Source organism: Lampetra planeri, chromosome 4 (genome assembly GCF_965212315.1).
Source record: "Lampetra planeri chromosome 4, kcLamPlan1.2.h2, whole genome shotgun sequence".
NCBI lineage: Eukaryota > Metazoa > Chordata > Hyperoartia > Petromyzontiformes > Petromyzontidae > Lampetra > Lampetra planeri.
In genome coordinates, this window is record NC_136110.1 from 31,173,631 (window position 1) to 31,290,897 (window position 117,267).

Below are 117,267 nucleotides of genomic sequence, written 5' to 3' on the forward strand. Positions count from 1 at the left end.
GGCGTGTTAAAAATAAATGGGTTAAAATGGATTCTAAGGCTGGCAATATATTCGTGAAATTGCGCCTGCAATATTCATTCACAATTTAACAAATAATATAGCAATTTTATCATAGGCCAGCCATGATCTATCCACCGCTGGATGAAGGCCTCCCCAAGCTGTTACCATCAATTAGTCATTCAATCCAACAATCTACCTTGCTTGTGCACACGAGTCGATCTCATCGCTCCATCTCCGTGGCGGGCCTTCACTTGACCAGATCAGATGCTGTTATAGTCTAGGGCTCAAGGCTAATGTTATATTCTAGGCGAACTGTGCAAAATTAACAGCAGAAGTAGAAACGATGCAAATGAAATTGTGTAGTTAAAGCTATCAGTATCTGGGTCTCTGAGTCTATGGGTATGTTCGCGTGAGTCCGTGGGTCTAATTCAGAATCAGAATCTTTATTTAGACTGGGTGAATCCGTTGAGCTGTGAAGATCTTGCTGAATGTATCACGAAAGGCAATGTGTGCTGGGCTGCCACCAGAAACTGCACGAGCTGCTGGAGCCCATCTGTTGAAGACTACCAGCACACTCCACCCTCTCAGCCATTCCACCTGCACTCGTTAACACATTCCTGCGGAGAGAGCTGGTAGGAACGTTGGGTTGCTCGGTCAATGGCCAGGGTCAACGGCGGCGTGAGTAGGTTAAACGTTGAGTTTTATAAGGGCACCACGGGTGACCAGCCCCTCCCCACCCAGCCTCACCCCTCCCACCCCCCACCCAGCCCCACCCTCCCCACCCAGCCCCTCCCCACCCTCCCCACCTAGCCCCTCCCCACCCTCCCCTCTCTACCCAGCCCCTCCCTCCCCACCCAGCCCCTCCCCACCCTTCCCTCTCCACCCAGCCCCACCCCTCCCATTTTTGGATGCACGACGGACGGACAGACACAATAATAATAATAGTTCAATTTGTAACGCGCGCAAATTTGCAGACGTAGTGGCCGCAACTCAGAGGCGCGGAGCTAAGCTCAGAATCCCCTGTGGGCTGGTGGAACCAGGAGGTTCCTACCAGTAGTATAACCCGAGGCTGTAAAACCAGAGGCAGACCCCGTTGCCTCCTCCACTCGGGGCCACGAATCGCAGCGAAGTCACTGTAAACCCACGTGGCTGCTCATGATGCATCAGTGTGAGTTGGTGCGGTTGAACACGGAATTGTAATTTTTCTTGTGTTTGAACATACACTGTTTCAAAATTGTGTTCATTGTGAAAAAAAAAATCACTTAAGGAACGAAAATGTTCGTATTTTTTGGTGCTATGGTCATCTAAAATAAGTAAAATCTCTTTCATTTAAATTAAAAAGAATGTATTTTTGTAAAAAAAAAAGCGCTACGTTTCAAGTAAACTGAATAAAAAATGTAACTTTGCATAATTAAGTTCCATTTTCCTTCAACAGCACTCAACCGTGCTCTCGACCACCTCTTTGTCTCATCAATTTGATTACGGATCCACTTTCAGCAGTTGTCACGGGTTCACACACACATTTTGACGTGTTTTCCAGTTGTTTCCCTCTGACAGTTATCTCCAATTGTTGACTGAAACTATGTTTCGCTAATTTATCCCGAGACAAACTTCGCAGCCATATTAATTAATTTCTTCTAACAAGTCATGCAGTTAATTTTACACTGGATGTTATAATAACTAACGGCCATGTCATCCGCAAAATCTGCGATAATTAAAATTGCTTTCTTCATTAATTGTTATTCCTTTGGTCCTCAAATTCCAATTTTCAGAAAATATTTTCCAATGTCGCTGTGAATAATTTTGGCGAACTTGTCTCATCTAGTACAAGGGGTCACCTTTAAAATGGGGTTTAAATATCGGTAACACAACCACTTAAATTGGTAGAGTTGGCAGAGTACCGTATGATACATGTGTACTGACGTGGAATGAGTCACTGTAGCGCGTGCCGCTGGGAGATTGGTAGACAATAGAATGAGGGGTAGCAGCCCGTTCTACCTGTTGCACCAGTGGGCAAGGCACGGAGCCTTCTGGGGGATCCAGAGGGGGCGGGGCCGAGGGCGGAGCCTGGCCACGCTGGGCAGGATAAAAGGCGAGCTCCGACTCACAGTCGGGGCTGTTGTGATCTGGAGTGGAACTCGTCTTCCGTCGTCGTTGTGATCTTCACCCGCTTCAAGCTGTGGGGCTGGCAGCATGTTGGCTGTCCCGACCTGGTGTGTGGTTATCCCCTCAGGCTGTGATGGGTGGAATAAAAGAGTACCTCCTACTAGTGCCTGTGAATTAGCACACTACACATGCACTATAGTCCGAGTGTAGATGGGACGATACATTGCTCATAGCCCATAAGCTCGGTCAGATAATTATTCACTTGTCTGTCGGTACCACCTGGTGTGGCATAACTTTTGCGGTTTACAAGTTCTTTATGTGGCCATTAATAAGTATTACAGCTTTTATTGCAGCACCGTTCACACAAACTCAAGGCGCTGTAACACCAATGACATACGAGGGGTGGGGTGGGTTTGGGTAAGAAGTGAAGTGTGAGATAACCATTTGAAATGAGTGGGTTCATCAAGTAATTCACTCATTAGCCGTGTAAATAAATCTAAACTACTATGGTTGAATTGCCACTTTGGGTGGTACAGTAACATTTTCTCTGGCCATGGACCATAACCTGAGTTCATGGAGGGGTGATTTAAACTCGACGCGTTTAACGTTGATGCCCTTTGCACTGAGAGCACACATGGGGAGACAGATCCGGTCGAGGTCGTGACAACAACGGGTCGTTACCTCATTTCTATTGTTTTGTGTGTGGGGGGGGAGTCTGGGATGTGACCGCGGAACCGGTGTGACAAAATAAAGTCGTCTACTTTAGGCTGACCGCGAGATACTGACGATGAGCGTGAGAAAATTTGCAATGCACAACACATTCCGTTAGGTGACCAAATACAAAGATGCATTCTAGATTTGAAGCTTTCGTGACTGCAACGATTCATGCTCTTAGGTTTTTTTCGGTAAAGTCACGTAGGTAAAAAAAAAAGAAATAATTTTTATTATTATTTTTTGTTTCTATTATTTTTATTACTTATTTTTACCTACGTGACTTTACCGAAAAAAACCTAAGAGTATAAATACAAAGATCCTCTATGTAGCCTTCACAGGCTTTTGGGGGCAAGTGCTGTTAGCGAGTAGAACCTATGAAGGCTCGCAAGGCACACGACGGCGTGGGTGGCCAGCACCACGCCCGGCCGCCTTTGTCTTCCCAGTTAGACATTGTACCAGGTACTTATTTGAGGATGATACCACCATCCATAACACAGGTAGGCTGTTGCCATAGGGTGCGGAGCAACGTGGGAGGGCAGCAGAGAACGGTGCAGCGAAATACATTGTTGTACAGTACTTTCTATGCTCCCCGCCGTCATCAACTCCGCCCTGACTTGCAAGGTGATTGCTGGTGAAGTATGGTTAACTCCTTCACGACCCGCATAGCATGGGAATCAAGACCCTCATCCAAATAGTTAAATAGTGCGTTGACAAAAGGTGATGTAAATATGTACGCATTGTACTGTATACATACAACTCAAAGAGTACAAAAGGTTTCTTATTTGGTGTTTGACCATGTGACACCCGTTTTATGGCCAGACAGGGTAAAACATTTTCTTATTTTTTCATACTTTGATACTGGCAAAAAGGTCCCATGTTCAAGAGTACAGTTAGTCCTATGCTCCTATTTCGATACCAATTCAATAATCAGCAACACAATCTGTGCAATATCCCTCTGCTCTGTGAGAGCAGTGTGCACAGAACAGGGCAATTCGGGATCAATCCATTGAAGCCCACTCATGTATTAGTCTAGACTCTAGACCGTAGATTTAAAAACCCACGCCAATGTAAACACAGAGTTGCAGGTACCACGTGCAAGCGCAGGAACAGGTGCAGCACGTGGCAGGGTAACCTCTACAAGCCGGATTCGATAAAGTTGGAATTCGGTGTAAGCCGGAAGGCTACCTAAAATAATTAAACAATTAAAAAATACATTCGAATACGGATATGTCCGGTACGATATGGTCACATGTAATCTACTTAGTGTAACATTACTAAGGTGTTAATTACCTTTAGATGCAATACGTATGAAATGTGCAATTGTTGTTTTATTTGCAGTATGCCAGACACCATCCCGCCCACACCCCAACTGCCAGCCTCAACACTGTGTACCTCTATCGTGTCAACGATTCAGTGACAGAGTTTCTAGGAGGCACCTTCTTTATTAAGCAACTTCCATGGTTTCGTCCACACACTCTCCACAGTTACTTCGCCGAGCCTGTACACAACCCTAACTGTCAAACACTCACGGCGCTGACTGACATAGCCAACAACTTCCAGCGGCGCAATATCTTAGTGAAGACGGCAGCGACGACGGCGACGAGACGACAGCGAGAACAAGACGAGTCCACTCCCAGAACCGGCAGCCTCGAGCCCCCCGATCTCGGCTCCTTTTATGCTCCCAGCGCGGCCTGGCCCCGCCCTGACCGCGCCTCCCTTCTCGAACCCGCTAGCGGGTTTCAAGGGCTTCCAGGCCTGCTGCACAAGACATCGTGTTACACCACCACCACCACCCTCAATGTCAACACTGCCCAGCAGGTGATGCCTGCTGCACAAGACCTCGTGTTACACCACCACCCTCCTCAATGTCAACACTGCCCAGCAGGTGGTGCAGCAGGTGCCCTGCCTGCTGCACAAGACCTCGTGTTACACCACCACCACCCTCAATGTCAACACTGCCCAGCAGGTGATGCCTGCTGCACAAGACCTCGTGTTACACCACCACCCTCCTCAATGTCAACACTGCCCAGCAGGTGGTGCAGCAGGTGCCCTGCCTGCTGCACAAGACCTCGTGTTACACCACCACCACCCTCAATGTCAACACTGCCCAGCAGGTGATGCCTGCTGCACCAGACCTCGTGTTACACCACCACCACCCTCAATGTCAACACTGCCCAGCAGGTGGTGCACCAGGCAAGACCCCTGCTGCACAAGAACCCCCCGGGGGTGGGGGGTGGCGCCGCGCGGTGCACGCCGGGACGCGCGGCCATGTTTCGCTGCTATGGCGCTGGGCCCGGGTTGAGCGGTCGCCCCTCTCGTGAGGGAACTTTTTCGCGGCGCTTTTTCGTCGTAAAACATTTAATTGCCGGGCACCCAGCTCGCCCCTCCAACTTATATTGTCACGGACGCAGGAAAGAGCAAAGTTCGCGGGAGATTGTATTCTTATAAAGCGACGAGAAAAGTTGCCGGCGTTGTTGCGCGTCCTCGGCGTCTGTTTGGTAAGTGCGTGAGGCCCCGCGATAACTTTAACAAACATGCGATTTGTTATTAATATTTGTTATTTGTTAAGGTTATTTAGGTTAGTGGTTAAGTGTGTTATAACGTACGTGTTGTGCGAGCACCGTGTCGATGTGTTATTGTTAAAATGAGCTGAGGGGAAAACGTTTCGTCAATACTTGTTACGGCAACATAATTGTTAATTGATAATAGTTATTAATACAAATGTAAACGTATGAGTTTTTAAATACGTGTTGAAAAGTATAAGGCGTTCAATAATCCAGTCGCGGTTAAATACAGCGGTACGTTTAATGAGATAACCACTGTACAGTGTTGCTGTCATGGGGCGTCAGCGTGCAAGGAACGAGTTAACCAACAATAAAAGATTGTTTATTATAATAGGAACATTATTTAACACTTGCTTAATTGTTTAATGCTTGTTGATTATATTTTCTAATTACGCTTCAGTAATCTAAAACGGTAATGCTCTGATGTGACGCGTAGTTAATTTGTTAACGAACACGCAACATTCTTGTCTCGTTATATATCAGTTATTTAATAATACAGTACAGAACTAGTTAATAAGAGTTTGCATTTGTTTTCATGTAAATTTTAAAGGGTTAAGTGCAGTTCGTTTTTAACGGAGAGGTTAATAACTTTAACTGTTCACGTGGAGTGAGAGCGTTCACTATAACCACAATTTTATACCACTAATATTGGTGGCATAACATTGTGTTTACCTACAATTATGGCTAAATTATACAGCACCAATGCTTATATATAACGGTCCTGTCAAACTTTTTTTGTCCATGGGTAGCACATGGGTTAACGACTATTAATAGCACACTATTTATAAAGTGGTACTTATAAATGCTCTATGTTATTACATAAGAATAACAGTATAGAATACTTGTATACAATATTCAAGGTACTTGTCAGTTAATATAACACTGGTTAAATATGTTGGATACCGTACTGTATAATAACTTTCATCTTAAGTCCGCTTAGAATGAAATTGCGTCATGTTCATACTTTTATATTTGTGCTATAACGCTGGCTTATATTTTACCCATTCATGATACTCATAGTAATAAATAAATCATGACAGTAATTCATTTGCAATAACTAATGAAGCGATAGTTCGTTCATTCTATTGCTCAGGGAGATCACTTTTTGTCATTCCACTGCGATTCTTCACCACGCTGGTCAATGCAGTTTGGTGAATACAGGAAGCATACAAGCTCAGCATAAACATGTATTTATCCACACTCCCCTCATCTGCCTACCACATGTATCCACACAGACCTATGACAGCTTGTCTGTGTACGGTGGTCACCCGTCCAAGCAATGACAAGGTCAGGGACATTCTGGGTGATTTGGTCAATGTATAGTATCTTGAAACTTTGAAAGCTGTGGTATTAGAAAAATTAGAATCCTAATGATTCACATGATCATTATCAGCTGTTCTCTGTTCACTTATAGATGAAGGCTTCACTGCACTGTTGCCACCCCTGGGGGTTATGCAATGCCACATTCCAGAATAATAATAATACATAATCTTTAATATTATGTATAATGATACCCTATATAATATATCCTACCCCTAATTTTACTACTGTGCCTTTAAGCTAGCACGTGTAATCATTACATTAAACAGACTCATACCAGCTTCCGCAAACGCACATTTTTGTTGTGCATGACTTGTTGTTGTGATATAACTGTATATCATTACCCCCACTTCAGCAATTGTTTCTTGCTGTGGTTGTCCCACCTGATGACGGACGATTGTGTTGCGCCCGAAACGTGATTTATTTTATTTTATACCTACATGACTTGACCGAAAGAACCAAAGAGTATGGATCCTTGCAGTCACGAAAACCTCAATTCTAGATTACCAAAGGACTTCCCTGAATTTCCTGTTCAATCAGACCGGCTCTTTTTTTACTTGAGCCACATAGTCCGTCTGATGATCTTACATCCATGTTCATACTCCGTGCCCTCAATGCATTCCTGGAACACACGGGAAAGAACTGGATGACACAGTCACTGTTATACAATTAATTCATTACGTCTGTTTTTAAAATAGTATGTTAGTAGGTGCAGTGGCAGAGTGTGTCCTGAACCCCTCTGGCTTCAGAGCAGTGGCTCACACAACCGTGTTTTCTGAGTCTCCTCTCTAAAAGATAATCCACGTTTACCTAAGTCCTAAGTCGCGGGAGTATTTGTATTCTATACTTTTAACATACATTCGTAAACTCTTCTTTGCCGTGCTTGCCTTTTCAGGTAATAACAGCAGGACTTGCTCTCTGAGTAAGTTGAGACATTGGCGGAGGTTTGATTTGACGGGCGTCTCCGCCATGTCGATAGAGAGGATGGAGGAGCGGTGCCGAGTGCTGCAGGGGCTGATCCTGAACCGACGTTCCGAGCTCCACGCGGAGTGCCTGCTGGTGAGAGAGGCTCACATACACACACGCCTGCAGCCCATGCCGCCTAATTATCTCTCTCCCTTGTGCACATTATTGGGTTACGTTTGCAATCCGGTGGCTGTGGCACAGTGCTGCTGGAAAAAAACTGTTATGGATTAAATGTACGTGTGGTGCGGGGAGGGGAAATTTTATTGCACCTTGTGGACTGATGAACAGTTTTGTTTATTAAGTAGGTAATGTGGCATACAGTTAGCGTATTCTGCTGTGTTTCATCTCGCATTATTACCTGGTGTGACTGTCAAGGCATGATCCAACTTGTAAATGTATTAATAAATTATGTACAGTATTCATATATTATGGATGCCTTTCAGTATGTTGGTAGGTACGTGTGTATTTAAAAAAAGCTTGTGGAAATGTTGATTTTGGTAGCTTTGTTTATTTTGTGCAGCTATGTAAGCTGGGCTTTTTGAGTGTACAGACGTGTGAAATGTGCAGCAGCCTGCGGTACAGTTGTTTTGTGGCAGTCGGGTGTCTCAGTTATTTGTGGCATGTCCCTGGTCCTTCGAGGGCACACTGACTCAACGTACCGTAGTCAACCGTACTTTACTGCACCTTAAGGAGCCCGGTATTAAAGCGGTGTAAAGATAAATGTATAAAATACGAATTTTAAACTGAAAGCGGTTTGAAAAGTTTTAAAATTCAAAATGATACGTAAAATTGCCTTACACAACCAATAAATTGTGCTTATTTTATTTCAAAAACAAATTGTAGAAAAAATAGTGTTTAGGCAATATGACAGATCAATGGCAAGGTGACCTAAACATTTCATCCACGCCTTGTCATTTGTGTGTTTGTGGAAACGTGTCCCAAATAAATTAATTTCTTTTACAGCATCAATCCAGTTTTTAAAAGCAACTTTTGGGTGGTAAAAATGTATTGTTAAAAACATATTTGTAATAAGCTTTTTTAAACAGCTGCGTTACTGTATTTCACAAGGTTTAATTATGCCATGGTGGCAGCCATCAAATGGCAGTAAACCGGTACACGGGGCAGCTAAAAATATGTTTTAAATAATCATGCGCATGTGATTGTTAGCCGGCTGCAACCGACGTACCTTCTGGTGGCACATCTGCTGTCTATTACACATATATGTACGTACACCTGGAAAAAATGGTAGCTAATCGTGTATCATTATTTTGGAATTTTTCTTTGTGGAGCCGTTCACAATCATGTCTGTGTATGGTGCGGTATTTTCAGGCCAACGCGCGGGACCCGACGTCATTAACAGGACATTGTTATAAATAGCAATGATGTCGAGTAGAGCAGCTCCCAAACCTCATCCATTGCTCCCTCAAATATAAGTTTTAGGCAGCAGCCTGTGCTGTCCTGTGATAGATGTCTCTTGGAATTTTATATATTTGACTTTTTATTGGATATGTTTACAACCCAGGTGTTTTGATGATTTTTTATTTCGTAATTTTTAAAAGGTGCTAAAGGCCAAGCAGTCTGGCATGAACATGTGCAGTACAAATTCTAGATAAAAATCACTTTTTAGTTGCACACAAGCTGATTTACAAAAATAAATTACTTTCATTTACGGTACACTTGTCAAATTCCTGCCTAATGGAAATTCAAAGCTACACTTGCTACTCACGTGCATTATCTTGGTGCCGTTTGTTAAGTAACTGAATGTAAAGGAAGACAATATTTACCTGTTGGGAATAAAAAGTTCCATTCTACTGGCAGTGATAAGAACAGTATAAAAGTATTTTTCATGGTACTTTAGTATTTGGAAATTGGATTATCAGATACAGGTGTAATGACTAAAACATATTTTTGCCAGTCTTCATCATTGAGTTTTTAGATTTGTATTTTTTTGCAGTGTACACTGTAGATACGTGTGCATGTTTTACTCTTTAGCACTGTGTCATAAATGCCACTGTATATAAACGTACATATACTTTTGCAGACCATGTTGTAGTGTGGTTTATGTACTCTTGTTGTGTTTGGCAGTATTGTCCCTCCACCAATAATTTTTTGTTTAGAACATTTCTTGTACATGTCATTCAATCGGAGCATAAACACTGTCAAAGAAAGTAGAGCAAAATATGAATATTAAGCAAAGAAGCATGAAGAGATGCATTTTGAGAATTAAAATCACGACCGATAGGAATACATTTTTCATAAAACAAAAGCAAATTAGATGCGTCATATTGACTCTTAAGGAAAGGAATTTGGCTTGTGAAGGACACATGGCTAGAAAGAACAATGGCCAATGGACTAATGTGGTGAAGGAATGGCAGCCAAAAGAGAGCACACTCCTAAGAGGGTGACCACAGCGGAGATGGAGTAATGGCCATTTCATGTGCAGGAACAAGGTGCATTACAACACCATGAAAGATGACATCGGTGTAGGCATGCCTTCATCTCGTAGTGGATAGGTCATGGGTGATGAAAGTTTGGTCATGTGTAATATATTTATGCTAAATTTGTGTACCACACACTTGGCATTGCAAAACCATTGTATTGCAAATTTGACATTTTGGTTTAATATATTGTACTTGAAACACTGTTTATTGGTCTAACTTTTAAGAATGACTAGACTACACCTTTTAAAAACAAAATGTTATGTTGGTGGAAAAAATGTCAAACAATGAAAGACTGCACGAATTTATCACACCAAGGCAATTTATCATAACTCTTAAACAGTCCAAACAGGAAATATTGATTCATGTTGAAGTGCATCCAGCGCTTCATTGCCTCTGTTTAAAGTGCATTCATGCAGGTGTTGCAAGCATTCCATTTAAACCTACCCACAATGAGTACCCTCTGTTAAACACAAACCAGCTACGATTCAGGTATTCCATCTCAGTTATTAATGTTACTTTCTGCTGTTGAAATTATTGATTTAAATGAAGTATATTTTGTCCATTGGTGGGTGGTGTCAGAGGATGCACTCCCTCGCTGAGGAGTCACTGTCCTGAAATGAATCGACATTCTAATCGGTCACTGTTCTAATTTAGTTGCATTTTTTTAATATATAATTGGACAGAACCCAAACAGCATGTCTGTTGAATGCAAGAAAACGGTGTCCATTTTTGGGAAAACATTGTAGCTCTGTTGTTCGATCGGAACGTTATTGTGACTAATTTAGCATGTTTAAAAGTTTTGGGCAAAAATCTGGTACATTGTGAAACTTGGGTTGTGTTACCTTGCTATTTTAAAAATGTTTGATATCTGTGCAATGTTTTAGCAGCAGCCCACATTCTCTTCATATTTGTTTACTAGCATCATCTTGCATGTTGACGTGCTGTCTTATCTCACCTAAACAGCAGGGGATTCAACTATGCGCTATATTGGAATGAGAGTTGAAATAATGAAAGAGCTCAGACCGAATCATGGCCAGTGCTTTAGAAGGCAGCTTTTGGGGTATTGTTTGTTTCCCCTGGGTCATGGCCTGTTTTGACTTCCTGGCTGGCTGAGGTCATTGTACAAACGGTGGCACGGTGATTGCTTGCTGAGGGATGGTTAGCAATGGGATTTATGTTTTTTATAATCACCTCATTGGGGATTCGGATGTAACTTTACCAGCCTAATAGTGCCCTGTGGGTGTCAGAAAACTTACATGTCGAATTTATGTTAATTTGACATTTTTTCCCATTTATTCTGCTTGGTGCCTTGGGAATTGGTTTATCCAAGTAAACATGTTATTTACTTTTTTTTTCTTCACATGGAATGTGTTTTTGAATTGAAAACCATGTTCTATCTGTTTTTAATTCAGAAATGTCTTACGGAATTGATAGTCTAGCAACCTTTATTGTGGATTGATTTAGCTTTTTTGTGATTAAATACACGCACATAAGGCACTAACCATTGCTACAGTCTACACTATATATTACCAATACGCTCACCAGCTTGAAAACCAGACTATAGTCTACATCAATGACTGCCAGTACACTCACCCAGCTTAATAACCATTGCTACAGTATACATTATAGACTGCCAGTACACTCAACAAACTTAATAACCAGGCCACAGTCCATATTAGAGATTGCCAGTACACTCACTCCGATTAAGAACCAGGCTACAGTCTACATCAGTGTTTTTGATTACCTTTATTTTTATTTTTCTATCTATGTGACTTTACCAAAGTACCAAAAAATAAGGCACTACTTTAACTGTGTTTTATAAATATAAATGGTTGTGATTGTGTGAATGATTTTTCTCATATTCAGAAGAGCTATATAGTTAACGTTTTGCATGATTACCTGACACAGCTGTGAACATATATTTTTTTAGCAGTAGTAATGTTATGTCATATTTGCCCATTCACTGCTGGATGTTTGATCATACTTGATAATGCTGCTTGTGCAGGTTAGTGGATTCTAGTTTTATTACACATCACTCACTAATGTTAGCTGTCATTCAGATAAAATTTGGGCTACTGGGTTTATAGCCTAGTGCACTAACCCCTGCTTCACCAGTTATCCACCCCATTTCATTTGGGCCCTCAAAGACTATGACGTGGAGATTGATTGATTTCACTCACATGGCAGCAGTCAACCTTGAGGTCTAATTTGCTTTTAAGTCTTGTGCTAAACACTTACAATGTATCATGTCCATAATCAGACAACCAAATAATTGACCTTTCATGGAATGTCACTATCGCTGATGTATGTTATGTTCGAAGTTGTTGAAATTATTTCGCACCGTAAGTAGCCAACAGTGTTAATCAGAGGTGCGGTGATTAAAACGCCCATGATTACCAGTAGAGTATATCCAGCAATGGTCCCTTTTCAGTGCCCAGCTGCCTTTCACTTTTCTAAATGATCATTTCGGTCATGGTTTTTTCTCTCTGTGTTTTGTTTTAGTGGCCACGTAACCAAGCACCCTGTGCTGCATGGCTGATATTTCTCTCAGCTGACCAACACGCGGTGTTTTTCACACAGGCTGGAAATGCCTCCTCACGAAGCCAGTTAATGAATGGATGACCCCCACCCAGAGGGATTTATGCGTGGTCACTCGTTCTTCCATTTTGCACCATCTCACGTGAAAAGGGCTTTTCACCATGCTGCCAGTATCAAACAAGGCAGAGTCCTGTTTACAGCACAACACTATGCGCTATATTCCAGGGTGTTGAAATCCAAAACCCAATTGGTGTATTCTCAATGAAGTTACCTGAATAATGGTCCGATTGTATTAGAAAGCTAGGTGTTGTGTAAATAGACAATATACACAAAAATAGACCATTTACACAAGTATGAACATATATATTGTAATATACTTGCTGAAAGATCTGTTCAGAAATTATGTTGGTGTCTTGTGTTTCTTGTTTTAAAGTATTTTTTGTATAAAAATATGGCGAAACAGTGGGTGTTTGCAGCACTTGTCTTGTTACTCGTGGTAAATACATAGGTGTCAACAGTTTTTCATTAAGAAATTCCTAGCTTAAATATCCACGTATTGGGTAACATTTGATGTTGTTGAAGTGCAAGTTTGTTCCTGACGCAGCTGGGCCTTCACTTTGCAGTGAGGGAGTGTGGTGGCAGGCGGTGATGATTCGATAGCTATAAATAAATACACCAGGCCCAGGCCACTGCAATAATGGTAGCAGGGAATGATGTCATGACAGGTTTATGTGGGGCTCTGTTTGTTGAAAACAAATGGCTTCAGTTGCCACATGGTATATGCCCAAAACAAAATTTCTGTCCCCGTTGTATGGTTAGTGGCACGTTTTCATATAATGCCAAAACTGGTCTGACCTCTTTTTTCTTTAACTGTACATTGCTGCCTGTTACATGAACCTTTTTGGGGTCACAATGCGTTAGTGTTTTTTTTACAACTTGTCATTTTGACATTTTCATTCAAGACACTTCATCAGTGCCATTCATATCTCTCATTTACACATGACTGGATTTTGTGCATGAGTTGAAATATTAGTATAATAGAAGAGAAATATCCATTTTTACCAATGGTATATCTTTTTAAATCTTAAAGCATGAAAGACAGCCATATTTTCCTCATTGTTATTGTACAAAGGATGAGGTGTATGGGCATTGGAAGACATAATTTGTACGAACATTGTAAGAGCAAGGTTCTATGTCATTGTGACCTTTAATCTCAATACATTGTGCATTTTGTATTGAATGATCGTCTGAAAAAAACTACTTAAAATGAAATTGGAAGACAAACATGCCTTTTTGCATGTGCAAACATTCTCAAGCATGTGACTTGTAGTTTAATTTCATATATAGGCCTTGATGTAGCCCGTAATAAGAATGACCTATCTGGGCTGTAAATTCATAATGCTGATTGATGTCTATATTCTCCAGGATGGACTCTATGCGCTCGTGCTTGATTTGGACTTTCCAGCACTCCGAAAGAATAAGAATGTGGAGAGTTTCTTGCAACGATGTAAGTGTCTCATGCATTTACCAGCAGCGTAATATTGCTATGACTGCACTTTTTATGTTATAAGTACATACATATTTATAGAATTAAGGGTTATGGTTTTTTGTATTTTATTGTATATTTTTTCAATGTTGTGCCATTTTTGTAATATCCTGGCAGCATCCACAGCGGCAACTTGTATCTTCCCTGGGTGACTCCCAGTTTCACAAAGTTGTGCTTTTACGGGCTAGCTGGATGCCCTTCAGTACCTGTAAAGGGGGGCAGAACTTGACCGTACACTGTTGTTTTTTTCTCTGTACTACCCACCTGCCTTCACCGATAATATTTACTTATAGATATTCTTTTTTTGGAATTCTGAAATAAGAACATGCCTCTTGTGGGACTGTCTTGAGTGATGTAGACATGTGTCCTTTGCCCGTTTGATGTTGCAACACAACATGTTGCCGTGCCACTTGCTGGATCCTCCCTTAAAGAGCAGAGGTGCACGGGCATCAATGGGCAGATGGGTGGCTTTCCTCTCAGGAAAAGGAAAAAGAGATCGGATGACCGTTCTTGGCATTCTTCCTTGGGAGTTGTGTACACTTTGGGTATGGAGAATGATTAAGCAGGGTCTGACTTACAAAACAGAAACGTATCTTGGATTTTTAGAAGAAGAATTTTCTGTGGAAGAACTTTGGTTAAATTGGGAGGTCCCTCGGGCAGAACTTTGGGACTTTCAAACGAGGGTGGTCAGGAGATTGGCCTTACTGTGAAAGAACAGGCCACCTTTGTAAATATTTACTCATGGAAGTTCACAAGTTCTGTTCATTTGTCTTTTTTCTAATGTTACAGAGATAGTTTTAGTGTTGTGCCATTCTGCTAGGGACCTTTAAATTGGGCTTTTGCAGGCCCCTTGGCACATATGCCATTGGTAGCATAGGTTTTGCTGGGGCACCCAGAGGTGCTAGAGGGGAACACCCAACCACTCTCAGATAAAGCTGATAGAGATTTGGGTGAATAATTCCATAGATACCATGAATTTGGGGTTATTCTGGTTTAGATGGAGACTTAGTTTAATAAAATGTATTTTATCGGAATCCCTGTCACCAGCTTAGAGGGTGCAGTGAGGATTTAGCCCAAGAGGCAAGCCTGGTTATGTCTTTGGTCTCAATGGTGGCACCATGAGATTTACCATTGTTGTTAAGGCACTGTTGCCAACTCCCTGTTTGAGCTGATGGAAACCTGTGATTTACAGAATTTATCAAATCAAGCACTGTTCTTAGTAAAATCATGTAAGACACAAGGGTGAGAAAGCTTAAAGCAATGATGGGCTCCACATGTTTTATAGAGTTTATTCAGGGTAAGTGATTTGGCTTCATCCTTGGGTTTGCCCAATATTCTTTCAGGTCCTAGAAAACTGAAGATTCAGCTCCCTTCACTACTATCCTTCGTTTTTCACTCGCATAGATAGAGAACAATACAAGGCTTCGATCCAAACCGAGTGCTCCACTTTTACTTGAGACATTAACCAGAATTCCACAAATTGGATCATTTTGTTCATTTTCTCACTAAATGTTAGGGTGATTGGCCTCCTGGTTACAGATATCTCTATAGTAATGTTACAGACAGGCAGGAGTGACCACTTTGCACAAGATTATGGAAATTCAACAATAACCTTGGTGACCTCTTATGTTGCTGCCCAATGTGCCTAGATGGAATCCAATTATAAGGCAGCATCTTGCAATACTGTATTCTGAATGCCTTTGAGACACCGAGACTAAACCTATTGGCGTTAATATACACAGCATCGGCAGGGCTGTGCTGTATGTCATTTAAAGAACAACTCCTGCTTTGTCTTCCCCTCTACTGGTTGGGCTTTGGCAGTAAATATCTCAGTTTATTGCTATGGGTGTTGCCAGGTCATGCAAAATGATTAGAAATTATGTAAAAATAGATGCTTATAGCCCTGGGTAGCACCCACAGAGTTCTCAACTTTCTCCCTGTTAAAGCAGCACTGTAAATAATCTGCACAGGTAGGTGACAGTATGGAGAACAATAAGCTCGCGTAGGATATAGGAAGAGGCATGAGGGAATAGGTTCTCGTAGGCAAATTAAAGAAGAGGAAAAAACATGTAATGCATTTGTATCAACAACTGCTTAAAAAGTACCTGTCCTTCAGTATCTTTAAACATCTTATGGATCTGGTGAAGGGTGCTTATGAACATTATCAGTGTACGGTTGATCCCCATGCCATTTATTATCTAGGTAGAGCCAACCATTCAAACACTTCTAGGCATGGCTGGGTTTCACCTGGTGAAGGTACTTGATAGACCTGCAAAATGCTATCTTTGCACAAGTATTTTGCTTATCAATTGTGCTGTCGGCATGTCATGAGATGAATATATGTAAACTTGTATGTCTCGCAGAGCAAATACACTTCCCTATGTGAAAAGACTGCCCATGGAATGTGATTTCAGTTCTACTTCTGAGATCCCTTAAAATGCCCTGCTATAGAGATGACAGTTTTGTGCATTGCCATTCAACACTTTTTTTCATCCATAGGGCTAGAAGTTTGCAAATTAAATGAAAAAATAAATGTAATCTGATGAGATTTATTTTGTGTTTTTGTTGGTAACTAGGCTAAACTGTCAATGGGCTACAATTCTGAATCTGCTTTAATTATGAGAGGCTCCCTCTTTTCTGATTTAGAGTCTCAGCATTGCCAGCTCGTTGCAGTGATACCTGCAGCAGCAACTAGCCACGTTGGTGATAAGTGTTTTAATATTATATTGTATTTGCCCTCACAGTGCACGAAATGGCAAATGGAAATTAATGGTGCATATCTAGAAATGATATAATTATTATTGCTCTCGGTAAGCTTAAACGTGAGATTCTAAAGTAGTATTAGACATTGGCACACTTGCTATTGGCCATTTGGAAAACTAGGAATCCATGATGCATTGGCCCCATACACAACTGAAGAGCCACCTCCTGTCCTTTCAATAGCATGTTTTTTTTATTCACACAATTTAATTGATGTGGAACATCAGGGTTAAACTTTTTCCACCCTATAAATAAGCATGAATCATTCAATTTCATGTCTCAAAACCTTAGTGGCATGAGTGTGCGAATGGTCAAATGTGTTAGAGATTTCATAGACTTCCTCTTAAATGCTCTAATGTAAGAATGTTAATCATACAGAAAACCCTCATTGTGTTTTAAGACTTTTTAGAAGGGGCCTGCATTGAAATTCTTGGCCAATTCAAGATAGCATTTTGTATATGGGAAGAAATCTTGAGTAATACAGAGACAACCCATGTGTATATGAAGGGAAAACAAGGGTCTGCACAAATGTGCTCACAAACAACTTCACTTGGAGAACTGCTATTTCCTGGCCATCTTGCATCTCAGCGTATTTTGGGAGTTCCACAAACTTGCGTGATCCTTCAAACCTGTCTCCAAAATGCAAAATTACAGGCATGCACCACCACACTGAATTCTAAACAAAATGATTTTGCGGCTTTATCCCAACGTCTCATTCTCCATACAGATGGGGAGGCAGTGGGGAAAGTGCGAGACCTCCGAATGCGGGCTGATGACTATGACTCTGTGAAGGTGATCGGGAGAGGCGCGTTCGGGGAGGTACAGCTGGTAAGGAGTCCAGGCTTCATCGCTTACATGCAGAGTCAAGCCTGGCATGCTTCCTGCAAATTGTACTTAAATAATTGTGTGCTTTCTTTGACCTATCCTGCCCATTTTTGCAGACTGTATGACTTGGGTATAATGTAAAATTTCTGCTGTCATCCTTGGCTTAACATTGGTGATGTCAAGATTCATCAGTTGAAATCAGATGTTCTAATTATTATGCATGACTAAACAATGCGCAATTAATTAATAATTTCCAATAATATTGTTTTATGAAATGTATATAGCTTCAAATTGCACCAGACGGCAAAACATTTCTTTGATCTGCAATTTAAGGTGTTACCCCAAAGTCTGACAGTTCATTAGATAAAGGGTGAGCTATTTATTGCTTGGTGTGGTGAAATGAATGCTGCTCTCTTATTGGATATTGAATACCTGTTATTTGTATTCCCAAGATGTTTATATTTCTGTTAACATTTCCATTTTTTTATATTGATGACACCATTAAAGCAAAACATCCTATGAAAGGCAGCTTACACTGAAATGGCACTGGCTGAGATGGTACATTTATATTCAATATAGAATGACACAATTGAAATGTAATATTTATATTGTGATTATGCTGGTGCCATTGGGTTCACGTCGAACAAGTTATATACATCCTTATTAGATTAGGTTGAGTTAGTCCACTGTTAAGTGAGGTGTATTTCAATATGGGAAAACACATGGCGTTTATATTGCGTAATTTCCACGCTATTTCCCCCAAAAGGAAACAGTACAAATGGCTCCATTGGGTGTGCCAACTACGCCCTTATAATACCCTCTATTGCCAACAAGGAGATTCTGTTTAACCTACTAGAGAGAACATTTTTGTAAGCTTTTTTTGTTGCAATGATGATGTTTAATAAAGTTTTCCTGTTATAAAGACCAACATCTCAAATACCCCTCCTCTGCAAACATATCATGTTTGAAGAGAAAGAACATTGTCTCCTGACCCATTTTTGGGGGGACAGGTAGGCATTACACCAAAAGATCATTCTCATGGATACTTAAATTAATTGTTTTGTGCATACAACCTCAATATCGTTGTCAGTCACAGCCTCCTCTGATCATCACGGTTACAAAGAAACTAGATTTAACTATAACGTAGTCTTTTGAAGTGCACTTGTGCTGCGGGGCACTTTAATGAATAAAGTACAATATTTATATTCTTGGTTCTTTCGGTAAAGTCACGTAGAAGGGAAACAATAAAATAATAAAAATATAAGACAATAAAATATAAAAAATATATTTTTATTATTTTATTGTTTCCCTTCTACGTGCCCTTACCGAAAGAACCAAGAATATGAATCCCTGCAGTCACGAAAGCTTTAAATCAAAATTTACAATATTTATGTTTGTGTTCTATGTATTTTATATTTTTACAAAAAATGCATTCCTGTCCAGTCAGGGAAAAGTGCATATTCAGAGATACTAATAGTTGATGTGCAAATAAATAATATTTTCTTATTTCCTTTATTTGTGTTTCGCAGGTGCGTCACAAGGTGACTAAGAGTGTGTATGCCATGAAGCTGCTCAATAAACTAGAGATGATCAAGCGCTCTGACTCAGCCTTCTTCTGGGAAGAGAGGGACATTATGGCTTTTGCAAACAGTCCCTGGATTGTGCAGGTACATTGCGAGTTTGTAGCTCTTATAGTTTTTCACGTGCACTGCTGCTTTTGAAAGTGTGTTATTACCGCGGTTGATAAAAATAGAATGCGCATGCACAATTTGTTTGTAAAGCCTTTGTAACTGCAAAATGATATTGCACCCAAATATTTTTCACGATCTGCGAGCAGTGTTTGCTGTATATGTGTGCTCAAGGCCAGTCACGTACGATTGCCATCACATTCATACTACGTACGGCAGCAGTTTTTCCTTTTGTAATGCTGCATTGATTGTTGGAGGAATTGATTAGTTAAAATTGTGGCCAATCGGCCTTCATGTGTTTCAAAGTACATGGTATATTGATTCACCCCTTCTTGCTATTCGTAGTGAGCTCTTAGGCCGATGTTTTTGGGTACAGTCTTAACGGTACTTTTTGGGAGTCCACCGAGCACTGTGCCCCTTGTTCACATGAATAACAGCTTTTGTTTGGCTTAATTAGAACATGTACATAACCGATAAGATGTGAGGTCAGTGTGTTTAAATGCAAGTCATTTTGTTTTTGAGCCGTCGCCCATATCCCCCCTATGTTTTACTGATTTTATTTTTCCACGCGATTGCTGATGGTCATTATTATTGCAGTGTCCTCAATTTATGGACAATTTAAACTTAAAATGTGAAATCACAATTATGTTTTATTATTTTAATCTTAGAACCCATTGTTTAAATGTGATTATGTGATCAGTGCATCTTCATAACAAATCGTATATCACCTCCGAGTTACACCAACCTAAATAACTTGCCTCTGACTTTTAAAGTGTTAATACAATCACTCCTCCCTCGTTCAGTCCTGATTATCACTTTTGAACTGGAACAGTCATTTCATTATTCATGCTCCGCTTTGCTCATACCCCCAGAGACTGAAAAAACAGTTCTCTCAAAGGAAGATGTAACCCAAAAAATAATAATTACTGTAGATGCTTAAATTGGTTCTGTGTCCTGGACTGCCAAACATAAGTTTGGAGCTTCGTTAATGAGGGCGAATAAATCTAGTTTTTATGACCAAGCGCATCATAATGGCACACTCAGAATCGCTAAAAAAATATGATATAGGATATGATATATTTTGTATGTTTATAATGATTCCTTAATTAATATTGATTGTTGTATTCATGATACCTTGATTTAAGCGTGTGTCTAGCAGTCAGTAACCTATGCTTTTTGCATGTATTGAATTGTATTGAATTGCGACATTTAATAATGCCATTCAAATCAACGGGAGAGATCTTTGTTACATGCCAGGTTTTTATTATTTTAGGAGAGCTTGCTGCTTTGATTGTACACTCATGACATCTATCGCATGTGCACTGCAGCTCTTCTACTCGTTTCAAGACGATCGCTACCTGTACATGGTGATGGAGTACATGCCAGGTGGGGACCTCGTCAACCTGATGAGCAACTACGATGTCCCCGAAAAGTGGGCTCGCTTCTACACAGCTGAGGTGGTGCTGGCCGTCGATGCCATCCACACCATGGGTTACATCCACCGGTAAGAAAGGGGGTGGGTGCAGTGTGGGCAATCGTGTTGCCAGTGTCCCCCCCCCTCCTCTCCATTGGCGCCACGAAGTGGAACTCATCACCCAGTGAAGCAGCTGCAGAGGACTTAATGCAGGATTTTATCCATACTTGACTCTGGTCATGAAGCTGCCTCATCCTCAATCTCGAAAACTCTCATTTTGATTGGGACGTGCCCCGAGTGGTCAGTTTTGAATCTCACATCGTGAGGGCTGTTATTTTCACGGTAGATTGCTGGGTTTCTTTGGGGGAAATACTGCAAGGTTGCCCTGTTGTTCATTTTACCCTTTAATTTGGTTTTGATGAATAGCAGCGGTGGGCGGAAATGTGTGTCTTTCAATGGTACAAGTAATCATGGTGCACATATAGGCCTCTTTCATGAAAAAAATGTGTTGATGAAGTGACATAGTTGATTAAGTGGCATACATAGCAACATCATGAGTCATGCATTTCGCTTACATTGCATGTCATATTAAACTTGACAGGGAATTGTTGATAAGTTGATTTTTGACATTTTGGATTTTCTTAAACAAATTTTAATGTAACCTGTTTTGAATTACATTTTTTCAAGGATAGCATTTCCTTGTGCAGGAATCTTTTGGTTCATAAATGCATAACTTATGCAACATAGCTGCATTGTGTATCCCCTGCACATGCTGGTTTTTCCTGGTTGAAGTTGCACTCCTGCCTGATATGAGCCCCATTCCCTACACAGACCCTAGTTCTGTCATTTCTCATACATGTTTTGAATAAAGATGGAACTAGCATAGAGGGTGGGTGTAGAGTGAGGCATTAGAAAGCAGCCAGTCCTAAAGATAATGTTAGACCACGAATTGCTTCAGCGCTTTTGCTAACCTCTTTACTGTCAGATGGCAGCTTGACCTTTATCTTATCGAAGCGCTGAGCACTGGCAGCGACTGAAATCCTGCCCACCTGCATATCACATCTATCTGACGGACAGTGCAGTCACTGCAGCAATTCCTTGGGTTCTTAAAGGGAACAAAATCAATCCATCTTGCATCCTGAGCATTTAAAGAAATTGAAAGCCACGCATCAGCAGCTGTGACTTATTGTTATATGTGAGCTGTAGTGAGGTCCATATGACTTGAATCTCGAAGGGGTACAATATACTTATGGAAGTGTTTTTTAAAGGCTGTTCTGTGCATTCCAGAATTTGAAGAAACTGGTTTTGCTAGCTTATATGTTAGCCAGATGCCTCACTGTACCGTTTTGTAAATATGTACTATGCTAACAATGTTTGTGGATGTTAGTCATTATTCTTCTGATGGAGATTCATTTTCATGGGTTTTATGTGTCCAGAGATGTGAAGCCAGACAACATGCTGTTGGATAAGTCTGGCCACCTCAAGCTGGCAGACTTCGGCACGTGTATGAAGTTAAACAAAGTGAGTGTATTACTGCACATGTATTTATTTGTGCATTTTTTACTTGTGGTTATATTATCGTGAATTCATCAAGTGTTGCATTGTGACTATGTCAGAAACCTTTTGGTTTTGGTAAGTTGAGCTTGTTGACAGAGTTTACTGTTGCCGATTTTATTACCTTTGTAATGTCTGTTGTTTTTCACGGAACCTTGCCACTGAATCACATCAATAAAAACTCGATTCTTTGTATAGGGGTATTGACTTGTGTATTGTTTTTACACAAACTCATTAAAGTTATCAATTTCAGAGAGAGATAGATACCCATTTTTGGCCTGCAGTGCATTATTACGTACTTCTGCAACAGCAGTTATCTTATTTAATTTGCCATGAAATGTTTTTAATTGTGCTGATAATGAACATGTCGAGTGTTATATTTCCAACGGTTTTTATTGGAAATTGTTGGCATGACGAATTAGAGGTATGTTCAATTGAGCACTTCTGTTTATATACATTACGAATGATATAAACTTGTATCAATTGGATGACAATGACAGTGTGACTGACTTATACTCGGAATGTAGATTTGATCAAATCGCAGATAGGAGCCAACTGCACACTTCATCTCTCTAGGGTGAATAAAATGTGGGTTTTCACCAGTGGTAATCCGGCCCAAGCCATTGGAATGTGGAATTCCCACCAGTGGTTTAACGCCCATCATGGAGATAAGCATTGTTTAAAGGAGATATACAACTAGACCAAACTGTGGAGGTCTTTTATTTTTCATATGTATCTAGGCTGTTTGTTCTCGGCTGTCAACCTTAAGTTTGTGGCTTCCTTCATGAAAATAAAGTAAAGAAAATGGTGTTTCAGCGTTTCCTATGTTACTGTTTTGACATTAAAATGTATGAGAGTAATACCCATGATGTCACTTGTGCCAAAGCTTCAAACTTATGTTGGACATTCTGGGACACACATGATAGATAGAGATCAATGCAGTAAGAGCTATTTGATTTTTTATTAAATTTTCCTTTAAGCAGAAGCCATGACTGACTTTTTTTACTTTACACAGCATAGTCAAAATGTGTTACAAGTGATGATTTATTGGTCGTCAGTGATTATTTTTTCTAGATCATATTCCAGTGGTGCTATTGGCATCATGTATAATGAGAGAAAGACATTTACTGTCTAAACTTTCCACAACAAGCATTGTATCACCATGTCAGAAAAGCGCTGTAAAATGATACCACAGAACTGTATCTGAAGTCTCTTCAATACCCATTTTTATTTCAGGAAGGTGTACACTTTTTATATGCCTTGCATAGTATTCATTGCGTGTTCATTATACTAAGATTTGTAATACATAGAACTGGAATAAGCCAAATAAAGTATAACACTACATTTAATACGACGGATTTTTTTTTTCATGTAGTCACTGGAGACCAAATTTGCTTCACTTTCTAAAACACGCTTTAGTCTTGAGTGATGCCGGCTTAATTCTCTGAAATAGTTTATTTTCACCTGCTCCCTCAACCAACCAGCCACATAGCTTGTGTTAAACTAAGCAGCCTGGTGCGTTGTGTATGTGCAGGACGGCATGGTGCGCTGTGATACCGCGGTTGGCACGCCGGACTATATCTCGCCCGAGGTGCTCCGCTCACAGGGCGGTCAGGGCTACTACGGCCGCGAGTGTGATTGGTGGTCTGTTGGCGTGTTCCTCTTTGAAATGCTCGTTGGTAAGCCGGTGTGGAAAGTCTTTACCTTCAGTATAATAATGAGATCTTTATTTTAACCCGAATTAACAATTTTTTATCTGTTCTTCATACTTTACTGAGGGTGGGCCATCAGTTTTTGTTTGTGTGCATATATTGTAATGGACCTTTGCCATAAGTGTTAACTCTCTTCCTTTTCTCCTAATGCCTTGATTAATTCTGCTGGCATTCCATCCACTTTTGCTTTGCTTGTTAAGCCTTTGTTTTTTAAACTTCACTTCGTAATATTCTAGCTCTCGGTTTATTTCGTGTCATCTTCCTCATTCTATCACTATCTCATCTGGTTTATTTTGTTTGCCAAAGAGTTCCTGCTTTACCCTCTGTCTTACAGTCTACTCTTTCCACTATTTGGTGTTGTCTATGTTCATGAAAGTGTTACTGGGAGCATTGTTTTACCCTTACATTAGTGACAGCATTTTAATTACATTTATTTTATCTGCTTTAAATTTTGACAAGTCCACACTGGGAAAATCCTGTAGGAATTGCTGTAAGCTGTGCTTTTTTTTATCTTTTTTGTTTTCAACATGACCTCGACCATCGTTGTGTTCCACAGGCGACACCCCATTCTATGCAGAATCGCTGGTCGGCACCTACGGAAAAATCATGGATCACAAGAAGTCGCTCACGTTTCCCGTGGATCTCGACGTCTCAAAGAACGCTAAGAGCCTAATTTGCGCCTTCCTGACAGAGAGGCAAGCTTTCACATTCCTCACATGTGACTTGTTAGCACAGCCACTTTAACTGCTCAGATAATAAGTGAGGAAAAGTAATTATGGTGAAGTCATTCAACCTTTGCGCTCTTCAGTTTTGTCTCGTACAAAATTTTGAGAGTCCTTTTGTGTTAATTACTTGCATTCTTGATTGTTAATTTAGGGATGTGCGGCTGGGCAAGAATGGCTTTGCGGAGATAAAGTGTCATGATTTTTTCAAGAATGACCAGTGGACTTGGGAGAACATCCGCGAGAGTAAGTCTCATAATGCCACAGTGCAAGACATCTCATGCAAAATTAATGTTTTCAACCCAGGATCAGCTTTGTAATTTGTACGTCACGTATCTGACAAGCAAAGGAATTAATTTAATTATCTTGCCTCAATGGTTTAAAGTGATACGCCTTTTAGTTTGGCCACTTGATACAATTTGGATGCAAATAATATTTTCCTTGCCAACTCAATTCTTTTGCCCACTTCCTCATGCGTCTCCTGTCTTGTTTCTGCTGTCTACAGCGTCTGCTCCCGTGGTACCGGAGCTATCATCTGACACAGACACGAGCAATTTTGATGAGATCGAGAATGACAAGAGCGCGGATGAGACCTTCCCACAGCCTAAAGCCTTTGTGGGGAACCAGCTGCCATTTGTTGGCTTCACGTACTACAAAGATCACCAGTAATAACTTTTTCCCAAATTTGCTTTGGTTGAGACGATGTAATTCTGTTTTATCTTGAACAATATGTTTGATTTAATATTTCTACAGATAAATAAAACGATGTCCCACATTGCATTTTGGGGCATCAAACGTGTTCAAACTGAACATCGAACACGGCAATGTAATGTGTTTTTCATGCCACCTGTGCGTGGGATGTAGGGTAGAGTGTATACGTTTAGATATTACATCTGGCCAGCATGCGAGGAACAAGAAAATGAGTTTCTCTTGATCCTTCCTGTGCACAGATTGCTAAGTGGAGTGTCTGCTGTGGCGGGAAACAATGAGGAGCCTCTGAAAAGTTCTCAGGTAGAAATTGCACATGAATGCACAAACTATTATGCCCCAACAACATTGTGTTGCGTGAGTCATCTTTTGTGGTGGTGCAGTTTTTAATTGTAACATTTCTGTCATTTTCCTTTTTCAGGATGGCAGTTCAGAGGTGAGGTGTAATTTAAACTAATTATCATCTTTCACAGTTGAACAATTATTTTTAAAAACATGAGTTGGCACTGAAATGTATTGAAAGCACTCAATTTGCTTATGGGTATGCATTTGTACCGACGAAAATGTTATTTTTTATTTTAATCCATGTTGGTTGTATTTGTCAATGAGATACTAAAATTATGTTTAAGCTCATAAATCATACTTTGCTATAATCTAATATGAGTCTTCAATCACTAATCATTATGCATATACCATGGTTAGCTTCCCACGGTAAATAGCATACATTGTGCTTTTGGAAAGAACATGTGTTCTAGTTTGTAAAAAAAAATACATTTATTTTTTAAATGTCACCATTTAATTTAAAAACAATTACGTTTTAGGCAGACAAAATGAAAATAGAGATGCTGGAGAGGCAGATGAAGAATGCTGTACAGATAAAGGATGAAGCCGAACAAAAATGCAGGTAGGAAAACTGCTTTGTTGCATTATTGCACGTTGCTAATTTTGACAACCATTATACATCCATCAGTACAATTACACAGGCAAGCTGCATGCCAAGGGCCACTTTGTGAATAGGAGCAATCTGATTTTTTAGGTGTTTAATGTTTTGTTGTGTGACTTTGAAAAAGAATGTACATGCACGCAGGTATACGTACACATCAAAGCTATGTGATAAGTGGCTGATTTGGATGTAGGTGTGTATGTATGGGTTTGAAAAAACAAATATTCTGGATTTCTTCACTAATTAAAATGAGGTGTCATTTGAAAGCTTATGTTTAGTTTATGCAAACAAGGTTAAATAATACCTTTGACCCAATTTGTTTAGCTTTTGGTCCTTGCAGCTGCTTATCCTCTCTGCCAACTGTAATAATAGCCCAGCGTGACAGCCTCATTTCATGATTATAAAATAGATGTGTGTGTCATTGGGGAAGGTTTGTTGCTTGTGTGGGTACTTCTCACGCTTGTATAAACTGGTGAGTAGTGAGGAACAGGTGAATGATGAATGTCTGACAAGGGTAAGGATGAATCATGTGAGTGATAGTACAGGCTTCGCTGCAATGCTTAATGCTTACGTTTTGTGTATTGTATGTATTTGATGCGTTGAACATTTGTTCTATGAATAGGAGGCTTATTTGATATTTAATGTATTTATATTGCAACATAATTAACATTACAGTTAAAACGTTAATTAATGATTTTTTTAAATATTTTTGATGTGAGAAAACATGAGGGTTTGCCTGTTATATTTAACTTGTGTTGTTAACTTTTAATATTAACTCCAACTCTGGTGTTCATTACAATGTTAGGAATGCAAACTCTCGGCTGGAGAAGTTGTTGAAAGATCTGGAAGAAGAGGTGAGTGTGAATCTAATTGTGTCGCATGCCTCAGAATAGCAAATCCTGTCTTGCAGGGGATGCGGCTGACGATGCAAAGTGTCTAATGGCATAGTCGAGGATTGGTTTTATGATGAGCCTCCAGGGTCAGATTGGCCTTGCCCATGTGGATTGAAGATATCATCTTTTGATAATGAAATTTTCAACAAATATCAACTTCAAAATGATTTTCTGCCACTTTTCAGTAAACACACAAAAAATACAGAGTTCCCATTTTATTGACTTGCGGTGGTGAGGCAGTCTGTTTTTGCCAGTTGTGCCTGTTAATGGAAATACATTTTGAAAGTAGCTACTTTAAACGTGCATTTTATGGTGATTTTGTTTTACCATGTTCTTATTTGATATAAAATAAAGGTGATAAATGTGAATGCATTTTAGATGCCAACTTAGAGCTAGAGACAAAGCAGTGGCATGAACGAGATGTAATTAGAATTAAATTCATTTAAACATCCACTTCTAGTCAACTTGTTCTCAAATTAGATCTCTTGAAGCTGAAATCAATTTGGTATTTTTTTTAAAGGACAGTTTTGGATATTTTTGGTATTTTCTGATTGGTTACATTCTGGAATGTTATTTGTCTTCGTGTTAACAACATTTATGTCACCTGATGCGATGTGACACCACTTGGCAGAAAGAACACGAAAATGGTGTTGTGAGGTTATTTTCGAATAGGTTGAAAATCAAACATAAATGTCGAATGTAGTGGACATATTGATACCTTCACGTCAATTTCACGACCTTATCATAATTGAGTTCAAAATGTTAAATATTTTTGTCTCCTTTGTATTGATTGCAATTTATTCTCTCATACAGTTTCCTTTATTAGCCTAAATATAACAGCATTCTTAAACGCATAATTAGAAGCATATATTGTGAACATTATAATAATTTCAAATACATTGATATCTTTCTAGATTTGAAGCTTTCATGACTGCAAGGATTCATATTGTTAGGTTTTTTCGGTAAAGTTACATAGGTAAAAAGTTCAAATTAATAAAATAAAAATAAAATAAAAATCACGACGTTTCGGAGGCAACACAAGCTTCCGTCTTCAGGTGGAACCGTCACAGCACGATAGCTGTATCACTTGATATCACTTGATACAGCTATCGTGCTGTGACGGTTCCAGCTCTATCACTTGATACAGCTATCGTGCTGTGACGGTTCCACCTGAAGACGGAAGCTTGTGTTGCCTCCGAAACGTCGCGTGACTTTACCGAAAAAACCTAAAAATTGATATCTGCCCAATATGTAGTTAGACTAGAATTTTTTATGTTTAAAAAAAGCCCAACGTTTCGCAGACTTTGGTTGCTATCTCAGCCTGGCACATGAGTGAGCCCACAGCTGATGAGCCCTGCTTGTGATGCTGCTTCGCCTGCCTCCTGGCCCCATCAGTGCGTGTCGCGCAAGAATCTGGAAGCGCAACTGAGACAGATGGAGCGAGACAAGGCACTGGTGCAGCACAAGATGGTAGAGCAGCAGCGTCGGGCCGACGCAGAGAGCGATAAGAAGAGGCATCTTGACGGAGAAGGTCAGAAAATGACCCCCCCCCTCGTCCACCACATGACCTTTCCTGCTGAGAAATTGGGTTAATTGCTTTAGAAGAGACACCCGTGTTCTGTTCAACATTCCTCTTCATGAAGATAATTGTAGAAAAATTCTTTGTGGCATCGAAAGGTCACTTGTGACACACCAGCAGGGACATAGTTAAGTGGCGTTTAAAAGTTGGATTATCCTATCTTAATTACCAAGTTGGTTTGTGGAGTAGCTTATTTGTCCAAACAATAATTTAAGTTTTAATATTCCATTTATAAGCAAAATAACGAAGCACAAAAATGCACAATATATACTGTTACGTTTTATATAAAATAATAAAAAAGCACTGCATTGCGAATGTTGAATTATAATTAATACATCTGCACCTTAGTCATGACACTACATCACAACAGAAACAGATTTACTTGTCTGTGCACAGACCCCTCTTCAATGCAGAAGTAGAGCAGAAATATTGACTGCTTTTCATGGTAACACTGTTCAGAGGTCAACTTGTATTACTCCTCGACTCCCAGACTCTCCCCATCATGAGACTCGATCTGCCACAACATCTCAGGACTATCAGGCCTTCTCCTTTGACATCTGGATCTTCATACGTCCATTTTGCCCTCTTGATTATCCATACCATTGCAGATGTCTCCTCATTCGCGATCTCTAAAAGAAGGCAACATTGATTTTCTGTACCAGCCTGAGACATGGGCACTCGCCACAGGACCATTACTTTCCTAAAACTACCCCGGAGACTGGCGACCACCTCTGAGCATGCTCGTATTCACAATAGAGGTTGTGGTATTGCTGTTATCACTAAACCTGACTTCAAAGTTTGACTTTCCACCTCCTTGCCAAGCTTAAACTTTCTGTTGTTCATCACCCACCTAAATAAAATTAAGATTTACATCAGATTCTTTTCGACTTTTCCCACAATTTGGAGCTATCTTCCTCCTCTTCATTAATAATTACTGGCAACATCAATATCCATGTTGATGACACTACTGATACAACCTCAACTATCAGTCACTTGCCAAGGACATATTTTTTATCTTGTTATATCTAACTCCTATTCTACTTTTGACTCTTGCACATAACCTTTTTCTTTTAGTGACCATCACCTTATATTTTTTTCTAATTTCCTTTCCAGGCCTACTCTCTTTAGGTCCCAAATCTCCTTTCTATCTCTTCTCTGTTCTTGCATTCTTCATCATTACAGTAAACCCTTGTTAATTCGACACTATGGGGCTCTGGCCTTGCCATATTATCCAATATTCCGAATTATGTACAATGGTCCTCTCCAGTACCTCCTATCCTAATTAAAATAAAAAAAATCCAAATTTGTTTTCCAGTTAATTTTTTTCCTAAGAAAAGTAACACCATCAGTAACCAGCAGTTTTCACTTAATGTTTACTTAAAGACTACATTCTTTTAAACTTTTACACCACATTATTCGCTGTCAGATGACATCAGCTGATGTGACACTTCACAGTTGACATGGGTGTCTTCACACACCATACGCATTGACGCATCTGCATAAATTCTATTCAAAACTTTTTATTTGTCTTACAGACTAAGGGATTTATACTTCAGTCCCTTTATATTACTTCTTCATGTAGGTGTAGATGTCATTTCTGAGAGGGTTTGTTTGCACAGAGTGCATAAACAAGGGAAAGTCCAAAGCAACAGGTCTGCACTAATGCTCACCACGCACGCCACCACTAGACTGAGTTATTGTTTTTGTTGCGGCATGCTGCGTCATGTATGCCGAAATTGGAACATTTGGTACGGCAATTCGGCTCATGGAGAATTAGTAATATATACGGTATATGCCGAAAGCGCAGCCGTGCCGAAATATCCCCAATTACGAATGATCAAATACCGAAATAATGAGGTTTTACTGTATATTGGTTTATTAAACCATTTAACCCCCTCCATCGACTATTATAACAACATTTTAGCTGCACTTACTGATTTCACCCTGAATTAGCCACCACACTGTAAAGGGTTACAAGTACAAATCTAATTTTCTGCAATCTGCTTTTAATACATGCATTTGCTCAGTAATGTGTTTAATTGTGAGACAGTGTTCATGATGACATGCGTGTTGTTTGTTTTTAAGTGCTACAATAATTTGTTGTTGAATGTTTATTGTTCTGCCACAGTAAATAGCCTAAAAGAGCAGCTGGAGGAGCTTAAGAAAAAGAATCAAAATTCACAAGTCTCAAATGAAAAAGTCACCTTATTACAAAAACAGGTAAACGTGCCACAAATCACACATGAGGAATGTGAACTCATTTAAAGAGCTGATAATTATACAGGAAAGGCTGCCCTTTTCTACATAAATGCCAAGTACTTTTCGTCGATACTCTGGAGAGGACATTTTAAGTGGATAAGTAACCTCCAATCACCATTTTGCTTCCGCTTGGCTGTGTATTAAATATAGCACATTTTGCGTGTATGATTGCAGCAGTGGAATATGTTGTGGGCCAGTGTTGACTCAACATTAACTTTGGAGGATAACTATTCTTTCCGACCTCACCTGGTAATAACTAGACAGCGGTTTAGCCATTAGGAGGAACAATTGGCAAATGAATTCCTGTCTAAGTAAGAATAGCTTCTGGTGATCCACTGTTGTCTGGGTAAAAGCTTCCCATTTTCTCCCCTCAACAGTCTGTTGCCTTTCCCCAAAGTTGCATTTGTGCCTGTTTAGAGGTGGAAGTATCCATTAATAACTCTTGCAAAGTACTGCAATTCTCTTGAGTTAAAATGTAGCCAAATTAGGTGCATTCAATGGTGGCTGGGTTCAGACAATTCGCTACATTTGGGAACCAAACTCAAGTATGGGAAACTCAAACTGATCATTTAGGGCTGGGGTACCATTTTCTTATCAAAGCCCTGTTATTTTCATGACTATCAAATTAACCTATTTATGGTTCATAATTTTAGTTGTATTGCTTTTTGTATTGTAAATTTTTGTATTTTTTTTAGTATTATCAAAACAATTAAAAATAAAGGCAAAAAAACACCACTGAAACTTTTGAATGTCACAAGCCTATTATGAGACCCACATTCCAAATGATACAGTAATTAATGTATAATATTCTACTTATCTGAGACTGCCTGGCATATGACATTTTTTGCGTAACATGCAAGAGCTGCTATCAATGTGTATTTCTGTGCATGCTCATTGGATTCCTCCCGCATAAATACATCTTCTAATTGCGATCTTTAACATCACGTTACGTTCACTCCCCCGCCCCGACAGCTTGATGACAGCCTGGAGGAGCTTCGCTCGGAGCGGGAGGCGTGCAGCCGGGCTAAAAAGGTGCAGGCGGAGGGGGCACGTGCCCTGGCCGCCCTGGAGGACGCCGACCGCGAGCTGGGCGAGCACGTGCGCAAGCTGGAAGGAGAGAAGCTGGCACTGGAAAAAGAGCTCATCGGCCTGCAGTCGGCACTTGACTTGGAGCGCAGGGACCACACGCAGGGCTCGGAGCTCATTTCCGACCTACAGAGTACGCCCTCTAAACTCGCGCTCTCGCTCAGTGTTTTGCTTCCAAATTCATAATCGTGGTGAATCTATATATATAAAAGGGAAATTTGTGAATATGTGTGTCTGTTCGAAATGTTTAGCATACTTCCCAACATGCAACAAACTTTAAATTTGGCATGTGGGTAGCTTGCAGACTGTACACAATGCAAAAAGTATAGAAATAGACTTTTGTATTTTGGGGGTGGGGGGGGGGGCCGCAATAATGGATATATTTTGCACGACAAGTGAGCGGTGACGTCACATCTGTGATGTCACCCGCATGCGGCAGCGTCACACAGTGTGCCTGCTGACGTCACGCACCCCCCCCCCTCCGCGTAGGCCGTGTATTAATCCAAGACAAGAATCCAAGTCTCGGGCGAAGCCGGGTCGTATAGCTAGTATTCGATATTTCCCCAGCTATTACATTTTTTCTTTGCATTCTTAGTTGTGAAAAGATTAGCTACGTATATCTATCTGAGCATTTTTCGCTGGTATAAAAAATGATTAAAAAAGAATATGCTTTACCATATTCCGCAACATTGCAGGTATAAAGATATCTAAATGCCGAATAGACACCTGTTGCAAGGCATCAAGTCTGCATCAACCACACATGCTTGTGGTAAAACAATGTGTTTGAACATCTTAACACCTTTATTATTGTCGAAAGGATAAATCCTATTATTTTTTTCACAATTTTGATGCCAGCAAAAATATTATCCCATGCAGTTTAATCCGAGGTTTGAATGCTTTGATATTTGCATTGCCCTTGTCCTGTTTGCCTCTTGGTGTTCTCTGGTCTAAAACTGGTGAGACAAGGCAAGGCTGTCTGGTGTAGGCCAATCAGTTTCAAAGACAATGCAAACATTATCAAAGCATGTTTGTTTGTATGTTTTACCACAAGCAAGTCTGGTTAATGCAGACTTGATGCCTTGCAATGGGTGTTTATTTGGTGTTTGAACATCATAACACCCCTTTCATTGCCGGAAAAGGGTAAAGCCTATTTTTTTTCCATGAAGGTTAGGATGTGCGCAATTCTTCATATGCTATTCCGGCTGCTTGCGCGGCGAGTAGTGGCATGGTTAGCGCTATCCAATGAACCTGGCAATCTTAAGTTCGGTTCCCAGGTGCACTGTGCAAACATCAACACTGCAGATGCAAAGGCAGATGAGCGTAGTGCTAGCCACACCCCAGCGCCTCATTCACCGCTCCAACCTTGATATAGATGGTCGTGAACAGCATTTGCCACAGCAGTCTGTCGGGTTATATCGGGAACCTTTTGTGTGCTTGTATGTATGTCATTGTGCATTTGTTTGTTTGTGTGTGTGTGTACGTTCTTCTTCAATGGGAAAAATGTAAATTCTCGGTGCCACAGGCCGACTGTCCTCGCAGCAGGAGAAGCTGAAGGATCTCCGGAGCAGTCTGTCGAGGGCAGAAGTTGAGCGTGGACAGCTGCAAGACAAGCTGTCCTGCATCGAGAAGGTTTCCTTCACTCACACACCCACTCATCCACTTACCTGATGATTCTCCAGTTTAGCAACGCACAAACCACCTGCTTACCAATGCATTCACCTAATTAGTTAATATTTGATTTACTAACTCACCATTACACACGGCAACCTGCCCACTATCCTCTCCGTCTACCCACCTACCAGACTGTTAAGCCACCCATTCAAACACACGTATCTTTACAGCCAAATTGAATTTTGCCTGTTTAGTCACATTCAATAATTTGCCCATTTTAGCACTCTCCTAATTTCCACAGCTTACCCCTTTGGATTTTAAAACTATTCCCACTATGTTCCAGTAAGTATTTTTTATTTACCACTCTTAGTAAATGTGGTTTAGCCTTTTTTTTAGCACAGCTTAGACAGAATTTTTATCTGGTTTTGAAATATATTAAAAATAATCACATCGTTTGCACTGCAAATGTTTAGAAAGTAATTTAAAAATGAAGGCAATCAAAACATATCGGTGGAATGAGTCATCTAGGGATGTCATAACTTCAGATAGTAAGATTGAAAAATATTTTTAATAATATAAATACTTTCATCACCACCAAATTTATTGTTTCTCGAGTAAAAAGGAGTGGTTGTCCATTATCAGTTCCAGATAAACACTGTTATTATTGCATTTGTCCACAATATTTTCCACCACTTGAGTGCAACATGGGTGTAGAGGTAACGCAATGGTTAGTGAATCTTGCTTTGAACTCAGTGACCCGAGTGTGATTGCTGTCAACATCAATGGCAAGTGATATCTAAATCGATCCTTAACACAACACCCCCTTCACAAACCCACGCTGACCAGTGTGGTGAAGTATGATGAAAAAAACACCCTTGCCTGAACGTCATAGATTTTGATTTAAAGCTTTTGTGACTGCAGGGATTCATCTTCTTGGTTCTTTTGGTAAAGTCGCATAGAAGGGAAATAAAAAAATTTGTATTATGTTTTATTTTTATTATTTTATTATTTCCCTTCTACGTGACTTTACTGAAAGAACCAAGAAAATGAACGTCATAGGTTTGGTGGCCTTTTTCCATCAGTGGATTCATAAAGAGATCTATACGTATGCAAAACGGTTACAAAAAGTAATTAACATCCTGAATTTCTGCTGCTTATATTTTCTTTTTTTTACCATGCACAGGAGAAGAGCAGCATTGAGATTGACCTCAACTTCAAGCTGAAAACAGTTCAACAGCTCCTTGAGCAGGAGACACGCGAGCACCGGGAGGCAATGGCTCGCCTCGCCGATCGCAGCAGTCTTGAAACGGCCGAGGAGGCGCACTCCCAGGCCATCAGCGGTACGGCCCCTCGCAGCTCATCGCTCGCCGCCTACCGAATCCACCCCCTTACACGTGCTGCGTCGCTCAAAGGCGCGCGCCTGCCTTGGGCATGGCACTGTGGAGGATGTTTCTATTGTGCCTTTTGTGCATTGCTCTGCAGTGTTTTTGTTTTATGCTTTGATAAGATTTTTGCTTTCATACTGGACTTGTTTTTACCCGCATCTCCCTCGAAAAGAGATGTTTGGTCTCAATTGCCCTTACCTTGTGTAGGTACCCTGCAGAGGAATTTTCATGCAGTGATTTTGCTACAAATTGACAAATCCCATGCACTTGACATGTATGGATTCTATATTTCCATTTACATTTTAGTGCCAATCTGGAATCTTGAGCACTTTACATTCAGACAATGTTTTATGCGTTAGCAGTCTTTTGTGCACATCTTCAAAATGTCCAAGTACAGCTAGCCTTAGATTGTGTAAGAGCTTTCTATTTAATTAAAAGTAGAATGTTGCAAAACCCCTCGGTTCCTATAATCCAAAACAATGCAACAAGATTTTAAAGCAGTATTTTTCATCAGAATTCTTTGAAGATGAGCTGTACATTTTTGCAAGATTTTCATTTATATATTAGACTCAATAGTAAACAATCAAATATAAATGGCTTGCTCTTAATATTAAGAGAGTTACTTCATGTCAAATAAACTCAATGAATCATTATTTCAGGGCACTCTAAATTGTATAATCTAACATATTTCATGTGCCGCAGTAGGGCACTCTAACCCTTGCACATCTCCGATCTCATATTGGTAATGAGAATTGCATTGCTCAGGACGCAACGTTCGCCTTTGTCCTGCACACCCACACAGAGCTGGAGAGCAAACTGGTGGAAGAGAAGGCAACAAAGCAGAGGTTGGAAGCAGGACAAGTGGAGGCTGAGAAGCGCTGCTCAATGTTGGAGCTGGACCTGAAGCAGTCAAAACACAACACTGAGCTGCTCCTCAAACAGAAGGAGCGCCTGGATGAAGAGGTCAGCGATGCATAGCATGAGGATATGGAGGATGCTGTTTAACACAAACCTGTGGTTTGGCCATTGGTGTTTTACCTACGTGCTGTGGTTCACAGTCGATCGGTATCATTGGAGTCAACAAGACCCACATAGTAGCTACCTTCGCTGGTGAAGTGACATGAGTGTCTGGAATGGGGGAAATGGGTTGGCTGGGTGTCCCTTTACAGCTTCAGATGTGTAGGAGAGATTATGAAGCAAATAGAGGTGAATGTGGACAATGAAATTAATTGGCCTCCACAAAAACTATTTCTTGTAATCTATTGTTATGCTGTCATTCATTTAAATGGGAACAGAATATATTTAATAAGAGCGTCGAGGTTAATTTACAAAGCAATCTGTCTCTTGTCAAAGCAATGAACAGGTTGTTTCTCAGATTAAGGAGTGCTATGTTGAATATAAAAATGTACAATAATATATTTTCAGCTTTCTGAATAGTGACTGTGTAGAATTTTAAATAATATCTACGTATGGCTTATTCACTGCTCTGAGAATATATCGCATTTCATTGGCAAGTGCTTGACACCCAGGATGTGTTGCCTTGCGGCTAATTTGAATGGCTCCCACAGGTGAGAAACCTGGTACTCAAGCTGGAACAGGAGACCCAGAAGAGGCAGCTGGCTCTTAACGACATGAAGGCACAGTCGCAGCAGCTGAGCGTTGTGCGTGCCTCTGAGAAACAGCTCAAACAGGAGATCAACCTGCTCCTGGCAGAGAAGACGGCACTGGAGAAGCAACTCACAGACCTCAGAAAGTACGAGTTTCTCTGCCACTCTCCATGTCTATTGCCCCAAGTTCAGTGCATTTTTTGATGTGTAAATAAATCTTAAGTTTATCTCAATTTTTGATTTAAAGCTTTCGTGACTGCAGGGATTCATATTCTTGGTTCTTTCGGTAAAGTCACATAGAAGGGAAACAATAAAATAATAAAAATATAAAACAATAAAATTCTCATGACATTTCGATTGCAACACAAGCAATGATGATTGCTTGTGTTGCAATCGAAACGTGATAATTGTATTCTTTTATATTTGTATTTTATTGTTTCTCTTCTATGTGATTTTACCGAAAGAACCAAGAATATTTATTCCAATTGTACGGCCAAGTATGTATGTTGAACTTTTTTCTCACTGTGCATAGCCAACGTGCTAATCGGAGTGTCATATGATGATACAAATTATTCGGTTGAAGCTGTTGCAGAAGTTCCATGCTTCTTGTTAGAAATTGGGCTACAGAGGTCCCTTCAAGTCACTTCTGGTCCACATTGTAGGGGCAGCACTTTCTTACCTGCTTAGCCGCAGGGGATTATTGTGTCCGTCCGTCGTGCATCCAAAAATGGGAGAGGTGGGGCTGGGTGGAGAGGGGAGGGTGGGGAGGGAGGGGCTGGGTGGGGAGGGGCTGGGTGGGGCTGGGTGGGGAGGGGTTGGGTGGGGAGGGGCTGGGTGGGGAGGAGCTGGGTTGGGGGTGGGGCTGGTTGGGGAGGGGCTGGTCACCCCGTGGTGCCCTTATAAAACTCAACGTTTAACCTACTCACACCGGCTTGTGCCCGCCCTCACAGTCGGGCATATTTGCGGAATACACCACGCCGCCGTTGACCCTGGCCATTGACCGAGCAACCCAACGTTCCTACCAGCTTCCTCTGCAGGAATGTGTTTATCATCATGTAAAATGATTGTTTCAGGGTTTGTGCTCTCTCTCCAAACCGGTTTTTTCCCATTTCACTCCTAGGTGGCGACTTGACACGGAAGGGCAGATGAGAGAACTGCAGGATCAGCTGGAGACGGAGCAGTACTTCACGGTAAACAGTTCATGAGCATGGATGTTTATGTTCTACCTTTATTATTGCTTTGCAGTAGTTTAACTTATCCTAGTGAAAACCATTTAATTGTCTATTTTTTTATTTTTTTCCTCTGTTTTTTGTAGACGTTGTACAAAACACAGGCTCGGGAGCTGAAAGATGATTGTGAAGAAAAGACAAAGTTTAACAAGGAGTTCAAACAGAAAGTACATGAGCTGGAGGATGAAAGGTGCTTTGTCTACCATGTTTTGCCATTTTTATGATGTTTTTAAGCATATTTTACATTTGCTACAACAAACTTTAATTTCTAGCTGTTGCTTTAATTTCCCTAATATGTAGGATTTGGCAGCCAATATGATTCATATTTGATTTTTGGGTTCGGCCACGATCAGCCAAGCAAATTAAATGATAATGTGTACAAGCGATTAATTTGCCAATTATTGTGTCAGCTAACCGGTAAGTTGAATACAAATTCTCCCAACCATATTTAGAAATTAGATGCAATTAAAATTTCTACATTTAACCCCTATTTTTTTTGTCAGTTTTCCAGTGTAGACTTAAGTAAAATTGGAATTTAATTAACAGGCAACGTTTATGACAAGACATTACACAACTTCCTTGTCTGTCTGCTCATGTAACTGGAATCAGACTGTCATCTGCTTTGCACTCCACCGTTATAGGGATTCGCTGGCGGCACAGTTAGAGTTTGTGGCAAGCAAGGTGGACTCGGAGCAATCGGCACGCTCCCATGCAGAAGAGCAGTTCTCCAACATCGAGCAGGAGAAGATCATGAAGGAGCTGGAGATCAAGGAGGTGGCGCAGCGATACAAGCAGGAGCTTATACAGAAAGAACGCCTCATTACAGATGTACATAGTGCATGGTGGTAAAATACGACCAAAGCAGGTTTCAAACACCAGCTCTGGAGCGACAATATTCAAAGTGCAATCACGTAAAGCAAGCTGTGCAAAAAACAGTTCGTGTAGTGGTACCTATCGATCTCCTGTACTGAATAAATATTGTAATGGTTTGGATTGGCGTAACTCTGCAACAACCCACACTATCTCCTGTCTCCTTTCCGCTCAATTTGTTTCTTTATCTCTACCTATAATGTACTTTGGTTTCACACTCCCCGGCCTGTCCCTTTGCCTAACCTTCATGCCGCCATCTGACCCATTCCCAACCTCTTCTGCTGCTCATCCTTGCTCAATGCTGCTGCCTCCCTTTCTCACATTTTCATCATCTGCCACCATGACTGCCCCTGAAACTCAATGCTGATGGACCCTGACCCCCCTTTGAATGCTCTAGGGACTTGGTGCTGCCCTGTGCACGGCTCTCCCTGTGGCTTGTTGTTGGTGCAGGGCCATGCTTGCTGTGCTACAGTTGCTCTCCTCTCTCCCATGGTTCACTATCGTGACCCATCACTCCACACCACTCCCACATGTACCCTAGTGTAGATTTGTGCATTTTAATTGAAGGATTTTGCGATACAATTGCATTTATACCCTATAATACATTTTATATGTTTATGAACCAGTTCAAAATACTAGTTTTTTCCTTTTGAGTTTCAAACAAAGTAATTTACTTACACTCCTATCCTTTTTACACTTTATACAGAATTGCATGTGCTTTGTTACTGTAAAGAAAGTTTAAGTCACGTGTGTTTTTACATGGGTAAAGGATGGGTGTATTTGTTTATTAGTTGGAGGACAGTAAGAAGGCTCTCCTGGAACAAGTAACCACGTTGCACAGCGAAAAAGATGAAATCAACACCAGGCTACAGACTGCAATGGAAAGTAAGTTCCTGACACTAAATAGGCTGCATTCAAATTACATGCATTATAAATGTTGAACGAGAATCCAAATCGTAAAGAGAAGGTTGTCTATAAGATCGACTGCTAAGTGATGAGACTGTTAAAACCGGTCCAGAGTAGTGTATGCCTCGCTGTTTTGTGGGTCGACTCAGCCCCTCATTTCTCAAAAGTGTTAAACTTCATGGGAAGTTGACAGTAGTTATATTAATGTAATCACCCTGCTTATCAGAATATGGAATTTACACTGTTTAGTCTGGGTATTAGGCAAGCGATAAACACTGCTCTGTGCTCGTTTGAGCAGGACAATATAATTATATTTTCTTACTAATCTATTACCTGTCAACTTTAAGTTCTCAATAATGTACACAATTTGTAATGAATGCTATTTAGTGTTTGTTTATTTGCAGTTTTAAACTTTTCACATTTACCAAAACCTGAAATGGGCTGATGTAGTCCTGCCGTCCCTCTGTTAACTATGAACTCTGTATTTACAACAGATATCCAAACGCTTAAGGAAGGTGGCACAGACATTGCCTACATTAAGGCTCAGTATGATAAGCAGCTGCAGAATGAGAGGACGCTGAAAACACAGGTGGGTCTACCCATGATGAAAATTGAATGCAAAGTATGCGCAAAATATTTAGTGGATTCATAGCTTTGTCATAGCAAAACGAGACCTCTTTTTGCTTTGTGGTCATTTTCTTTTATATCCACCACCTGTTTTGCACAAACCTATACAAACATTCATATGTAGACCTTCAATGCATTAGCGTGTGGGAGATTTGTAACATCGCCAACATGTGATCAACAATGGTAAAGTGGCACCACTTGTTCCTTCTGGAGTTTACAAGGACCGCAGCTGGCTCAGCCGTGAAACTCATCAAACCTTAATAAGCATGATATGGCTCTGCTATTGAGCACATCATTAATTAGATTCTTGTTTATCAAGTCCTTCATTCTTGAGTGTGCACCACCAGGCACGACCCACGTTAGTTGTATCGTTTTCGCCTGCTATAGTTCTCATGGGCAAGATGTCAGAGCCTTGGCTGATTTAGATTAATATTCAAATTTTGCAATGAACATTTTCTACCACTCATAAAGGAGAGACCTCCAACTGCTTTGTAAGCATTGATGCAGACAAGAAAGGCACAGTTAATGTTTTTCTTGTCTGCCTTGAGGCATAAATCTAGCATCGCTACTATGTGGGCTCAGTGCTTTTGTCACATCCCATTAGCTGCCACAACACCTAACCACATTTCCTCTTTTTATTACGTAACTTAAAAAGAAATAGCATTCATGTAAAGTAAAAAAAACATCCGCTAATATGGGTTACGTAGATCTGGATCAGGTGATAAAGTGAAGAGATGTGTACATATTACAGTTACAGCAGACAGCCAAAAGGAAGTCTCCAATTAATAAAATCTGATGTTTCCTGGTGGTAGCCCATTGAGTAGCAATTAAAAGTAATGAAAGCAGACATTATTGTGAACTTCATGAAATGGATGCTGTTTTTTTAATGAATGCGTTGAACATGATGTTTTTAAGGCGGTCAACAAGCTTGCGGAGATTATGAACCGCAAGGACATCCACATTGACCGCAATCGCGGCAGTGGCACAGACCTGAAGCGACGGGAGAAGGAGAACCGCAAGCTGCAACTGGTGCTCAACCAGGAAAAGGAGAAGTTCTCCCAGATGACCCTCAAGTACCAGCGCGATTACAACGAGTTGCAGGCAGTACGTGCTGCCGCCCACGAAAGCGCACACTAGCAGGCCTAATCTGTGGCTTAACCATTATCTTTCGGACACTCGCAGGCTCGCTAAGGGGCTTACTACTACTACAAGGGTATCAGGCCAGACATATATCTTAGCCTGGCTTCCTGACTGTCACTAGAAGGCTAGCTTTATGCCTTACCCGTTACCCTGACACTATCAGGCGGTTATGAGTCTTAATCTATACCCAAACTCCTTCATGGAGAGTAACAGCCCTGCTATACCGCTTGCTCATTCTCGAGCAGTTACATATAGCCTCCATGTTAGCGTTGAGACTTACTTCATATTCTGACTATAAAGCTTATTTCAACTCGCAAACATTTTAAAAATTATGAATTTTCAGCTGACCTGTTGTGCATTTAAATTCTGCTAATTTGGAAATCGCACTATGCCAGTGACATTCACCCCATTAACTTTCTGTAATTAAGACATTTTTTCCTTTGGACACGTCAGGCACTATTAAAACCAATTGTTAAGATAAATTATTTTTTCGACCCCTCACCACTACCCGATTGCCACAATTGGAATTAATTAGCCTGATGTTAAGGTCTCAATGAGTGCGGATTAATTCACCACTGCCCACCCTCTTACATCACTGAGCCTGTTTAGCGCCTCTTACTGACGACTAATGCCCAGACACTGAGAGGTTTAGTCCTTGATTGTGTATTCCCAACTGTGTTATGTGGTCCTCCTTCACTTTAGTAGTCGTTGCACCAGGAGAATGAGGATGCACATGTTGCATTGTGAAAGGGGTGAACTGAATTAAGATGTAGAATTTTAAATCGGACTCCAGCATCTAACCGGCAATGGTGTTTCCACAAAGTGATCATTTACACAAAGTAATCATTTACACATGGATGATGGTGATGAGTTTGTGAATAAGCAGAGGATTCATGACACAACATAAATAGTTATAATATTTTTGGAATGTACTTTTAGAGTATAACACAATTTGTGTTAAAACATGTAAATATCAATTTCAAGATTACTTAATCTGCTTTAACGTAATTGTGTGTATAGTTTGATACTTGTGGACTGACATGAAAACACTTGACTTTTTGAATTATGTACAATAACAAATGGTCCCCCAGCATTTGTTAAATAGCACTGCTAACCTAAAATAGCGCCCTTATGGGTAGATCTCTACCCATGGCCCGCACTGATTGACACTGTGATAGCTAGTTTTTTCGTGCCTGTCAAATTATATTCTTGCCTGAAACCCTCAAAACCTTACCACCCTTCACATCCTTCCCAATTCCCCTCCTTACTTTGTTCTTCATGCTGCCTTCCTCTCTGCACCCCTGGTCTTGCCTGCAAACTCCTCTTCCCCGTGTACACATCAAACATGTGTCTGTCCCCTATTTAGTTTCTCTTTCCATTTGTGATGCGCAGCTAATGATGGAGGAGAACACAACGCGCATCGAGTTGCAGATGGTGCTGGACAGCAAGGACAGTGACATAGAGCAGCTGAGGTCGCAGCTCCTGTCCGTCCAGCTGGGCATGGACACTACCAGCCTCAGCAGTAACCATGGCGACTCGGAGCCAGACGATGGTTTCCCCGGTAACCACTCGAAATTCTTAAAAACCTGCCACCTTTCACGACTGCTAATTCCGAGCTCCCCTTGGTTTCCTAACAACTGCCCCTCTCAATCTTGCACACTCTTCAGTTAATCCTTTGTTGACTTTTCCATGATTGCAGTATTCATGTTGCTTATTCTCTGGTTTCTTTTCTGTTGCTCTCTAATCAGTTATTAATTGTGCAACTTTGTATGCCAAATGATATCTTTATCTTTACTCTTGATTTAAATTCTGTTTTTCTCTCCATTTATTTGCACACCCATCCACAACCCATTTTTTCTCATTATCTTTACCCCGCACTCTGCACTCCCAAATGATTCTTTCCAACCACCCCTCAATCTGCACACGACTCCCTCCACCACCACCACCACCTTTCACCACCTCCTCTCTCGCTCGTTCATCCCACCACCCTAAAGTCCGCATCTCTCATGTACGCACTTCGGAGTCGATGTCCTTCTCCTATCAACACTCCACCTCCTCCATGAGCATTTCCACAAAACCCTGCTGCTCTGCGGATTCCGATGTGTTCCCCGATTCCCCCGTTGGGACACCCAACATCCCAGAGTATTTTGTGGAGGAGCCACCTGAGCCCGACTCTCCTAAAGGTGCCATGCATGTGTGTGTTTGTGTGTCTTCTTGTTAGCTTTTTAGTTAAAAGTTAAACGATGCAATTTTCCCACAATATTGTTGGTTATTACTTTGTTCAAAATGGTCCCCAATGAAGGTGGCCCAGTGGCTCAAAAGTGAGCGTTTAACTGCCGCTGCTGTTATCCTGAGTTGGAATCCAGGCAACTGACTGTGATTAAGCAGAATTCTCCAGTGTATTGAGTTGAGTCTCAGTCCGGTCACCACTCTGCACAAAAAAGCGTAATAAATTCAGGTTCCGCACTCAATTTAAAGCGAACTCAAACTTTGTCTCGTGACGTGACACTGATGGTACAGTTTGCGTGAAAAAACGGTCCACAATACTGCAATCTAAATTTTTACTTAACTTTCGTGACTGCAGGAATTAATATTCTTTGGTTCTTTCGGTAAAGTCACGTAGATAGAAAAATAATAACCAAAAAATAATAAAAACAAAAACCACGACGTTTAGATCGCAACACAGGCGGTCGTCATCATGAAAAGGGGGGGGGGGGGTAGCCTCTAAAAACAAATTGTTTATAAAGTTTTAGAGATGGGCGTAGCCCAAGTGTGTCAGCAGCATGGGCGGGGCAGCTAATGTTAATGTAGCCCAAGTGTGTCAGCAGCATGGACTGTTAATGTAGGCCGGCAGTGGGTCTCCACCAAAAGGGCCTCCAGGCAATCATTGCACCTCGCTCCACACACCCACACTGCTGACGGTGGAGGTTGACAAGATAACACAAATCAAGTCATGACCCAAACTGGTTGATGACATCTTTCCAATGATTGCTGAGTTCATAACCATCTTCTCGGTTGAAATTGTGTCTGTCTGTTTATATGGATGGCTTCATAAACGAGTCTTTGTTGATAGCCAGTAGGCTTGCAAAGTACCATCGTCTTATAGCAATCAATTTCCTGTGAGCCAGCCGCATTCAAGTAATGATCATCTACATCAGAAACATTGGTCCTACTGTGTTTCAAATCTGCCTTATGCTTACGAACACAGTCCGAGACATGTCGCTTAGTTTCCCCAATGTAACTGCTGCCGCAGATACAGCTTAGTTTGTAAACGCCGGGATATTGCATGTCAGGAATCTTGTCCTTCACAGATGGGATCAGATCATAAATTGTATGTACTGTGTTAAATCGGATCTGGATCTTGTGTTTGTTCATGTTTTTGGAAATATTTTTGGTTACCCCTGCTATGTATGGCAGAGTGATGGTTTTGATTGGATCCTCAGATGGCTCCTTCCTCACGGTTTGAGTGATGGCTTTGCGGATTGTGTAGTCAGAATATCCATTCGCCTTGAGAGCTTGGTGTACTTGTTTGAGTTTACTGGTTAGGTGTTCATCGTCGGAGATACATTGAGCTCTATAGTGTAGCGTTTTGATAAGGGAATACTTCTGGGATGGATGGTGGTGGGAATCAGGTTTTAGGTAGGCGTCAGTTTTGGTTACTTTTCTGTAGAAAGAATGGCTCATTGAGCCATCTGGTCTCTTTTTGATTTGGAAATCCAAGAAAGGTAGCATACCATCATTTTCTACCTCCATGGTGAATTTGATGGCTGGGTGTATGGAATTGATGTGGTTGGGGAATTGGTTCAGAGCCGGTCGGCCATGTGGCCAGATGACAAACGTGTCATCCACGTACTTCTTCCACAAGGACGGGCGTAGAGTGGATGCCTGGATGGCGTCCGTCTCAAATTTTTCCATGAAAATATTGGCTACAACCGTGGTTTTTGTTTTTTATTTTATTTTTACTATATATATATTTTATTCACTTTATTTGATATTTTTTTATTTACGTGACTTTACCGAAAGAACCAAAGAATATGAATACTGCAAACTCTTAAAGAGACTACATGGTATTGCGGTGATCATTGGAACCTAATCCAACATGGTTGAATATTTTATCCATATGATAGCAAGGACATTTTTTATAACAAAATTACATTATTTCTTTAATAAGGTAAATAACACACCCATCAGTCTTTGAAAAATATTTTTGCTTTATTTTATTTAAAATAATTCGCTCTTTGTTTTTGTTCATAAGCTGAGCCGGTACTTGTCCTTACCGTGGTCCCTGGCTGGGCTGCCCAGCCACAAGAGTGAGAGAGCGGGGATCAGACTCCCAGCCAGTATACTTCATTGTGCATAGACTTTGGCCATCATTGAGTTCCATGACTCAGTAATGTACTGTATTGCACAACTGAAATAAATGAAGCTGTAATATTTAATTTGGGTGTTGCACAATATTAGGAGACTGCAAAAAAGTTGCATGAAGGAAGGTTGCACTGTTTAAATTCTGTTTTAGTTTTGAATATGCACGGGGCACGATGCGGAATGCACTCAGCGATGCCAGGTTAATTGATGCTTGGTTGTTGCATTTCGATGGCGCTTTGGTAAGGTGTCCAGGCTATATATTAGCATGTTGAAAGCTTGTGTTTGTAAAAGCAATCATTATATGGAAGTGTTTGATTTACCATTTGAGTGCTCGTAAAATTGACGGTTCTTCCACATGGTTCTTTCTCCTTTTAGAAGGCAGGCTGGAGGGCTGGTTATTCGTGCCAAACAAGAACATGAAACGGTTTGGATGGAGGAAACAGGTTCGTAATATATTTTTCTCTGAAAATTAAATCCACATTTAATATTAGAGCTCCCTTAAAATATTAAAGTTTATATTTTTACAGTCGCTATTTCACCGTTTGCCTGTGCAAGCCACAATGTTATCATAAATTCCAACTTGCATTAATAGACAGAACAGCTATGATGTAACCTTCAGTGCAGGATGACCTTCCTCTTTATTGCTTTGCACTGGCAGTATGTCGTGGTGAGCAGTAAGAAGATTCTCTTCTACAATGCTGAAGCTGACAAGGAACACTCCAACCCCTGCATGGTCCTCGACATTGAGTCAGTCTACCACCTACATAGACATGTTATAATTTTATTGTCTTTTAATGTGCATATATAGAATTGCGTATTTGCTTGTTTATTTGTCAAGGACATCGGATGCGGGCACACGTCCTTGACACGGTGAACCTACCGTGGAGCTGATCTGCCCATTGGCCATCCACTTTTTATTTATAAGATGCACCTGCCATTCTTCCACTGCGGTGATGGGCGTCCACCTAGAACCCCATTCAAGCCCACAATAGCCTGCCAACAAAGGTCCTGGCCAGGCATGCAAAGGAGAGATCTCACTCCCAATCAGTTTTGCAGAGTTATCTTTGCATTGGCTGCATAGCGCTGTGTGGAAGCTCCATGTCTTCTTGGTCACAGTTATGCCTTTCTTCTCTATGCTTGCAAAACCTGGACCCCTCTTAAGTAACATCTGCCCTGATTTTAAACATTCAGGCTGGCCTGCCTACAATCCATCCTGGATCTAACCATACTGGATTGTGTGAGGAGCTCACAGATCCTTGAAAGATCTGGACACAGTCCCATTGGTGGGCTCCTCCAGTCGGCAAGGCTACATTGACTGGGTCATGTAGCACGCATGCCCAGGCACCAAATGCCTAAGCAGCTTCTGTTTGGCCAGATTGAGGGGGATTAACGGGCACAGCACAGGCTAGAGAAGAGATTGGCTGTTGTGAGGCAGGAAGATGTGCAGCTGAGTGGCCTTGTCGATAACTGGTATCAGCGGTGTAATGATGCTTCTGGGCAGTTGTTGGTAATTGCACTCCAGCAACAAAGAGGGTCAGAGGAGCGAGGGTCAGAGGAGCGACGCTCACAACAAGAACAAGAGTGCCAGGCACAAAAAATCAGTGTGTTGGCACAGTAGGGAACACAGGTGGTGCATCTGTCCATCATATTAGTCAACCAATAACATCTGGGTGTGTCCTGTGACCTGGCAACGAGCCATCTCCACTTCCCGTGGCCTCAGAGTGCGCCTAGCCTGGCACAAGCGCTGCGATGACGTCACTGCCACTTAGTGGCTAATGGTGGATGTTGTTTATTGTTTATTAAATATTGGTACATTGGGATAATATAAAAGATATCAGTTGAGGTTGTGCAGCATTGAAAATAACTTAAACCTTTCACAGTTTGGGGGAAGATGTAATCGTAGGTAATCTAACATACTTGTCATTAGACACAGTGGAGATCTGAAGTTGTATCCCTCATGAATGTGGTTGGCAATAAATCCTCTTCACAGCATTGCAGTATATCATTGGTAGATTACCAAAGTGATAAAAGCAATTTTAAATGTAAGTGGGTGATTTTTTTGATGGAAGATTAAGGTCTACAGCCATACATTAACTATTTATATTTTATGCTGGTGCTAGTTCCTGAAATGTACATGCTCGTGAAACATTTATTCCCTCTGCCTTGTATCTACAGCAAGCTGTTTCATGTGCGACCTGTGACACAAGGGGATGCATACAGGGCAGAAGCTAAGGACATCCCCAAGATATTCCAGGTGTGTAAATAATAGAACTGCATTGTTTTTTATCTGGCCTTGCCTTGACGCTCTCTCTGCCTTGTCTCCCTGTAAATCAGGCAGCGCTCTTGGCATTTGAGATGTGTCCTTGTCTGTGAATGTTTCAAGCCAGCAACACTGCAGCTTTCTGGCCTGAGGTGTACAGGAATTTTAAGTTTAGTTAAAAAGCAATGCAGCCAATGTTCATAGCTGTAATTTCCTTATCATAGTTCATCTGTTTTTTTGTATTTATCTTCGCACATGTTTTTGTTTACTAAATATGCAAGGGTGTCTTATTGTCTCATTTGCCTGTAATAACACAACCCACATCAATGTATATTTGTTTAAAAGTACATTCTTTATGCTTGTGAGAAGGAGGTCAATATATTTGTAAGGGCAGGTTTTTGATAGCCTGTATACAATCACAGAGATCAACATGCAAAGACAGCCGTTTAATGCAGCAGTATTGTTTGTTACGGAACATGTCTCCGAATCTGACTGGTGGACTAAGTTATTTACTACTATTATGAGCCAAGAATGTCTATCTGTCCTGCGCGTAACGTCACTCCACGTCGACCAGCCCCCCTCATTCTTAATCATGAACAGGTTACGTCCTCCACATGGACCCCCCCCCTCATTAATAATCATGAGCGAGTGACGTCACTCCGCATGGAGAACCCTCCCCTCATTAATAATCATGAGCAGGTGATGTCACTCCACATCGAGCAGCCCCCCTCATTAATAATCATGAACAGGTGACGTCCTCCAAATGGACACCCCCCCTCCATTAATAATAATTAGCAGTTGAGGAGGGAGGAGGCGCCTCGCCCCTCCCCCCTCCTCAACGTCAACTTATAACTTATAACCCTCGCTACAAAGGTAGAACCCTCACGTCACGCGATCTCCGTTACTCTATTGAGTAAAAGGGATGTCATGATGAACATGGGATTATAACTTTTAAATGAAATAAGTCTGTGTCACCGCGGCCTTACAAATTGTACACGAATGGATGCAATGAATATCACGTCACGGTCTGCTTTTCGCTTGCAAGTTTCACATTTACTGCAATTCACCCGTCCTTGGACGGGCAAAAGGCTAGTTGATGTCATAATCGGACGTTATGAAAATAACTATAAAATCATATTTTAGCCCTTATTTATCTGTGACTGTGGAATATTTTAGGAATTTCATCGAAGGATAGTCTGAGGATCTGTGAAGTTTGAAACAGAATGTACCAAGACAGGTGTTGTGGATGTAATCGGGTAGATATGCAATGCAGTGTGCGGGATGGAGGAAGGCAGGATACTGAGACAGGCACCAGGGTGACACCCAGGCATTGGTGGTCGAGAAGAAAAACTAAGACAATGTTGGGATACTCTCAGAATTGAATGGTTATGGAATTCTGTAGAGGGAATTAAACCAATGCAGAGGTTTGGTAGCATCAGCAGCATGGGCCCTTTGATAATAGTGAGTATATATTGGCTACATACGGTGCGAAATAAGTTCAACATACATGTATGCTTTTGAAACTGAGCAGGATCTTGTGTTGTTTTTTTATTCTGCACCTATGAGTAACTGGCTGTGAACTATCATGCAACCTAAAGGTGTAACCACCTTAGGTTATATCACCTTGGACTAACACCATTTTCATGCGTCTGCTGCCTCATCCCACACGTGCCTTTCCCTCATCTCTGTTCACCTCTTTGCTTCGCGACAACAGATCCTCTATGCCAACGAAGGCGAGAGCAGCAAGGATCAAGAGCTGGTGCCAGACTCGATGCTTGAGAAGCAGAACTGCCTGGTGCACAAGGGTCACGAGCTGGTGCCCACCATCTACCATTTCCCCACCAGCTGCGAGGCGTGCAACCGCCCCCTCTGGAATGTCTTCAAGCCGCCGGCCGCCCTCGAGTGCCGCCGATGCCACATCAAGTGCCACCGTGACCACTTTGATCGCAACGAGGACTTCCTGGCGCCATGCAAACGTGCGTGTGCCCCCCCTCCCTCCACCGAATGTTGGATTTCACAGCTGTAGCAGTGGCATTCTCATATATTCCCTTTTTATAACCCCCTTCTACCACCTGACACATCTTCTTGGTTCTTTCGGTAAAATCACGTAGAAGGGAAATAATAAAATAATAAAAATCAAACATAATAAAATAATTCTCACGACGTTTCGGCCACAACGCAAGCAGCCGTTCTCAGGTGAAGAATGAAACACCACCAAGCTTGGAGCGTATATTTAAGCTGGGTTGGAGGGGGAAGAAGAGCGCCTTGACAAAAGAATTTGCATATAAAGAGGAATTTAGCATATTTATGAGAAATGCGTAGGAGGTGGGCGGGGGGTTAAAATAAACGGTTACCTTTCATGGCAACAATGTCAGTTATCCAGTTATGCATTTCTGAGTCAAATTACTATTTTCGCAAGGATATCGGAGTAACGAGAGCAAACCGGCCCATGCAAAGGCATAACGTGCAAAGATCTGCACAGATGGATTCACAAATTTGTTTACTGTACTTCCATTGGACCATCTTCTAGCACAGCTGATTTGTTTCACAAATCTTAAGTAAACTGCTGTGTCACAGGTGTGAGTGAACTCACCTGCTCTCTTGTGCCTGCTCTACCTACTGTGTTATTACTGGAGCCCCATAATAAGAAAGCTCAGATCAATTCATGAATTTTTTGGCATTTAGAAAGTTCGCTTTGCAGGATTGTTACAACTGATTGGTGTTAGCTCTAACGTCGAAAGTATCCTGAAATCGTCAGAAATGTTCAGACATGAGCTTTCAATTCCCAAAATAGTACTGAGAACTCGTGATTGGAATGTGTTGTATAACTTGTCATATGTTCTGCACTATGGAGTATATTTAGTGCTTCTCAATTTAGCATTGCATTGGAATTGTTATATTTTACCCCCAACACTGGTCACATGTGGTGACTTCACCAAGCAGTAGTGCTTTTCCCACTTATTACAAAGCTTTGTGGCTCAAGGGCAGCAGCCGCCCTGCTTAATTCTACAGATGTATTAACAAAAAAATAGGTGACGTCTGCTTAACAGTGCATGTTAAACATTGTGTGACGTTATTCGAAATAGAGCAGGCCATTTGTGCTCGCTTCACGGCCTAAATTATAAAATTTACTCGCAAATTACTTAATTGGGTAAAGCCACATGGCAATATTACCTTGGACTGTAAAACTACTGCAGACAATGTTCATACGTGAAAAATATGGCCTTCAGGATAGGACAGCCTTGCACTATAAGAATGGCGTGAATACCAAATGTCGTAATGACTTGATTTTCCCTGCATGACCTTTCTGCCGCAGTCTGCTTCGACGTTGCATCAGCCAAGAACTTACTGCTGCTGGCCAGCTCCCCAGCTGAGCAGCAGAAGTGGGTGAGCCACCTGTTCAAGCGCATCCCCAAGAAGCCACCCGGTGTCACCGACGCGGGGCCGTTAGGGTTCGCTCGCTCTTCCCCACGCTCCTCGTCGCGCTTGCCGCCTGCCACCGCACAGCCCCAGTTGGTGTCGGCAAACGCCGGCAGCAGCAGCAGCAGCAACGCCGCGGGCCCACGCAGGACCAGCCGTGCCGCACCCACTTCACAGGGCAAGCCAAGGTGCGTGGCCATTGCTCTCGCCGCCCTCACCATTCCTGGAGAGATAGAGACGGGCACTGCTTGATATTAAGCGCCACCAAACCGAGTCTGTTCACCACAGATGTAGACAATTCCAGGTCAGATAGTCGATGGTTTCTTGGTCAAACAAGAGCATTGCGGGAGGCACCTATCATCGCTGAGCTTTTGGTGGAATTCCAATTTCCTATTATGGGGGCGAAATAACCGATAGGATAAATATTGATGACTTCTCACAGTCATACTCTCTATTCACCCCAGATGAATAAAGGGCTAATTTCACCACCAACCAGGGAATTGTACTTGCAAATATTTGATTTTCAGTCATATGCTTTAATTGCTCTGCTTCTTGATGGGATTTTACACAGTTGCCAAGCACATACGTGCTCGCACAACAATACTATATATGTGAGAAATATATAGCAATCAGATTTCATTATGTAATTTAGCTATTGCACTTTATCTGTCCTGGAAACAAAGTTTTCTCTGTGATCTAAAATGTCACTCATAATGTCTGGCCTGACTGTTTATTTGTTCCAGTGAACTGAATTGTGATGTCTTTTTGCTATGAGTGATGCTTATTCCTGAGGATAACAGGGACACATGATAGCATACAAAATGCACTCATCATGTTTGTGAGTGCTTTATATATACAGGTACTTAGGATAATGCATATTATAGCATGTATGGGATTTTGGGTGTTACAAAATATAGGTTGAAGTGTGTAATTCACATATAGGTATCAGCTGGAATATTTGATTGTCATACTTTTCAAAACAAACCCCATATGTTGAAGCTGCACCAGAGATTGCAACTGTTGGATGTCATGAAATGTATTATTTGTAAACTGGAGGGAAGGTTTTGATGAATGGTCTTAAATCCTTCTCTAAACCACAAAACACTTTTGACAGGCAACACAAATTAAAATGTTCACATTTTGCTTGTTCACATGTTTCTATCGCTCTGCTTGAAGCAGAGCGATAGACGTTCCCTCTCCTTTCAGACATCTCCAAAATTATCCTGATACAATGCATGACTCACGGTTGCTGACTTGTTCTACAGGTCGCACTTGACACAAGAGTGGTGGATTTGTTCTATTCGCTTGCACTCAAACAGTAGTTGTCCCGGAGTTGATAAATACGTGATCAAGTGTGTTGCTGTCTCTAAAATATTTAGAAGCAGCATCAAATATTGAAAAGTTTTGTAAATTCTTGGTGAGAAACTGGGTTCTTTGGGAATGCAAACACATCGCGAGAAGGCCCTCAGTGTGTGAAGTGAAGCTGTGGGCACCCACCACTTTTTGCCACTGATTTTTGACATTGAATATGCTCAGTGTTGCATTGCTATTATGGTCTGTTATCTGTTGTGGGCGTTTCAGCATTTCACAGTGAATTGGAGGGACTGTGATTCGTCTGTTGATGTGAAAACATGTTGGTGCTTTGAGTGTTTTTGTACGACATTTAGTGTACCTTTTGCTCAGTGTTTGCTCGTGTTCTTTTACACTGATTTGAGCAATGTTTAATTGTCAGTTGAAATTTCTCGACGTCAAAGATGGGAAGCCTGTAAGGGAACAGCAATTGTTTTTTCTCTATCTTGCACTCTTTCTCTTACCTTGCCGTCTTTTTTCTTATGACTTGATGTTGTTGCCGCCTTGCTGAAGCCCCCCACACCCTCCTAGGCTCAGAATAATCCTGCACTGATTTGATTTTTCCATTCAAAAATCATCCCACGGTGTGTAAGTATACGGTAGTCATGCTGCATTTCCTGCCTCTCTCCCACAAACCCAGCTATCTTTCTGCTTGGCCTTGATGTCTGCATGTACGTGCGTGTGTGTGTGCGCGCGCGCGTGGGAATGTGTATAGATGTACATGTATGTGCACGAGTGTATGAGACCTATTTAACCGTAATGCATTAGTACGGATGTGTACTTATCCAGCTATGTTAACCACTAACATATATCAGATGTGTTTAATGTGGCAATGCCATGTTATGTAAATGTGCAAACTTGCTAACTTATTCTTTTTGCAGAAGTCACACAGCAATGTTGTACATCGTAGTGCCAAATGGTTTTCATATTTCATTTATCAAGCACTTCCATGGTTTAGCTGTCCTTGTATATAGGTCAGCTGGCATGTGTTGTGAATGATCTGATAACATCCAGTTCACATGTGTTGGGATGGCTGGGCTGCATTTGTCCCAAAGGATTAAGTGTTCAGAAACCTACATCTTGACTGAGTATTTTAGAAGTGGCTTGCTGCAACGGCTGTGGAATGTTTAATCAGCTGTGGGTATCATCATCAATCAAAACGTAGTGACAGTGTCCATAATAGAGGTTTTTTGGGTTAGATCGCTTAAATATATAAATGTGTCGTTAAAACCCACCACCACCCGACACAGCCAACTGGTAAGGGTTGTCACGTAAACAGAACATGCCAATTCGTCACTAGTACAGCACGCCGGTGTGTTGGAGAGCCAAGCCACAACATTTACAATCTGAGTACGACGTTTCGCCAGTAATTACAACTAGCTTCATCAGGCGACAGCCAGATTTGTGGAGAAGTCTTAACTGTTTCGTTCCTTATATAGAGGCGTAGATGTAGTGACCACGCTTCTGCGCTCTTGTGCAAGGTGGGGGGGGGTGATTACTGAGTCAATGTACATTATGCATGTGCATTATGACAGTGTGTTCACTCGAGGCATTTTCTGTTATGACCCTGTCATTGACCATTTACAAGCAAAGGAACGTCTAGTACCTTATGTCGCAGAAAAAAAATTGTTACTTTTCTTGAGAATGGTGAGTTATGTTGGATAGAGGTTCTGTTTAAGTAAAATATTAAATTTGAAAAACGCATGATCACATTTTAGGTTTAACATTTTATTAAATAAATGTCACTTGCACTGGCACTCCTCTTCCAGCACGTCTGATCAACGTGGAAGCATAAGTCAAATGCCCTCCAGAGTATTCTCTAGTGGGGAGGCATTTCTTGTAGCAGTTGTGTGAGCAAGTTATTGCAGGGCTGCACTTTTACCTTTACCTTGGAATAATCGGATGATATGTTGACCCGAAAATGAAGTGTTCTGGAACAAGATTTCAATCTGTGTTCATTTATTTAAGTTGAATCATGTTGTGCCATCTCAGGCATATGTCTGCTTGTTATTTTACACCTGGTGAAGATGGGGTCAATTTGTGAAGTAAATATATCTAACGGTGAAATTAATATGCACGCATTTCACTTGTAGCGTCGTCACAGCTCTCCTGCTGTTTCCAGCTGATATTTGGGTGTAACAAGTGTAGATTAAAAAAAACTCTTTAAAATCTAATCATGAGTGGGTAACCTTGTTATCACGAAATGTTATCACAAATATGCTGTGTTGCGCATACCTAGTCTCCAGTAGTTTTTCAGTAAGGGGGGCAATTTTTTCCGTGTTTTTCCCAAACGAGTAATTGGCACGTGATATTCTAAATGCCCACTGTGAAGCAGACTGCACATTTATGGTTAAAACACCCGCAAAATTTTACAAGGGCAGCCTCTGCCAATATATTTAGCATTTTCATAAAAAAGAAACAAGCATATCTTAGCATGTCAAAGTTCTTAAGGTATCATGCTACTTCTCCAACCATGCAATAAGTTATGCTTATAATGTGCCGACTTCCCCATTGCACAGTGCTTACTGAACCTACTTTGCCAGCCCTGTTATTTACCAGTTTTACGCCTTTGAGCAGCGCTCCCCGAGTACCAACTCGCTGTGCAAAAGATGTGCAGTCGTTTTTTTTACCAGGCGGGCATAATAAATCTCACTGCATGCGATGCCATGAACAGCGAATGTTCTGGGTTTTTTTTGTATTCCATTTGTGTCGTTGAGGTCATGAGATGGAGAAACAGAAACGTGCGCATTTCCAAAGCTGGAATTTCTCCACATTGTATTGTCGTGCACTCATTTGTGACTGGGCTGAGATCAGCTTGCTACGTTTGTGAACCTGTTTTAATGTGTGGATGCCTGTATTCAAACCCACTAGCTCAGCCCTCCTGGCTCATTGCTCTGTCTTGTGTATCCCACTGTGCTTCACTCGATCACAAGATCACACCGATTGAGAGAACCAAAGCCAACCTGAAAATTTTAAAATAATTCACAATGTTGGATGCCTTCTCACCTAGGTTTGCATAGTTTGGTACAGGTAGGAACAACAGTTCCACACTGCCCACCAGGGATTATTTGTCTGTCGTGCACGGTCCCACCCCACCAGAGCCCTCTCATTGGCTTGGGGTGGGGAGGGCTGGGTGGGGAGGGTGGGGGAGGGTGGGAGGGGTGGGGCTGGGCTGGGTGGGGAGGGGAGGGTGGAGAGGGTGGGGCTGGGTGGGGGGTGAGAGGGGTGGGACTGGGTGGAGAGGGGCTGGTCACCCCGTGGTGCCCTTATAAAACTCAATGTTTAACCTACACACTACACTATACACGACACGATACACTACACTTATACAGGTAGGAACAACTGGTTCCACACTGCCCACCAGGGATTATTTGTCTGTCGTGCACGAATGCGCTGTCCAACCAAGTTCCTACCTGCCCACTCAGAAGGAACGTGTTTAAATGTGTGTTACACATTAATCATTATTTCACTCAGGACCTCTTTTAAAGAGCTGTGATTGATTTTGGCTTATTGATGCATGCTTCATGGGTTTTTCTTACATCCATTGGTCACTTTGCAGCTCCACTCTTTGTTGTGTGGACCAACTATATTTTGATGTATTGATTTAAATTCTTACAAGTTACTGCATGTGTATATAGATTATTTATGTTTTATTCCCAAATGTGTTTTATATTCATGCACATTGTTAACTGAAATCCTTCTCCAATGTATTTTCGTCCGCAAAACTTCAGACTTGAGATAAAAGAAGCGTGGAACTTTTAAAATGGTTAACGGAGCACACACTTTATAATGTATCCCGTTCTTTGCACCTTACCTAGTCATTGACAGAGCCAGTGAGTTAATGAGTGCTGATAATCATGAGATCCATTCTGCATGTAAGATGCGGATACCTAATGCAGAAGTGTAAAACTGAAGACTCTTGTGTGTGCGAATGCGGCTACAAAACACCACACTATGGGTCACATAACTTTACACTGTGACCTGTGAGGAAATCAGGACATTGGCCTTAGAGGCTAAACCAGGAGAACTTGGATTGCTGATGATGCTTTTACTTGGACATAGCTTAGTTTGAGACAAATCCCAAAGGGGGTGCCACAGTGGCGAGATGTTCACTACCTCGCCTGGTGTGCAGGAGATATCGTGGGTTCAATCTCAACCCTGATGGCCTGTATACTTGGTTTGCATTTTCTCCCTGTGGTCGTGTGGTTTTTCCCTCCACATTTAGAAACATCCATATTGAGTATTTGGCTGCTAAAAATGTCCACACGATAAGCCACTTCATTGAGCTGTCATTTGTGGGCAGGGCGCTTCTGAAAAAAAGTTATATAGCTCAGTGGGCCTTACTTGGTAAACATTTTAAAAATATGAATTCACAAAAACTGCCGAAGAAGATGAAGCATTGTTGAGTACGCTGGGCTGTCTTGCAGCCAATCCTCAGATCAAGGAAAGATTTTCAAATAACAGAATGGTCTTTCAATAGGGAACTGGTGATGTATGCCTTCCATGTCCATTCTTTTGCAGGCATAGAAAATGTGAATGGGCATTAACAGTTACACTATCTCTTGTGTTATTTTTCCTCGTCTTTATTGGTCTTATTCTTGGCATATTTTTATGTCAAGTGGTTTTACACAGAATTTCACGAGCACTGAACTGAGATGCCTTAAGATACGACAATGTGCTTGAACACAAAAGACAAACGGTCACCAGTTATACTTTTATTCTTTACATTTGGGAGGGGGGAGTGGGGGACCTATTCATGCCCAAAGGCAGCTGCAAAATGGAAAACGAATTGTCGTGAAATGACACACTTAAGCATCACGGTAAATGGAAGCACATTTACAAGGAGGAAGCATTTAACCATGACAAAAATGTAAACAATTACCAATAAAGCCTAGAACAGACATGCAAACACATTTGAGCTGCCTTTTCTGTATGCAATTCACACTGAAGCAGCACAAGCCTTGCACAGATTTATGCGTTGAGTTGCTCTCTGTAAAGGCTTGCTTATAGATTTCTTCCAAGGTCAAAGCTGGCCTCTTAATGAAATAGTCGGCCATTTGCGGTGCATGCCATCATTTTGTCGTTCACATGGCAGTCACTAGGGTAGCTTCATGTATGTGCTTCGCATTGATCTTAATTTATATTTTGGAATCAAATGAAAAGCGTAAACACTCAATTATCCAGTTGTGCTATTTTTGAAGCAATATATTTGTTTGGATTTTAATTTGCCCATACTCAAAAACACAAGTGTGCCTACCTCAAAGCGTAGCGTTATAATTGTTCATTCACACGTATTATTGTCAATCACTTTAAATGTCCAATGCATCAGCCGTTAAGAGGTGCTTGACAAAAAAAAACACATCGTACCCGATTAACACCCTCAATCCCAAACACTGGCTCCCTGAAATCCAAACATGATTTCCCTCAATCCCCCTGAAAAAAAACCTGCTGCACCCTGAAATGTGGGTGTGTTGTGTTGCAGGCTCTTTGATATGGCACTGCGAGATTGGAGCTGGACTCTTCTAGACGGCCACGATGATGATGACACTGATGATGACGACGATGATGACGATTTCATTATCTGAAACATTGCGGGGAACAGGGTGGGGGGGGTATGTCTTTGCCCACAGCAGCCCCGTGGCTTTGAATGGGTACACGGGTGACTTGGTGTGCAGTGCACGTGGATCACCTGCCGTGTGATGGGACTTTGATGCGAAAGTGCTCTTTAACATTTTTGCTCTCTTTTCCATCCTGCATTTGGATGAGTCATCTGTGTGTCCGTGCTGTCCTAACTGCTAAGTAGGTGAAGGAGCCCACAGTAAATTGAGTACCTTACATTTGAATCCTTGCGAAGCAAAGATATGTCTCTCCCTGTTTTTTCGAAACTAAAATCAAAGTGCACCGATTTTGAATGCTTATTTACAATACCGTATACAAGTGAATTATTATATACTCCCAAAATGATGTGTAAGTAATCCTATGTAAAACCGTAGCTGTTATATTTGCTTTCTTTACACAGGTTACACCATATTAAACGGTCCTGCAGATCCAATCAGTCACTATACAGCGTCTTTCAGAGCTCAGATTTACCTTGCGGTGATTTAAAATTGTCACCACGGTGAGGGAGCTGTAAAGTAGGGTTAACGTTTATCGCAGCTGCCTTAAAATCATGTCGCATAATGGTATGTTTCAGTGCATTAGGGGTTCAATACCACCTGCTTGCTTTTGAATACACATTGATTAGGGCCAAAACTGGTTGCTTGAGGTCTGGTCAACTTCTCTGTGATTCATCTTCTTGGTTCTTTCGGTAAAGTCACGTAGAAGGGAAATAATAAAATAATAAAAATAAAACATAATAACGAAAGCTTTAAATCGAAAAAAAATTCTCTGTGATTGCTTTATTTTGTGGGGCACAGCTAGTGCACGGTGTGGTTTGTAGTGCTTAACTGTGTGTGATGTCGGTTAAAATTTTCGTAGGCGAAAATGTTAAACAACGTGACGTACTTTATTCCAACAAGCCTGGAAGCGCGGCGCATATGCACAAGGCGCCTACAATTTTAAGCACATGTGCTTGGTCGTGATTATAATCGACCATGATATTTTTTGCTCCAAAGTGTTCTTTGGCAAATGAACCCATGAATAAAAATAGGTCTCACCTGTCTATAAAGGATTGATTTGGTTGTTTTGAGCTTTTGTGCTCTGCAGCATTGATCTGGATACACGTGCGCCCAAAGCAAATGTGATTTTTTAGAAATCCACCGCAATCATTTGCACGAGTGTAGTTCTTTCAGGTTGAATGGAATTAAGTCTTCAAGATATGTAACCTAAACAGACATATTCTAAAATATGTGGACACTAATTTCCACATGTTCCTTTGAAGTGTTGCACGTGGTGTTTTTGTTTGGTTTGCTTATGCATTGTGGTGATATGAAGTGTTGTATTTTCTTTCAAATTTTAATGAATATGTTACAATGCTTGGTTTCTAGTGAAGCGTAAGAAATTAGTTCTTACACTGTATAAAACACATACAATTAACAAATTACTTACATGTTATATTTCTCCCCTTTCGATTCACATTTTAAAATCCGTATTGAATCATTTAGATGTAAAATAGTACATTGCATATAAATTTGAAATGGAAGACTTATTACAAATTTCCCCAAGGAAATTCTCAGAGTTTCAAGATTATTTTTCAGGACAGTCTTGCCAAAAATTTCGCAGGAGGGTCTGACATGTTTCTCCGAACTAAGTCATTTGTGAGTAAAATTCTACAAAATTTGGAAAATTTGGCCAATGTCCCCTGTGCACAAAGACCGACTCTTATTCAATTGTGGTACAAGATGTTTACCGTAATTTGTGAAGCTGTGGCACGTATTGTATGGTTAATACCCTGGCAATACCAACCAGGGCGGCGCCCTCAGATTCGAACTACGAACCTCAGCAATAAGCGGCGAACACGCTACCGCTGGGCCATTTGGTCAATTTAACTAATGCCTTTTATTTAAAAAAAAAACAACCATATTTTAATTGATGTCTGCTAGCACAGGAGCTCGTGTAGAGTGCAGGGGAGGCTGCCCGAACGCTTTGCGAATGAGATATCAAGTACACGCAACCTCCCACAGCTTCCATTGTTTCTCGTCATTGTCAGCATCACGACAATGTTTATCTTGCATGCTTATTACATAGCGGTGGGCTTTCAAATTAAGCCTTACATTTTCGTATTGCTATGTTTTATATACTTGGCATTTCATTCTCAAGATGTTCTAACCGTCCCTCCCAAAAACACACATGCATGGTACATGCGAGCGTGCAAGCATTTCATCCACATTTAACTTGTTTCTCTCTTTTCTCCCATTTCAGTTAACCGCATACCGGCCCAAAGGACGTTTGAGCCATGACAACAGTAATGCTGTTTGCACCCGAGCGAGCTCCGTGCTCGCTGTGCTGGGTGTGCTCTACGGCCATTCAATGCCAAAAGCAGCAAAAGGCACGACGAGGATGAACATCGGGGGTGACTCGATGTGCCGGGGAAAGCGATAAGCCCCCCCCCCACCCCCGGAAACCTCTCCACCCATCCCTGGAACCCAGCCAGCGTGAGAACACTCAACACACCCAACGCAGAATCTGCAAGCAACATTATAAAGATCACCTCCTTTCTATGCCTGTTTTTTTTCATTGATAAGAGGTCCCTAGGTTTAATCTGGCGCCCCATGTGCTTGTGTCATAAGGTTGTGACACGAGCCACGCACCACCACGATTGTGAGTGAGTGCGCGGGGTCGTGCTGTACGGAATCATTCAGGCACTCCTCTCTTCAGCGGGTTTGACATTTGAATAAAATATCTCCATTAATCTGCCTGTTATTGAAAGGGTCCACCTTGTTTGGCAATTCGAGTTGATTGATCCTCGCAAAAAGTGCCTTATTAACGAGACGGCTGCATAGGCGAAGCAGCAATTATCGAGCTTTCCGTACGTTGTTTAAAGTAATCAGCTCACTTCTCTGGTTCATTTGGCATTCTTTCGGACTTTTTTGTTAGAGAGTTAAAATATTTATGCCTTTGATTTAAGTACTTTCATTCTGCTGTAATTGCATTTCTTAAAAAATCTGGAGGAACTTATTTTGGCAAGCGTGCCATTACATATTTGTATGTCATTTTGTGCAATAATAACTGTTCAAAGAAATGAACTTTTGGAGGGAATTTATTTGAATACATGTGCTTGAGGTTAAAATAAATATATTCATGTCACGACCAGGTTATGAGGGAGAAGACAGTTTCGAGATTGGTCGGCCCCAGTAATTAAATGTAAACATTATAGCTTTTTGGTAGACTTGGGCAGTCTGAACTCTAATTATAATTTTTCGGGAGTAAAAGGAAAAGTTAATTCAACACACTTTATTGCTTTTACACTACACTGCATTAAAATGTATATCAAAAGTAATAACACACTATCGGAGTATCGGCCAAATGAGAATGTTTGAGAGCTATGCTCATTATCCTCATTGGTTGAATTTTGTGCGAAAGGTTGAAATCGGCAATAGCATTGAAATCATCATTGCATGAGTGTCATAAACTAAGCACTCTAAATTCTTGACGGCCCAGAATCAATTAGATGTAAATTCCTATCACGGCAGCCTTTTCAAGTAGCACGTTATGGTTTTGTTTGTTGACCTCTTATCTGACAAATATGACTTCCCTTCGGTCCACTAACTCTCAACAGTGTAAATTTCACCTGTAGTGTTTTATCTGATAGTTCCTCATTATTCTGGAAATTGGTTATGCGGTTAATTGAGTAGCAGCGGGGTTGGCTGTGTACCGCAGTCTGCTGCCAGGTGAATTTCTGTTAAACCACGTGTCTTAACGCCTTGCTGGCCCACCTTTAAAGACCTTGCCTCATTAAAGGAATAGCGATGCACTCGTTCTGCACATTTATCAATTACATTGAGCACTGCCTTTTGGTCTGAGAGAAGGGTCAGCAGAATCCTTAAGGGCTGCCTTCTTTGCTGCCACATAATGAGTCCACACCCCAACCCACCCCCCTCCACTAGTCACCATTCTTTATGGTCCACCTATAGTAGCAGAGGCAGGTACAATAACTATGCATGTCAATGTCATTTTGTATTGTCACGTGGCATTCCACACCTACGCCTTTTCTCTCGATAGTGGCCTCCGCAAAAGTGTACTTGAACGACTTGTACGCCTCTTACATACGGATCTCCTATTGAAAGCAAGGTGGTTAGTTGACTCAAAATTACAAAACTCGGAGGGAAAATTGGCACATCATGGGAAACATTTCCATACGGGTAATTCCATGGTAACTGGAGTACAAGAAAAATTGCAAGCATTGGCTCTTATACATCTCACAATGACCTGCTGTGCAAAATAATGTTGAAACTATAAAAAGCCAAATTATGCATAGGTTACATTTTCTAATGATCATATTCTGTATGTTATGCTGTATTTGCATTACCATGGAATTGCCCGAACTATTTTGGTCAAGTATTGTATTGCTCCATTATTGGGGAGTGTTTCCAGTTAATGTTTGTGTTGGGTGACTGAGGCAAGCCTATCAGCATGTGCACAGTCTTTAATGTAGTTTCAGCTTTGAAATGCTGATGGCTGCATTTGATTAAGTATTTGCGTATGCACAGAACAGTGCAGGTTTATCTTGGACCCAAGGGTATGTGTATCGGAGAAGCAACAGTAGTGTCTGTTCAATGCAATGGAGCACTCCTTGGCGGTTGTGAATGCATTATGTTACAGTATATGACGCAAGCAAGCGAATGTGAAATGCTGATTTTAGCAGTCCAATTGATTCGTTTCCCTTAAAAAAACATTCTGAGACGTACTGCGGTTGTGGGAATTTTTTTTTTACTGGAAAAGGGGCTAGAAATGTATTGAGTTATTCCCTGTTTGCGAAAAGGTTTTACCTGCAGTATGGTGCCTTACTGTATGAGGTTTGTTCTTAGCATTATTAGTTATTACACAGTGGTGCCGTGTCTCTCAAATTAATCAACAGGAGCTGCACATGCACAAGCTTGGTTTCATTCAACAGAGAAAGCAGAGATAAGATATGCACTGTTTTAAATGCCGTCATCTATGCTATGGAATGTATTATTTTTGGACGGAAAAACTATATAGTTAATGATACTGTATTACGTCGCCTTATTGCCTTCACCGATGCATGCCTGCTTGTTGTTCAGTGTCGTGAACAAGTTGAGGCTTCTTTTAATGTCACAGACAAATAAAATATTGTGCTTTCCCATTTTAAAATTTGTGCAGAGTTTGAATCGTGCAAAGTGTCAGACGTGTGCCTTACGACGATTATTGTTTATAGATCCGAGGATCACCCAAAGAAATGTTGTGACCACGTATTGAAAAATATTGTTTTTGCGACAGTCATGCACGGCTGACGTCCATCTCTGCATTGAATGGTCATCAAGAGTAATGAAATGGCATACAGGCAGCAAGAGTTGACAGACTGCACATTGCTCTGAAATTTTAGATTGGAGAAATAAAATTATAAAGATAAATGCTGCCGTGTTTACCATCTCATGCAGTATTTGCTGATGGAAAGTCGTAATAACCAGTGGTAATGAACAAATAAAAATGGTTGAAAAACTTAACAATGAAGGCTTGTAACGTTGGGCTCCAGATAAACATGAGCATAACAAGTTGTGTATAACGAGTTTAACACGTAGGCTTTTGCAACCAATATCCATAATAGAGGTTTTTCTGGGTTAGATCGTGTAAATATATTAATGTCGCTAAAACCCGCCACCACCCGACACAGCCAACTAGTAAGGGTTGTCACGTCAACAGAACATGCCAATTTTCACGAGTACAGCACTAACCGGTGTGTTTGAGAGCCAAGCCACAACATTATAATCTGAGTACGACGTTTCGCCAGTAATTACAACTAGCTTCATCAGGCGACTGCCAGATTTGTGGAGAAGACTAACTGTTTCGTTCCTGATATAGAGATGTAGATGTGGTCACCACATCTGCCCCTCTTTCAGGAACGAAACAGACTTCTCCACAAATCTGGTTATCGCCTGGTGAAGCTAGTTGTAATTACTGGCGAAACCTACTGGGATTGCAAATGTTGTGGCTTGGCTCTCCAACATACCGGTGTGCTGTACTAGTGACGAATTGGCATGCTCTGTTTACGTGACAACCCTTACTAGTTGGCTGTGTCGGGTGGTGGCGGTATTTAACGACATTTAGATATTTATACGCGATCTAACCCAAAAAAACGTCTATATAACGAGTTCACTGAATAGGAAATATTTCGCAGAGGAACACCACAGCAATAAACGTGCAGCTTTGACAAAACGTGACGGAAAAAAAAAATCTAAAGTTATGCTTGGAATAGAAATGCATAGACCGGAACAAACGCACATTGGCACCATCATGTTCACTTGAGAAAAGCGGCATTGGGTGGGAAACATTGCTGTGGCGGATGATGGTTGACGAGACTGGTTATGGAAGTGTGCCCAACGGAGGGAGGAAGTCCACTGCCAAAATGGAGCAATGAGATCGGCTCAATCACAAGAGCGAGATGGATTGTGGCATTGCAGGTCATGAATGTTGGGGGTGGGGGGTGGCTCATTCAGAAGAAGATGGTTCATGGCTGATTTTTACAGGAACCAAAGAGTATGGATTCCTGCAGTCACGAAAGCTTCAAATCTAGATACTATACAGGTTACGACAGCCTGTTCTTCACCTGAGGACGGCTGCTTGCATTGTGGCCGAAACGTCGTGAGAATTGTATTTTATTATGTTTTATTTTTATTATTTTATTATTTCCCTTCTACGTGACTTTACCGAAAGAACCAAGAAGATGAATCCCTGCAGTCACGAAAGCTTTAGATCGAAATTTATACAGGTTTCTTCAAAAAATGTTAACTTATATGGAACTGTCGTTTTTAATGGAAAAAGAACGAACAATACGCTGTAGCATGATAACAAATTATTGCTGATAGCTTCAAAAAGCCAGTCTCCACTTGTTCGCCATCATTGTCAACACGTTGCCTGGAATCTTCTCCAGGTGGTCTCCAGAGCCTGGAGGCACATTTCTTGTGGTATTGTCGCAAATTCTCGGAAGTGTTAACATTTTTTTGAAGCGCCCTGTATATTATGCTTATTTACCCATCCTTACTCGACGTTTTCTCAGGAGGGTCCTGCCAAGTTTCCACGGGTAATTAAAAAAAAATGTAACCATGATGCCAGCAACACAGTGGTCTCCTCTTGTGAACGACGTCACTGTATCTTTGACGTCCATTGTGTGGCAGACGGGCGTTCTGTTTTTTATGTTTAATGTTACACGCCGCATGATTAAACATCTTGCTGGATTCTAACCGTGACCCTTTGCAACAAGCGGTGGACGTGCCATGTTAGGCCACGTCACTGCCCAGGTGGAGGCTGCAGATAAAAGGTGAGCAAACAAGAAGTTTTTGGTGAACTCGTAAGTGATTAATAGCCTGTCATCTGTGTGTACCGTATGTTGAACTTCTTTTGCACCGTACATAGCAAACCGTGCTCATCGGAGGGTGCGGACAATCCTCAGGGGTTGGATGTATTTGTGACGGCAATATCTTCCTAGGCTGAGATCTTTTTAATTTATACACATCCCAGTGTTATTTAAGTATTTTATTACTTTAAGAGTGTGTGAGCCGCTAATTCACCCAATTAATCAGTGCTATGTGTGGCTTCATTGGCCACCCAAGGACCTCTGCTGCAAACGATGGCCGGTTTCTAAGTTACACGTGTGCATGCATGGTTTTTATCTCGCGGATTAGAATTCCATTTGGTTTTGCAATTTTTTTCATCAAAATAAATGGTATTCTGATTCATTCATTAAAAAAAAACATTTCTTTTCGCCTTTCTGTAACGGGTTAAACCCTCAAAAATGTGCGTGGCGTTGATAGTCATGTGTTTGGATTAATATACGGATCTGGTAGCCAAGGGTTTTTGTGTATACGTTTTTAACATTGCTGATTTGGCATGAGATGATTCGTTTCAGCGAATCAGAAATCGTGGTTCTATTCAATTATTTTTCGTTACTGCTCCGTTTTGGATTCTCGGTTGTTCCATATGCGGCATTTTTTGCCACTTCATTAGCCTAAGTGTGAGAGCACATCATTGGCATAATAATAAATCGTTGATTTCCAAATCAATGATTCCATGAATGTCTCGTTAGCAAGCATTAATTCATTTTGATTGTTGAAATTGTGCATCGTTACATGCCTAATCGCTATGGATGACAATGTGGAGGAATGCTGACTTTAACCTTCTTCACACGAGCATCTGGAAAGCACAGCGGAAAGCCCATGGACATCGCATGGTGGGCTTGGGCCCTGGTGCATGAAATTAAGTGTGTGGGGGGGGGGGCTCTCCAATACCCCTCCACCAATTTCCCATCTCTTCATATCCCCAGTGCGTGGGCATCCCCTCCAGCCAGTGCACCCCGCTGCAATTGCACTACCTGCACCCTCGATCCCTGCACCACCGGTGGAAGAGTTTCGGTAGGGGCGACTAGGGGCTTGATGTTGATTATAGACATGTCGTGTAAATGCATTTGTCGGTCACTGCACTCTCATTTCCATTCCGTCATGGGGTCGCGCACGGGGTCGCGCGCAATTACATGGCAAACATACGGGGAGCACATCGAGTCGGGATGATGCGTGACGTGAACATTGTCACTCGAATTAGATGGCCATCGGAATGTTGGCGACGAAGTTGATCTCTTTTCAAATCTGTAAATGACGAGATAACACCATCACAGCAGCGTAATAGTGCATGCAGGGAAACCATCCGTTTCAAACGGGATGCAAATGTGTGTAATAAGCGGACGGACCATTTGTGCAACAATGCATCGGTATTTGCTGAAGCCATGATGCATTGTGGTCCCCTCGTCTTTTCAGTTGGTCACATTTTGATGGTCATCAAATACCAGAGGACCCCAATGCAACAAAAAAAGCTGATGGCTTGTTGCTTAGCCGCGCATAAGTGAGTTTAAACCGCAGAAATAGGGTCGCCACTTACACGCAAAATCGCACGAATTTAACCCACAAAGCGAGCGGAACCTGTCTTAGTTTACCATAGCTTTTAAATAAAAAATTAACTTTTTGTACTTTACTCTACTTCCGGTACATTTAAGATTTACTTCAAAGTTATTTGACATGAGGCCATGGCTGTTGTATCTGATAAGCGGGTGTGGTGGAGAGGAGGGGAGTGAGATTGCTGTTGAGAGGGGAGGCAGCTGTAAGTCTTGAAACCAGCGAGGGCAGATTTGAAGTTGATAAGCGACTGGATTGGGAGCCAACGGAGGGATTGGAAAGTTGTGGTGATGTGGCCTCATTTCCTGGTGGAAGTGACAATCAGTTTGGTGATGGCATTCTGGACCATCTGGAGTTTGGCGCCACGGTGGTGAGATGTTAACTACTTCGCCTGATATACAGGAGGAGATCGTGGGTTTGTTCCCGACCCTGACGCCTCTATATTCTTCCCGTGGTCGCGTGGATTTTCTCCGGGTCGTCTGGGTTTTACCTCCGCATTCAGAAACATGCCTTTAGAGTATTTAGCTGCTATAAATTCCCACACGATACGCCACTTCGTTGCAGCTATTATTTGTGCCAGATCGCTTCTGAAAAAGAGCTGTGTAGGGCAGTGAACTTGAGCTGGTAAAATAAAATAGAAAATAGTTTAGTTTTACATTTTGATTTAAAGCTTTCGTGACTGCAAGGATTCATATTCTTGGTTCTTTCGGTAAAGTCACGTAGAAGGGAAATAATAGAATAATACAAATATTGATTTCACACCTGATGATGATTGCTTGTGTTGCAGTCGAAACGTCGTGAGAATTTGTATTGTTTTATAATAGTATTATTTTATTATTTCCCTTCTACGTGACTTTACCGAAAGAACCAAGAATAGTTTAGTTTTGGAGGTGAAGTAATTGTAGAGGCCCTGGAGGAGAGAGGTTAAATACAAATTCTATTGGAATTGTTTCGGATATGCACGTGGACTTCTGGGCATCTCTCACTTGACGAAGTTCTTTTAAACGCCACGTGGGAGGGTTGTTTTTTAATGCAGTCCCACCATTGACCACAGCACGTCCTCCTTGGCGACACCCGGGCACTTGTGGACATTTGTTGACCACCGGTATCCAACTGAGGTGAGAAGATCGTCGTAATGAAATGATGTCTAGTTCAAATATTTCCAATTCGTTTGAAAGTGTAGAGGAAGAAATGGCACTCGTAATTTGTTAGGTTGTCAGTTTAACACGTGTGAGGCTTTCGCGACCAATATTATTCATAATCAACGTTTTTGGGTTTAGATCGCGTTATTTATAAATGTGTCGTAACCCTCCACCACCCGACACGGCCAATCAGTAAAAAAGTGTCACGTTGACAAAAGACAAATAGTTCACTGCTTTAGCCCACCGGTGTGTTGAAGCGTGAAACCACAACATTTACAATCTGAGTACGACGTTTCGCTGGTAATTGCATCCAGCATCATCGGGCAATTCGCCAGAATGGTGAGGCTCTGCTGTGTCTCACGTTCTTATGTAGAGCCTGCTGCTGCTCTTAACACTATAGAAAATAACATATTTTCTATAGTGTTACACTTTCAATACGCAAATCGTCGCCATCATCATCATCCTCATAGCATTAGGTCAGAAATGTTTCCTTGATACGCGACGAGCGAGAGAAGGCACGTGCTGAAGATGGGCAGGCAAGTAGCCATGGCGACCCAAGTCATGAAGAAACTTGGGGCCGAGACGGCTGTTGAGAGAGCACAACTTGTAAGCTGCCCTCCTATCCAAAGCAAATTAACAAACGCCCATCTTTCCGATTCATAAATTAGCCCCATCGTCCCCGCTTGCTGGGAGTTCTGGATCACTGTATCATGCAGGCATTTGGAGTAAGAAGGGAAACTCCAGACCGATTTTGATATTTGCTGGGTTTCATCAGCAGAGGCAAGCCCCGTCAATTACCACATTTCTGATATGGGGCCATCCATTGAGTAGGTACGCAAAATCTGTCGAAACTTGACCCCTCCCCCCTCCCTGTACGCACGCATACTTTTTAGACCCCCCCCCCTCCCCCGAATACTAATAGAACGGCCGATATTTAATCCACGCAAAAACGATCCAGGATGAATAATATTAACGTGTTTAAGAAAACAGATAGTCCACCGCCGGACTATCTAACTCATCTGAAGGCCAATGTAGACAAATTATTATCGAGGCTTCACGGCGTTTGGGTTAACCACCCCCTCCCCCCTCCATGCGCACGTACTGAATGGATGGCCCCTGTGTTTGCCGATGTTGTAAGTGGGATTCGTCCACCGACAACCTTCAGGGGTAAATCCAAGACCGTGTAGACTCTCCATCGAGATGTGCAGCAGTGCATAATGAGTCACGTGGGGTGCGGTCGTGTAGCGGTAAGCGCGCTTCGCTACGAACCCGGCGACCCTGGTTCGAATCCCGCTCACGGCCAACACCAATGACAATTATCTGAACCGGTTATGGGCCTCCCTCTAGGTCGACTCAGCCTCTAGGGAGACAAAGGCTGTCGGGGTGGTGTTGGTCACCCACTCCCTCGTGTGCCGTGCCGGCCTTCATAGGTGCTCGCCAACAGCACTTGCCCCAACAGTCTGTTAAGGCTATACGGGGGATCTTGATTTGATGCTTTCGTGAGTGCAGGAATCCATACTATACTCTAAAATAGAATATTCTATACTATAAAATAATCTATCATGATGTTTCGATCGCAACACAAGCGGTTGTCCTCAGGCGGAAAAAAACGAATCCAGCAGTGGAACTGCTGAACCAGGAAGAACTCACTAATCCACACTAATCCACACTAATCCACTGCTGGATGATTTTTTCCGTCTGAGGACGACCACTTGTGTTGCGATCGAAACGTCGTGATATATTATTTGACATTTTATTGTATTTTTCTTCCTACGTGACTTTACCGAAAGAACCAAAGATTATATGGGGGATCTTTGTCTGTTTAATGAGTTACAAGGTGAGCGCAGCCCTGCAATCGCTTACTTACACCACTGCAGGCAGAAGGGCCTCCACGAGACAGAGCTCTGGATAGAGCCTCCAAAGGAGTTATTTGACGGACCCTTTTGCGCTGGTCAGGCGTCTTGGGAAAAGGTGGGAGGACCCACACTACCCACACTTAATTATACCACCACATACGGTGACCTGGTGATCGACTAACTGGTGAACCCATTTATTATTCTGTTGGGTGAACAGAGGCCAGTGAGTGGGGGGGGAGGGATTTGAGAAGCTGCCCCATTGCGTCAACGGAGAGACGCTATCGAGCCGACAACCTCTGGATTCCAAGTGCAGTGAACGAACCATTACACCACTGTGGCAGCATCGTCGTAACGCGTTCATGACGATTGGAACAAGGGTGACAAGAAACATGCACATACACGACGATTTTGTTCCGCAATTTATTTACTTAAATAAGTTTTCGTGTGTTTTATTCTTATTAAAAATGGTCTCACGAAACAATCTTTTCAGAAGAACAATATAAAACAAACCACCTCATTGTTTTTTTTAAATTAACGTACAAAGCAGGGAGTAAACTGTAACATGCAAATCGTTAGGCCATCATACAATCACTTCACTTTGTTACATAATTTACAGAATGTAGATTCTTCACATTATTTCCCAGAGCGTACTATGGGAGGATTTGGTCACAGCAGTTTCCAACTTGTTTATCTTCTATTTAATAACAATAAATACAATTCCAAATATTTTTTCTGACAAATCTTGCCCATCACATCGCGAGATAAAGAAATCAATTTGGGAAATCTCCCAGAGAGCAACGCCACCCACGTGAGTCAGAGAATGGCTGCGCAATAAATAAAAACACAAACGACGGACTTTCTGAAAAAACTCTTTGCGCGGCATTTGTTATATTTGCACAACAGGGGGTGCACTAATCCCACACGCTGCTTTGAAATTGATGTTTATTGCATGACGGTGATATTAAAATTCTCAGAGGTGGAATTGGATTTTTTAAAGTGAAATTTTTAAGTGATTTTTTTAGTGTGGGATGGGTTTTGTTTCCTTATGAGAAACAAACATTTTATGGACGTCAGCCAGGGTACACAAGAATATAAACAAATTATTAGCGAAAGACAAGTTCGATGTCTTGGACATGTAATGAGAGCACAAGAGACTGAATTTCATGGCTTGACTGGGGAAACAATATGTACCACAGGGATCCGGGGAACACAGCAAACAATCAGTGCACAATATATTTGAACAATTGGTTACAACGGAAAGCATCTCATGCAAAGTTTTTTCGAGTAATATCATGAACACAGCTGAATAAAAGGAAAACCACGATCGTCAACGTCTATGAGAAGGGACATCGCACATGAAGAGCGAGAGAGAAATTATTTAAGCAGTCATTGGTGATTGGCAGAGACCATCAACTCGCGACACTTTAGAACCCAGTTACAATCTCAGTTGGCTAACTCCCAGATTCAAACCCAGGATTCTCATCGGTGCTGACTCAGTGCAATTCTCTTGTGTTTTATAAAAGCTTACAAAATAAATAATCGGAACAATGTCCATTTAATCAGAAAAAGCCTCACCCAGCGTCATGACTTGGCTTCCGTTATTTTATGAAGGACGGTCCTGCGTTGAGACGTTATATCCCAGTTGCTCTTTAACAACGAGCGTTGTGCATGTGAAGAGAAAACCAAAGTGTCCGGAGAATACTCAAGCTCAAGAGGAGTAGGACAAACAAAGGTTGTCGTAGAATCGATACCGGGTACGCTGCGAGCGTACCTCCACGCATACGCAATGGACCGGCGAGGGAACAAAGACAAAGATCCCCCGTGTAGCCTTAACACACTTTTGGGGCAAGTGCTGTTAGCGCGTAGCACCTATGAAGGCCGGCACGGCGCACGAGGGTAGGTGGGTGGCCAGCACCACGCCCGGCCGCCTTTGTCTCCCCAGTATTGATGTTTACACACCACACCAGGTACTCATTTAAGGCTGAGTCAACCTAGGGGAGGCCCATGACCAGTTCAGAAAATCCTCACCGGTGTTGGTGGCCGTGAGTGCAAATCGAACTCGGGTCGCAGGGTTCGTAGCGCAGCGCGCTAACCGCTGCACCACCGCTCCCCACACACCGCCGTGAGGGATATTGCCCCCCCCCCCTCCTTTTTTACTGTGGACTAAATTCCATTCCATTGGCTTTGGGCCAGGTAAGTGTGGCCTGGAGGTTCACACCCACCGACCGACCGCATCGTTAATCGGGCCACTATCTGCGTCTATTTAACGGGGATTCTCTGCCGTCGTCAATTCGCCTGTTACCGTCCAATTATGGGCTGTCACTTGTTTGTTGCTGCTGATATTTATTACCGTTTCACTTCTTTACCTTAACCCATTCGTAGACGTGTGCACAGACGAGGGAAATAAGTTAACAGAAAAAAATGGACCCCCCTCCCCCCCACTCTCATCATGCGGTCGCACACTGACCACTCATTAAGGTCCCATGCGTGGCCGAGTAAGCGGCGGTATTTTCTTTTTTATCGTGAGCAAGTGACGTCAAATAGGCGGCCGGGTGGCTCGGAGGGTCAGAGACCCTGAAGCGGCCGTCTGGAACGCTCTTTCTGCCGATATTGGGAAGCCGGTGGAGCTATGCACTTTAAAATCTGGATTGACAACGTATTTCTCGAGAACTGCTTGTCCCATGATGCAACTGCTTGTCGTTGCGTTCTTCCCCCGTGCCTCCGATTAGCACGGTTGACGACGAACTGTGCGAAAGAATTAAACACGCGTACATTCAAGCGGTACTGCTGAAATCTGTGGGCAGCCTCCTCGTGATTAAAAACTGTTCAGTGTCACAAGTGCATTGTCTCCGCCTAATCACCAAAGATTGCACAAACAAAAAACGCCCATTCTTATTAAATCTGATCTTTGTTTTGGCTTAATTTGAGGAAGAAAAAAAAATTATTCTCTGAGAATTAGAAATAAAATAAATTCCACGCGACCGAGATTTGGAAAGCAGGGCATGCAGGGAAGTACGGCATCCCTCGGTGTGGAAAATATGTCACTTGAAGAGATGTGAAAAGTAATTACGCGATAGCTACTTCGACAGGTCATTGTCTAAATAACGGGTGAATGCTCGGCCATGCGAGAGTTGAAATTGGATACTTTATCTTCATGGCACGATGTCAATAAAGATAATTTTAATAAAACTGGGGGGGGGGGGGGAGAGGCATGTTCACATGAAAACCACGAGGGGAAGCTCGTAAGCAGATGGAGGTTCCTCTAGGCAGGAGCTCATTTCTTTCTGCAGTACACCTGTGTGCTTTGCGGCAATGCTTGGAAATATCATGGTGGAGCCACTTAATTCACGCATATGAGCCAATTAAAATCTAACTGCAAGTGGCCGTTTTATAAGCGGCACGGTTTTCACATTTTTTTAATAAGGCATTAAAAAAATTGTGCTTGGTCATATCGAAGTAGTTATTTTTTGTTCGCTAGAATTTTTCTGAAAAATTTCATTCATTTAAACGACGCCCTTTCACTTTCCATTCGTTCCGCCGTTGCCAACTGCTTCCTCCACCCACCCGCAACGTAAAAGCCCGAAGTTGCCGAGGCTTGGCATTCGCTGCCCAGGAGGAGGTCGTGGGTTCGATCCTGACACTGACCGATGCCTGTATAAAATATTTCGAGTGCGTGCGATCTCTCCCCGTGGGCGTGTGCATTGTTCTGTGGGGTTCTCCCGGTCTTTGCCCTCCACATTTAGAAACAAGGCGCGTTTAGATTATGTTTATGTGTCCGCCACTATCAACGTTCACGTTGCGATACGAACCACTTCGATGAGCTATCACCACGCGAGGCCAAGTCGCCTCCAAAAAAAAGAGCTAATAGCTCAGTGGGCTTTACCTGGTTAAGAAAATAGCTTCGTTAAAAAAACAACGCAACCCTATTGCCTAGTATGCATTTACGTGACACAGATGGGAACGCCATCAGCGCACACGCGTTCTGCCAGCCACATGGCCTCTGACATCTCGACGAATGCGCTGGCACAGAGTTAGACCCCCACCCCGCCAGACAACCCCCCAGTGCACCACGGCATTAAAATCGCAGTACACACAGCCCGGGGCACGCGCTCCGATCATCGGCAGCGTGCAGCAGATGGGCAGAGTCCAATACCGCGTCGATTCAATCCGTGGAGAGACTTTGAACGGCAGCAGTAGGTTTTTACCCTTTAAACTGGTACAAAAACTGACACCTTTATACAAGGCATCATGTTTGCAATAACCACAACACGCAGCCAAAATACAAACAAGTTGTTTCTTTTTGTTTGTATTTTGACTGCTTGTGTTGTGGTTATTGCAAACATGATGCCTTGTATAAAGGTGTCAGTTTTTGTACCAGTTTAAAGGGTAAAAACCTACTGCTATATTTTGCCACTGGTAAAGAAGGTCTCATAGTGTAAAAGACTTTGAACAATTTGCATAACCCGTGGTCACGCAGTTTCGGCATTTACAGTAAGTTGTGTCGTGAACGCAGCACGGCACTGGTGAGCACGTGGAATGTCTTGTTTTTGTTGCTGCTCGTGCTAGGGCGGTAGATGTATCACGCGATGGACGATGGTGGCGACCTTGCACGAGCGTGACGTTGGCAGAAGGTGTGTGACTGTCCGCGAGAGGGACATGGGGCATTTGTTACGGCGAAAGCGCCGGTTGGTCAGATGACGCTTCAATTTCGGCCTGAAATAACGAAAAATATTCTCGAAGGCAGCAAAATAATTTAGGATGACGGGTAATCATGAACTTTGCTCATATCAGCAGTTGTGGGTGTGGGGTGGGGGTGGGTGTGGAGTGGGTGTTGGGTGTGGGGTGTAGGGTGTGGGGTGTAGGGTGTAGGGTAGGGGTGTGGGGTGGGGGTGGGTGTGGGGTGTAGGGTGGGGGTGTGGGGTGTAGGGTGGGGGTGTGGGTGTGGGGTGGGTGTTGGGTGTGGGGTGTAGGGTGGGGGTGTGGGGTGTAGGGTGGGGGTGTGGGTGTGGGGTGGGTGTTGGGTGTGGGGTGTAGGGTGGGGGTGTGGGGTGTAGGGTGGGGGTGTGGGTGTGGGGTGGGTGTTGGGTGTGGGGTGTAGGGTGGGGGTGTGGGGTGTAGGGTGGGGGTGTGGGTGTGGGGTGGGTGTTGGGTGTGGGGTGTAGGGTGGGGGTGTGGGGTGTAGGGTGGGGGTGTGGGTGTGGGGTGGGGGTGGGTGTGGGGTGTAGGGTGGGGGTGTAGGGTGTTGGGTGGGGGTGTGGGGTGGGTGTTGGGTGTGGGGTGTAGGGTGTGGGGTGTAGGGTGGGGGTGTGGGTGTGGGGTGGGTGTTGGGTGTGGGGTGTAGGGTGGGGGGTGTAGGGTGTGGGGTGTAGGGTGTAGGGTGTGGGGGTGTGGGTGTGGGGTGTGGGTGTGGGGTGTAGGGTGTGGGGTGTAGGGTGTAGGGTGGGGGTGTGGGTGTGGGGTGGGTGTGGGGTGTAGGGTGTGGGTGTGGGGTGATACGTGGAGGAACAATGTGGTCACCGCGCTGCGCTACTAACCTGGCTACCCGGGTTCGATTCCCGCTCACGGTCAACACCAGTGACGATTATCTGAACCGTTCATGGCATTGTAAAGTTCGTGGGCTGCCGGACCGAGAAGAGTGCGATTCTAATAGGAGGTGACCGCGTGGTAGGAACAACACTCTGTCATGTTGCTGCTAACAAATTTGTCTCGGAAAAGTAGCAACCGGCCTATTTAATCTTCTTGGTTCTTTCGGTAAAGTCACGTAGAAGGGAAATAATAAAATAATACAAATAAAACATAATAAAATAATTCTGAGTGACGCTGTCTTTCCGACAGACCTGTCTCCCCGACAGACCTGTTCTTCACCTGAGGACGGCTGCTTGCGTTGTGGCCGAAACGTCGTGAGAATTATTTTATTATGTTTTATTTTTATTATTTTATTATCTCCTTTCCACGTGACTTTACCGAAAGAAGCAAGAAGATGAATCCCTGCAGTCACGAATGGCCTATTTAACTTGTTTTTTTTTAACCCCCCCCCCCCGCCCCCCGCAGAAACGCAGCACATCACGTCGCCCGGATCCTGGTATACCCTGCGTGCACGCGGAGCGCCTGCACGGCCATGCCTCTGGCTGTCTTTAATGAGGACGCCGCCGTTGCGCATTGGGAAAAAATCTCATCACAAAGTGAGCAAAGGCAGGACACGAAGCGTGGAGACCACTTCGCGTGGGAGGGTGCACTGGAGATAATTACACCCACGACCTCAACGTGAAACTCCACACGTGTGGACGAGGCCGCACGATCTGACAGACCTCGGAGGCGAGCCGTGGACTGTGCGAGGAAGCCAAGGACAAGGTGGCGTGGCATCAACGGCGTTGGCCACAGAGAACCTTTAATTTTGACCGCGACTGCCTCCCCAGTCGCCCCATGAAGCTGCCTTGAAATTGGAGTGGGCGGGTGTGTCGCGGGGCGATGGGGGGCGAGAGGGGGTGGGGGGATTGTTCATTGGGGGCACAAATTCTCCCGGATTGTGCGCGATATATAATCGCTGCTGCTGTGCCGTGGGAGGGGGGCGGGGGGAGTGGGATTGGAGGGGGGGGGGCACGGCTTAGCCGGCTTTGGCTTGATGTGTCGCGCTGTGACAGGTGACACTGAGCCTCCCAGGGTCTGGATTTCCCAGCGAGATGCCGACTCCAACTTCGGCTTCATCGGTCAGAGCCGTGGTCAAGGCCAGGCTCGCGCGCAGGCACCGAGAGCTCACGCCACGACTCGCGCAAAAACGACTGTCAGTGCCTCTGCTCTGTGATCTCATCACGGAGTGCCCTCCGGACCTGGTCACCCCCAGAGATTAACGCGCGGGGAGGAAAAAATAAATAAACTGTCAATGTTTTGGGAAATTGGTCTTCATCAGTACTCATCAAGAGCCGTTAGCGAAATTGTTGGCGAATGGCTATCCTTGATTTTGTGCTGCGATGGTCAAGTGCCTGTTTGGCTCATTTACGTGACGCAAATATTGGGATGCTTTGTATCGCAAGAAAAATAAGTGTATAAAAATACAAAGCTTTTTTTACATCGTCCCTTTTGCCTTACAACAGTGGAATGTTAATGTCGGTCTCTGTTTGAGATAAACGCTGTTGCTGTTTTTCACAGCAATTACAAAGTGCGCTTCGCTCAGATAAACCGGGTGCACCCTGCGATCAATGCTCACCCACAGAGCTGCTCGCTTCTCCACCTCATCTTTATCTCCCTCCTCCTCCCCCTCCTCCTCCTCCGATGGGCCCCCCTTCATCCTCCACATCTTCATTCTCCACTGCGCTTACGCCACGACCTCAAGGCGTCCTGACCGGCTCCGGCTTCGGCTTCTCCGGCGCGACTCGCTCGTCTGCCTCCATCGTTCCGTCTCCCCGAGACACGCGGCCTCGCCACCTCGACCGCCTCGTCAGCGGCGGTTGCCGCAGGCTGCGGTCTCGTCCCCGCCGCGCGCCGGGTTCTCCTCGCCCGGCTCCGCGGCGAGGCGCTTGCGGGACGCGGCCCCCCGCCAGCGGCACGCGGCCAACGCGCGCCCGATCTCCTGGCGGAATCGCCGGTCGTAGCAGGCGTAGAGCAGCGGGTTGATGCAGCCGTTGGCCGCGGCCGCGAGGAGGGCGACGCAGCGCCACGACGACGACGGCCCGGAACCGCTGCCGCCGCCGCCGCCGAAGGACCCCGGCCCCTCGAGGAACGGCGCCTCGGGGATGCCGCCCGGAGCGCCGGCGCCGCGCCGCGACGTCTCCGCGAGCCCCGCGAGGAGCATCCCGAAGGTGGGCGCCCAGCAGGCGAGGTAGACCCCCAGCACGGAGAGCACGAAGCGCGTGGCGCGGCACCAGACGCGCGGGCGGCGTCGGCGCCGTCGCTGGGCCCCGCCGCGGTGGGCGAGCGCGCACGGCCGCAGCGAGGCGCACGTGCGCAGCGCCGACGCCGCGTAGCAGCCGAGCAGCGTCGCCAGCGGGATGGCGCAGCCCACGCCCAGCGTGGCCCAGCGCCACACCTCGGCCCACCACCACGCCGGCTTGGGGAAGTCGAGGGCGCACACGGCCGGCCCGAGGCCGCCAGCCGTGGGCCCCGGCCGGAGGGCCGGCGCGGCGGCGGCGGCGTGCGGGAGGCCGGCCTCCATCGCCGCCTCTCCCGCCGCCTCTCCCGCCGCCGCCGCCGGCCACGGCGACGAGCGGCCCGCGGGGCTGATGCCGGCTCGGCCCCCAGACTGCGGTCGCGCCGTTGCCATGAGCAGGACGGGCGTAGTGAGGATGAACGCGAGAATCCTGCGGGGGGCGGGGGGGCGGGGGGGCGAGAGGGCGCGTTCGGTACCGTCGTCATCGTGGCAACGGTAAATACGCTGGCAAAACCGAAGTTGGCGAATGCAATGGAGAAACGATCTCAACCATCCTGGCCCCAGGTCTGCCTCGCGGGGCTCTGAGCAAACGGGGAGTGGCATTGGATGGGATGGAAGGAGCTCGAGACATGGGGACTTGAGAGAGAGAGAGTTGCGAGGGCGTCTTTTTTTTGTCTTCATAAGCTGAACCAATCAATCCTGAGACTTCTGAGAATCACCATCAAGCCCAGCACCAGCGATAAATCATCGTTGTGATAAAAAGCTCGAGTAGATACACAACACCGTGTAACAAAAAAAATTGTTCCTGGGATGTAAGTGTTATTTTCGAATTGCTTATGCCTAAAAAGTACAGAAAATGGCTCTTATTAGTCCCCACAAACTTTGCTTTTGTGACCAGGACACAAAAGCCAAGTTAATAATCCACTCCATGAATAACACTGTGTAACAAAAAATATATATATTTTGTTCCTGGGTAGTAAGTGTTATTTCATAATTGCTGATGCCTCAAAAGTACAGAAAATGAATATTAAACTTTGCTTTTGTGACCAGCACAGTGAGATTTTAAAATGTGCCTATTTTCAATGTGAAAACGTGGTGTGCATTTGTGTAATTAGTTCACTTAAAGTCCTGGTCACAAAAAGCAAAGTTTGTGGGGGAATAATCGCCATTTTCTGTACTTTTGAAAAGTCCCCCCCCCCCCCTCACCACCGTGTGGATATTTGTCTCACGGCGACACGAGCTCACAGCAGTTTCTCTCGTCGACTGTGCCTGTTCCGTCGTCCCCTGTTGGGTTAAGCCACGAAGACGACGACTTGGCCAGATTCTTGTCGCGAGACGCTTGGTCGTCCATCCGAAACAGTTTAGATGTTCAAACACCGAATAGACATAACAGAGGGAGTTCTAGATTTGAAGCTTTCGTGACTGCAAGGATTCATACTCTTAAGTTTTTTTCGGTAAAGTCACGTAGGTAAAAAATGTAATTAATAGAAACAAAATAAAATAATAAAATTAAATAAATTGTATTAATAGAAATAAAATAAATTAATAAAACAAAATAAATATTTTGTTTTGTTTCTATTAATTTTATAAAAATAATAGAAACAAAATAAAAAAAAATTATTGTATTTTTTACCTACGTGACTTTACCGAAAAAACCTACGAGTATAATAAAATAATAAAATAAAATAAAAATTGTTATTAATTTTATTTTTTACCTACGTGACTTTACCGAAAAAAAAATGAGATGTGATAGAGCAAATCTGAGATCAAATTTGGAATCAGCATCCTGAAATTAGTCTAAAACAGCTGCAAAAGTCCAGGCCAGAAAAAAAAAATTTGTTGACCAATGTTATGCAAGGTTTTTGGGTTAAATCGCGCAAGTATTGGGTTCAGTGATGACGTCACCCTGCTGCTGCTCTATTTAAGACCGGGAGCAGGTGGAGGGCTTCACTATTCTGGCAAATCGCCCGATGATGCTGGATGCAATTACCAGCGAAACGTCGTACTACTCAGATTGTAAACGTTGTGGATTTACTCTCCAACACACACCGGTGTGCTGAAGTCGTAACTAATTGGCGTTTTGTCTACGTGACAAATCCCTTACTAATTGGCTGTGTCGGGTGGTGGAGGGTTACGACACATTTAAACTTACGCGATCTAACCCAAGAACCCTTATTATGACCCTGGTGGAGTTTTGGAGTCTGTATGCTCTCCCCGTGGCGGTCTGGATTTTTCTCCGGGTCCTCCGGTGTTTCCCTCCACATTTACAAACATGCGCTTAAGGGTATTTGGCTGAATTTAGATTTAAAGCTTTCGTGACTGCAGGGATTTATCTTCTTGGTTCTTTCGGTAAAGTCACGTAGAAAGAAAATAATACAATGATAAAAATAAAACATAATAAAATAATTCTCACGACGTTTCGGCCACAACGCAAGCAGCCGTCTTCGGGTGGAGAACAGGTCTGTCGAGAAGGCAGAGATGGCACGCCCCAGGCTTGGAGCGACTATTTATGCTGGGGTGGAGGGGCGAAGAGCGTCTTGACAAAATAATTTGCATATATATTATTTCCACGTGATAAGCCACTTCGTTGAGCTAGCATTTGTGATAGCCAAGTCGCTTCTGAAAAAAGAGTTATGAAGCTCCAGTGGGCCTTACCTGATAAAAAAAATACAAATTTAAACCCGTTAGACTTGTGAAGACGATTTAAACACGGCCGGCTGAAATCTGTATGTTTAACTCGGGATTTGGGCAGTAGCAACTCAGCACCTGCTGAGTCACCTTCTGATATCATCATCGCTTAATTGAGAGCAGCTGAACAAGTTAAGATTGATTCTAGATTTGAAGCTTTCGTGACTGCAAGGATTCATATTCTTAGGTTTTTTCGGTAAAGTCACGTAGGTAAAACATCAAAATTAATAAAAGTAAAATAAAAATAAAATAAAAGTCACGACGTTTCGGAGGCAACACAAGCTTCCGTCTTCAGGTGGAACCGTCACAGCACGACTGCTGTATCAAGTATTTTTTATTAATTTTATTTTTTTACCTACGTGACTTTACCGAAAAAAACTAAGAATATAAGTTAAGATTGGTTAAACACGACCCCACCACCACTATCACCACCTCCCCCAAGCTATGCTTCCACCAGCCACGCGGCGCAATGATCGGGCCTCTCTCGCCTTGTGTTTGTACGCAGTTTCGTCAATCGTTTAGAGATTGTGCACGCCTCGGAAATGTTTTAAGCCCACGCAATTGGCGCTCTGGGTAAACGGGGCATTCATCACGTATGCGGCACGCTGCTCGTGCCAATCGGCATATGGACGACACGGCACTCGTTAACCAGACACGGTCGTGACTAATGATTGCCCGCGCGAAATTATTTTATTTTATCTCAATTCAGCGAAACGGGCATTGTCTGCCAGGTGGATTTGCAATGGGATGTGCCAGCAACATGTAATTATTGTAATTTTTGCTATAAGCGATTGTATTTCGCTGTAAGTACGTCTGATTAATAGCGACTATTCACTCTTTATATGCCCTTTTAAAAACTGGTAAACAGAAAAAAACTGTGCAAAGTGCCGTGCCCAACATTAATGATCCACTCTGTCTCATTGTCCTCTCTATTGTATGTACTATACAGAAGGGCCTTCGCCTGAAACGTCACCTGTGACATATCTTTTATGTTTTCATTTTAGGGCGACAGTGTTGTTATTGACGAATGTGTTGCGTTTTTTATTACTAACATTCATTCATGCTGCTTGCGCACCACTGTCCAAGCAGAAAGTGCATCACCACATAACAGCTCTTCTCGTGGGTTCCCGTGCCAAGACGTGTTGTTAATCAATTGAGGTTTTGTCAATTCATAGGGAGCCAAAGGGTCATCGAGACGAGTCTTTCTGCGTTGTGTCCTTTCGCAAAATGTATTTCAATTCTGGGAGAAATTATTTGGTGGCACTGGCAGTGGTGCACAAGTCACAAATAACAAAATAACAAAACTCAACACACTCGTCAAGAAGAATACCGTGGCCTCACTGACTCATCTCCGCTCCCTGTGGAGCATAAGGCCGCAACAAGCCCACGCCATGCCGGACGGTCATTGGCCGCATTAATTTAAAACAAATATAATCGTGTGCTATGAATGAGGGCCATTGCCTGAAACGTTGCCAATTTTTTTTCTTTTCTTTAAAGCCACATTGTTATTGACGAGTGTGCCGAGTTATTTTTGATTTTTATTTTAACTCGTCGAATCGGCGTTCATTCCAGAACGATCGCCACGTGGTGGAGGTGAGAGAACGCGCTCGAGGTGACCCCTCTTTCAGCCGCACGGCTCGTCAAGCCGACGTCGTTTTACTCCTAAAATGCGGGGATTTTGCCGAAGAAGTGATGAATGGAATGTACTATACTAACCTATTTTAATTGTGATGATAGGTTTTTCCACTTTTTTTGGCAACAGAACAGCTGTGTTAAGATGTTAAAACACCAAACTGAAACCTTTTACAAGGAATCGTGTCTGCATTAACCACAATCCTTGTGGTCAGAATGCCACAAAACACACTCTGATAATATATGCATTGTCCTTGAAACTGATTGGTCCACACCAGAGACAGCTTTCTTTTGAGCCTCGTCTCAAACGGTATTAGACCAGAAGACGCCAAAAGGCGTTTACATTCTGATCACAAGCATTGTGGTTCATGCAGACATGATTCCTTGTAGAAGGTTTCAGTTTGGTGTTTAAACATCTTAACACCTGTTTTGTTGCCAGAAAAAAGGGGAAAACCCTATTATCATATTTTGGTACTGACAAAGGAGGTTCCATGATATATTTTAATTGTATTTTACCAGGGCAAGGTCCAGCTGAGTTATAGAGCTCTTCTTCAGAAGCGACCTGGTTATCACAAATGATAACCCTTATCACGTGGAAATGCACAGCAGCCAAATACTCTGAACGCGTGTCGATTCTAAATGTGGAGGGGAAAACCCGGAGGGACCCGGAGAAAAATCGACGCGATCACGGGGAGAACCTGCAAACTCCAAATATACAACAGGCGTCGGGATCGAACCCATGACCTCCTGTATACCAGGCGAGGTAGTTGACATCTCGCCACCGTGGCGCCCTGCTATCGTGGGGAGGGGGTTTGTGATGTCATTGGTGACCTTCAGCAGCAGAACCGTCCCTCGGGGACACGGCGAATCGGATTCGACGTGACGATGTCTGATGTAATACTTGAAGGCATCAGGGGGGCCCACACCGTGTGAGTCGCCCCCCCCCCTCCATTCCCCTATGGACGGCCCTGATAACCACCCTACGCTTCCAAACCCGTTGTCAGACGAGTGTAATACGGTCCCCCCAGGAATGTATAAAAATATTCTTTGCTCTTTAAACAATTAAAATTTTTTGGGATTTTTTTGTTCCCTCTTCCGTATATTTGTGCTCTTTATCTTTTGTGACAACTTAATCTCTTTTTTTTTGCGCATAAGTGTGTGTAATTCTTGTTACGAACAAGCGAAATCCAAGCTTAACTTTGGAACAGATGATCACGTCGTTATTTCAGCATCGCTTTTACCCTCTCGTACAGCCTGCTTGCGTCCTGGTTGTGTCCCAAGACAGAGCAGCTTATAGCCTTCGTGCAAACCCCCTAAACCCTAGGACATTCACATTCTGTCTGGGTACGAAGAATCAAGGAGGGTACTGATGTTCGCTGGTGGGGGACGACTCGTTCTCTGACGAACACAGTTGCTCAGCACGAGGCCCAAAGGCGTCAAGGGGCCAGCAACAACCAGCACGATAATAGCTGCACTCGATGAGAATGTAATGTGCGTCTTGAATTGAGCGATGTTGTTATTGTTTTATTTAAAGCTTTCGTGACTGCAGGGATTCATGTTCTTGGTTATTTCGGTAAAGTCACGTAGAAGGGAAATGATAAAATAAATAAAAATATGAAACAATAAAATGCTCACGACGTTTCGAATGCAACACAAGCAATCGTCATCAGGTGTGAAATCCACAGCTGTGGATTTCACAAACAGCTCTGTTCTTCACCTGAGGACGGCTGCTTGTGTTGTGGCCGAAAAGTCGTGAGAATTTTATTGTTTTATATTTATTATTATTTTATTATTTACCTTCTACGTGACTTTACCGAAAGAACCAAGAAGATGAGGTTGTTATTGTTATTAATGTTATAAGACCAGGGGGGGTGGGGGTGGAGAGGCGATGGTTGGGAATTCCAAAGCGGAGCATTGCTAGGGTAGAAGCAGTAAGAGAAGTGAACGTGTGTTCCCTGAGGGTTCAATGGGGGAACAATTACATTGTTACAGGGACGAGATGTTAACGACCTCGCCTGGTATACAGGTCGTGAGGTCGATCCCCACCATGATGCCTGTATATTTGGAGTTTGCGTGTCTCGCTCCCCGTGGTCGCGTGGATTTTTCTCCGGGTCCGCCGGTTTTTCCCTCCACATTTAGAATCAACGTCACGTGCTTAAAGTATTTGGCTGCTATAAATGTCCACGTGATGAGCCACTTCGCTGGGCTTTACATTTGTGATTGCCAGGTCGCTTCTGAAAAAATAGCTATAGAGCTCAGTGGGCCTTACTTGGTAAAACATTTGATTTATTAAAAGGTCACTTAAAAAAATAATGGGAAACCAATGTTTGTTGAAAGAAATGTTTTGCTGATGTTGTGTTAGCATTGGCGCACGAGCAAAAATAATAAACAACTCGGCAGATTCGTAAAAAATAACCACTGTGGCCTTAAAATGAAAAGGCTATAATCGGTGATGTTTTGGGCAATTGCCTTCTTCAGGGCACATGGGGCCGATGCCTGAAATGTCACCTATTATAATACTTTTTCTTTTAAGGCCACACACAGCGGTGTTGTTATCGACGAACACGGCAAGTCATCAATATATTTTGTACACTGGCTTAATTACCGGTGCCTGGAGCCCACGTTTGAACCAGAGGTCTCGGCGGTGCCAGCTCGATGCAAGACTTTTTGTGTTTATTATTTAAAGGGACACCCAGGAGTGAAACACGTGGAAGGAAAGCACAGTAGGTGCTCGTGGAAGCACGGACGCACACGCTTGTGCAAGCGAGTGGTTGTTGGTAGCAAAATACAAGTCAAAGTCACGTCCTGTTCAATAAAGAGCATGGGAGTCACTCGTCTCCAATTTCACAGCACCGGACCAGTTATGGAAATTCCACATTGCTATGGCGGGGGCATGGTAATGTAAGAGATATCCACCGTTAGCAGTGGCCAGGAGTGGGACGCCCACAAACTTACAATGCTGCATCTTTCACAGGAACGTGATCACAGCTTAGGACGCACACTTAGACGCGACTGCGACATGGGCTATAATAGTTCCTAAATGTCAAGTTGGTCATCATCATCATCATATTCTTTGGGTATTTCGGTAAAGCCACGTAGATAGAAAAATAATAAAAAAGAAAAATCCTACCTCAGCAGCTCTCCCTCTATATTTTTTCACCTGATGACGATTGCTTGTGTCGCGATCGAAACGTCGTGATTTTTTAAATATGTGTTTTCTATCTGCGCGGCTTTACCGAAAGACCCAAAGAATACGAATTCCTGCAGTCACGAAAGCTTTAAGTAAACACCATCATCATCATCATTATAAGCCATGGCCAATCCACTGCTGGATGGAGGTCTACCCAAGCCGATGCCAACTGTCACACTGCTGCACCTTAAGCACCTGGACACGAGCCGCTCCGTCTCTCTACGGACGCGTTCCTTCCCTTCACTGCCATTCCCCGTCATCATCATGTTCTCCCCGTGGTCGCGTGGATTTTTCTCCGGGTCCTCTGGGTTTTTCGCTCCACATTAAGAATCAGCATCACGCGTTTAGAGTATTTGGCTGCTATAAATTCCCACACATGATAAGCCACTTCTTTTCTAGCCAGGTCGCTTCTGAGAAAAAGTGATATATATTGATGTAGTTTATACCTCGTTTTTTCACATCGGTTTATTGTATGGTAGTAGGGTAGAAGCAGTTCTTTAGCGTCAATATGCTAAATCCCTCTGTTGATATGTAAACTCCTTTGTCAAGGCGCTCTTCTCCTCCCACCCAGCTTAAAATACGCTGCCAAGCTTAGCAGTGTTCATTAGGACGCTGTCTTTCCGACAGCTCTGTTCTTCACCTGAGGACGGCTGCTTGTGTTGTGGCCGAAACGTCGTGAGAATCTTATTATGTTTTATTTTTATTATTTTATTCTTTCCCTTCTACGTGACTTTACCGAAAGATCCAATACTATAAAAAGTTATATAGCTCAGTGGGCCTTACCTGGTGAAATAATAAAACAATTGTATCCATCATCATCGACCAACGGCCCTCCTTAGGGGCGTGATCTGCCCACTTACTTTTCTTAAGAGTCGTGCCATGTCTTTAACCTGCGCGTTTGTTCTCTGATCAGGCATCTTGGCATGATTATTTTTGTCCACGTTTGCTGATCCTTCTGCCATTGCAGGAACGTGTCATATTTTTTGCCTCGTTTAAGGTTGAAAAGTAAATGTAGTTGGCTTCGAGTGGCTGGCGGAGGTCACGTGAACTCATTACATACAACATATATATAAATAAAAAACATTGATTCTCTCACGCACAGTTCGATGGTGTACTGTGAGTTAAAATAATTGTCATTGATTGAATGATCGATGTTTCAGTTACACCCCTAGCGTCTTCATGAACCTGGATTGTTCGTCCAAGTCTGTTGCAAATGCGATGGTCCACGCAGAGACAGCTGGGCGGACTGTACCACAGGTACAAATCTCGATGTTTACAGCGTCTTCTGAAATTGTCGACCGCATCGCGTGACGATGTACAACAAAAACAACGGCGACATCATATTGCGATCCACAATGACGTTTTCGTGATCTCATCTTTTGTGCCAGATTGGCACCGGCGATGCCGCTGAAGCACGCGGGTTCATCACGTGACAACGTTTTTGTGACGGCAACAATATTGGGGAGACTTTCATCCAGCGGTGGATAGATCACGGCTGAGGATGATGATGATGATGATGAGACCAATTGTGTGGAGCCGTCTCTGGGGGTGGTCAAAACGTTTCGGGAAAATTATAGGAGACGAGAGCGCTGGCGCGATTACCCCTCGCATCTGCAGTATCCAAATAATCGCAGCCGTCGAGATGATCACATTAAAGGACTCACAATGAGACTCGCGTGTATTTGGTGGCACCTCTGTGCGCGCAGCCAACACGTGCGGCGTGTTGCGAGCAGAAGAGCCGAGGCTACATCTGTTGGTTGTTTCAATTATCAATTAACAACCGGGATTAGAAATATCCACCCCACACCCCTCCGCGCGCGTTACGAATCAGGGCGTTCATCAAGGCACAGGGTGTAATTTAAAAAGGAATTAATTTCTACCATTTTGATTTCTTGCAAGCGGAACTGCGCCGCACGAATTGCTCCGCTTGAGCGCGAGGCCATTCCGTGGCGAGCGGCCTCGAAAGTGTGCAGCAGATGGTCAAACAAATAAGCATCGGGTCAAGAGCATGGCGAGTGACAGATTATCCTCCGAGCACAAGTAGCTGCATATGCTACGAGGCAAGCACTTTTAAGGGCCCCGCGCTAAATGTTTTATTTTACTTTCATTAATTTTAATGTTTTACCTACGTGACTTTACCGAAAAAACCTAAGAATATGCTTTCAAGCTATCGATTCCGGTTCAGCGATTCTGCACTTGCTCTGTTACTATAGTACTATACCGCCTTCAACTTTTATGAACGACTGCGTGTTTAAGGTTAGCTATTTGTCGTACTATCTGGCTGTATAGCAAATGCCAAAAATAAATTACTTTACTATGCAAGGTATAAATGTATGTTTTTAATGACCGTTTTTATTTAATTTTATTTAGGGCCCCTTTATAACATATGCTACAGGCCCCGCACTATAGCTTAGTCCGGCGCTGAGCATGGCCCGCGGAAGCGGATATCACGGAGCCGCCGCCGATAAGAGGGCAACGTTGCCCCGCCTTGCGATGAATTTCGCACCACAGTGAGACCGATATATTCATTCCCAGTTAAAACCGAATACAAGTGTGGCCACATGAAGTGCAGAACCACACTTAATGTCGTGAGGGTTGTTGTTGTGCAGTCATTGTGCGACCGAGCTGAAAACCATGAACTCGCGTTGCTTGAGAGAGATGTCGACTGAGTCAGAGGCCGCTGCCTGGATTCCAACCCAGGGGGTATCTCAGTGCTGTGTGAACCGAGCCCGCTGGCCTCAGATCCAGCTGACTACCTTCGTTACTTCAATCTTAACGAGATTCGGTGCCCCTGACGGTGCTCAAATAAACCCACGGCTTTCTCGCCGGGTTCCTCGTTCAGCATTTGACGCAAGCTGCAAGGACCTCGATGAGCTAAGTAGCTCCGCTTCACGCGAAATTAGGCCAAGCCGGCGGGTGGCCAATGGCGCAAACTTGAAATCTGAAACGCATCCCTGCCAGATCTGTCTATTTGAATATATCTTTATAAAGATTACTTTTTAACGCAACATTGTGCGATCAGCGCGCACGCGAATGAGACCACGGGTTTCAGGACAAAGACCATGAATCCCCGAACACAACTGAGGCTCCCTTATCCGCGCCAGGCTTTTGCGGCTTTTATTTGATGAGGGAATTGCACCGATCCCCCATGCTTCCCCCCCTCCCTTACCGTGACAATCACTCTTCTCACCGCCCCTCTCGCTCGCTCTCTCTCTCTTCCCCGACCCACAGCAGCGTCGGGAACGAAGCGCCCCTGAAAATTTTCCCCGGCGTCATTTCTCCCTCCGCTTTGCACGCCGCGTCTCCCGTAATGAGCCCAAGCGGGGGGGGGGTGGGGTTGGGGAGGGGGGTTGGGGGGGGGGGGTTGGGGGGGGGGGCGTGCCCCCCGCAATGCGCGGCGCCGCGCTCGCGACAGCGAAGTGCGGCCGACGCTCTCGCGGCTTTGGCGGGTGAGAGCCATCCGCATTTTGTTGTTGTTGTTGTTGTCGTGTGGCCCCCCTCGATTCAGCGAATACGGACAGGAGACGTTTATGCGTCCCCTAGGTGGGATCGCCACCGCCACACCGCTGTGTGTGTGTGGTGGTGGTGGTGGCGAGCGGTGGTGCAGCAGTTAGCGCGCCGCGCTGTGAACCTGACGACCCGAGTTCGATTCCCGCTCGCGGCCAGCACCCAGTGACGATACATCTGAATCGGTCATGGACTTCCCCTAGGTCGACTCTGCCTCAAATAAGTACCGTGCTGTGGTGTATAAAACATCACCACTGGGGAGACAAAGGCGGCCGGGCGTGGTGCTGGTCACCCACCCCCTCGTGTGCCGTACCGGCCTTAATAGGTGCTTGCTAACAGCACTTTCCCCAATAGTCTATTCGGGCTATGTGGTGGATCTTAGCACGGTTCGCTATGTACGGTGCAAAAGAAATTCAATATTCACGCACGTGAAACGTCTACGCGCTCAGCAGACGAGACGGCGCCAATGAATATGCATGCGACCGCATCTCATCAATCAGCAACCGCCAAAGCCCGCTCGTGCACGTAACATGCAGAGCCATGTCTTCGCATGCGCCGTCTGACTGCTAAGACATCTAATGCAGAATAATGATATAATGATGGCAGGGGTGGGCGAGCGAGTCAATCTATCCGCGTCTGCCGACCAGCGCACAGAGCCGCCTCCTCCTCCTCCTCTTCACCGAGCGAGCCGACACGACCCCGGTGTGCTCGCGACCCACGAATGCTCCGCATAATTGGCCGCAAAACGTCCCCTAACCCGCGTGCGATGAACAAAACGTGCGCGCCGCTCGCAAATCGTGACACCGCGTGGAACACGGGGAGGCGTTGCGAACGCGCGCTCGTCTCGCGCATCCCCCGCGCGTGATTAACCACCCCCCCCCCCCCCTTGGGTCTGTTGCGAGTCAAGCAGGAGAAGCCAAGGTCAAGATCGCGACGTGGTCAAGGTTAATTGAGGCAGCCGGTGCTGCCACTGCATCTCGCCATCGCTTCGTTCAGTTGGACAAAACCCCCTGTTGCGGTCGCAACCTCCGATGCCCGCACCTCCGATGAGCGCGGGTTGCTACGTACGGTGTGAAAGAAGTTCATCACATATCTCTGGCATGACTCCGACGACAAGAATATAAGAAGAGCCACTTTTATTAGTACACCATAAAACACATTCCTGCGGAGGGAGCTGGTAGGAACGTTGGGTTGCTCGGTCAATGGACAGGGTCAACGGCGGCGTGAGTAGGTTAAACGTTGAGTTTTATAAGGGCACCACGGGGTGACCAGCCCCTCCCCACCCAGCCCCACCCTCCCCACCCAGCCCCTCCCCACACAGCCCCTCCCTGCACGACGGACGGACACAATAATCCCCTGTGGGCTGGTGTAACCAGGAGGTTCCTACCAGTATAACCCTACTATGCTTACACAACAAGCTACCCCAGGCTGGTATCTTCCTCCGAACCTCTCCACTCCTCGTGCTCTCCCCTTCTATCTCCCTCAGCCCCCTTTCTCGAACATTCTCGTCCTTGTTTTTACCTTGAGCCGATCCCCGTCCTCATCCCTTTAACGGATCCTTTCTGTTGGGCTACGTGAACCCTGGGCCACGCGAACCCTGGGCCACGCGAACCCTGGGCTACGTGAACCCTGGGCTACGTGAACCCTGGGCCACGCGAACCCTGGGCCACATGAACCCTGGGCCACATGAACCCTGGGCCACATGAACCCTGGGCCACGCGAACCCTGGGCCACATGAACCCTGGGCCACGCGAGACCTGGGCCACATGAACCCTGGGCCACGCGAACCATGGGCCACATGAACCCTGGGCCACGCGAACCCTGGGCCACATGAACCCTGGGCCACATGAACCCTGGGCCACATGAACCCTGGGCCACGCGAACCCTGGGCCACATGAACCCTGGGCCACATGAACCCTGGGCCACGTGAACCCTGGGCCACGTGAACCCTGGGCTACGTGAACCCTGGGTCACGTGAACCCTGGGCCGACCGGCAGTGACGACGCCGCGAAGGCGGCGGTGGACGGAGGCCGCACCTGGGCCGGGTGGCGAACCTAGAGAGGTGCAGTTTCGCTGGCGCGTGTCTTGGCCCGTTCATGCGACAGGCGACTCGGCAGCCGCACGGCGCCTCTCGAGAGCGAGCGAGGCAGCCGGCGTGAGTCGGTGGTCTGCGTGTGAACACCGCGAAAGAGCATCTCTGTGTGTCGTTGAATATTGTCAATGTCCGCGCTGCTGCTGCTGCCGCTAATCTCGGCGCGGATTCTATCGTCTGCGGGGTTGTTTTTTTCGCGGACGTTGCTCATCGCGCGTGGAATTCATAACGCGGCGTTTTGACATCACGGGCGGTACATATTGAGACCACGCGCTTCCAGGAAGACTGAACATTCCGCACACAGACGTGTCTCTTTCGCGAGGCCAATTGCTCAGGTAGCATCCTCGCTGAGCCATTTAAAAGCGATTCAACTCTCAAGGCGCCTGCAGGTCACCGCGCGGGCGATAAGCAATAGCATCCCAGGTCAAATGAGGAGCTCAAATGCCCTCGCGTTTAAGACCCCATGTGTTCAGTGCTGCCGATTTTAGCAGCCAGCTTTGAGAGTCCGGGTTTCAATATCTGGGCAGTGCACGGAAACGAAAAGACACTTTGCACCCACGCTTTAGGCTGTCGCTCACTCACCCCTCTTGGAATTGCCCTGCCAGCGAGAGCCCAGCTGTGCACGAGGAGACGGATACGCGGTCATCTCGGTCGCCTGGCACAGGTGGCGAATGACGGTTGTTGTTGTTGTCATCTCTAAATGTCCACTACATGCTTGCACTTGCAATTCAGTCAGCTCCAGTGGAGAAGCCGGTGCAATGCTAGATGTTAACTACCTCGACAGGAAATCGTGGGTTCGATCCCGACCCTGACGCCTGCTGCTGTATATTTGGAGTTTGCGTGTCTCTATCCCCGTGGTCGCGTGGATTTTCTCCGGGCACCTCCGGGTTTTTCCCCTCCACATTTAGAAACAACATCATCACGCGTTAAGAGTATTTGGCAGCTATACATTTCCACACAGTCAGCCACTTCGTTGAGCTATCATTCTGGATAGCCAGGTCGCTTCTGAAGAAGAGCTACTACGTAGCTCAGTCGGCCTTAAATGGTCAAATATAAAAAATAGTTTAGTTTTTTTTAAATAGCAGTTTGATGGCGGTGTTCAGAACTTGATTTTAATTGATTATGTTTGGGGGGAGAAGGGGTTGGGGGGATATTTTCCAGAGCTCAGCCCTGGACAGCTCTGGTTGAAATTAATCCCTCGTGGTTTATGTTGAATTTATTTCGCACCGTACGTAGCCAACCGTACTAGGCAGAGGTGCGGGGGTTATCGGAGATGGTCATAACAATAATTTAACTTTATAATAATGATGATGAATGAGTGTTGATACAGATAATGATAATTTTGATTATGATGATTTGATGATAATTGTGATTATAATTAATTGACGACGTATGCCACTGTTGATTCACGACGATGATGACGACGATGATTAGTATGATTGATGATGACGATTATGACAATAATTCCGATGTTGACGATTCATGACGATTGACCATCGACGATGACGACAACGTTAGCGAACTCGCAACTCAAACATCGAACTGCTTGTGGCCTGGGAAGCCTCATCACGAAAAGCTGTCAGTCGAAGCAGACGCCCGAGATATTTGGGCCCTGTCAAACTGTCAGCACCAGTGACATCGCGTGGTCGGAATGAGCCCCTGGTGCAAGGAATTGCATCTGTTTGTTTGTTTATATCTGACTCGTTTCAGCATGTCACCTGGATAATCCGTCAAGATGGAATGGAGGTTTCCATCACTTAATGCGGTGGTCGTCCCAAAAAAGGCACAGCCGAGCGAAATCGCACAAACTATACACAGCACACACAGTACACACACAGTACGCACACAGCACACAGTACACACACACTATAGACACAGTACATACACAGTACACACACAGTACACACACAGTACACACACAGTACACACACACATTGTACACACACACAGTACACACACAGTACACACACACAGTACACACACACAGTACACACACAGTACACACACACAGTACACACACAGTACACACACACATTGTTGTCCAACGTTCGACCGCATAGCCCAGAGCTCAGCAACCAAAATAAGAAGAGCAATTATTTGATTCGGTTAATTCTAAAAAAAACGTCAAGAGCCGCACCGCACTCTGTGTTCAATACGAGACGGTCACGAACGCAGCAGTCGTCAAAGAGCCGCCACGCGAGGCTTCGGATCCGCCGACCCCCCCCCCCCCCCCCCCATGGCATAGCCGCGGTGAGCTTAACCCGCACGTTATAGCGAGAAATCGCACAAACCGAAGCCGCAAAGAACAGGGTGAAACCTGCGTCTCTTGAGCGAGGGGTGGCCAGGGTATCAATTACATCGGGCCGTGGCTGTACCGGTATCCAACCTCCACGTCGTAACTCGGCGCTTGGGGCCCCTCTGGTTTCGACGAGCTACTGGTGCAGCTGCACCGCCTGCACACCCGATATCCCACGCCACTCTCCGAAGCCCGCCCTCCATCGGCCGACGCTTCCCGAGTGAAAGCACGTTTCGTGGTTGGGGTGTTTTTTTTTATTCGGGGGCATAAACTCTCCGTCTGCCGATCCCAACCCACATTTGGGCTCCTGCATCAGCAGCAGCTCTGACTCCCACTCGCGGGTGTAAATCAATCGATGTATCTACCTCGAAACGATGTTTAGAGTTCGCCAATCACGAATCGCTAACACTCGCGTACGAGCGGTGTGGTGTTTTTTATGTTGATTTCGAGTCGCGTTGGGGCGCGCCTATTGGAGTTACGCCACTGCCGCAGCCACTAGTGGCCGCTACACACTCGCAATTAGTTTATGTCGGTCGACCCCTCTCCCCCCATGTCCAGGTATCGCTGAAGGAGGAACCCATTTCGACACCCAGGTGTCTCATCAGCAGAGCCAATCATTGCTGGTGAACCCAAGCATTCACTCCCAGAGGGGGCGCGATGGATTACGTACAGAACACATTCCTGCGGAGGGAGCTGGTAGGAACGTTGGGTTGCTCGGTCAATGGCCAGGGTCAACGGCGGCGTGGTGTATTCCGCAAATATGCCCGACTGTGAGGGCGAGCACAAGCCGGCGTGAGTAGGCTAAACGTTGAGTTTTATAAGGGCACCACTGGGTGACCAGCCCCTCCCCACCCAGCCCCACCCCTCCCACCCCCTACCCAGCCCCACCCTCCCCACCCAGCCCCTCCCCACCCTCCCTTCCCCACCCAGCCCCACCCCACCCTCCCCTCCCCACTCAGCCCCTCCCTCCCCACCCAGCCCCAGCCTGCACGACGGACGGACGGACGGACACAATAATCCCATGTGGGCTGGTGGAACCAGTGGGTTCCTACCAGTAATACTTGTTCTTGCACGGCAAGGCAAAAGTGAGTGAATTTAAAGGGAACGTCGTCGGCTGATCGGTTTTGCTTTTAACCGAGTGGGCGGCGAGGTTGTAAGGGGTCACGGAGCGCAGGGAGCCCGCCCTGTGGTGACTCACGACCCGGGACACGAATCTCTGCATCACCGTCATGTTTACAACACGTCCCCGTCTGCCTCTAAATCACTTGTTGTTGTTGTTGTTGTTGGCGTGAGTGCTGCCGATGCTGCGATGTATTTATTCTAATGCACTTCGTGACAGTCACGCCACCCGTGAACGAAAAAAACCCATCAGAAAGTCAAAGCCCGGCAATTTAAATCAATTGTTGGGCAGTGCTCACGTCCATTGCTGGTCTCTGAGCTGAATGCTGCAACTCCACATGCGCATGCTGCAGCGAGCGCAGCATTCTGTGTGGCACGTGGTCGTGACGGGCACCGCAAGATCTGACCGTGTCCGCCTGCATCGGCGACCTACCGGTTGCTGAAGGGGCACATTGCAAATGTCACACTCGTGACACACAAAGTGCTCGGCGCAAAATGAACCACGATACCTCGCTGGTCTCCTCAAGGAGCACGAATCGTCATCACGCGAACTCCGCTCATCCCAGAGCAGCGACAGCGGAGTTCGGCTCGGCCATCGAACAAAAGCGGCGGTCACCGCATCGCGCGGAGATTTGAGACGCGCTTCTGCGGCCGTCTGGAACGCTCTCCCCTCCGATATTCGGAAGCCCCTGGAGCTATGCACTTTTAAATCATCTATATTGACAAACTAATTTATGTATAACTGCCTCGTGTGTTTAGTTTGTTGTCCTTTCCTTAGCGCGGTTGGCTGCGTGCGGTGCGAAAGAAGTTCGACTTACGTACGGGCTGCTAATAGCACAATCACATTCTAATTGTCTGCCTCCTTACCAATGAGTGACGTTTTGCCGCGAAGTTTCCTTGTTCACTGATGGAACTTTATCCCAGCATTCGACGCCCTTACAGCCCTTTGTCAATCCGCTGCTGGATGAAGACCTACCCCACTCTACTTCGCTCGCGACGGATCGAACATCTAACAACGCGTTTCAGCACGGCAAGCCACTTAATCCAAGCACTAGCCAGGCTCACCCCCTGCCTAGCTTGCCCGGTCTGACGAGATCATTACAACCGATTAGGTCTTTGGGCAACTGTGGCCGTATCGAGCGATATTAAACATCTGTGGCGCAGCCTTTGTCAACGTGAATTCATCTCGACAGCGACCCAAGCGTTGCGTGTGTTTTGTTTGGACGTGTGCATAGTTGATGGTCCGATGCGAGAGCACAAACGGAATTAACGATGATGAAAGCCTCTGCAGGGTACACGATATATGCAGAAGTCTGATCCGTCCGACATATGTCCATATGCATATGTCAATATGCATATGGATAACACGGGATTATGTTTATGCGTGTGTATAACACGCGTTTATACGCATGTACCACGTACTGTCTATACCGAGCATAAGCATATTTAAACACAAAGATCCCCCGTATAGCCTTAACAGACTGCTGGGGCAAGTGCTGTTAGCGAGCACCTATGAAGGCCGGCACGGCACACGAGGGGGTGGTTAGCCAGCACCACACCCGGCCGCCTTTGTCTCCATAGTGGCGATGTTTACACAGAGCACCAGGTATTCATTTGAGGCTGAGACGACCTAGGGGACGCCCACAACCGGTTCAGATAATTAACATCACTGGTGTTGGCCGCGAGCGGGAATCTTACTCGTGTCGTCCTCGGGTTCGTAGCGCAGCGTAGCGCTAACCGCTGCGCCACCGCTCCCCATGTGCACAAAGACAAAGATCCCCCAGTGTAGCCTGAACAGACTGTTGGGGTAAGTGCTGTTAGCGAGCACCTATACACACCGTGCCGGTGCATGCACTCACACACTCACCACACACACTACACACACTTCACACACCACACTCACACACACACCACACACACTCCACACACACACCACACACACACCACACACACACACTCACTCACACACACTCACCACACACACTCACCACACACACACCACACTCACCACACACACCACACTCACACACTCACCACACACACACACTCACCACACACACACTCACCACACACACTTACCACACACACACTAACCACACACACACTCACCACACACACACCACACACACACCACACTCACACACTCACCACACACACACCACACTCATACACTCACCACACTCATACACTCACCACATACACTCATCACACTCACCACACACACTCACCACACTCACCACACACACACATTCACCACACACACACCACACTCACCACACACACTCACCACACACGCCACACTAACACACTCACCACACACACACTCACCACACACACACCACACTCACCACACACACACACCACACACACACCATACACACACCACACTCACACACTCACCACACACACACTCACCACACACACACACTCACACACCACAAACACACACCAAACACACTCATCACACACCCAACACGCACACACCACACACACACCATACACACACGACACACACACACCACACACACTCACACACACCACACACACTCACATAACACACTCACCACACACACTCACACACACACTCACCAGACACACACCACACACACAAAACAAACCACACATGTACACCACACACACACTCACCATACACACTTACCACACACTGACACACACTGACACACACACCACACACACACTCACCACACATACCCACCACACACACACCACACACACTCACCACACACACACACCACACACACCACACACACACACCACTCACACACTCACACACTGACACACACAACACACACCCCATTCACACCACTGACACACACCACACACCACACACACCACACACACACTCACACACACCCCACACATCACTCACTCTCACCACACCCCCCCCCCCCCCACACACACACCACACACAACACACCACACACACTCACCACACACACCACACACACACTCACACACTGACACACACACCACACACCCCATTCACACCACACACACACCACACACACACCAGAGACACCCCACACACTCACACACACAACACACACCCCATTCACACCACTCACACGCATCTCACCACACACACACACCACACACACACACTACACACACACACACCACACACACCACTCACCACACCCCACACACACACAGACCACACACACACCACTCACACTCACCACCCCCCACACACACACACCCCACACACACCCTCACCACACCCCACACACTCACCACACACACACACCACACACACACTCACCACACAACACTCCCCACACCACACACCACACTCACCACACACACACACTCACCCCCCACACACACCACACACACACCACACTCACCACACGAAGACGCTCAGCGCCCACGCCAACGCGCCGCTGCGCACGGCTCGCGAGCAGGCGCGGTGGTGCGCCACCATGTAGCGGTCGAGGCTCATGATGACCAGCACGTAGACGCGCGCGAGCATGTTCAGGTAGCGCACGGACACGTGCAGCTTGCACAACACGCTGCCGAACGGCCACTGGCCCGCGGCCATGCTCACGGCCCTGGGCAGGTCGGCGAGCGCGACGAGGGCGTCCATGAGGGCCACGTTGAACACGAGCACGGCGGTGACGGTCTTGCGCTCCGTGCCGCACAGCGTGGCGGCCACCACGGCCGTGTTGCCCGCCACGCCGAGTGCGCACAGAAGGGCGAACAGACCGGCGCCCGCGGCAGACGACGCGTCCGTGTTCTCGAACACCAGCATTGTCGTTCTCGGCGTCTCCTCCTCCTCCGCGTTCTTGCTCGTTTGCTGCTGCTGCTGCCGCTCCTGCTGCTCTGTCCCGATAGTACTGCTGTCACTGCTCCTTCCCGCGATGCCTGCTGCTGCTTTTGCTCCTCCCGCTATTCCTACTGCTTCTGCTACTCGATCCCGCTATTGCTGCTGCTGCTATTCTGTTGCTACTGCTGCTCTATCCCGCAAGTACTGCTGCTACTGCTCCTTCCCGCTATTGCTGCTGCTGCTCCTTCACGCTATTCCTGCTGCTGCTGCTATTCCTCCCGATATTCCTACTGCTTCTGCTACTCGATCCCGCTATTGCTGTTGCTGCTGCTGTTCCTGTTGCTTCTACTGCTCCCACCCGCTATTCCTGCTGTTACTGCTCCTTCCCGCTATTGCTACTGCTGCTCCTCCTCCCGCTATTCCTGCTGCTGCTGCTGCTATTCCTCCCGATATTCCTACTGCTTCTGCTACTCGATCCCGCTATTGCTGCTGTTGCTGCTGCTCCCGCTATTGCTCCAAGCGACACGAGCGACGCGCTAGGCGGGCGCGCACGTTACCCCCGCGCGCATCCCAGCGGCGAGGATGAGTCCGACGCGAACGGGAACATCGCCCGCTGTGACTGCTGCTGCCACCACCGCCGCTGAATGAAACGAGGCGACGTTGCGAGGCTTCACGCTCCGATGACGACGAAGGCGGCGATGATGAAGGACGTCAGCCAGGCGCGGAGAGGCAGAGACGCGCTCGCGTCTGGGATGTGCACTGAGGTGGGGGAGCAGTTGAGATTTTGCTTTTGAGTCACTCGGCCAAGTCGCAGTGGAGGATGGGGAGGGGGGGGCGGTGGGAGTGGTGGGGGGGGTGATATACGGGCGTGGGAGAGAGCAGAGGGGGTGGTGCAGAACGAACAATAATTGGGGATCTCAAGTCTGTGTTCGAGACCACCCAATGGACAATGATAACGGCCTTGATCAATCCACCGCTGGATGATGAAGGGAACCCCCCCCCCACCGGGATGTAACAACCCACTTAGCGCGTGGCAATACGAAAGCTTATTCCATTGCTCCATCTCCTCGTTGTGGCCCCGAGCTGCCGGGCTGTGCGCGTTCCGCCTAATTCGTGAACGCGTTGATCGGAGCAAACCCCGACCACCCCCCCTCCTCCCTCGCGAGCCATTGCGACTCATGGATACATTTATCGTATTGCAGGGACCGCGATTCGATTGAAGGATCGGTTTTGTTTTGAATCCCTTACCGACTCGTTCGCACAGTGTTTGTGTTCTCCACGTGTGAACCTAGAAGCGACGTCAGATAAATGTAAATTGCGTCTGGTTGGAATACGCGTACATCGCAAAAACATTGACTGGGATGCGTGCATTGTCAACCTTTAGATTCGATATCAATCGATGTATGTATCGTTACACATGGAAAAAGTGGTGAGATGCTGTCTCTCTCGCCTGGAAAGCAGCAGGTCGTGGGTTCGATACTGACCCTGGTGATGCCTGTTGCATATTTGGTGTTTTCGTGTTTTCTCTCTCTCCCCGTGTCGGTCACGCGGATTTTTCTCCGGGCTGCTCCGGTTTTGCCCGCTTCCACGCTTATAACCAACATCCGTTTAGATTATTTGACTGCGACTAGAAATTCCCACGTATGATGATATCAGAAGCCACTTCCATGAGCTGTCATCGTGTGTGGCCAGGTCGCCTCCGAAAAATAGCTGAGAGCTCAAACGCAGCTGCAACGCCTTCAAATCATCCGAGAATTAAAGCCGCTGCACTAATTTTCGACCTGCAGAAATCATCCCACATCACGCAAATTCAAAAAGAACTTACACCGGTTACCAATCAAATACAGGATTTACTTCTAAATCATCCTCCTATTAACATACAAAGCAATACACAACTAGGCTCCGCCTGACATCAAAACACCTCGTAGAGATCAAAGCAAAACAACAGATCACTTTGCTCCTCAAGCCACACCACTCATCCAACCAGCAGCAACCAAACACACAAACCACGTGCTTGGACAGATCTTTCTCGCTTGCAGCACCACACCTCTGGACCAACCTCCCCGAAGCAATCCGCACACTCGACTACATCACGACATGCGAGTTACAACTCAACAACAACAACAACACATCTCTTTGCATTTCGATTTAAAGCTATCGTGACTGCAGGGATTCATCTTCTTGGTTCTTTCGGTAAAGTCACGTAGAAGGAAAAGAATAAAATAATAAAAATAAAACATAATAAAATAATTCTCACGACGTTTCGGCCACAACGCTGCTTGCATTGTGGCCGAAACGTCGTGAGAATTATTTTATTATGTTTTATTTTTATTAACGCAAGCAGCGTTATTTTTAACGCAAGCAGCGTTGTGGCCGAAACGTCGTGAGAATTATTTTATTATGTTTTATTTTTATTATTTTATTATTTTCCTTCTACGTGACTTTACCGAAAGAACCAAGAAGACATCTCTTTGCACTTGCATCCAACTCGTTCACAGGCACTACTCGCTTTTATTTTTTATACTTGAAACAATAAATAATTTTTTTTTATCAGTTTATAGAATTGTCTACTTTCATGTTTGAGTATGTATGTGATGATGGCGCTTTGAGTGGCAGATTCATGCCAGAAAGGTGCCACCACGTGTGTCGTTGAAAAATACCGCAGTAAGAATAATGCCCTTTCTTTGTCCTTTATTTATGCAATTTTATTTATCCTTTTTATTTATTCAAAAAAACCTGAATGAGTCTCAAGACTTCTGTTTTTTTACAAGAGGTTCTTGTTACATTGAGATGTCTTAATATCCAAGCAGTTATGGGTAAGGAAAGATGTCCTCAAGACGACGCTCACTCTGGCACGTTTCGACTGCCAATCCTGAGACCTTTGAATTCCTTCCGTTCCATGCGCCATGGAACGAATTGAGATTTTCTGGCCAGTTTCAGCGATGTTCGCATAAGAGAGGCTAACACTTGTTGAGACAGGTAAGGACCCACCGATAAAAAAAAAAATTCAAAGGCGGCCTTCCCATGAACCCGACAGCGAGACGTTATGAGGATGATGTCACATAGGATATTGACAAATTAAATACAATTATCAAACACATTTTTAAATGTATTAAAATTACAAAATCCAAGGGGAAGGCCTGCAAACGCATAAACGTGAAAAAGCGGCATAGCATTCAAACGAAAACGTTCAAAGTGACCCGAGGCGTGATTTAATAGCTTTTTAAATGCCTCGGTGTAGCAGCTGCATAGCTCGTATGAAACTGCATTGACACGCGTGGCAGACACGCTCGTGCAGTCCCGCATAGATCCACCCCCCGAATCTACCCACTTGCTGTACTACCGCCATATCCTGCCACGCTTGCTTCCAAAGATCGCTGGCGTGCAACAGCTTGACACATCACATCATCGGCGTGATGCAGAAGTACACGTTTTTTTTTCTATCTATCAACCGAGGCCGTTTTTTCTTTTCGCCTCTGACGAATTCACCGGTCACGCTCACCATCTCGTCGGCTCTTTGAAGCTAAGCAGGTTTGAGCCCGGCTTTGCACTGGTACGTACGCACTTTGAACTTCTTTCACATCGTACGTAGCCAACCGCGCTGATCGGGAGGTGCGGGATGGACGACCACCGGGGGACTTTGCCCTAAAAGGTGGCCAAGTCATAGCAGTGCAGCAATGGATTCTTGAATCCATCTGTGCAAATGCCATGCCCTCCCCCACCTACCCTTGTATGCGAAGGGTTTCTCTGGGTACCGAAATTTACCCCGGCACCGCTAATGAAGCCTTGACAGAGTCTTAGCATCAGCTGAGATGTAATGATGATGATGATGACTACCAATGATTGCTGGGAGGAAAAACAACTTTTAAAAAAAATTATACAAATGACTAAACTCACTGGCGTAGCTCGTGAAATGTCAATGAGTTTAGAATGTGGCCCTGTACAAAAGCTTGCGATGTACAACTTGTCAGAGAGCTTTCAAGTGAAACGAAATGAAATGTGCTCAGCGCGATGACACGCGCGATGACTCGCGCAACCGCGCTGTAGCTTCGACACACGTGAATATGTGGTGTGGTACGTGTGTGTGTGTGTGTTGACTCAGCCGTAAATGAGTACCTGGTGCGATGTGTAAACATCGTCACTAGGGAGACAAAGGCGGCCGTGCGTGGTGTTGGCCACCCACCCCCTCGTGTGCCGTGCCGGCCTTCATAGGTGCTCGCTAACAGCACTTGCCCCTACAGTCTGTTAAGGCTATACGGGGGATCTTTGTCTTTGTTGTGTGTGTCTGGGGGAGCGGTGATGTAGTGGTTAGCGCGCTGCGCTACGAACCCGGTGACCCGAGTTCAGTGACGATTGTACGAACCGGTCCTGGGCCTCCCCTAGGTCGACTCAGCCTAAAATGAGTACCTGGTGGCGGTGTGTAAACATCGCCACTGGGGAGACAAAGGCGGCCGGGCTTGGGTGATGGCCACCCCTCAGTGGGCTTGCAAGTCATTGAGCCGATTCGCCCGTGGCCCTTTGCGGCATCTATCACGAGCGCTTCCCCTCCGCTCTCGCGTCATTATCCCCGCTGCTACAATGTCCGTTCCCTCGTCTTCTGTTAACACTCCGTTCATCTCCGCCCAGCCCATCGCAACTCACCTCGCGCAATTGCCTTCCCCGGGCTGCTGCTGCTGCTGCTGCGTCTTCTCGTCATTCGCTCCACTCTCTCTCGCGGTGCGCGTGTGATAATCTCGCTGCATACAAAGACCCCCACCCCGCACAGCCTTTAAACAGATTGTTGGGGCAAGCGCTGCTAGCGAGCACAATGTGAAGGCTGTCGGCACAGTGGCACACGAGGGGGTGGGTGGTCAATACCACGGCCGGCCGCCTTTGTCTCCCCAGTGCTGATGTTTACAAACCCCGCACACCACCAGGTACCATACTCATTTAAGGCTAAGTCGATCCAGGGAGGAACGGTTTACATTGTTGCTGTTATTAGTCCTACACATACAGCATACATACACATCATCGGCCGTTATCTATGCATTGCTTGGTGAATGCATTCCCATGCACACACATGCACATATCCTCTTTAGTACATTCAAAGACCTCTCATATGGCCATGTAGACTGCTGGTGCTGCTGAACTTAGTAAGGCTGGCATGGTGCACGCTGGAGCAGCGATGCCAACACCACACCTGGCCGCCTTTGTCTCCCCCGCGCTGCGGAAGATTTCACGCACCACACCAAGATACCCATTTAAGTCCGAATCGACCCGAGGGAAAGCCCCAAGAGGCGCGCTCGGATATCATTCGCCACCGATGTGAGCCGTGCGCTAACCGCTGCGCCGCAGCCCCTTCGCTTCACCCATCATCCCGATGGAATTAAGGGAGCAAATGAACGAACGGTGACAGGAGTTGTTTTTCACCTGCGGACGTCTCGCCCCTTCTCTCTCGCCGTCTCTCGCGCGCGCGACTTCGCCGCGATGACCGTCGGCCGTGGTCAAAATGTGGACTTGACAGATTTTACAGATAGGTGGACTTGACAGATTTGACGGACGGTTCATCGCCGCACTGTCGCGTCCTCAGCACGCGTGCCCACGCACGCGCACGGGAGCGCCACCCGCCTCTCGCCCGGACGGGGGGTGTTTGGGAAGGGGGGGGGCTTTGCGAATTGATTGTAATGAAGAAAGTAGGCGATAATGAACCCAGATGGCGTGCGAGACATTGCAAAACCGCTCTAGAAAAACCCCAATCCAACCCACCGCCTCCCACTCATTACTCGGAGCGAAATGAAGTGTGGGCCGGATTATTGCACTCGACGAAGCGAGCCACTCTGCGGGCCTAATCTCTTCACGACGCTTCCGAACCAAAACAATAACAAAAAAAGCCAGAATTACAATTCCGTCGGGTGAAGAAGGATGGCCGGCAATATCCTGCGCAGAACACGGAGTTTAAGGGAATATGATTCGTACGGTCAGTGCCGTTGCGAGGTAGTATTAGTGGTCATTGCATCAAGGGAGGGTGGGGGCTGGAACGGGTTCAATCAGTCAATCAATCCTCATTGTGTCTGCCAATTTCGCCTTCATTAAAGTAGGCATCAGTGTTTGTGTGTTGTTTGAGTGTACGTAGGTCGGCAACCGTGCTAATCCGAGGTTCGGGGGAAGGAAAACAAACGAAACACAAAAAGGAGCTCTAAAAAATGAGTTTTCAATTTAGATGTAACATTGCATAGCTTCCTGATATCGGAAGGAAGAGCGTTCCAGATGGCCGCAGAAGCACACGATGCAGTGACCGCCAGTGCACATTAAACAGAAAGGGAATGGTACGGGGGGACAGGGCAAGAGAAATACAACAAAGGTTCAAACATCACTTACGGCTGATGTCAGCCGTGAACGGGACCTGAAACTCAAAGTGCAGTACACTTACCACTGCGCAACCACTCCACCCAATCATTCACACGAAAACCCCTGCTTATTTTGGCTGTCCACGACGCAATGTTCGATATTCGGCACGTGTGTGTTTTTTTTTACTTGCATTTCGCAATTTGACGACACGACATCCATCGTGACCGCATTTCATTACATTTCAACTCAAGCCATTCATCATCTTCTTCAACTCGCTATTGTACCACGAAGACAGAGGGCAGGCATTGGCTGCACTGCATTTTTATTCGGGGTCACGACGTGACCCCAGATGGGCTCAAAAGCCATCATCTAGACCCATTACCAAGGTTTCGGCCATGTATCACTCGGACACCTACGCACCACACGTGGCCACCTTGAGCCAGCCTTACTTGCCTCAGTTGCTTCATTACATTAGCGTAGTTAAATAATCTCACACTTTACGCCCTCTAATAAGTAGCTTGCAACGGATTTTTTTTCTCTCTCTCAAAAATGTTGTCGTGACCACATTTCGAGAGGGCGTCAAAGCGGGGAGACGGAGCGATGAAATCAGCTCGCACGCAGCTGCCGCTGAGGATAATGACGCCGCACGACAGCTGCCGACGGAAGGCCTTCATCCAGCAGTGGATTGATTGTGGTTGATTGCTGATGATCGAGTGGCGGTTGCAGTGGTGAGCGCGCTGCGGTATAAGCTTGGCCACCCAAGTTCAATGCCCCAGACACGGCAAAACATGAACGGCGAGTAATGTCTGAACTGGTCCTGGGCACACCCCTCACCAACATGTACTGACCAGCACGGCGAAGTATTTCTAAACAACCCCCACGACTTACAAGGCAAGGGGAGGCCTTCATCCAGGACTGACAAAAGAGATGTTCATTATTAACCCCCTGGGAGGTAACAAAGAGGTCTAGAATGGCATTGGGAGGAACACCAAATAAAATGCTTATCATGGCAGAGGCGGCCGTCCACCACCGCGCCCCGTCTTTCCACGTTTACTAGTTTTATTTGAATGTGGAGCAGTAAATTAGTCAACGTGGCGAGGTGGTGGATGGCCGCCTCTGCCATGGTAATTTACTGCTCCACATTCAAATACAGATTAGTTAAACACGTCCCACGTGACACGCCAAGCCACGGGTCGGCAACCCGCGGCTCCGGAGCCGCATGCGGTGGCTCTTTGAGGTGACTGCTTTGTGGCTCTTGAAAGGTTGAGGGTTTTTTTTTTTTACGGAATTCGATTTAAAAAAATGTCCGTTCTTGTTATTTTGGTTGCCGACCGCTGACCATGAAAGTCAAGTTTAGCATGGAACTCCAATTTACAATGAACGTCCAATTTACAATGAAAGTGCAGTTCACCATGGGAGTCTAGTTCACCATTGAAGTCCAGTTTACCATGGGATTCCAGTTTACAATGAAAGTTTAGTTCACCATGGCAGTCCAGTTTACAATGAAAGTCCAGTTTACCATGGGAGTCCTGTCCACCATGGAAGTCTAGTTTACCATGGGAGTCCAGTTTACAATGAAAGTCCAGTTCACCATGGAAGTCCAGTTCACCATGGAAGTCCAGTTCACCACGGTAGTCCAGTTCACCATGGAGGTCCCGTTCACCATGGGCAGGAGTCGGCAATCTGCAGGCCCCAGAGTACCATGTGGCTCGTTATGGACTGTTTCACGACTTTATTTATCAAGGACGTGCATCGTGGCTATTGAAATACTGAGTTTTTTCACGGAATAAAACAAAACGTCTCTTCTTGTTATTGTGGTTGCTGACCCCTGCGCTACGACCCACCACTTCACTTTACGTGGCCGCCGGCTACATGAGGTCTAACACTGTAAAACGGCCCGCAAACAATACATTTATACTGGTAGGAACCCACTGGTTCCACCAGCCTACAGGGGATTATTGTGTCCGTCCGTCGTGCAGGGAGGGGCTGGGTGGGGAGGGAGGGGCTGGGTGGGGTGGGGAGGGTGGGGCTGGGTGGGGAGGGGCTGGGTGGGGAGGGTGGGGAGGGGCTGGGTGGGGCTGGGTGGGGGTGGGGCTGGGTGGGGAGGGGCTGGTCACCCCGTGATGCCCTTATAAAACTCAACGTTTAACCTACTCACGCCGGCTTGTGCCCGCCCTCACAGTCGGCCATCTTTGCGGAATACACCACGCCGCCGTTGACCCTGGCCATTGACCGAGCAACCCAACGTTCCTACCAGCTCCCTCCGCAGGAGTGTGTTTTGTCCTCTCAAGCATCATAAGCGCGTTAATCGAGTACCATGGGGCATAGTTGTGACCTGGCATTACTGTGATTCTAATGCCAGCACTCTCAGCCACTTGGGTCACTGCAAGGGCCTCTTGCAGTGACCAATGTGCCCTGCAGTCAGGAGGAAGTTCTAAACATTCCATGAACAGAAAAGAGCACGGAATACAACGCACGGGTTGTGTGAGGCTTCATGGCCGGCTTCCTCCTCGGGGTGAAGTGGAAGAGCGCTAATCCCCAAACGCATAAAAAAGTGGCATCTCCAAACTTGCGGCAAAGATCCGGCAGCTCGATATTAACCGGCAAAATAAATGCAAGCAACAGTGCTTTTCCGAGCGCAATGCACCTCACATCCACAGTCACGCAGGGCCGGCAGTGTGAACTATCCTATATAAGACGCTAACCCACCCTTCCACTTTCCTACCCACTGCTAGATAAATGACCTTCTTGAAATTCCCACAACTCTGCGTGTCGCCTCGACGAATTTGGAAGGGGAAAATAACAGCACGGCAGACGAATATCATCCTCCTCCTCACGCTGCGCTGACGATGGGGTTTGCGCAAGGATAGCAAAGCCAATGTGACCGCAGCAAGCAGCAGGCACCACATCGCGAGATGCGCGCTCACCTGGGTTAACCCCGCGGCAAGATCAGGGGGGCGGTTGTCGCGGTGTTCCTGGGGCTAGGAGGTAGCAAACACGTTGATGCAGGAGACACACGAGGGTTTGTTAGCAGGTCCCCAATCAGCACACACTGAGAGTCTGAATCGCATTTCAGTTGTTAAATGACCCGAGGTTTAACCGGCTTCTCAAATACAGCGAGTTATTGGTATCCGCCCGGTCAGCAATGTCTGTTTAAGAACACACATTTGGTGTTTTGCTTAAATTTCGGGAAAATTCCAGTCGTGAAAATCAAACAACGTTGGCTTTGAATGCTACGCAACGAACACCTTTAGAGCAGCGCATGTGGGAGAGTGAGCCCCTTACCGTGTGGATAAAAGGCCAAGGTGATATCGCCTTCCAAAGGCCCGTTGTGTACCATGGGAGAGGACGAACTGATGGACTGCTCTCCAACAAACGGATTGTGCAGGTACAGTGTCCTCATTCATGGCACGGCACGGAGAGCAGCATCTGAATAATGAGTCTCTCATCAATTATCACAAAGTGTTCAAATATGGTTTGGAATAACACTGGGGCGGGGGGGGGCAGAAGATAAATGGAATGACAGCTCCTCCTTTGTCTCTTTCGAGCACGGCTTTGGGGAACTGTTGCTACCTCAGCTGGCCCAAGAGATATGGGCCCTCACATGGGCCTGGCCCAGCCGAGCCAAGCCTAGAAGCGAGTCCTAGAATTCAGTTTATCAACCCGTGCTTACACACAGAGCATTCCACTTACTACAACTATTATTATATTACCAGGTAAGGCCCACTCAGCTATGTAGCTCTTTGTCAGACGCGATGATATCCACAAATGATAGCTCAACGGGGTGACTTACCACGTGGACATTTATAAGCGCGTGTTGTTTATTGTAAATGTGGAGGGAAAAACCGGAGGAACGAGTGAAAAATCAACGCGACCACGGGAAGAGAGACACACAAACTCAGGGTCGGGATCGAACGCGCAACCTCTATGCCAGGCGAGGTAGTTAACATCCCGCCACCGTGGCGAGATGGGTTATGGTTGGTGAAATGTTACTATATTTGGTTGTGTTGCTGTGTGTGTTAGGAATAGAGAGCGGTAGTGTAGCGGTTAGCGCGCTGCGCTATGAACCCGGCGACACGGGTTCGATTCCCGCTCACGGCCAACACCAGTGACGATTATCTGAACCGGTCCTGGGCCTCCCCTAGGTCGACTCAGCCTCAAATGAGTACCTGGTGCGGTGTGTAAACATTGCCACTAGGGAGACAAAGGCGGTCGGGCGTGGTGCTGGCCACCCACCCACTCGTGTACCGTTCCGGCCTTCATAGGTGCTCGCTAACAGCACTTGCCCCTACAGTCTGTTAAGGCTATATGGGGGATCTTTGTACCTTTGTGTGTTAGGAATAGAGTAAGGGTACGTGGAGGTGCAGCAGCAAGAAGATGCCTGGGAGCACGAGCCCCGGTTGGCTCCAGCCCCTTGCATTATTCAGAGGCAACCCATTAGAGTGAAACCTCTCGAAGCCAGATTGAGCGAGAGAGCCCAAGGCGACCACTGGCAAGAGGAACGTGGTCGAATAACTCAATCTGTGAACCCGAATCCTTGTGTGTGGTCAGTCTACCACACGCTCAAGCTAGTGGGCAATTGAGCATTTTCTCATTTTTGGACGCAAATTTAGCTCCCCCCCCCCCCCACCTAAAAAAATATTTATATTTCAGCTCTCCAAAGGAATAATTTCACTCGTCGCTGATACCTGCCAGACGGGGGAACACGAGCTCCTCGGCGGGACCAGCCCGGTTCCAGCGCTGAGCCAGCCCCGATGGTTTCTATGAGTTGTGGAAACGCGCCACGTGTAGAGTCGTGTTGCGATTGGCCACCGCGGTGGCGAGATGTTAACTACCTCGCCTGGTATGCAGGAGGTCGTGCGTTCGATGCCGACCCTGACGCCTGCTGTATATTTGGAGCTTGCATGTTCTCCCCGCGGTCGCGTGGCTTTTTCTCCGGGTCCTCCGGTTTTTTCACTTCCACATTGAGAAATGTGCGTTTAGAGTATTAAGTTGCTGTGAATTTCCACATTATAAGCCATTTCGTTGAGCTATCATTTGTGATAGCCAGGTCGCTTTTGAAAAATAGCTGTATAGCTCAGTGGGCATTTCCTAGTAAAAAATAATAGTTTAGTTATTAGGGACTTAACCTAGAGAAGAATGGCTAATACATCACAGTGTTTGGCCAAACCAGGACACACGAAACATTAGCTAAAAGGTTTTCACCTTGACGTGTCCCATACAGGCATTGCATGGAATGATCCCGATGGGGTCATTCCATGCAATGCCATCACGCAGCTTAAAATATTCATGCTGATGAAATTATTCCAATGATCAAAACGCGTTGAAAAACCTTACAGAATCCATACATACGCATGATGGGTTTTTTTTACATGCTTGTTTAAAAATCACTGTTGCTGAGTACAGGCCCAACATTAAAAGCAGCAGATTATTCCATTTGTTGAACTGAGCGAGGGCATGGGAACCCGGCATAAGTGACGAGAGGGAGGGAGTTAGAAAGATAGAAACGGAGGGCTCCAATCACAGCAGAGCAGATGGAAACCAAAGGGTTTCTCGAATTGAGGAGCGAACTTACAGGAACTTGGCAAACGAGACGAGGGGTGAGTGGATGTCGCGTCTCGCAATGGGGCCGTTGAACAGGGCTGAGAGGAAACGGTCGATCTGGTCGAGCGGAGTCCTTGACGTGGGCGACGGAGTCACGGTGTGAAGTTCATTGGAATAGCGACCGTGGTAGCAGCGATAAAAGAGTGACGAGGTCAAGGGGTGGTCACCGAGCATTCCTCCCCACGCCACCTATTACCCCAGAAACCGAAAAAAAACTTGACAATGAATGAGTGGGAGAACGACCGCAAGAGGAGAGAGAATTCCACACCACCACGAGCCACAGCGCACCAAAGCGACAGGAGATAGCTCGCCGTGCCGAGAACCGTGGGTTGACCTGCACCTCGTCAGCGTTCTTGTCAGCCCCTCCACCCCCACCCCCTCGCTCCCTCGATGAAAGTTGAGGCCTTGACCTCCGCAAAGGTCACACGGGTCCTGATTAAGGTTGACTGCCCAACCTATTATCTGACTTTGAAAAAAAGAATTGGACTGCATTGGCAGTGGTGTGCACAGCGCACACGCACACATATATACAGTATATATATTTTATTGACTGTATAAATTGTACCACACTCATCATTAACACTGCCTTATAACATAAAATGTATTCTCTGCTACGCTTCAGGCAATGACCTTTTTTCAGGGCAGAGAGGGCTCAGAGTAGTCGGGAGGTGACACTTTGCCCTAAGAATAGTGGGAAATGTTGCAACGTTTTAAGAAAAGTGACACTGCACAGTTGTTTTTGAATCAGTGGAAAATACGCATGAACTACTGATACGGTACCTGAATTCAAATGTTTATTGCCAACTTTCTGAAAATGTTATTTTCTCAATTGCCCCACTGCACAATCGGTGATCTCCAACTGTGAGTCAGTCAATCTCTCTGCCCCCCCCCCCGCCTCTATCTCTCTCTCTGCGCTCTAGAGGAAATGAAATTGCCCAAATCGGCACTCTTCTCGACATTGTATTCTATTCCTGCAATCGGCAATATGTTCAGGAACTCGTGTCGAGGTCTGCCAAAGCAAGTGGGCTTCATCGGGAGAAAGTTGAGGAAGCGCACACTACCGCGGTGTTGTTCCCGCTGTAGCCTACTATCGCTTGCACCTTCGATGAGCACAACAAGTTCAACGTACATGCTTACTACATGGTCCATAGTTTACGTCGCATGGCCGCAGTCGCGCTACTGTGGCTTGGCGTCTTTACTTTTGCATCTATGAAGGAGGTTTGCGCAACGGGCCATTGACGTTCTGATGCCGTTCGTGGTTCTACCAGCGGTGTCTTCGAGGAATGTCAAACCGCCGATGCAGCAGGTCTGAGTGCCACCCTTACACGGTTCCATCTCGAGGCCTACTCCGACAACAACAACTGACAATGCACTCGTCATGTAACAAACGTCTCAGAACAGCCAGTCTGTGGGCGACAAGGAAACACGTTAATTGAGACATGAAGCGCTGACTCTAAGGCAGCGTTAATGGCGAATGCGGCGAGTTGCCTTTCTCAGCATAATTTCGGGCGCCCATGACTTTTTACCCATTTTTCAAGCTGTTTTGATACAAATAAAGATATACGCCATGAAAATTATAATAATGTACCCATTCGTTAAACCATTCTGACAACCCATGAACGAGTCATTAATTCGATAATGCTAATGATTATTGCAATGTGCAATCACCATTTTAAAATGTCAATGTCAATGCAAATTAGTTTATGTAGCAATACATATTTTATGAGTGAAGGGTGTATTTATTATTCAAGCTACTTATAGGTAACTGTTCACGTTCCAATTAAAAAAAAGGTCATCAGGCAGTATTTCTTTTCATGTTATTATCAGGCCCCAGTTGTGTAAAGTGCAATCTCCAACTCTCTCTGTGTATGTGCCATAAATGACCGTCGCCCGAAACGTCGTCCGTTTAAGACCATACAGTGTTACTGTCCAACGTGTTGTGTTCGTTTTCTTCTTGTCGCTGCCATTCTGACAGCGCGGTACGATGAGGTTGGTGGGCCAGGAGAGTCCTCGAGGCAAATGGATCGTGTCCTTGGAGCAGAAGGGTTCTCAAAGCAAATCGGAGGGCCCTTAGCCACGATACGACCTTTTTGGCTGAATATAACCACCATTTATCAGAGGCAAATGGAAGTCCTGATTACAACATCTGGGGCCCATTTGTCAGAAAAAATATATAACAAGAGGGACAGAATCCTCGGCTCTCATCTTCCAGCCTTCACATCCCCTTCTGAGCCACATCCCAGCCCCCCCCCATCCTCCACGCACTGTCACAGTCGCACTGACACAAAACCACTCTCAAGCGCTCCACGTCTGTGCAGTGCGCAAACGCATCTCCGTCACGGGCAGCCCAAACTATGGTCAAACAAACAGCCGAGCAATGGCCGAATGATGCCTTCGAGTGCTAACAAGGCAGGGAACAACAACAAATGCATGAAAGAAGGAATTCCTTTCAAAATAACGAGGTAGCCACACACGGGTTCGTTGGCATCGTCATTCGTGGAGGCAACCGTGCTGGATCCACTGTTGGATGAAGACCATCCCATCCCTCGCCATCGCACGCTGTCAAAATCCGTCAAGCTCCTTGCGTCCGATCTGATGGCAAGGCCCCACCTCCACGGCGAGCTGATCTCTTCGGCGCGTCCCACCTTTCGCTGCTATTCCGTCACCAGTCTCGCCCATGTGGCCGTCGTCTTTTTTATTACACGCTTTCATTTAACTCACTCTGTCTGTTGTTGTTGTTGTCGTTGTTGTTGTATCGTCAAATCTTGTAACTCAATTTTAACCCACTTCCCAATGTGGTATCGACTGCAAACATGGTATACTTATGTCATACTGATGACAATACTATATCCTATCATAAAAAAATATATATTTTTAAACATTATTTTTTATATGTTAGGTTTCGGCTTGGGTCTAATTGTCCACGGTCAACTGACGTTGGCTGTAATTGCCCACGGTCCCTTACGTTATGGCAAGCTTCAGGGCCACTTCCTGGAGTCGTGGAGTTCTGCCATTCCTAGTACATTTAATTAAAGCGTGTTTAAAAAAAAGTTGTTTTAAATATTACTTATTTTAAGCGACGCTGTCACGCCCACACCCATGTCACATGTCTTAGATGTCTCTAAATCGCGTTTGTTTCTCTGCTCCGCGTGTTCTTCTTTCTATCTCTCGGTGTAAATTCCAAGCATCCTGACACCTCTCCACATCAGTAGGCGCTGCGCTGTCCCAAGCGCCCTTTTAAATATAAACATTATTCACGTCGGCTCGCCAAACTAATCCACTCTCAGAGCTGGATTTTCCCGAATCAACCAAGAAGAGCTACATTTAATGTGATAGCGGTTTTTTTGTGTGCGTGTGCGTGCAGTTATTAGTGTGGGGAGCGACAATGTGCTCACAGCCAACACCAATGACAATTATTTGAACTGGTCCTGGGCCTCCCCTAGGTCGACTCAGCCTCAAATGAGTATCTGGTGCGGTGTGTACTAAACATCGCCACTAGAGAGACAAAGGCGGCCGGGCGTGGTGCTGGCCACCCACCCCCTCGTGTGCCGTCCCAGCATTCATAGGCGCTACTCGCTAACAGCACTTGCCCCAACAGTCTGTTACAGGCTATACGGGGGCTCTTTGTCTTCGCAGTTGTCAGTGACCATCCTGAGAACCCAGTTTCAGTGGGCAGGCCACCTCTGTCGGCTCTCCTTGTCCACGTACGTGGGGCCCCCGTCCAGCTCCACGCCGTGCAGCAGCTTCCAGGAGCCTTTTGTGCCAGAGACCCAGGCCCAGTGGGACACCCGGTGGTGACCCGGTGGTTAGTGGCACCGGCCCCAGAAGGTGACGGCGCTCATCATCATCAGCTGCTGCTGCTGCTCGCTGTCGCCACGGCCGTCGAGGCTGATGTCTGCGAGGCAAAACGGAGGAGTGAGATTGTGCGCCTGGGCATCAGCGCGCGTCACCCCCTCTGGGTCGACATTTAGCGGAGTTCATGAAAATCAACCACAGCAACAGTGCCTTTTCGGTATGGGCGGCGAGTGATAGTAAATCCGCTTCTCGGCGAATGAAACGCGGAGCTCAAAGTGGCGGTTCGCTTGATAGACGCGATTGAGAGGGAAGGGAGGAAAGTACAAATTTGCAACCAACCAAATGATGCATTCATTAACCATTGACACGGTCGCTAATGACACAAGCACCAACCAATCACACGGGTTCTCAGCAATCTTTCCACTTTGATAAACGTTCCACCTGATGGCTTTCACGTCCATCATCCTGTGATCCTAATCCGACAGGGCCAAACCTCAGAATAAATCGTGACGTCCGATCTTTGTTTACGCTGGAATTACTGCCATTCGTCGTTTATGAGTCTTCCAAACAAAGTCCAATCGGTGCGCTAATTGTGGTCCGTGAGATTCGTGTTTTAATGATGCACGTGTTGGGGACGCGATCTTTCGCCGCTTATTTTGTTGAAACAAAGGCGAGAGCAGGAGAGAGTCTCGTCTGCACGGATGACCCGAGTCACCCAAGTGACAAAGGCAAAAGTAATAAAGCAACGTACGACCGTGAACCCAATGTAATTCAGAGCGAACACGACAGAATATAAATGAGAGAGAGAGAGAGAAAAAAGAATCAACATTACAGGAGGAGTTCAAAACGGTATAAGAACACGAATCCATATTACATCGAGTACATTTGCTGTCCGTGAAAGTTGGCTCGGATGAAATTATTTAAAACCTGCTCAGAGTAAAAAGTGTTTCATCTTCATTTGAAGCTTTCATAACTGCAGGAATCCATACTCTTTGGTTTTTTCGGTAAAGTCACGTAGGTAAAAAAATAAAAATAAAAATAATATATCACGATGTTTCCATCGCAACACAAGCGGTCGTCTTCAGGCGGAACAAATAATCCAGCAGTGGAACTGCTGACCCAGGAAGAAACTCAGCGAGAGAGCTGCTACAACAAGCGGTTATATACGTGGCGAAGGGCAAGCAGGTGGGGTCTGAGCTGGAAAGGAATTCCATCCCCGCACGCAAGCACGTCAGTTGTGTTAATGACGGAGATTAGGGAGAGAGAGATTAGGGAGAGAGATTAGGGGGATTAGCAAGTTAATGTCATGCCTATGTGTAACACAAGCTGCGGCGCTGCCAACTGCGCTGTGAGAGGCAAGCGCGCCAGTGAGACGCACAGCCCATCACACAGCAGCCAGAACCATCGATACATCGAGGCTGAGGGAGCAGAGGTGGCCATGTTAGTGAGACCCCAGCCCGTTAATGCTGAGGCACCAAACAGGGCAATGCCACTCAGAGAGTCGGAGACAACAGCCAAACGGCAGGAAGAAGGGAAGCACCACAGCAAGTGACGACTTTGCTTGGTTAATGACGTCCTTCCAATGATTGCTCAGCTCATACCCATCTTCTCAGTTGGAATTGTCTCTGTGTTTATATATCTGTATGGCTTCATGGACAAATCTTTGATGGTAGCCTGAAGTGTGGATATTTATAGCAGCCAAATACTCTGAACACGTGATGTTGATTCTAAATGTGGAGGGAAAGACCGGAGAACCCGGAGAAAAATCCACGCTACCCCGAGGAGAGAGAGACACCGCAAACTCCAAATATACAACAGGCGTCGGGATCGGAATCGAACGCACGACCTCCTGTGTACCAGGCGAGGTAGTTGACATCTCGCCATCGTGGCACGCGGGTGTAAAAACTGTCGCAGTGGATGTAAAATACCCCCTCCTCCCGACGTCATTCGCAATTGTCGTGTTAAATTCGCAAACGACTTGAAAATTACTCAATTTAAATCTTACAAAGCCACCAGCGCTCCCTAGTGGCAGGCTAATGCCGGATTGTAGACCAGGTGCTGAGTCAAGTTGCGCCTACGGTAGGTAAAAAACAAATCATTAGCAAATATTTGCATGGTAATTGCTGGTTATTATTGCTGTATTTGTAAATCTACAAACGATTGGTTCGCGTGTTAAACCATTTCGAGATGGGGTGACATGAAGCGCATCGAGACATTGAATAATTATGATGATGATGATGATGAACGGGGCACACATTTGCAGACAGTCGCCGGATGTACTCATGGCCGGATTAACCCATGTAGGCCAATAAGGGCCCTGGGCCCTCATATTCTGTGGGCCCTCCTCAGTGAGGCCCTCCTTTCCACGTTGAAGCAACAGCTGGGCGATGGTAGCGCGGCCATCGATGATTTCTTGTCTTTGAATGACGATGACAACATTCTCGACTTCGCCACAGCTTAGAGCTCGGAGAGAAAATGTGGTTTAATCGAGAAAAATGAGTGCAGTGAGTGACTTGATCTATTTACCTCGAATCGAACAAATGTATTACATTTACATAGGCATATTCTATGGGTCTTTCGGTAAAGCCACTTAAATAGAACATTAAAAAAATATATCACGACGTTTCAATGGCAACACAAGCAATCGTCTCACCTGAAGACGATTGCTTATGTTGCGATCGAAACGTCGTGATATTTCTATT

General features: G+C 45.0%; 1 protein-coding gene across 3 annotated transcripts; it reads left to right on the top strand.

The window, feature by feature from the left end:
- Positions 1-5,068: 5,068 nt before the first annotated feature.
- Positions 5,069-61,890, top strand: LOC144717935 (rho-associated protein kinase 2-like). 3 transcript variants are annotated; one of them, XM_078593751.1, is made up of 36 exons: positions 5,211-5,318; positions 6,620-6,671; positions 7,600-7,763; positions 14,075-14,156; positions 17,683-17,783; positions 19,310-19,447; positions 20,797-20,972; positions 22,319-22,403; positions 23,971-24,115; positions 24,705-24,843; positions 25,025-25,116; positions 25,376-25,535; positions 25,821-25,881; positions 26,000-26,014; positions 26,400-26,482; positions 27,327-27,375; positions 28,810-28,945; positions 31,122-31,213; positions 32,225-32,471; positions 33,861-33,967; positions 35,133-35,289; positions 36,137-36,297; positions 36,903-37,087; positions 38,062-38,131; positions 38,257-38,360; positions 38,812-38,998; positions 39,832-39,925; positions 40,441-40,535; positions 41,489-41,677; positions 43,106-43,274; positions 46,454-46,521; positions 46,737-46,825; positions 48,254-48,332; positions 50,053-50,314; positions 51,655-51,946; positions 60,969-61,890. In XM_078593751.1, exons 3-36 carry the CDS (start codon positions 7,674-7,676, stop codon positions 60,970-60,972), a joined length of 4,203 nt encoding a protein of 1,400 aa, XP_078449877.1. In that variant the 5' UTR covers positions 5,211-5,318; positions 6,620-6,671; positions 7,600-7,673; the 3' UTR covers positions 60,973-61,890. The 3 variants fall into 3 exon arrangements, with proteins under 3 accessions (XP_078449876.1, XP_078449878.1, XP_078449877.1); XM_078593750.1 differs by lacking the exon at positions 6,620-6,671 and having other exon boundaries at positions 5,069-5,318; XM_078593752.1 differs by lacking the exon at positions 6,620-6,671 and having other exon boundaries at positions 5,069-5,318; positions 38,812-38,944.
- Positions 61,891-117,267: the final 55,377 nt, after the last annotated feature.

Bases quoted from the DNA above. Each gene is read 5' to 3' on its own strand.
- LOC144717935 (XM_078593750.1), top strand. From the start codon at position 7,674: ATGTCGATAGAGAGGATGGAGGAGCGGTGCCGAGTGCTGCAGGGGCTG. The intron at 22,404-23,970 runs GTGAGTGTATTA...GTGTATGTGCAG, and splicing joins CGTGTATGAAGTTAAACAAA to GACGGCATGGTGCGCTGTGA. The intron at 38,361-38,811 runs GTGCTTTGTCTA...CCACCGTTATAG, and splicing joins CATGAGCTGGAGGATGAAAG to GGATTCGCTGGCGGCACAGT.